This window comes from Cydia amplana, chromosome 4 (assembly GCF_948474715.1).
Source record: "Cydia amplana chromosome 4, ilCydAmpl1.1, whole genome shotgun sequence".
Lineage (NCBI taxonomy): Eukaryota > Metazoa > Arthropoda > Insecta > Lepidoptera > Tortricidae > Cydia > Cydia amplana.
This window is the reverse complement of record NC_086072.1, coordinates 17,186,865-17,331,043: the sequence shown is the minus strand read 5'-3', so window position 1 is coordinate 17,331,043 and position 144,179 is coordinate 17,186,865. Positions and strand designations below refer to the sequence as shown.

Below are 144,179 nucleotides of genomic sequence, written 5' to 3'. Positions count from 1 at the left end.
TAGGTAGGATCTAATGATAGCTAGGGTACTGGATGAATCGACAGAACATTTTAAATGTAATTTTTGTTATTTGGGTATTTTTTTTAGAAATTCATGCCTTTGTTTGGAGAAGCGGAACTGCTGATAAAGTCAATTAAACGGGCATTTTTAGGGTTCCGTACCCAAAAGGTAAAAACTGGACCCTATATGTTACCTACTAAGAGTCCACTGTCCGTCTGTCTGTCACCAGGCTATGTCTCATCAACCGTGATAGCTAGACAGTTGAAATTTTGTATTTCAGATGATTTATTTCCGTTGCCACTATAACAACAAATACTAAAAATTTAATTTGTACGGTTTTTTTTACTTTTAACCTCTTGTCTGTTCATGATAAGGTACCTGACCGAATTTCCAGTCATTTCGCAATTTTTTAGAACAATTTTTTCTACTGTTTACAGCACAACAAGGGTGAACCCACAATTCTTGACCACCACACAGATATAAAGGCTTGAAATATAGTCGCGGGCAGAGTAAACTCCCATTTCCATTGTGTTATCTATAATATACCCAAACCACAGACATACAAGACAGACAGACATACAACAAACCCCTGTCATGTCCTAACCCCGCAGGCGACTGCCAATTGTTTCACTCTGCCAATGAAACAATGTCCAATGTTCATAGATCGCAGGCTGAATGGCAAACACAATAATAAATCAATCAAACGCTTTGAACGTGGTGATCTTTGGTCTAAGTGATAAGATGTAGCGTTTTGAGTATTTTATATCTAATGCCTAAGCTCCGCAAAAATTTCGAACGAATTTGCGTTTAACCAACGCTAGTGACACATTGTAAGTAAGTAGATACCATGATGACTTTAACATATTAATATTATAACAAACTAAAACTTAAGTTAACTTGACAATGTTAAGTTCTAAAAGTGTCACTGTTATAAGCATAAGGTACTAGTGCTCGACATGCTAATGCCCAATAGATGACACCCTGCTGTCACCTGTGACTTAAGTTTCAAGATGACATGTACTGGTACCGCGTCAAGCACCATCAGTACGTTTACCTTATATCGTTATATCGTATATAAGTGCCCATTTTACCATTTTGTGCAAACGCATCTTAGAATAAAATTACACATAGGAAATAGGTACATACGTATACAATTTGTGTTAGATAGTTCTCAGTTTTCTGCAATTGCAGCCGTCGATGCTACCTTAGGCGATCATCACACTTCATCATGTTTCGTTTGCATCAAACCGTTAAACCGTTCGCGATATTTTATTGTATGGGAAGTTTCATAAATCTCTGCTGCGTGACGTTTATGAAAGTAAAAAAAAACTTACATTTTGAAACTTTCAGGTCCTGTCTTTTTGTATTACTTCCATATATCATTTTAATATCCACATTATTGTGATAAATTGCTCATTTTCTATCTACTTTACTAGATTGTGCTAACCTAAAATATAATCCAAAATCGCTAGATCGTTTCCTTTGCGCCAACGCGCTTCGTCACGCGTCCGCTAATCCCGTCATGATGCGACATCCATTGACGGGATTAAGGCACCGGGTGTTGTATTATCTTCCTTGCCGACGAATATTCTGATCCAAATTACTATTTGCATACTTATAGGTACAGGATGACCCACGATAGATCGGGCCGTGTCCGGGCCGGAGCTTCCGAGGCTTCGTTTTCTATGGAAAGCCTCTCATCTGTCATCTGTCATAGAAAAGTAAGCGCGCAAAAGCTCCGGCCCGGACACGGCCCGGTGTAATGTGAGGCATCCTTAAGTTGGGAAACCTTACTATATTTTAAGAATGGATATTAAATGAACACATACAAAAATACATATGTTATTTATTTCACAACCTCAATAGAAGAAAATAATAGAAAAAGAAAGCGGCACAAATAGAGGAAAACAAAAGATCTTATCGCTAAAAAGCGATCTCTTCCAGACAACTTCAAAGTAGCGGAAATAAAAAAAATACTCATGTAATGTAACAAATGAAATGACAGACATATAACAAAATACACACAAAACAAACAACTGCCGTTTAAAATGTCCAGTTTTTGACGATACCAAATTATTTTATAATTTTTCCATACCTGCCTATAGGTTATATCATCTGTCAAGATGTTAAAGGCCTGATGATGTGATACCTACACACACACACACACACACACACACACACACACACACACACACACACACACAATAATAGTTATATCGTACGTATATCAAGGATTTTTCACAGATTACTTACCTCGACATCGATTTATATCAGGTCTATTATAACATCTCGCTTGCACTCATCTATTGGTGCTCAGCAGGTGCCATTACTATCAAAAAAATATCACATGTTAAAAATCCGAATGCGCCTCCTTGTTTTATAAACAAGTTCGTTGGCAAAGCAGCACAATATCAGTGCATGATAATTGCGTGCCCCTGGAAGCTCGGCTTAAGAGTTAATTTGGAAAGTATCCAAATTTTGCATTTATCCCCAAATAGGACTAGAATAAAATAAACTTGCGTTGCAACTGGGTGGCTACTATGGGGGCGTGCGAAAAAATGTCATATTGCAACAATAGACATTGGGACATTAGGTACAATCTACATGTTCTCTATACCATTTCATGAAATCGGGCTAAATGTGAACTTATGTACATACTTTGAATAAATGTCATATACTAAGAAAAAGTGACCATGGCCTCCAGTGCCCCAGGCTGGAATCGAACCAGCGTCCTCTGCTATCGCGGCAGGTGCCTGTGCCCTTATGTACATACGTTTTAATTCAAAACAGATTTATAATCATTATTTTTTGGGTAATGAGGTTCTGGAGGCTTTTTAGGGAGATGTGCAGTCTTATAGGAAGAATCGAATTGATCCTCGCTCTGGGTCTTGGCTGACCAACCCATCGCCATACAGCGTGGCAATGCTGCAAGTAAGTGTATTGGGATCTTTTGAGCCAGGCTTCTGATATTTCGACTCTTAATTACGCTCCCTAACCCGTGCTACTGATGTGCCGTCGGAAAGTTTCCAAAATTGCGAAATTTCCACTTGGAAAAATTTCGCAATCTTGCTATATTTTTGTATAGGAATCAAAATTTTCCATTAACAAAAAGAAATTAAGTTTCCTTCGTTTCCTGTTAAATTTCCGATTTCGATGTCTTAAGAGTCATAACAACTTACATCTGCCGCCACGTAGATCTTCATTTTATTCAGTAACCGTAATTGGCTTTGTCAAAGGGTTAAAATAAATAACATAGAACTTGGCATGAGTAATTGATTATTAAAGTAACATAATAGCTATAACTGGTATTCGTTTCGCTGCTAAAATATAAAAAAATATATAGCGACTACCTACAAGTTACAAGTGTGTAACTTCTACTGTTATAACTAAATTAGTACTCTTATAAAAATGAAAACTCAGCCATCTCGAGAATAGCCCCCAGCGCTCTGCGAACGTTTTATTGAGCAGATTTGTGATTTTATTTTACCAGCTCCGCGACACTAACGAGCTACAGTATTATTGCGAATATAACTCACCCGAAATGCTAGTTTCATTAGTATCGTTATCATAATAACGCAATAGCCACGGCTAGAGTACTTAGTAATGGTGTCCGTGTACAATGATAGTCGTTTGGACATTATTAAGTAGGTACAGTCACCATCAGATATATCGGAGTGGCCAAGGTGTTCACAATATCTGAACACGCACTCTAACGCCCTGACAATAGAGGCGTGTTCAGATATTTGTGAGCGCCTTAGCCGCTCCGATATATCTGATGGCGATTGTACCAGGTTACATTTTCGGAGCTATGTAGCGTAGTACTGTAGGCAAAGGAAGACTAAAGATGACATTCGGATAACAACTGCAGCTGCAATACTGTTGCGGCTTTGACGCAGGTGCTGTACCTGTATTAGATTTCCTTGATCAAATGAGTGATGGCTTATAGTCATAATCGCGGCAGTACCTAATGCGGCGGGGATCATACCTCATTTTATGCCTTAAGTCTTAAGGCTTAAGAAAACCGTACCTCAAAAAGAAAAGCGGAACCCTTATAGGCGTTATACCCTCACTTGTGCGTGTGTCTGTCTGTCTGTCCGACCATTCATCCGGTCCTTTATCTCCAAAACTACTGGGTCTAAAATTAAAAAAAAAACACAATATATTTAGTTCTTTATATATCTATAGATGACAGGAAAAGCTATTACAAATGTGCAGTCAAGCGTGAGTCGGACTTAATGCCGGTTTTTTCCTTTTAACTAGTTTATAATATTGCAAGGGTTATATCTATTAAGTATCTCACCTTCCATATCGAGTTTACATGGGCACATAAGACACGCGATCCACGATCCTTCGTCATGAGAACAGGCCCTATAAGCCTTTTTGACAAGGGTGCTATTATTTATAGGCCCGTAACTTTATGAGGTACTTAATAACCCGACTCTTGGGGCCTTGTTAGGACAGGAATTAGTGTTTTGCACACCTTAGTTGGGACGTGATTTAGGGGACATGAGGAGTTCATAATTGTGGCGATTTGTAACCTAATTTAAAGGGCAGCGCACAATGACGTTACCAGTCCATAATTTATTAAGGAATTTGACAGTGAAATCGCCCGCGTTAACAATATAGCTGTAATGTTGCAATACAATGCTGCTATTTTCGCAATACGAATGTCTCTCCAAAGTCTCCAATTCGCCAGGGTTACATTTTATTTTTCACTTATTTTATGTATGCGGCTAAAATCATAGGTGGTAAAGTAACGAAACAAAATGTTCAATTTCCTATCAATCACAAAGTGATGCACAAAAACTATGCCTGTGTAAGGCGTGGCTCACTCCGCGATTTCGTCGCTTTGCTACAGGTAGCTAAAAGTACATCCGTTCCGGCCCCAATTTTGGGGAAAGCCATAAGCCGCGCGTGGCGCTGTCGCCACCTAGCGGCCATATCTGTGCTGATCGTAACAGACGCGTTTTGTTAGAGAGTGAGTCTTCTGTACTTAGTACTATTATTTATTCTGTGCCTGTGTGCATAAACCTAAGTACTAAACTTTTCAATTCAGTTAACTTGGCATTTATTCCCTGAAATCATGGTTAAGTTCTAATTACTAGAGGCAAGTTTGATATAAGTGAATTAAGCTCAATATTAGTATCTACGGCAACGGAACTTCGTGTAATTAAATTAATTGTTCCACCAATATCTTAGTAATTAACCTCTATGAACGACAACCTCTTTGGTTCTCAATGTTCTTGAGTAATTATTTTGATGATGATTATTATCGTGTAGCTTATGGATCGTTATATATATTTATAGTTGTATTTGTCCTTACACTACACTTGGAACACTTTTTGGGGGAATGATCGGACAGACAGACGCACGAGTGATCCTATAAGGGTTCCGTTTTTTCCTTTTGAAGTACGGAACCCTATAAGTGTAGTGAACAATTCTGTTCAACAATAAAATTACCCAAATATTCCGTTAATAGCGCTAGACCGGGCCGTGCCCGGGCTGAGGCGTTCGATATGTCATTTTCTCTGACGGCTGATCAGTAATCTCGTGGAAAACGAAGCGCTGGAAGCTCCGACCCGGGCCCGACCGTTATCCTTTAAAGTCATCCGCTATTTTTGATGCTGACTGTACCCAGCGCCGGCCTAAGTACTCGATCAGGGTAGAGCGAGATTAAGTTTTGGCGCTCCATGCTCAGTATTAGGTTCCGTAGTTACCCGTCCGTTTTTTCAAGATGTTTGTTTTCACAGTGTTTGCCATTTTGGCGCCCCTACTATTTGGCGCCTAAAGCGGCCGCTCCACCCGCTCTACCCTAAATCCGGCCCTAACTGTACCTACTACATTTTTATGTACTTATAGGTGACTTAATATACCAATCGAACTCCAATATTTTACTCCATTCTATAACAAAATATGAGAAGCAAAGTCACAAGTTCCTAGTCATTCTTCACGTCATGTTTGACTAAGCACTCGAGTTCCCCAGGTATTCCCATAGATATAATTTTAGGCATGAACTCGAAAGTAGTTCATTACTGAAGTTGGGATACCAGGAAGTTGGGATATGTTTCGCCATAGACTATTGAATAACAAAGACTGTCAATCGCCACCAAATAATGTTTGGTTAGTTGCTGTTACATACACCAATCCTAGACCTGTACAAAGCATGGCTATTTGACTTTTTTTCCTCTATCATAGTCGTAAGATCTGTCCTATCGTATACCAAGAGGATATGATCGCCGAGTGAGAAGTTGCATGTGGAATCTAAAAAGTATCAGCACTATTAAGTATATTAAAAACGGGTCACTCAAGACGTAAAAGAAGAAAAGGGAAGTTTTGTTAGTATCAGCACTGGGAAGTTATGCAGAAACTACACGTCTTTACTATGTACTTGTCTCAAATTTCACTGTTAAAATGGCTTTTATTAAAGTTACCTACTCGTACAAGACTTCCTCATTCGAAACCTGGTGTAATTAAATTTGGACTTTCATTAGACATGTGATAGGTATTTCTAGATGCTATTTTTTATTTAATTTTCTTTCTATATTACCTACCTATATTTATAATTGTGTTTTAAGATGAAATTTAAGCCTCTGAGGTCCTGTTATAAAAAAAAAACTCTAAAGTACCTATCACCCCTTATGCCTCGACAAGGTCCACATTGCCAGGCAACCATATCATTTTTCAAGCGTTCGCCATTCTACTAATGTACAACAAATTAAAAGGACTTAAATAATTCAAAAACATTTAAGTCCCCTCACACTCAACCAATCGCTACTCAAACCTCAACCTTGTATGTGTGTAGCATGAGTTCAAATTAGTTTGCATCAATCATAAGGGCTGCTTTCATTAATCGTTACTCAAACCTGAACCTTGTATGTGTGGAGTGTAGTGACATGGGAAAGGGCCGATAAATGAGTGAGCAATTGAGGCCCAGAGGAGGATTAGAAAGGTTTTGTTTATCTTAGAATCATGCGAACCTCGCCGCCATACAAAGAGGCCAGTTTGAATTTTATTTGTTCGATCTGTGTCCGATATAATACTGATTTGTCAGTCAAAACTCTGTCAAAAAGTTTCTTGAACCAAAAACGTCATTTTTAGACTAAAACCCAAGACTAAGACAAAGTTACGCTCTGATTTTAAAATGACACATGCTTAAACTATAATTAATGTGTTTACTAATTATAGCCTATTAGTATTAGTGGTCTGTGTTATTAATTAAATTTGCCTGAATGTAATTTGGCCTAATTCTTAGAATGCCTAGTTTTTAGACAAAAACGATAAATTTTATAGGCGTATTTTTAATTGCTAGCAAACTTAGGTACCTACTTTACAAATTATACTAGCTTTCGTATAATTTACATCCGTCAGTGCTTTAATACTTACCTAGAATCTAGATTACAGGCGTTTAGACCTTTGTCTTTCTTCCATATAAAGGGAATTGCAATGAAAGACCTAGATGTCCACTTAATTGCTACACCAAGCAACTTCGAAACGGTGTAATTACAATAAATAGTTAGGATAGTTTCTAGTCAAGTAAAATTGTAGACGGCAATCATGAAAGGAAATTTTGAAATGTTCGAATTCAATTTTGCGTTATCAACCATTTTGAATTTAAAAATAGCTAGCGGATGTGTCTTTGAGCGTTTATAAATACAAACAATAAATACAACTGATGAAGTGACAATACGGAATATTACGCGAAACTCTGCGTAGGGGGCGTGGCCACTATCACAATTACTTACTCACACATAATCTAAGGGTCAGACATTTTGTTATCTAACCGCTCTATCACTCATGCATATTCGAGCGATAAAAAGGCAGATAGCCGAGTTTCGATTTTCGCGTTTCCCGGTAGGCCCTTTGTAAACAAACCGCCTTGATTTCTCAATGTTATATTTTATTGTCTGTGAAAAGTTGTCAAAAAGTTTAAGGCACAGTATGTATATGTTACTCTATGGTTTACGATGAACGATGGGTGCTAGTGCTGCACTCTGGCGACAGAACATTGCAGTCATACCCCGTATATTATATTGCACACGTAAAACAGTATTTAATCAATTACTTCGTCGTATTGGTTTACTTAGTTCTAACACTGAATTAATTGAACACGTTTACAGACAATTACATTTACGTTCCTAGTGACATTAGCATAAATTACGGGGCTTATAATTATGTAACAGTGCGGTGGCATGTATGTGTGGTGTTATAGGGATTGTTGGTTGTTATGTGTGCCTAAGTATAATATATCTAGTGTAGGGACTGTAACGCATGGCGGAATGTTGCCTTAAGTACAGGGATCGGAACAGGTTTTTTGAAAAAACTTCGAAATAACCATATTTTTTTAGTTGTTTTATACTCAAAATGTAGGACTCAGTTGTGTGTTTAGGTAACGACTTCGTATTGTTAGATTGCCCAATTAGAAATGAAATAATTAGCAAAGAACGAAAAAATACCGTTTTTGTTCCCATACAAAAAATACCGGTATCTGATCCCTGCTTAAGTATATATAATTTAGTGCGACATTTTGAAGACCACATGCATCATTTGGTACATATAACCAACGATAATATAGTGTATAGAGTTACTGTCATGGTAAATTAGGTTATGGCGCCATCTCTCAAAAGATTGCACCGTACCTTTGGCCTACTGTCGGGTAGATGGCGTTAATTTCAAAATTTAACAAATTAACACATATCAGTGAAAGAATCCTTATTCTTTACAAACTGGCTGTGGCTGGCTGGCTGTGGCTGGCTGCTGGCTGGCTGGTGGCTTTCTTTGGCTGTAATTTCAAAGTCAAATGGCGTTCTAACGGTTTTAATCTGCTGTCGAAAAATGGCAGTAAATTTACTGTGGCTACATAATTTACTTTAACAATCCGCCTCTATTTCAAATTCTCTTTGATATAACTACTGTGTTACAAAACAACAACAGCGCCATCTATTATCTGTGTTCCAAGTTTAGTCTACAACAGTGTTCAGGTACTAGGCATAGATTAGTATATTGGTACTAGGTAAGTATTATAATTTGAACAATAAAACTTCCATGATACTTGAACATATTAAAATTAATTATCACCACACCAGCCCGTAAGGTATTCTTCAACAATTGATGATAAAGTTTCATGTTATCCACAAGAGTCAGTCTAGTGGCCCAATTCGACCAATGATTATAATAAATTTATGCTATAGCTGCTATGAGATACGCTATAACATATGCTATGCTTATAAGATGTCATACTGACAGATCGGTATCGTATCGGTGTGACATCTTATAAACATTGTTCGAATTGGGCCGCAGGTACATCGAGGACAAATTAGTGTTTAAGAATACATGGATCGTGCCGCGCATCTCATCTCTGGTCGCTGTAATTTTAAAGCAAAACCGCCCCGAGGTGCACTTGGGTAAGCAAGTAGCTTAAAGTGGAACACTATCCACTTTCATATCACTTTGCTGAAAATATAGGGTAAGTCACTGCGGGCAAGACCGGCATACTTTTTTTTTTCTACTTTGGAGTGATCGAGTTGCGTTAATTATTCACCTACGTTACCGTTTGTAATCGCATACGATGAAGAATTTAATAATTAATAGTTTAGCCATAGTGACAGATCATTTTAATCATAAATGAAGCAAAAACATTAGTATTTTTAAAAAATCGGCGAGTAGACGGACTTCCCTTGTAGTTTAAGGGAAGTCCGTCTAGTAATGATATCAGCCAATCTATGGGTGCGTATATGTTCGTAGTCGAATTCCTAAAAAGAATGAATCAATACAATGAAAAGTGTACTTTCAACTTGTTAATATAGGATTCGAAATAAACGCCATTTTTCTAATATAAAGGCAAGTCCATAATCATTTTTTGGATTTCCGAAATAAAAAACCAATAGAAATTTTAAAATGTACTTTATTCGTTTTTTTTTTAATTTACTGAGATGAAAATTTAGGAAACTAACAACATGCGCAATGTCAGGAGGATTTGTCGATACCTTATCAAATCGTTTTAATATTAAAATCGCAAAAACAGTTGGTAATCTCTGATTTAACGAAAGTCCGGCGCATATGACGGACTTGCCTTGTACATAATAGACGAACTTTCAAACTTAGTCAAATTTTGATGTGATAAATGGTGGAACGTATAATTACAAAACTAAGCCAATTTCTGATATTTTAAACACAGAATAAAGATAACTGGTTCTTATGCTACTTACGTAGGTACTTTCTGATGCACAATCTTTTCAAAAACTATTTTTAACAATTTTTTTTCGAACGTCTGTCGAACTATGACTTCGAGTTTAAAACACGAAGTGACTTATTTAGGCGGATTGCTCTGAAATTGGTTGTCACAGCGCCATCTGTTTTAGAGTGAGGGAACTAACGCGCAAAACTGATTAATCGACTACACTCCAAAGCGGCATACGCCTTCAAATTCAAAAGTTATAACGTGTTGACGGACTTGCCCTTTAGACGGTCTTGTCCGCAGTGACCTTAGTTTTCATACAGGGTGTCCCAAGAAGTAGTGATATACTGAAGCTGGGAGGTAGAGGACCTAGAGGGCTATCTGAATCACCCCCATGTATGTTCCGCGATTTTTCGTATTTTCGGAGTTATGATTTTTTTTAATTTTTCAGCTATCGCCGAGTACGATGAGATTTTTATTTATGGTGACGTGAATTATTGCGGTAGATGCTTGATTTTTTTTGTGTGCTAAGCTGATAGATAGGCTAATTCAGTATGGTAACATTTACGATCGTTAGATCTTAGAATGGAATTAAAAAAAAATTTAATGCCAAGAAAGATAAAATTACCCAGTATGTTTTATTTTTTTAAGCGCCCTTGAAGTTGTGAACATACTGGGTAATTTTATCTTTCTTGGCATTAATTTTTTTTTTAATTCCATTTAAAGATCTAACGATAGTAAATGTTACCATACTGAATTGGCCTATCTATCAGCTTAGCACACAAAAAAAATCAAGCATCTACCGCAATAATTCACGTCACCATAAATAAAAATCTCATCGTACTCGGCGATAGGTGAAAAATTAAAAAAAATCATAACTCCGAAAATACGAAAAATCGCGGAACATACATGGGGGTGATTCAGATAGCCCTCTAGGTCCTCTACCTCCCAGCTTCAGTATATCACTACTTCTTGGGACACCCTGTATACATATAGTAGTTTTTTTTGCGTTTTCGATATTTAGAGACTGTATACATCTCTAATAAAGTATGCAATATTTCATTGATTCCATATTTATATTTTGTAGTTTTGGTTATTTTTATTCAATTCAATTCAATTCAATATTTTTATTTCGGACCATGTCCATAGTGTTAGTGTACATTCCCTTAATCTTATGTTAGTGAGACTTATACTAAATTACCTATAATAAATTATAAACTACGCCTCTGGACCCCATATGTACATCGTCCCAGTGTTTCCAGAAGGCGCAAGCAGGCGATTCTAGCACTAGGCGCACGAGGCTGTTGGAACTGTCACGCACGCGACGCATCAGGGAGGCCGTTCTATTGCGTATGATCGCACCGAAACAGTCAGTGCGCGCCTCCGCGAACATACCTGACGCGCTGCAAAAACGAGGCAGTCCCAATTATTGCTTCTAAAAATTTGACATATAAAATTGCCGCTGTGGCCTATTGGCCGAATAAATGTTTGATGTTTTTAGGTGGAGGTGGGAGGTATATAGGCTGAAATTATTAAAGATAGACTGCCGTATTCGAACTTCAAGATATTCACTAGAGAAGACACGTACTAGATCCATTCTAGATACGTTATAGTTTAGATATCAACTAGTTCTCTTTTGCAGCGCAATTCGGGCAACCAATGTCACTTTTACGTTAGATAGAGTTAGATATCTATTAGATGTGAATTGGATCTCTAAGTCATATTCTGTGGAAATCGTTTAAGAGTATCTCCACAATAGCGCAAATGTCAAATTTGACAGGTTAGATCTTAAACATATCGTTATCGTGTTTTGGTGATGTTTAAAAGATATCTAATAGATGTCTATTTCAAAATCCGAATCCGGCCCAGAGGCACGCAATAGATGGTCATATCATATCGCTAAAAAATGATCTATTCAAACCTTTGCGTAGGGGAAAATAATAAACGAGGTACTTTTAATATAAATAACCCATAAACTTTAATCATCATATAAAACTTATGTCAGTATGAAATATAATTGTAAAACTAACCGTAACCGCCATTATCCCGTCGCGCGCCGGAAGTGCCGCCGCGACGCCCTAACGACTTCCGGTGACATGCGCTGACACTTACAATTACCTGGAGGCCAATTCTGTTAATAAATTGATATGTTAATTGCGTTTAACGTTTTAAAATTACCTCCGACGTTTCAAGGACGGCATTGACCTCATGGTCTCGGAGAAGACTGACTAAAGGTTGACATCAACATCTACAAGCTGCGCGACTACCCGCAACCATCAATCAACTTGAACGTTTGCTAGAAATGTCACTCTCACGATTAGAGATGCACCGGATATCCGGTTACTATCCGGTATCCGGCCTATCCGGCCGTTATTTTAGTATCCGGCCGGATACCGGATAGTGATCTACTATCCGGCCGGATACCGGATAGTAAAATTAACACATTTTGGGGTAAAAAATGGAATCTAAAAAACAATCACGGTTATAATGCTAACGACACAGTAGATAGAAATAAATACGTAACCAATGTCACACAATACACTTATTTGTTTACACAAAAATACGCGCGTGCATTTGTAACTATAAACGAACTTACTACGTAATGACATGATTAAACTCGTTACGATCCTAGAAATGCGTCCGCGCGAACGTTCACTACGAAACAGATCGAAACCTGCACGATGCGCACCTGCAAAACTCAAAATATAGGTATAGTTCCGCCGGCCGAATATCCGGCGGCCGGATACCGGATATTCGGCCAGTGTCCACCCGGATATCCGGTATCCGGTATCCGGCCAAACAACTATCCGTTGCATCTCTACTCACGATGTTTGATCTGTACGGCTACCATCAGTTTGTCACTGACATAAACGCCGTCGAGAACGTAATTTACTTTCTATACATCTCGCTCTTTACTCGCATATTAGTGCAAACGAGATGTATAGAAAGTAAATTACGTTCTCGATAGCGAAATGTCAGTTTTGACACTGAGCCCGTACCATGAGTCCCTCATGGTACGGGCTCAGTTCTCATATAAGTATGTATTACTTAGATACGACCTTGAGTCAGTGAGCAACGCTTAGGGGCTACCGCGAAAACCGAATTTCGCAAATTGTGGGCATCTTTCTCTTTTACTCCAATGAAGGCGTAATTAGAGAGACAGAGACAGGTGCCCGCAATTTGCGAACTTCGATTTTCGCGCTGCTCATGGAATGTAATCAGGTGTAGCATCATGCATATCGCTCGCACTTATTGGTGCCAGTGAGATGCTAACACAACTCAAAGTCATCGAAATAACATAAAACCATATCAAATTGTAAAACAGAATCGGCCTTTTGCTCCGTTGGAGAATTATTTATTATGAAAATGGAATGCCATGGAACTTATTTGACATATTTTGTTGGTGATTAGGAACACATTATAATTTGTTCATGTCACTTAGGACTATTAAAATAAATTACATTTTTTTACTTAAGCATAGAGAAATATAGTAAGACAAGAGTGCTCACTCCATACATCAGTTCAGGCTATTAATTTCAGTGTCTACATCTAGCATCGAGTAGCGGAACTATCAGTACTGCTACTTGACAATAGATGTAGCACCGACCGGAAAGTCTTATCTCAACAGCATAAGACTTTCCGGCCGGTGCTACATCTATTGTCAAGTAGCAGTACTAATAGTTCCGCTACTCGATGCTAGATGCTAATAGTCTTTTTGGTACTAAAACTGATGTATGGAGTGAGCACTCTATGTATTTTTTTCTCTATGACTTAAGTATAAAAATTTTTAGCCAAAGACTAAAGCTCAAGCCGCTGAAGGTAAATAGTTACTGTAGCCTATGGGTACTTGCATAAATTATTATACAGTTCTTACCGGAGATGGCCGAATTTATAGGTAGGTAGGACGTAACATCAAAAAATGTTGTCGCATTTCTGTATTTGCAAATACTGGACGCTATAACTTCAGGCGTGTAATTAACAATAAAATATAACAACGCTATGATTACATAGGTATATCCTGCTGTCATCTTATAAACAGCAACTAAATAATGGTCTCATTTTGGGGATTAATAAAAACATTTGAAATCATGAAAGCGAAGATACAAACACCTTCACAACCTTAAGGCCAAATTGTTATCATTCGCCCGTCCGACTCGCTAGTGCCAATATATAAACGGATGAGCGAAATGCACGCTCGAATAATAACAAAACTAAATCATTTAGATATAATTTTGACAAATGTAATTTTGAATTGGCTTTCTAGACCCATACCATCACTATTCCGAAAATTGTAAAAAAACAATAAGATATTATTGAGCTGTTGCTTTCCGGTGGGTTCCAAGTTGAAAATAAAATTGGGAAGTAACTGACTAGATGCTGTGACTCAGCAATATGATGCAGAAAATGCATACGATACTTTTATTGATTTTCGCAGGTATTCGGGGCAAATAGAAAAGCACGTTTGGTAAAATTGGAGTCAGTTCAAACATGCTATGAAATTTCGATGTAGGTAAGTACATCGATATCAAAATTATGTGCATTCGTAAAATACTTATAAGCAACACTCACCACGATCAAAAATTAAGAGCCATGTTGAGCCGTTTCAAACAAAAAGCAAAAAAAAATATGTTCGGATTTGGATGGTTATTAGTTTTGGTTGTCATCGACGACATGATGTTAAATAAGCCAATGTCATTTTTTATTTATATAAGTATGTATAGTAAGCTGCAGAGATAAGTAACCCCCCTGCCATGAAAATTTACAGGAGGGGTCAACTAACTCGGCAACTGATTATACCTAGTACCTACCGAATACACAAGCGGTTTTGATATTTATTATAAGCTACACTTCCAAAGAATCTTACTTGTCCTTACTGAATATTCAAGTATGTCAACAAAAAACTATTTAAGTAAATTTTGATTGCAATCCCATTAAAATAAAAACTTTCAACATTTTAATGTCAATCTGCAGCGTCAAGTTGCTTTAAAACTAGTTCGCAAACCAAACTTTGATCGTCGGAATGAATTTCAAACAAAATTCTACAGTTTCTTCTTTGAGAAATCCTTAAAGTGTAGCTATCATTGCACTGGCCATTACTTGCTGCACTTAAATTTAAACTCAACTCTGTTGGCTTAAAGGTTGACTTTTGTTTGTGATTAATCAGTTATATATTTCATTTAGTTTTTAAAGTGGTTGTCAGAGTAAACATCATTAACGAGAGTCCACAACAGCTCTTCTTCGCGGTTTTAGATAGCCACTTAAAATATTCTCGTTTTAAATTAGGTTTTAGTGCTTCGCTTAAGTTATCCGTGTTTACATTTAAACTAATGTCTTCTTCATACTCGACGAAGTCTCGCTTTTTACCGGACTACGGGTCGGTTATGGTTTTAGCTCTTAGATATAGTCCTGGACTTTCATTGTTGAAATATTTAGGGTTTGTTTTACATTGGATATTGCATAGCGTAAGTATTGGAAGACCAAACTAGACTGAACCCTACGTGGCCAAACAATTAATGTGCGTATGCGTGTAACATGTTTGTTTTGTATGATTTATGTCTTTCATAATATGCCAGTACGATCGAGATGCGTAGAAACTAAATTATACATACGCTAGCGAATATGTCTGTTGTGTCAGGTCAGTATCAAACTCGCGGTAAGGCTAAGTATGTTAACACGTTTTTAATATTGTTGAAACGTTTAAACCGCTACGGTCCATTAAATAAGTGTTTGTCTCAGTAAAATTTACAATTTATAAGTACTAATAGCAATCCGGAAACTTCCAGAGTTTAATTTATTCAACGCTGTCATCTTTAAACAACAATTTAAGTGAAAGCTCTCCATTTTGTACAAATATTTGGAAAGCAGGTCTTTAAGAGGTTATGATTATTCATAAGATTATGAAATCATTTTCTTTAGAAGACTTGGGAGATATTTACACAACATTTGGAAATATGTTTGAAATAAACATATTTAGAACTGAAATAAATAAAAAATAGTATGGATATTTACTTACCTTAAGTTTGTTGCCAGGGTCTGAGTATGAGTTATGGATGTTTTTTATATATTTTTTTAATACTTACCTATCTATTATATATCTATATATTATACACATCGTAGGTACTCACAAAACAAGCCTTATTGAGTTTACTGTGGGGTTAGGTCGATTTGTATAAGATTGTTCCATAAAAAAGCAGACGTAAATCAAATGAACGACACGAATATTTAAATATTAAACATCAATGATCAGGTTAAATTAGGTATTCATTTTGCACGGCCGCAAAATAATTGATTGGCGCTTACAATTTTATTACTCATATCTAGGAGACCAATATTTGCTCAGAAAATATATAAAAACTCAAAAATGCGCGTTTTCCCCAAGATAAGACCTAGCTAGATCGATTTGTCGCCCCCGAAAACCCCCATATAGCAAATTTCATCGAAATCGCTAGAGCCGTTTCTGAGATCCCCGAAATAAATAAATATACAAAAATTGCTCGTTTAAAGGTATAAGAAAGGTATAAGGTATAAGATAAGATACTTAAATGTCAGTCAAGTCAATGTAGTACTCCAAGATTAAAACAAAAGCAAACCGAGGAGTTCAAACTACGAGGCCTAGCCAGAATCTTAAAAAGCAAATTGATTGTAGAACAATTTTTATCATATGAACATCACGAACAACAAATTTAAAATATAGTACTACCTAGAGATTATAATTGTAAACTCTAGGTAGTACTATATTTTAAATGCGCAAGGAATTCTCTCGTCTGTCTGTCACCTCTTAACGCTTAAACCGCTGAACCGATTTATCGACATTTTTTATGGAGACAGTTTGAAGCTCAGAGAAGGACGAAGGATAGTTTATCAATCATCTTCAACATCTCACCCAGACGAAGTCGTGGGCAGGAGCTAATACAACATTTATCTAGTTGTTGTAAAATGATTCCTTTATATTCTAGACATTTGTATTCTTGTTCGTATTTTGATGGTTTATATTGACATTTGTATATATTAGAGACTGTTTTGACATTTTGTATAACATATATGTAATATTACTTTTTATAAGTGTAAGCTGTGTATTTTTTTTTGTATTGTATAATTCGACATGTGAAAACATCAAAGATATTGGATTTGAATTTGTTGTTTGAGCTGAAGTGAGAATACAGAGAATATTTTTCCATTAAGTACCGCCTCAGTATCCACGATCGATATTGACGAACTGGATTAGATCAGACGGATCACCACGGTGACAAGAACGATAGAAATTGCCAATAGCTCATTGTTTTCCATTTCATCGGAAGAAAATCAATGGCCCGAGGCCATTGTCGGGATCACAATGCGGCGCTGACTGTACTTACCCCGTTTTAGGGTTCCGTACCCAAAGGGTAAAAAACGGGACCGTATTACTAAGGCTTCACCGTCCGTCCGTCCGTCCGTCTGTCACCAGGCTTTATCTCATGAACCGCGATAGCTAGACGGTTGAAAATTTCACAAATGATGTATCTTTGTTGCCGCTATAACAACAAATACTAAAAATAAAATAAAATAAATATTTAAGGGGGCTCCCATACAACAAACACGATTTTTTTGCTCTATTTTTAGGGTTCCGTAGCCAAATGGCAAAAAAAGGAACCCTTATAGATTCGTCATGTCTGTCTGTCTGTCTGTCTGTCTCTCTGTCTGTCTGTCTGTCTGTCTGTCCGTCTATCCGTCTGTCTGTCCGTCCGTATGTCACAGCCACTTTTCTCCGAAACTATAAGAACTATACTGTTGAAACTTGGTAAGTAGATGTATTCTGTGAACCGCATTAAGATTTTCACACAAAAATAGAAAAAAAAACAATAAATTTTTGGGGTTCCCCATACTTCGAACTGAAACTCAAAAAAATTTTTTTCATTTAACCCATACGTGTGGGGTATGGATAGGTCTTCAAAAATGATATTGAGGTTTCTAATATCATTTTTTTCTAAACTGAATAGTTTGCGCGAGAGACACTTCCAAAGTGGTAAAATGTGTGTCCCCCCCCCTGTAACTTCTAAAATAAGAGAATGATAAAACTAAAAAAAATATATGATGTACATTACCATGTAAACTTCCACCGAAAATTTGTTTGAACGAGATCTAGTAAGTAGTTTTTTTTATACGTCATAAATCGCCTAAATACGGAACCCTTCATGGGCGAGTCCGACTCGCACTTGGCCGCTTTTTTGTTGATGGAGCGGAACCCTCCGTGCGCGAGCCCGACTCGCACTTGGCCGGTTTTTAATAAATGAATCGCCGTGGGCGATAACCTGATACTTGTGGAGGGGAATTATATTGAGACGCATGATTTGCGAGAGCAAAATTCAATTTTGTCGCTATCTATAGGATAACCTTACGAAAATCCTGAAAAGCTAACGGCTTCAAATTTATGACTAATGATAATATGACAAACAATACATTATGACTTAAAACTTTATGGGAAACAAAGGGACCCCGTAGTTACTATTTATTATCGTTTATTTAAATACTTACTTATTTACCTCTAGCCCAGACGTCAAAACTTGCCAATCAAAATGCAATTTTGACTTGTCAAAACAAAGATTCAAATTAGAATGGAACCGGAGACCTTTTTATAGGTCTCTGGGCGGCTAGAGGTTAAATTTTTCGCCGTGTGGTTATTTATTATTCACATTTCGAAATGTTAAATCCTATAAAAATTCAATGCTCAATCAAACGTAACCAAAATCCTCGTCCCTTCAGAATGAGTTGTGTCGAAATTCATTTTACCGTCACCGAATGAACGGGAATTTCACACTCGGAAAAATTTCAAAAGAACTTGAAATACTTAATATTGCGTTAAAAAGAGACCGCATAATAAAATTGTGTTTATTGCGGTTGTTGTAAACTGTGGAGTTCTACAAATTTTGCTTGAAAATAAATAAGCTATGGTATACTCTATACATCACTTATTTACTTTTATACTTACTTACTTACATTTCATAAATTTCCCTAGACACATCACGTTACCAAAAATGGTTTTGTCAAAAAGTGCTGAATGTTAAATTCTTCTGCTAAAAACACATTAGAATAAGAACAATTAAACACAGAATATACAAAAACAATAGATTGTAACTTTGATGAGTAGTAATTTGGAATGAATAGGTACCTACCCAGCATCGAATATCAGATGTAGTGTTCTGCATGAAGATTCTGGCAATATATATTTTTACCAAGAATTAGCGCAATAAGAAATTTCTTATAAAAGTTATAAAATATTGAACTCCACAGGTTCAGTAGTCATTTTCACTTTATTGAAACGGAGGTAGCCAGTCGTGTTGAAATTTCTTTAGTTTCCTGAGAAGCTGTGCTGAGAAGCCTCCTGGAGCGTTGCAAATCGAAAGGGCTGTTTTAATAATAATTTCAACTTCGTTTCCTACCTCGCGTTTAATTTGAAATGAGACGAGTTTTGCAACTAACTGGAGACTGGGAGCAGCGACGTGATCAATGCTTTGTGTCCTTGTATTTACATTAATTGCACATGCACTTAGGTACTTGGCCCTCCAAAATGACAGAAATTACAAGAACATAATATGTCTTTTGTTTATATTGTGACTGTGTGTGAAAACAAAGAAATTGTTACCCGTGCGTTTATTGTTCATTTACAGTGTTTATACCCGGTGGGGATCGAATATTAGGTACCTACCTATGTATTTTTTTTTCTAATTTTGGAATTTATTTTTTCATGTTGGTTATTGTTCTAAAAACACGCCGTTGCTAACAAGATTTACATATTTCTGCAGGGGTAGAAAATAGTTTTATGGTGACAAAGTTCCCAACACCCGGGGCCGCTATTCAAAATTATAAAATATTAACTTGATTTGACATTGTTATGATACGATAGTGACACGAGTTGAATTTATTACCAAATTTAAAAAAATAGACGGAAAATTAGCAATTTATTGCAATCAATTGGATACTAATAAAAAAATGGAATTTAAAAAATATGTAGGTACTTTATAAACGTTTAACATCCAAAATGGAAAAAATGTGATTTTTCCATTTTGGATATTAAACGTTTCGATACATTACATTTCATTTAATTAATGGTTAATTTTAGCGAGCAGGCTTGGACCCAGGCCTGTTTACCGGTAAGGTTTGGCGGCTTGGGAACTCGAAATATTTCAGATGTCGCTTTGCCAGCATTCCTGTCCTCCATCCATAGCACGTCCGATCTCGCAGGTAAAATCCTGAAAGCCTCTACGGCTACAAACTGCGAGATCGCGTGTTTGGATGAGGCCACGAATGCTTGGCTGGCTGGACCGAGCCCAAGCTTGCCATCCAAACCCACACAACAACGAGCATGGGACACAATAGCCTCCGTTGCCACCCTGAACTCTCTCGTGGCAACATCTTCAGGTAAAGACCTCGCGAGGCTCTTAGCCGTGTCCAAACCGGAATCGGGTCACTGGCTTCACGCCTATCCCTCGCCCAACGCGGGTACTTTAATTGACCCTGGTACCTTACGCATAGCCGTTGGTCTCCGGCTCGGAATCGAGATATGCACAGATCACACTTGTGCTTCTTGTGGGGCCCAAGTGGACCGGCTTGGCTACCACGGCCTTTCCTGCTCCTCGGGCGCCGGCCGCCTGTCTCGCCACGCTGCCCTCAACGACATCCTTAGAAGGGCTCTTGTCAGTGGCGGCGTCCCCGCAGCTCTGGAGCCCCGGATCGCGCGGGACGATGGCAAGCGCCCGGACGGGATGTCGTTAATCCCATGGAGAATGGGCCGCGCGCTGTTGTGGGACGCTACCTGCGCCGACACGTTGGCAGCGTCCTACATTCAAGCAACCAACAGAAATGCCGGGGCAGCGGCGGACGCCCGAGAGCGAGCTAAGGCTTATAAATACAGCTGTCTCGGCGCCAACTACGAGTTCGTAGCTTTTGGCGTCGAGACACTCGGAACGTGGGGTAGAGGAGCGCGTGGGCTCCTTAAGGAGCTTGGTAAGCGGTTAAGGGAGGCAACAGGGGACTCTCGCGCAGGCAGCTTTCTCGCGCAAAGGATTGCCATCGCTATACAGCGCGGGAATGCTGCCTGCGTGATGGGCACCTTGCCGAGGGGCCTAGGTTTAGAAGGTAGAAGACTTTTGTATTGCTTTAATTTAATGCAATTTTGATCTTCAAGACCAAACGGATCGACTATTAATACAAATTTGACATTCTTCCGCGCGAGTTGCACTGGGAATGGTGTCAATAACAAATCGACCCGATACGAGTATTTTTAAACATAGAATCGGCCTCAAAGTTCTCGACACCCAGTTTATCCCCGCTTTAGTATTCACAAAGTTGTGAGTTGTTGGAAAAAGCGCCATATGCACATCTTTTCCATATTAGCCGACTTTCTGTGTTTGCGGGGCATTTGACCGAGTTTGCGGTACTGCGTAATTCTAAGTATCATACTAAGGGATAAAGGTGACATTCAGATGACGATTAATTATCATCATAGATAGATAGATAGATAGATCATATCAGCCTTGGCCACTGTTGAGCATAGGGCACTCTCCGGTCATTAGCTAATGTCATCCAGAAGTGACAAGCAATCATCCGAATGTCACCCAACCAACGACCTACGGGCGCCAGGCACTCCTGTCATCCTTTCATCCGAAAGCGGTCACCATTCCGTTAAAATTTTGGTCCAGCTATCACTCGGCGTAGCAACATAACCCTGTTTTATAGTTTGGTAATGACGTAACCCACGGATGACAGGCAGAGTGACAGGTAGATAGGGTAACGGCACCAGTGGCCAGCCAGGTACCAGTGGTCAGCCTTTTGAGTCGTTTATTGGTCATAAATATCTGGTATATTCGTTTAAACAAATCGCGAGTACTCAAATAGGAGCTTTGATTCCTTATTGGTTAATACGTCACAAGACAGGTGCGGTGAGGGAACGGGGGGAAGAAATATACTCGTTCATACAGGTGCTGTTTGTCGACGAGTGCAATTGTGTCATGTCCGCCATATTTTTTACTGCACGTGGTGTTCTCTTAACAGGCAAGAAAAACTATGTTTTAATGTTAAAACTTATTGTTTTTGTTAATGATTGGTTTATTTATTAGTTTATCTATTAAATTGCATTATATTTGAATGAAAATATCAATATTTCACTTATACATTGAGGGGGTTGGCCACTGGATAACACTTTTTTCCAAAGAATCCAGTGCCCAGCCCCCCACGGCTGACCTTTGGGTTATTCGTTTATTTTATTATTTTCGAGCCAATGCGACCGTTAGGACCGTTAAATTTACATTTTCAAATTTAGTTAGGCATGCCCTAGTCAATTTAAAGTAAAACCCAGTAGTCAGCCGCATTTGAAATAACGTTTTAATGCGGCTGAGCACTGGGTTTCGCGGATCCAGTACTCAGCCATTGACCTTGCTTGGTACGTCGCCGCCAAAAATATGTCCACATTTATAAACCCTATCTCATTGAAATAAGGTTCAAAAGTGTATAAGTACAGATTATTGACGTTAACTATACATAACTATCTTTTTGCTTTTTCCTGGTCGGTATATGACTTTGTTTATTAATGATAATTAGATCTGTATAGACTCGATTAATTCTTTTTTACCGAATACCTACTAGGAACATAATTATATATTACCTGATTTACCTCGTTACTTTTTGACGGATTAATTATTAGAAAATAAATATTGCGATTCTTAGTTTGCAAGAATAGTGTTAGTTAATTAAGTACCTACCTATGGCCAACAAATTTCGTGTCATAAGAATTGTATGTACCTGTAAGATTTTTTTTTTTAATAGTAAACAAGTTGGTAAGTAATACATATATGTAAAAAAATTATAAACTAAAATTAAAAACTACAACTAACTACAATAACAATAACTAAATATATAAATAAAAAATAGGTATTATAACATTGTTGATTTTGATATACTTATTCAAAAAATTATTAACTTAAATTAAAAACTACAACTAAGTACAATAACGATAACAAAAATTATAAAGAAAAAATAAATATTATAATATCGTTGATTTTGATATAAATATTAGTGATTTTGATCGAATTATTATGAATAGTTTATATAGGCTGAGTACTGGGTACACAGAGGCTGCTTACTGGATTTTGGAGGCTGACTACTGGAGAAAAGTGCCACTTTTTGTTTAAACTTAATTAGAGATATTATAAAGATGATTGTTATTTTTTTAAATATTTTGTTTTAAAACTATGATAAACAATTGATCTAACCATGTCATTTGTTTAATTATCCGACTAATCCTGTAGAAATGCCGAACGTTCAAACTTAAAAAAGTCGTTATAAGGCTGACTACTGGTGCCTTTACCCTATATGGCAGCAGAGTTACCTACTGCTGCTGCGGTGTTGACCCGAGCGACATCACTCTAAAATTCGTGTATCTTCAGATTAAATTTCCTACTCGCGGTTAGTAATGTCGTAATGATATCAACGCAGATTTTCAAAGATATTAACAGCCCGCGATAAAACTGTTGCGCTCGTCATTAAGGCCATCATTTCAGACGACAACTTGAAACAGTTTAAAACTTGCTACAGTAATAATTTACTGTAATATAATATTTTTATTCATATTTTTAAAAGAGCATTTACTGCAGCAAAGAGGAATAATTCAGCGCTGTTTGTAAAAGTGCTTACTTTACTCTGTGTTCTAGAAAAACACTGGGGCCCATTTCTGGACAGTTCGTCGACTAATAATATTTATTCTGATATCGTTCGAGAAATGGGTATTTTCTACTTGTCGTATATGGTCTTAGTGGTATCAGGTATCAGGTAACAATTATTTTTTTCTTCAAGTTTGACACACGCTCGACCGTAGATGTCTTATAGGTTTTATAAGTAAACAACTATTTACTGTATTTTTTCACAATTTTTACTGTATTAGTTAAGGTTTTAAGTAACAAAAATAGGTCGAACCTTTTTTTGCTTGATTAAAGCATGAAACTTGGCACAGTTGTTCCTTATATCAAAATAAGCCAATTAAGATCGGTAGCCCGAGGGACCCCCCGCTTAAGCCCGAGAGAGGGGGGGGGGGTCAAGTAGCGCCCCGCCCGGCTTCATTCTAAAAATTCTAACAGGCCCCGTTTAGCTAATAGGTCATATTTGGTATCAATTTCGGATAAATAAATAACGTAGAATTCATTTCTGGTATAAAAAATTGCAATTTGTTGAAAAAAAATTAAAAAAAACACAAAAAGTCTAATTTTTCAATTGTAATTTTTGTTTTTTATTTATTGTCAAAATTAAACTGCTTGATTTTTCTACATACAAAAAATATGTCAATAAAGCCTATTTAATGCAGATTTTAAAAACATAACTTTTACTAACCTTTATGAAAAAGAAATTGCATTAAAAAAACATATATCGTCCCGCGCCGGTGAATATCTTGTTACCGACATAGGCATCGATATAGACAACATCCGAAGTACACACAATGGAGACCGACTAAATGTGTTGTTTATTATTGTAGATAAAGATAGATTAAAGATAGAAAGGCGTACATAATATTTGATTAGAAAAAAAATGTGTCGTTGAGTGAAAAAAGGGACCTTGGAAAAATTTATCATAGAGCCTCTCTTTTGTATAGAAGCATAGTTAATTCCAACCACTCCATGGACTCCATGGTCCCTGTTCTCAATGAATAAGAAGTAAACTGTAAGTATTATTTAATCTACTTACTCATTACATTGTAGAATAATTTGCCAGTAACTGGCCGCTTTAATAACTAGCCGCTCTAAACTAAAAATGAATTCTATTCACCTATAAACAGAATTCATTTTAATATAAGGTTCCAAAAACTGGCCAGCTTTCAATAACTGGCCACTGGCTGGCCTAAAATGAATTTTTGGTTTTGGGTGGCCAGTTACTAAAAGTGGCCAGTTACTGGCGAATTACCCTACCACACTTTAATTTTGCGTCTTGTGTCGTAATACGGTTCCTTCCCCAGACACATAAATGCGTACATTTCATCATTCATGTAGTTGCATCGCGTTTTTTATTCCGGTTTGCATTTACTTCTGGTCAGTTTCAACCATATTCTGACCAAAGCAGGTGTCAGACCAGTGTCGAACCCATCGTCTGCTTCTTGCTCCCATTCCCAAGAAGTCTGACGGACTGAGCAAGTTTGACGACGAACTAACGTCTGAACCTAAACATCAACCCCTCGGTACACTGCGCGTAATAGGGCATTTATATGGCTCCCTTTTGTTAGAAGTAGGTATACATTATGGAATTTAATAATAAAATAACTTAGCAGTGACTTAATCTCATAGAACAGGTATAACATTATACAACTCTTCATTTCAATATCCCGGTGTAACTTGCCTTCTTCAGTATTGCACTTATTACCGATCATATAATAACATTTTAGTATTTTAGGGGAATGCTTTTAGCCACTGCTATTGCTCCATCTTGTAAGAGCTTGAATCCTTGTAGTGGTTTGGTTGAACTCTGAACAGATTCCATGCTTCGAATTCACTATTTCTCCCCTTTCCACTGAATGCTCGAAACAGGGCTAAGACTTCCGCTCTTTTAGGGTAAATAAAAGATAGTTTACTTAGCTTATAGAATAGATAATTTTATTAGCTTAAAATATAATTCCTTGACCTGGATGCAATGGTGTGTCATGTGATATAATTGTGTTTTCCACTGTGTCAACGTGAGCCCACAATTCCTGTAGTTGGGGAAATATTCGTACGCATGAATCTAGTCTAGCTGCTATGACTACGTTCATGTCTACTGTGCGTATCAATACCTTGCAATGACTGTTTTACAGCATCTGCAACTAGGGCCATCATATTAAATGAATCGGACTTTTCATGGTTCTTGGAGTATTCGGAATCTCACGAGGAACATTAGTTGTGACATGTTTCTCTACACAATTTCGCGATGGCATAAATAAGGACTTTTAACTCTTCGAAGTTTTGTCAACACAGTGTCTCAAAATGATTTACCTAGTGGTAAAGAAATGAGTTTCACTAAAAGATCAGTGGTTATAAGTGAAGCTTACCGTCATGGTAAATTAAACTCTAATTTATTTCTATCGGGCCCTGAAAAACCAGGAGTCGTACTCGTATTCCAAGCATTCTCTCGATCGACCTTGTAATACTGTAAGCTCAATAAGACTTGTGATGTGGGTACTACGTGATATATATCATATATATTTGATACATACACTCAAAACATCCATAGGTAATTCAGGAACAAGTATTCACGATATACAAACAAATAAATGCCTTCTAGAATTTGAACCCGGGTTCCCCATTTAATATAAGGTGTATAAAAGTGAGATCTAAGCATGGACCCTTTTTAGCCTGGCCGATACAAGGATTCAAGCTCCTACAGGATGGAGCAATAGCAGTAAATAAATAGCATTCGCCAAAACTTTATTATACCTTTATATGATGATAGGTGAAATAACCTTGTAAAGCAAAGTACAGTGATACTTACAGATAAAGCCGTTGCTAAATAATTAAAAAATGCCCGAAATAATTCTTTACATGAATCGACTACTGAAATAGAAGCAGCCTTATCAGGATAGGATTATATGTTTGGGGTCAGACTTTAGTTCCTCTTTAAACTTGCTCAGTCCGTCTTCTTGGGAATGAAAGCAAGGAGCAGACGACTGTTTCCAAACTGTTCTGACAACCCTGCTGTGGCCAGAATATGGTTGAAACTGACATATATACGTGAATGACGAAATGTACCCATTCATGTGTCGGGGGAAGGAACTGTATTAATACACAAGACGCAAAGTTTAAATGTGGTATAATGTAATAAGCAAGTATATTAAAGAATACTTACAGTTTACTTCTTATTAATTGAGAACAGGGACCATGGAGTCCATGGAGTGGTTGGCATTAACTAAATACGAGTATGCTTCTATACAAACACGAGGCTGGCTGTGATAATTTTTTTAAGGTCCCTTTTTCACTGAACGACACATTAAAAAAAATTGTACGCTTTTCTATCTTTATAATAGAATCTACAACAATAAACAATACATTTAATCGGTCTCCAGAGTGTGCACTTCGGATGTTGTCTATATCAATGCCGATGTCGGTAAAAAGATATTCACCGGCGCGAGACGATATAAGTTTTTTTTATGCAATTTCCTTTTAATAAAGGTTAGTAAAAGTTATGTTTTTAAAATCTGCATTAAATAGGCTTTATTGTCATATTTTTTGTATGTAGAAAAACTAAGCAGTTTAATTTTGACAATAAATATAAAACAAAAATTACACTTGAAAAATTAGATTTTTTGTGTTTTTTTATTTTTTTTTTTCAACAAATTGCAATTTTTTATACCAAAAATGAATTCTACGTTATTTATTTATCCGAAATTGATACCAAATATGACCTATTAGCTAAGCGGGGCCTGTTAGAATTTTTAGAATGAAGCCGGGCGGGGCGCTACTTGACGCCCCCCCCTCTCGGGCTTAAGCGGGGGGTCCCTCGGGCTACCGATCTTAATCGGCTTATTTTGATATAAGGAACAACTGTGCCAAGTTTCATGCTTTAATCAAGCAAAAAAAGGTCATTTCACTTAACACCCTCACTATATTCTTTCAAATCAGAGGTAAGATTTTATGACATTCGAGAAACGCTAGTATACCTTAAAATTATAAAGTGGTTTCCAAAGCTCAGAGCAACTCTTTGAAACTAAAAACCGGATATTGCGCCCGCTGGCTTCCTTCAAGCCCTAGTTAATGCATAGACCATTACATAATACAGACAAGTTATCATTATCTCGTCCTAGTCTTCGCGTGGCAAACTCCCGCAGCGGAAATTTCTATTGCAATTGAATTAACTGACAGAATGTTATAATACCAACAACTCTAAAGTGATGTATACCACCTTCAGGTTAACAATATTATCTACTAAAAAGTCTCAATTTCGATTTAGTAGATGCCGTTGTAATTATAGTTTGTCAAAGGACTGTCTCATTTCAAACACAGGCAAGATAATCATACTATTTTTGTCTTACACTAGTATTAGCACTCAAAATAAAAGGGTGAGTATAGTTTTTTTGGTTCTTATTTACTGACAAATTGGATTGACCAACTATATGTACCTAAGCAACAAATTTTTCTCAAAAATCATTTGTATTGATGCGGCTAGATTTGCTAATTCAATTTAACCTTTATTTTGGCCGGTCTCTGATTAAACCCTAGTACACGCTATATATAACGTCTTCATTAGTGGCATAAATTAAATTCTTTCCGCGACGATCCTTTGTGTGGCTTTAAATTATGTCAAGAAGGATACTTTGTCTTCAAATTGCGCAGAGAATTTCTTTATCCTGAAAAATAGAGATGAATCAAGAATTTTTCTATTTTTTGTTTTGGTTTTGTCGTAAATCTTGAAACAGGATTCTTGTATCGTATTCAGCTTAACACTTTTGTGGGCCTGCATTTTCTTAGCCTCAATGTAATTTAAATTAGTATTAGTTTGACCTGAACTGAATTTACCTTGGATTGGATCTTTTAACCAATGTACATCGGAAATTTAACGCGCAATTTTCAAACGGCTTCATAATTAATAACCTACTTACCAAATTTCTAATTGGACCTGAAAGCCTGAACACATCAAAATCGAGTTTTTGTTTCAAGATATAATGTCGCCTTATACTTACCTTAAATTTTTGACCTACTCATGGCAACACGATTTTAAATTTAATAAATTCCGAGGGAATTAACATCACAAGATCCGAATAACAAAAGAAACCGCTGTTGTCCGGGATTCTAAACCACTTATTTAAAAAAATCGAGAAATTCCGAGCAATAACAACGGTAAAGCTCCCATTCCCCCGACGCATAACTTTTTTCCATCTAATGTAGGCAAACTTCCAGTGTTTGCACGCCCGCTAGGTTTCATTTCCCGCAAATTGTTATTAAAATTACTGCTTACTCAAGTTTTTTCGTTAAAAGGATTGGGTATGGGAGCTGACGGGCCGGTTTTGAGTTATGCCGGAACATAAAATGTTCTGAGAATTTTAAGAGAGATTAGTAATAGTAGTGAACATCCACAGATGTTGAAGAGGGAAAACATAAGTCAGCGTTCCACATAAAAACTTAGATTTTTAAGGTCCTCTATATGACTGTTTCCTCGTTCAAAATTAAACCAATATTTTTTCCTAACCTAATCTTATGTCCCACTGCTGGGCAAAGGTCTACCCCCTTGATCTCCATGACTCCCGATCTAGTTCCTCTTCCGACCAGTTGTTGAGAAAGGTGTCTAGGTCGTCCCGCCATCTCCGTCTGGCCAACCACGTCCGCGCTCATATTCCGGCATCCATCGTGGCGTATTAATTTTTCAAAATGGCGGAACTATCCGAGTTCGTGAGTATTTATTTGTAAAAATAAATCAATAAAGAGTTTTATCACGGAAAAAAAGCGTGCGACTTGCAATCCGGTGTTCGCGGTTTCTAACCCCGGCTCGTACCAATGAGTTTTCAGAACTTATGTACGAAATATCATTTGATATTTACCAGTCGCTTTTCGGTAAGGCCTAGTTTACCCTCTGCGTTGGAAGGTCAGATGGCAGTCGCTTTCGTAAAAACTAGTGCTCACGCCGATTACTGGGATTAGTTTCCAAGCAGACCCCAGGCTCCCATGAGCCGTGGCAAAATGCAGGAGGAAAGAGTTTTATCATAGGGGTTGTTGACCCCAAGTACAGCTAGCGCCACTTGAACTCGTTGTCCGTTGCAATTGTTACGAAATCTCGCATCATCGTGTTTTGGGATGACGTGGCTTCTATAAACACTTCCCGCTGGGCACTAACGCAAAACTGAAGTAAGCAGGGTTATCAAGAAAAAGGACGTCATTTTTGTCCAATAGTGACAAACAAATATTATCAGCTTAGGAGTCGGCGAATTTCTGATTACATACCTAAATGTGATATTTAGTATGAACACAGATAGATAGTTTTCAGAAATATAGGTAGGTAACTAGTTTTTTTTTTGTCGATTTAGAAATAACGAGTAAAGTTGCCATTAAGATGATAGTGGACCACTCAATTTGTAAAAAGTGTATGCACTCTCGAAGTTCAATGCCAATCCATTATTCTTTCATCGTGCAATGATACAGTGCCAGTCACTTGAATAGCCTCACTCACCAAAATTAATATTTCTCATAGTAATATAAAAAGGAGATATACATTAAACATTAAATATGAAATAAAACAAGAAGCCTTGTAGTAGTACATAAAATATTTATTGTTATCTAATCAAAGTTTTAAGAAATAACGTCAAACAAATAATTGACCCTTCCACTTGAATAGCCTCACATGCTAAAAGATACTGTTTAGTTATTAAAACTCTTTCGTTTAATATTTCGTATACCTCCCATTAGACCTTATTAATTCGAAAATACGTTTAGGTAGTGATTCATATGAAGAATGTATGTCATTAACGTCCACAGAATCCCAAACAGTGTAAATAGCTTGAATCAGTTCTTCTTTATTACTAAACTGTCTTCCGTTGTAATAAACTTGCCGAGAAAGCCAACCCCAGGCATTTTCCATGATGTTCAGATCAGGGGACAAGGATGGCCAATCTAGAACTTCAATCTGGTTTTCTTCAAACCACTTTGTAACTATGGCTGACGTGTGTATGGGAGCATTATCATGCTGAAAAAACATTTTTTTTCTACCTATTACTTTACTGATCTTACTTTTTGTTTCTTTTAATAAATTTAAATACTTTTCAGCATTTAGTCTTCCATCTACCACAATTAAATCAACAATACCATAGTAAGAAATTGCTCCCCAAACCATCACCGATCCTAGAGTTGAATGATGACGTGATAGTACTTTCGGTTCTTTCCTTAGGTCATGAAAATAATATTTAAATCCATCTGGACCATCTAGATTAAACTTTTTCTCATCACTAAAAATCACATTTCGCCACTCGGTTTTCCAGCACATGTACTTTTTAGCAAAAGACAATCGACCCGCCACATGTTGTTCGCGCAAAGAAGGTTTACTCATGATTTTTTTTCGTTTGAGGTGGGATGATGTTCTAATAATCCGTCGAACTGTAGAGAGAGATGCTCTAGTATTTATTTCACTAGCTATTTGCCTGGCGGTCTTGGTGGAATTTGAAGCAGTGCGTAAAATAAGTCGACGTTCACGATCCGTAGTGGCAAATTTTGTGCGTCCTTTATACTGGTGGCCGTAATATTCCTTATTTTTAACATAATTATTAATAACTTTAGGGCTGCGACCTATTTTTTTATCTATATCACGATGGGATAATTTTAGAGTTAAATAAAAATTAACCTTTTCAGTTTCTAAACTTGTAAGTTTTTACCACGTCCCATAGTCACAAAAACACTGTGTTTATCGCGTTACTGCAGGTACTTAATATAATGCCATCTGTATTATCTTATCTAATCATAATAAAATAAATTTGAAAGCGAAACTTAAATGCACGGTTTGGACGATTATGTTACACTGAGGCTATTCATGTGGACGTCCCGTATTAGCTCTTGCGTCCACAACGTTTCGCGCGCAGACAAGTTCGTACTTGTTAATGTGTCGTTCGATAAACGTCAGGGCGTACAATTCAAATTTAAGATATATTGATAAAAATAATCACGTATAATTATAATACTCACAATATATAGGTGAGGCTATTTAAGTGGTTAGCACTGTATTTGCTCATTGGCATTTTAACCGTGCAATCCTACTTATGTATGCTAGTTCTTTATTTTAAGTAGTCCTTTGGTATTGGTACTACTTAGGATAAGTAGGTACCTACATTTAACATCCATACTAATATTATGATTGCGAAAGTAACTCTTATAATGTGTCTGTCTGCTATCTCTTCACGTTTGAACCGCTGAACCGATTTAAATGAAATTTCGTATGGAAATAATTTGAGCCCCGGGATGATACATGATTGTTTTCATCTCGGAAATCATTCCTTAGGAGGTGGAAAAAGGAGAGGAATTTATTATGGAAGTGGTATAATGAATATATTAATTCTATGCAGACGAAGTCGCGGGCAAAAGCTATTTTTAATATTATTTAGCCACATGACACCCGTATAGTAAACATCTCTTAGCAATATGCCTACCCCAACAGCACTCAACTTAAGGTGACATAGGGGCAATTGATGAATCACCGCCACCCCTTAATAAACCGTCTCCGGGGACGCCTGTGTTTGTACTGTCATCTGATACAATGACAGGGTAATGCAATAATTGTGCTTGCATATGAAGACATCACTTGATGGAGTATACCTACAGAGGGGCTGCGAATCTGCGAGAGCAACACCTAACGTCCAACTGGTTCATGATTCATGAGACAAAATATCCATTCCAGACAGGATTAGACGGCAAGAAAAATGGTTCTTTATAATAAAATTCTTAGGATGTCATTTAATAACACTTCCCAATTACACGCTTCAAACCTAAAGTTGGTCAAGCAAATCTTGTCAGTAGGAAAAGGCGGCAAATTTGCCAAATCTCGGGTCTGAATTGTTCGCAAATCGCGTGTCATTTATATCTTATCTGTGTAACTGTTTTGTTTACATTTCATCGTTGTTCGATGTACATTGCTGCTTTTTGTTCGTTTCCTAGGGATACCATACTTTACATTGCTACTGATATACCCGCTTGACAGACTATAGTTACAGTAAAAATAAAGAAGTTTACAATAGGGCAATTATTCAATATTCCCGTTTGGTCAAATTGTGTAGCTACAACAAATACAGAAAAGTTTTCAAGATCGGTGAAAATATCGCTTACAGTGCAATAATCGATTATTATTTTCACTCGTATTTCAAAATCGATTCCCGTTACATCACCGCAGCGAGCTTTAAATCGTAAAACGGAATTTACGATGTTTACGATATATCGAAGCTGCAATGTAACGGTAATAGCCTTCGACCAGCTTCGTGTACATATACTCGTAGGTATGCAACTGGCCAGTCTTGAAGTTATATCAAAGTATGATTTAATGTAAGTATTTAACACGTACCTTGCCCCAGTAATAATAACAAGTCATTCACAACCTCGTCACTACGTCGATTTAAATTTAAGCAATATAACGCTTAAACCAATTCACAGAACTCAGTTAAAAATCTTTCACAAAACAGTATTCATGAAACTAGATGTGCATCGTTCACGAATGGGAAACCTTATTCGTTTTCAGAAAACACCAATTTCAAATGCAATGTTGAAATGCTCATCGGCTATGATGCTCAAAAACCACCTTTCCAATTCTACCAGCTCATTCGAAATTGAGTCTTAATTCTAAACATTAAAATTCAATTTCGACATTATTATGAGTGAGAAATAAGAGGTATTCGAATTTTGCGCCATCATGCAGTGTTATGAAAGGAAACTCTGACCTATAAAGCTCCAATTATAAATGGATTTAAGTGCCAATTCATGACTTATTAAAAATAAATCTTAATGAACTTACTTTATGGTTTATTTTGGGTTGCAGAGGAGTAGGTCAAAAGGTTTACGTGGCTAGCTTACATGATAGAATTCGAGCAATGGTGAATATTCTAGTAACATTTTTGAGGCGTTTTTGTTTGAGAGTTTAAAAGGGTTCGATAAACTGTTGAGTTGAGTTGATTTTTCTAAGCGGTTACACACATTTCCGAGAATTTTGTTCAATTATTGTATTGAGTTATAAAATTTGTAGGTGAAATAAACAGGATATTAATAATTTACATCCCTTCTAAATGGGGATAAGAATGCACTAGATGTCGAGGTAGTAGGATATAAAAAAAAATGCCTTTAATAATTAAATGTAAGTTTCTAATTGTCTGTTGTTTTGTAAGTAAAGTTGTTATTGTGTATTAAGTACTAAAAAGTAATTTTAATTAGACAGTTAATAATAATCAATATGACGAATAATAAAAATATTATAACTTGTAGCGACCTACACAATAATACACGTAGTACAATTCTCATCCTAATCCTTTCATTTTCTATGTTCATTTTAGAAAAATCTTGTAGTATATTTTACCTATTATTTTTCTTCTAAAGTTTTCACAGAAACAAATTTCCTCTTCCATATTGCGATTTTCATTAATTTCAAAAAAAACTTGGAATACTTTTCCGTCATTAAAAACGCAAAAGACGAGAATTCCTTTTCTGATTATCACTAATTACAACAGGGTGACAGTTTGTGAAAATTACAAGGGGGCTCGGGTCTTTGGTGAAATAAAAAGACACGTAAATAATTGAGACTGGTATCTCAATTCCAGCATCTTTATAGATGCTTTCTAGCCCGTTATGGACGATAACGGGGCTGATCGTGGTTACGGCGCGAGTTTGCTTTCCTTGCAAACGAAACGTTTGTAGTAGACAGCATTTCTTTAACAATATCTCTGTCATAAAAAAAATATTTTATGACGCCTTGACACTTCGTTTTACGGCTTATCGAGTTTCTAGTACCTATGCGACTGGGATAAACGGTATAATGACATAAAGAGGTATATAAATAAAGAATAAAAATATAATCACGCGCCACTCTTTTTTTAGGGTTCCGTAGCCAAATGGCAAAAAACGGAACCCTTATAGATTCGTCATGTCTGTCTGTCTGTCTGTCCGTCTGTCCGTCTGTCTGTCCGTCCGTATGTCACAGCCACTTTTCTCCGAAACTATAAGAACTATACTGTTGAAACTTGGTAAGTAGATGTATTCTGTGAACCGCATTAAGATTTTCACACAAAAATAGAAAAAAAAACAATAAATTTTTGGGGTTCCCCATACTTCGAACTGAAACAAAATTTTTTTTTTCATCAAACCCATACGTGTGGGGTATCTACGGATAGGTCTTCAAAAATGATATTGAGGTTTCTAATATCATTTTTTTCTAAACTGAATAGTTTGCGCGAGAGACACTTCCAAAGTGGTAAAATGTGTCCCCCCCCCCTGTAACTTCTAAAATAAGAGAATGATAAAACTAAAAAAATATATGATGTACATTACCATGTAAACTTCCACCGAAAATTGGTTTGAACGAGATCTAGTAAGTAGTTTTTTTTATACGTCATAAATCGCCTAAATACGGAACCCTTCATGGGCGAGTCCGACTCGCACTTGGCCGCTTTTTAGGGTTCCGTAGCCAAATGGCAAAAAACGGAACCCTTATAGATTCGTCATGTCTGTCTGTCTGTCCGTCTGTCTGTCCGTCCGTATGTCACAGCCACTTTTCTCCGAAACTATAAGAACTATACTGTTGAAACTTGGTAAGTAGATGTATTCTGTGAACCGCATTAAGATTTTCACACAAAAATAGAAAAAAAACAATAAATCTTTGGGGTTCCCCATACTTCGAACTGAAACTCAAAATTTTTTTTTTTCATCAAACCCATACGTGTGGGGTATCTATGGATAGGTCTTCAAAAATGATATTGAGGTTTCTAATATCATTTTTTTCTAAACTGAATAGTTTGCGCGAGAGACACTTCCAAAGTGGTAAAATGTGTGTCCCCCCCCCCTGTAACTTCTAAACTAAGAGAATGATAAAACTAAAAAAAATATATGATGTACATTACCATGTAAACTTCCACCGAAAATTGGTTTGAACGAGATCTAGTAAGTAGTTTTTTTTATACGTCATAAATCGCCTAAATACGGAACCCTTCATGGGCGAGTCCGACTCGCACTTGGCCGCTTTTTTTTTATTTTCAATGATATGTCGAATCGCCTGAGGGTAAGCCATGAGAGGTAAGAGGGGTTAACCACTAAGTAAGAGGTAAGGGGGTAAGTCCACTTCCGGCCTTTAAGATGGAGGTATGCTCGTGATATCTTCATGGCTGGTACACTACCCGAATTTCGGGTTTAGTTTAACCTGAATTTCCTTTAAACTTTAGTAAAAATCCTTAGACGTTATATACCTATGTATACTTATAAATTACTTTAAATTTAGGGTAGACTCCTATTTATCCCACCTAACCTAATGAACCTAAAACTATAGTTACGATACACCACCGATATCTGATCTACAACAAACGTGGAATTGCCAGGGGATTGGCAGACTAATCCTTAAGTAAAAGAAGTAATCAGCAGTCTACCTTTTCACATTGTCTCTGATTACAAAGAAAATCCAGGCGTTTAGGCCCTTTTACCCCAGCATGGCAAGACACGGTTCAGTGACCCCTAATGGGTCACCGTGACGAAATCGACGTCCCTTTGATACTGATGAGGGTTTTAATTTAAAAAGGTTCTTAACCTTTTTCACCCAATTTTGTTTGTGATTACTGAACTGCACTGTTTAATGAGATCTGAAAATGAGCGGTTTGTATAAATAGGGTATATAAATATTGGAAAGATGCTGTTCATTGAGTTTTTTTTTAATAAGTACCTTTGATTAATTAATTATTGAGTGACGACTGATTAATATTGAGGGATGTTACTATAAGTACCAGAAGTTATTACCTACTGACATTACCTACTCCAGTTACCTTGGTTAAAACGCGTTTTCAGTAGGTACTTACAATCATTTTTCCTACCTGGCTTGCTTGAAACACAACACAACAACTATCTAACTAAGTACCTACATGATTTAACAGAATTGCTTTTTTTTGTTGATTTTCTCTAACTTCCATTAACCTTTTCTTTCACAATGTTCCTCGGTGAAAAAAACTAATTTTAATAACACATTAAAACAATTCCAGCTAAAAGTAGGTTAGAGTCGAAAGAAATTGATTAAGGTAATCGAAACTTGATTTCCGATTTACTTTAATAGAACCTTGTCCTAATAACCATATGATAAGTTAATAATATGATACCTCATGATTGAGTTAGTAGAAAAAGCTACTCAAAATTAATAATTGTTGATGTATTATTATAATGTTTTTGCTTGTGTAAAAGTCCCCGCTTGCTACGCGCTACGATCGTAGCCGATAACATCGGAAAACCCGTATGTAGCGAAAAGCGACTACGGATAGTGCACCCGCCTGGCGGGTTGCTGGCAGTGAATGCGTTAACAGTCTTGGACTGTATTAACGATTATTTCATTTACTTATCACGTCCATTACTACCAACTTTATACGTCACTGTAAACAAAAACTATCCTGAAACTAAGCCTTTAAATGAAAACAAACTGACCCAGTATCCTCAAGAAACACTTAAGGCGAACCTCGGCATTAAATCGCAATTAAGTAAAAGCACAGTCGACCGAAGGAATTACGTAATTAGGTCCCCGTAAGCTTACCCTTAAATTGAGATATATTGTGTTTATCTGACACATTCTTTAAACAGAGTTGAGGTGGGTGTTTGGAGTTCAGTAGGACGATATTTAGGCACAGTTTGATTTAGGTTTGGGAAATAAAAATGTAACAACAATGTTATGATAAAAAAATATTACTTTTATATTTTATTCTAGAAACATTCTAGACTAGTAGTAGTAGTAGTACTAGTAGTATTGTTCATACATTTTTTTTATGTTATGACGATCTTTTTGTGAATTTCTTAGTATTAAATTTGATCTGCAAAATAATTCAATACTATTATAAATTATATTTACATCAATAAATTGCTCTGAAAATTAGCTTAAGATAATATAATTATATGTAATAAGTAACTACTATTTATAAGTGCTTGTTGCTAGTTCTACATGAATAAAGTATATTTGAATTTTGAACTTTATCATGAACCTGTTGAGAAAAAAATTAAAATATAGTATCTTTTTATTTAAAACTGTAAGTTAATGTCTACGTGTAAAGCTGTAACAATGGTGCAATGGTGCATGGTTAAGAAAAAAAATGTACTTGTTCGGTAAACAGCTGACGGTCTTTCCACCGCGATACAACCGGTTGACGATTATCTTTAATGCACAATAGCATCTAAACTATCACCTGACAAAGTTTCTATCGGGATGCGATGTTTTTTTTTTGCATGTTTGGGTGGCTTCCGTCCCTCAACCCACCAACGGAGCGGCAGCTGACGTCCAGTACGGTTCATTACCCTTAACCATTTAACTGGGATACTATTAATTAATTACTCCGGGTCGTGTAAATCTGTCCCTGGCTCGCGAGCTAATATACTTATCATTATTTATTTGCTCGAGTGGGACGTTATTCGTTTTGATACACACTTTTATCGTAAACATATCTTTATGATAATTAGGGACATGCAAGGTACATAGCCAAAACAATCGCTCCCGTAATACATTACCAACATAAGAGCAAACCATTGTCCCAATTCAAAACCTCCATATTCCGTAATATCTCAAAGTTACCGTAGTTACTTTTTTTGTGTTTTGATGATTTTTAATTAAGTCATTGCCTGATTTCTGTCACTCGGAGATCAAAGGACGATGTCTTGGGGCGAGGGCTTTTCACGTCTCGACGACACGGTGTCACAATTGAAATAAAACTACAATACGTTAACACGTACGTACATACACTATTAATTTTTACTTTTATATTAATGACCAAGGCAAATCAAGAGCTTCACCTCGAAATGAGAGATAATAGGCTGGAAAAAAAGTAAACATCATTGAAACTATAGAAACCTTGGGATTTGTAAAAAACCGTTTTGTGTGAAATTTGTCCTTGAATATCTTCCGACGCGCACACTTTCAAAACATCCTTTAAAAGGCCATAATAAAAAATAAAATAATAATGAAGGTGTGTGGTGATGATGATGATGATTGTATTTTATTACCTTCCACTTCTACAGTGCATACGAGTTTCCAGTTTACTATTTCTCACTCTGAGGTCGATCCCTTTTTTCGTCCTATTTTACCTGATGCATAGTTATAGCATGCGCACGTCAAACATTTCTGAAAGGTTTATCATAATATTTCACAGAAAAAGGTAGTTGTAGGATTTATTGCACATTCAGGTCCCTGTAAATTAGTAATATTGGGACATAAAAGTACTTCATGGATTTATTATTAGTAGGCATCAGTAAGTAATATCCCTAAAACCGTGTTGAAATACTGCCCCGAGTCTGTCGAGTGTGGCGTTACCTTAAAGTTAGTCCGTAAAAGCGAGGGCTTCATGCCGAGTTAAGCGGGCCGTTTAACGTTTTTAATGTTTGCGCAAATAAATACACGGTTGTATAAGGGTTTGGTGGAGAATTATGTAATACATACTTATAATAGATTAATATGTTGAAGTCGAAAGTAACTGCCGTATTCGAACTTCAAGATATTCACAAGAGACGACACGTACTAGATCCATTCTAGATACGTTATAGTTTAGATATCAACTAGTTCTCTTTTGCAGCGCAATTCGGGCAACCAATGTCACTTTTACGTTAGAAAGAGTTAGATCCTATCTCTAAGTCATATCCTGTGAAAATCGTTCAAGAGTATCCCCAGAATCGCGCAAATGTCAAATTTGACAGTCTTAAACATATCGTTATCGTATCTTTGTGATACCTAAAAAATATCTAATAGATGTCTATTTCAAAATCCGAATCGGGCCCTTAATATCTACTTTTATCGAAGCCAAGTTTCTAGAATGTAGTTTTTTTTTGCTTTTCCATTATTTGTTTTAATAGTTTCCAACTATGGTTCAAAATGAACTAGATTATCTTCGTTTACTCGTAGGTGACATTAGCATTACAGAAAAATACATTTATAAATAGAAGAAAAAAAAACTCAGAAAAAGCAAAAAGAACCTGGTATTTAAGACTTCATTACGTATTGAACTTGTGAGCTATAATTACTTACAGTACTATACAGGATGATTCAGGAGACGTGAGCAGGATCAAGCCTACGCATACAGTAAGTAATAAACAACTGTTTCGTACCAGTATTTGTGAGATTAGCTTTAGTCATAGTCATAGTCATAGTCATTTATTTATAATATTCTAAATATTACATGTCAATTATTTTTATTATACACTGTTTAAAAAAAAAGTTTTAATTTATTTACGACATTTATGGTCACCCTCTTTGTTTTATCCATAACAAGTGCCAAATTCAATGTCATCGGAGACTGGTTACTTTTGAAAAATCGTATCTCACTCAAGTGTGACATATCATTTTCTTCATACTCGATGTGCTGTCCTAATGGTTAAAAAGGTTTTATCTTTGTTAATTAAATGTTGTAGGGTATCCATAATAGTAGATAATTAAATTTGTCCTTACCAAAAAGTATAACAACTGAAAAAAAGCGTGATTGTTTTACTTAAATATTGTGGTGAACGATTCTACTACATTTACTGATTGTGTAGGCTTAGTCCTGCTCACGTCTCATGAATCACCCTGTATAGAGTTAAGCGGTAGGTAGTAGATATGTAAACCAACTTATATTCAGCGAAAAACCACTGTTATTCACATAAGAACAGCTAGAAAGTATACTGAGTTTAATTTAAATAAATGAGCATAACTTAATTTTAAAATAACTTGCCTCGTTTATCCACTTCAGTAATCGAATTGGACACAAACCGGACCCGAAAAGCGGATTCCACTTAATTTTTAAGTGAACAAAGTGAAAACTGGAAAAATACAGTTTTTATGCCCTTTGAGGATCATTGGAACGTGACGTCACTGGTAATGAATTTACTGCGTTTGCGTTTAAGTGCATAACGCTATTAAATACAGTCGCCGGACAAACACTGGCATGATTTAATTTTCTCATGAGCTGCGGGCTTTTAGTGAGGGCACCACGCCGACTAAAGGTGACAGTCCATTTCCAACCGCAGCTGCACTACTGTCAATTTTACTATGGAAATTGACAGTAACAGCGGCGCGTTCAGTACCAGTAGTGCAGCTGCGCTCAGAAATGGAATGTTACCCTTAGAGATAGTTTCAGTTCAGTCATTGTCTTCCAAGTATAAAAGTTCAGTACTTGTAACTAACAAATAAGTAAGTACTTACATATAGATTGTATGTTAGATATTAAGGCACCGTTTTTATTTTGGAATCGTGCTATCAAACATTTTCTGGAAAACATAGGATATTTATGTATTGGGATAATTTTAAAAGCAGGGAAATTTTGAAAATGACCAATATCTAACAATAACATTGCAGATCGAAAAAAACAGTATCATTCTTAAACCAGAATTTCTAGAATTGCATAATAAACTGTTATTGAACAGTTGTTCCCAGGCTTCAAGAAACCCACAATTACACACATTATAATTATACAATTTTCATACATTTCCTAATATCTAACTAGGTTCCTAACTTCTGATCCTTGTAGTGGCGACTACAACGATCAGAAGTCAAACTGCGATCTAATAATTATGCATACGACAGAGTTTTAGAGCTCTTGGTATATTTCTACATCTCTCCGGGTTTATAGACTTTTTAATACTCCAACTGGTTCTAACAAATCCCATCAATAAAACTGATAATACTTACAACTCGGAGTAATTGCATTTCCAGTAGCACTAGGGCGCGGGCGGTGCACTATTAGTAAAGCCACCAGAATGTATGCCAGTGCAGTATGCATCTGTAGACTGCATCTGCATTCAGATTAGATGCACTGCTTCCTTAAGTTGCCGCATAAGTTAGGTAATAGGTGGATTATAAGATGGCCGCTTTGACTATCATTAGCTACCTACGTACACAGTACACACACGTAAATGTATCTCACACTCTGTACTAATTAAACATATTTATAATATTTGGGAAAATTCTTGTGATGCAATTGGCATATTTTGTGATCTTTCTAAAGCATTTGATTGTGTGGATCATGGAACGCTCATTTTGAAATTAGAACACTATGGTCTGTCAGAAAATGCCCTAAACTTTATGTCTTCTTACCTTAGCAATAGAACACAAACAGTTGTCGTAAACAAAACCCAGTCTAGCGGAGCTGTAGTCCAATTAGGAGTGCCACAAGGTTCTATTTTGGGTCCATTCCTGTTTTTGGTTTATATAAATGATTTGCCATGTATAGTAGAAAATCTTTGTTAAATAGTTCTTTTTGCTGATGACACAACATTACTTTTTAAGGTTGATCGGAAATCTACCGGTTTACTATGAACAATTTGCTTCTTAATGCTAAGAAAACCAAATGTATTCGATTTTCTTTGCCGAATGTTAAACCAGTCGATACTAAAATACTTTTGAATAATGAATGCTTAGAGATGGTAGATAAAGCTCTGTTTCTTGGTTTAACATTGGACAAAAATCTACAATGGAGTCCTCATATCGGAACACTAGCTAACAAATTAAGTTCGGCCGCTTACGCCGTGAGGAGAATTAGACAATTAACTAATGTTGAAACAGCTCGCCTTGTTTATCATAGTTATTTTCATAGTGTGATGTCATATGGTATTCTGGTTTGGGGCAAAGCAGCTGACATACAGACTATATTTGTCTTACAAAAGAGAGCCATTCGTTCTATATATAACTTAAGAGCGCGTGAATCATTAAGAGAACTTTTCAAAGAAATTAATATTTTAACTGTAGCTTCCCAATACATATATGATAGTATTATTTATGTTATTAAGAATCTGGACTCCTTCACTAAGAATTCTGATGTCCATAACTTTAACACTAGAAATAAAAATAAGCTTGCTATCAGAAAGTTTCGTGTCCGTAAGGTACAAAAGACATTCGTTGGGCAATGCATTCATTTTTATAACAAGTTACCTGAGGATGCTTTAAGATCACCCTTTCCAGCTCTTAAGAATTACTTAAAAAAGTCATTGATGTTAAAAGCTTGTTACAGAGTCGAGGACTCCTTGACAGACAAACATGCATGGTCCAAACCAGAAACTAATAAAAAGTAGTAGCAATTAAAAACATTGTATTATGTATAGAGTTATAGGTGACACAGCTCAGGTAAGCAGGAAAGCACATCAAATATTATATGTTGGTAATTCATAATAATCAATCAGATTTATATAATATGTTTTCCCATTTCTTTTAATAACTTTATTTTCTTTTTCTTTTGTAAGAATTTGATATGTTTTCTGAAAGAGCTACGAATTTGTATGATTCCATGTACATATGTATATTTTCTAAATCAAATTTCTATTACACCTTATGTGTATAATTGCATGAATTCTATAGTACATAATTTAAATTGTATTTTTTTTTTTCCTTATTTTCTCGTAATGCATGTTAATTATAAGATGTAATTATTTTTGAAAAGATGTGTCCCGCCGAGTTTGTTGCCGGTCCCATAATGGGATACCCTCCTCCAATTGAGGGGGGATTTAAATCTTCTCGGGGCAGAGGTGTAGGGTTGGAGCCGGTTGGTCTACCTAGCTTTATTTGACGTTCATAAGCGCATTGTAATTATGCCTACTTGAATAATTTTATCTTATCTTATCTTATCTGTAATTTTGCTTACCACGTAGTACCGGCCTCAGAAGATGGTAACACTAAGTAACAGTATTTTATGCAACCGTTGTTTAAGACAGGTCAAAAAAGGCGAGTGGTGTGAGTAACAATTTAAGGCGAAGCCGAAAATTGTTAATAAAGACGCCACGAGTATTTTTTGACTCAGTAAAACAACGTTGCATACAATGCTTTTTCTACGACCAAGAACTTACTTTGAAATTAAATTGTAAATTTAAGAAATATTTTTAAGATAAGATAAGATAAAGATAAAAGATTTTTATTCGTGACGTTCACAAAACATGTACGAACAAGAAATAGCAAAAATGGAGGGTATACGGGCGTAATTGAGATAAAAGGTCAAAACACGAGCGATGCCCCCTTAAGCTTCCCGCGACACGCCATAAGTATTATCTTTTATCCCCTTCTAATTTTTAACGCCTTTTCAAGTTTTTCATTTAATTTTAATAAAATCGTTGAGCTATTGTCAAAGACACCAGGTACATTTATATACTTCAGACTTCTCAAACTTATTCTAAAAGCCACCAATAATGTAGGTATAGAACTAAAACAACATAATGTTACGTTGAATTATTGAGTAAACCATTCCCGCGTTAAAATTACAAGAGCAAGCACCCCTGAAATCATATAGCAACGGAAACCCATATTAAATTCCACCCAGTTAGCGACAGCCATTTCAATAGCAGAATCCGTATTAGAAATTAAGGTACGAGGTACGACCCAATTCAGTAGTATTAAATAACACATAGATTGTATATTGAAGGTGGCAACGTGAACGCCTTATGATCTAAATTCCACTTGGGATTTACTTTTCTTTCTTTAACGGCCGGGCAATATTAAAGTTTCTTGAGAAAAGCAAACCTTTATTAATAACCAGGTAGGTCTGACCCACTGTGTGTGAGTGTGAACAGAGTCAGACATTATATTTCAACAGCTTGTTGCAGTGACTTTTTTATAATATAACGATTTGGTAATCGCACGCGGCAATAGACCTTATGCAACAAATCTACTTAATCTATCTATCACTATCAGCAAAAAAAATCTTATGTACTTTGTAACTTGTTTTCATAAATTGATACTTTAAGCGTATAACTAAAACGAAATGGGACGACCGGTTCCATACAAACGTACTCCCCAAGTACTCTCGATATTAACATGATGGAAAATAATTTTGCGCATATTAAATTTATGCACGTGAACCATAGCTATGCCACTTCGTTTGATTTTTTTTTTGATTGTTTAATTATTAGGAGACGACCGGTTCCATACAATACAAAAGTAGTCCCCGATTTCCACTCTGGATATTAACATTATGGAAAATATTTTTAGGTAAGTACGCAATTTGATGTACGAGTAGGTACGTTAACCATAGCTATGCCCCTTTGATTGATTTTTTTTAGATTTTTTACTTATTATAAGAGTAAGGAGCTTTTAAAAATGCTGTCTATAATTTGTTTTCCGCTCATAACTCTTATAATAATGAAAACAATTCTAAAAAGTACAAAGTCGGAAATAAATTGTGTTTTATTCATTGACGTATAATATCTAAGGACGGGCTAATGGGGCACTAAACATCGTACTAGTTCAGCGGTGCTACCCACGAATTCCAGCCAATCACGCGACTAGTTGCGACCAATAGCGCGCGTAATGCGAACTCGTCAACCAATCGCGCGCGTGATGCGAACTCATCAACCAATCGCGTTGTAGCGATTTCACACCGCTGTACTGGCACCTGTCATGCCTCATTATTATTGCCGATCGATTGGCTGCGTAGCCTGGATGTCGACTTATAATTAGTTATACTAGTTGCCTACAATATTAATACGCCATACGCTTAAATAAATTGCCCGTAAAGCCAGTCCCTAGATATCTATGTCAATGGTTTTATTTGTTTACTAAACAAAGAGCAGTGCGGAGTGAACCGATGTAGCATCGAAGGGTCGCGATCAAGCGAGCCGATCTGTGTTCGGGAGATAAATAGTTTCATTATGGCCGGCTTTTGGTTTTCCGCGGGCTTTCTTACAGTCAACGCGAACAACTCACAGTAGTTACAGTCTGTTTTCATAGTCCAAACACACCTTCACATTTATGAACCGTAAAACCACCCACTTAGGGCTGATTTAGACGGCGCGCGAACTCGTATACGATTTTAGTTACATTGCGGATCATTGAGGTTACGTGAATTCAGCCGACCGATCAAATGACGCAATGTAATGAAACTCGCATGCGAGTTCTCGCACCGTCTAACTAAATGAACCCTTAAGTACTACAACTTTACTATAATCCAGGTTCAATACGTAATTAAGTATCAATACCAATGTTCGTTTTGAGGGTTCCGTACCAAAAGGGTAAAAACGGAACCCTATTACTAAGACTCCACTGTCCGTCTGTCTGTCACCAGGCTGTATCTCATGAACGTGATAGAACAGTTGCAATTTTCACAGATGAACTATTTCTGTTGCTGCTATAGCCACAAATACTTCAAAGTACGGGACCCTCGGTGGACGAATCCGACTCGCACTTGTCCGGTTATTTTCTATTAAGTTGCAGTTTCCAATGCACTTCCAAATTTCCTTCTCAACTCTGCATATACTGCTCCAGAATAAAGGCGAAGCATACCAGACGGAGTCATTATTTTCCCAACAGATGGCAGCGCAATCGATTACGACCGCGCCGCTCCAGAACGGCGCAATTTGCGATCTTCTCACCCATAAAATCTACTGAAATGAATAAAACTATTGAGAACGGTTCGATTTTTGTCTCGTCTCGATTGTCGGAGACGAGAATGTGCTAATACGGGATGGTTAGCTTTTTTGTCGAAATTGTTACGTTTTATTCAGTTGTTTTATTAGTTTTCTTTTTAAGGCTTTGGTATGCATAATTTGTCGACACAATATTTGATTTTTAGAATGGAATTACGTGGCGTCAAATAAGCCTCGGTAGCTTAGTTGGTAGACCGGTACCCGGTGTACCTCAACCGCGAGTCTAATACACTGTTATTAGTATACTATTTTATTCATTTAATTTGATAACATTAATAACAGTTTTCAATCACTTAAATCCATCCAATATCACCGGCACAGATTAAACACAATTACAACTATAAGCTATGGCTTATACTATTAAATAATTAAAAACCAATCACAGGAAGTTTCAAAAAGCCGCCGCTAATACCGGGCGTTATTCCTGTGATGAGATCCATTAAAGAGCGTGGTGCGTCTAATAGCGGATAAGTTTCATAAGCGGAAGCGGATTAATTTGCCTGATGCTATAATTGGACTGATGCCAATTCAAATTTACATTGTGACAATAATGCTACCTATCTAAATATTAGAGGATATAACCAAACGGAGTAGCCATTAACAGGCGTTCCCCCTCTGTCGAAAATAAGCGGCCAATAGTCATACACAATGTATGGACTGACGTTTATCTGACATGGTTATTTTGACGTTACGCATATATTTGACGTTACCCTGCCCCTCAAAAATTGCCTCACTCGCGCTGAGTCGCACGGGTACAATAAGGTCAATACGGGTATAAGGGTAAATTGTAAGTTACAATTGCCAATGTGTACGTGTAGGCTAGCTACAATTTGTAACTAGCCTACACGTACACATGTTTAAACATTGATTAGTGTTTATTGCGAGTTCATAATATCTGCTACTTGCTACATCCGTTTAGTGACAAATGTCTCGCACTAAACATTAATCAATGTGTAAACAGGCCCCAATATGAAGGTCAGTTACACTTACCCGTATTGACCCCTAAATGAAACCTTTGGCCAAATACCGTACCATCCGCTACAACTGCCAACCAACCTTTAATCCTAATTGGATAGAAAGGAGCCGGGAGGCGTGCGGTAGTCTACACACGTAATTGAAACACCGGAATTGTAGCATTGTACTACACCCTGTATAAAGGCCAGTCCAAATTAACCATGTATAGGAGTGGAGTAGTGGACACTAGCGCTATGTAGCCTATGTAGGGAGTCGATATATTGGATAATCAATGCCACCGGTAATGGAGTGAGTTATTTAAATTAAGCGACTCTAGGGGGTGGTGTGTGTGTGACAGTAGATTCCAGCCCTGTAATTATTGTTTAAGGTAGGATAATGGGAGTGCGGATGTAGTTACTTACATTAGTGCAGAAAATTACTAATGTTGAGTAAGTCAGGTCGCGTCTTTAATTTAAGCGGAGCAAATAAATCAGCGCGTAATATCAAGTTTTATTAACGTTCAAAGAAAATATTACAAAATTCAAGTCAATTTAAAACGTAGATGAGTCAACATGATTCGGCTCTTAAATAATACAAATGATGCGAGCATTTTCGAGTTTACTAATGCAATATTTATCGAACACTACGAAAAATGTGATGGTTATGAAATAATCAAAACCGGCCAAGTGCGAGTCGGACTCGCGCACGGACGGTTCCGCACCATCAACAAAAAATAGAGCAAAACAAAAAAAAAACGGTCACCCATCCAAGTACTGACCCCGCCCGACGTTGCTTAACTTCGGTCAAAAATCACGTTTGTTGTATGGGAGCCCCACTTAAATCTTTATTTTATTCTGTTTTTAGTATTTGTTGTTATAGCGGCAACAGAAATACATCATCTGTGAAAATTTCAACTGTCTAGCTATCACGGTTCGTGAGATACAGCCTGGTGACAGACGGACGGACGGACGGACGGACGGACGGATGGACGAACGGACGGACGGACGGACAGCGGAGTCTTAGTAATAGGGTCCCGTTTTTACCCTTTCGGTACGGAACCCTAAAAAACGAAATTAAAAAAATCTTAGCGGGTAACTGATGAAAAATAGATAGACAACTTTACTTCAGGTATGACAATTGGTGTTATAATTAAGCTGTACTTGGTACCCCAACCTGACATTTTGAAATATTTTTATGTGACAAAATTTAGTTTCATATAGCTTCTAGACACAAAAGTTATTTATGGAGCCGCATCGATTCCAACATACTTAAAGTGTCATTCTATGGAACTGGCTTACTATGTAAACACACCGCCATATTAAAATTGTCTCTGAATGTCAATTTACTAGTGACTTGTTTACATAGTTAGCAAGTTCTATAGAATAGGTACACTTTAAACTGTTTATACGACAACGGTTTCACTCACTTGAAATTTTAACCGCTATTGGCGACATGTTTCGGGCCCTTCGGGGGTCCATCCTCAGGCTCGAGCGCTCGCGGCGACTGCAACTCGTGATGAAATTCAAGTGAGTGAAACCGTTGTCGTATAAACAGTTTAAAATATGTCTCACGAAAGTTTAATATCGAAGAATACACTTTATAAGTTTCTATCTACGTTACGTCATAAGCTGATGTCATTACCTAAATACATGTCGAAGTGCCTTAGAGGCTGAAACTTCGCAAAAACCTTTGAATTCCTGAGAAGCCTGTCATTTTCAGGGCACAGTTAATTTAGTTTAGTTAGTTTGCCATCAAGCGGCTTAATCGCCGTGACGTCACTGGAGTCCATTAAACTCCCAGCCGTATTCCTGCGGCCTGCTGAATCGAATGCTCAAGCTAGCAAGCTTACTAGTAACCTCAAGGCGTAGGACCACGGAACTACAAATGGCAAGTTTCCAAAAAGATGGAAAAGTTCTCAGAAAATTAACAGGAAACAAAAGAAACTTTAATTTTGGAAATGGAAAATATGAGAAGTTTTCGAAATTTTCCCATGTAGAAATTTCGCAAATCTGGAAATTTTCTCACGGCACACGGAAAGCATACTTCGAACGTGCATGTTGGATGCTGTCGCCGCTGATAAATTTGTTTCAATTAAAGTAGTAGGTCGGAGAACGCTCGGAGGTCGGAGCGTGCGTTTTGTGGCCGAGGCATAAGATTCATAACAATTATTTAACAAAGAAAAGAAGCTACAATTGTGTTGGAGCTATGCTCAAAGTTTTACTTCGAAATCATGATGAGGAGATGTGGCACAGAGAACTAAGGCTTGAATTGGCTATACATATAAAAGTTGCTAAAGTTGACAGAGAATCATGGGATGAGGGTACAGATAATCAAGGCTTGATTTGGCTAAGAGTTGCCAGACTTAAGTGGTAGTGGCCATGGCAGATTACTCGTGGAATTGATAGCCGCCGAGGCAAAAAAGCTAGCAGGGTAATCTACCATCCGATACGATGAAGATGATGATAAAACCACGTGTAGATAGGTACACAAGCTGTTTGAGCGTTCGCGTCGCTTGCGTTTAGAAAGCGATCAGAACAAGGCTACAACTCAAACTTAGTTGTTGACATGGAAACGTGATCGCACTTACATACGCGACTGTACATTGTAATAGTCTCAAGGAAACTTCAATCTTAAATCGAAGTCATAAGGTTGAGATAGAGTTGGGTGAGAGTTTTCTTGAAATAGCGTAATGTGTTTGTTTAGTACTGTAGGTGGAGTAATGTGAAGTAGTAAAGCAGGTGATTGAGGCGACTATTAGACTTTTATGACTTGCGTGGTGACGGTTTTTTTATTAAGTTTTTTTTTATTGAGTATAAAAATATATACCTACCTATGATTTGCGTTTCGTAGTTAATCTATCGTGAGAAACAAATTATTATTTATTGTATCATGTTAAACGCTTAATTCTGAACGAAAACCTCCCCTAAGGATCTTATCAACAACCGCTGGTTCGATTCGTACGATTTCGTTCAATGGTTCCTCACGATTTTTACACAATCGTTGGTCTAGCTTAAAGAAAGCCTTTTCTAGTAATCTTAGTAGCCTCATCTATTACTTACTTCAGCTGACCATCGCGTGAGTGGACTCCTGGCTGAAGAGTTACATTCCCTAATATCTTACCCTGGAATAGGCGACGCAAAAGTGATTTAGATTGTACTAACCTTACAGCTGAGATCAAATACTTCACACCTAAAGTAAATACTAGGCACCAACGTCTTCTTAGTTTATAATTAGTATGATAGTTAAGTAACTATCATACTAATTATGGCAGGAATTCAGTATTATATAGAATTTCAAAAACGTACTTACAACAATCAGTTTTGCGATATCGATCCATTTGTGCACAATAATTAAAAATTGGTTAAAGCTGCGATTGCGATAAAAATTAATAGTGGAGGAGTGAACACACACACGCACACGCGCGCACACACACACACACACACACACACACACACACACACACACACACACACACACACTTTTGTAATACCTACTATAACCTAGTACCTAAGCAAATCCGTAATATTTTCAAGTGTATCTGTTAGGGAGACCTGTTATTGGCTTCATGATTGTATCCTAGTTATAAGTCTATATAGTTTGTTAAAGCTGTTGGTCTTCTAATAAAATAAAATAAAAATAAAAAGAACCACACCGTTGTGTCGCCAATGTCATGTTTTTATTTTGGAGTATATTCATTATCGATATCATTCTTTTTGCTTAGAGTCTATTACAAATTAATGTAATTCATGTTAATATTGTAGGTATTTTACCCAAGAATCTTCCATCCCCAGGATTTCACTATGAGCTTTAAGGATGACTCACGCTCACGGCCGGGGCTGGGCCGGAGCTTAAAGCGCTTCTATTTCTACGGAAAGCACCACGTGATCACCGATCATCCGTCTTAGGCCTCGGCCCAGGCCTTGCCCGGTCTAGCGTGAGTCATCCTTTACAGAAAATTTCCCCCCATCATTTATTTCTAACAAACGAAATAATCAATAATTTGCTAATTTGCAATTTAAAATTCGTTAACATAAATACTTCCACCGACAAGTGTCAAATTATCGCGAATACGTGAAAATTACTCCCTCAAAATTCAAATCCGTCTCATGAATCCAAATAAACTCACTAATGCATCTTACAACCTAACCGTTTGTCAAACGAAATTCCCATTGGATTTAATTTGTCGCGTATTTACATAATAAATGAACGTCTCCGCCTCGAAGCGGTGTAATCCGGTTTTAACCGGATTTGAGCCGGTTTTATCCGGTTTTATCCATCATTGAGAGGCTTGATTCTCGATAGGGCACAATTTGCATGTGTTAAATCGTAAATAGTTGTGGGCTTAGTGGAATTTAGTGTGCTTAGCATAATGTCGTGGAAGATTGCTCGGGTGGGTCTTTGTTTTGTTCTGAGTTGGGCTTGAAGCAATAGATATTTATTTTTAAATTATATTAGGGTAGTTGTCAACATAAATAATAGAAAAAATATTAAAGATGTGAAACAAAATTTCCTGGTTGGTATTTCCGTTCAAAAGATTTGAGGTGTTAAAATGGAATTTCTGTAGTTTAATTCGTAAATCAGGCAAATAGTTAATCTGGTACATATATTATTTCCTTCTTTGTTCTACTCTCACAAAGTTTGTTTAATTAAAACTGCTATCATCGCGAAGAACAATATTTTTATCCATATATAAAAAGTTAAAGTTAGTCTAGAAACTTCCGGCAAGTTTGAGAAAATAGTTCTTTTATACAAAAACTTTGCACTTCGCTCAAATTTATAAGGAAACTTCGGGGTCTTGGTGAGAGAAAGTCCCATCTTACTTTGAAATTAACACCGAGATAGGCGCTTGTTGTAGTAAATTGGATTTGGGTTTGATATTTTTTTGAAAATCAATGGTTCGTTGGTGATATGAGGTTCCGTAGCAACTGTGTAGAGGGTGCTACGACTTTTTTGCTACACAGCAAACACGTCGTATCACATAATACTTGTAAGTCCTTCTTTTATGGAAAGGATAACCTGTACGAGACGGTAGAATGATGTAGTAGTTAGAAGAGTGGAAATACAGTTCTTTATTTAATTATTAAAATATGTTTCATTAGTAGCTGACTACGTAGGAAACATATGCCTTAAATTAGCCCTTGACGGCCCCCGACCCAAGGGCAGACCAAAAAAGCGATGGCTCGATGTCGTGAAAGCAGATATGAGCGTGAACGGGCTCACACGAGACGACGCCCGGGATCGCGCAAAGTGGAGGAAAGCAAGTAGGAAAGCGGACCCTGGCAAAGGCCGGGATAACGCTAGGTAGAAGAAGAAGAGTGCCTAACATAACCCCTTCTCCGAATTTCTCTAAATGATCAAAAGGAAAGTATGTACTTGCTTACACTCACTTCAATACTGTATCGTTTAAATTAAAATTTAATTTGAAAGTGGTGATTCACTCAGATTACTTATATATATTATAACAAAAGCTTTATGGATTTCATGATGTGTAGGTACGTCTATAATTTTGCCTCGTGAATCTTTGGGTAAATTAAAGTGAAAATTGAGTAAGAAATGTTTATTTTCATTCTGTAACAGTTTTCCATAGACTTTGTATGACGGTAATGGAATGGAAGGAACGAAAAATGTATGGAAATACTGGGACACTTTTTAGAATCGAAAAAACTCGCGATTCTGCGTAAAAATAACGTTCAAAATCACAAATTTAAAAAAAAATTAGTGTACCTACATACAATTTTAAATAACATGGCTCAAAAATGTTATCCATTTGGAGTTGTTCTGTATGATGGTGCGACTTAAGGTAACATTCCATTTCCGACTGCAGCTGCACTACTGCTCCAACACTACTGCAGCGGCCTGGAAAATGCGACGTTGTCAAATCGTGCCTGAATAAATCATGTGCCTATTCTATGTAATAAGTATTTGTATTCGATTTGCTTATTTACCATTTTTCAGTAAGCTTATTATTATTTATTTATTAAAACACCGTCTCTCGGAGCATCAACATTTGCTTTACATTAATTACGTCAACACATAACAACCAGTGTCCCTATTATACCGGAATCGGTAATTCCCAGTCCCAGCTCCCTTGGTTTGCTCCACTTGTTACCAATCTATTTATACCCATTTTGTAATTATATGTTTACCCCATTTATAAAACTTTACGGGCCTGATTTAGTTAAATTATGTATTATCCCTTTCTTACAAATACATAAGTCAAAATGACAGATAAGGACAAATAATTATTAGCTAATTGAGGTTTTTAGCGCGTTTATGAATAAGGTTAATCTTTAAGTCTGTTATGTAGTGTGGAGAGCGTATTCTGGCGTACCATATCAGAGAAATGCTAAAAAAAGGACTTTAAAGGTAAGAGTCCATTTCCAACCGCAGCTGCACTACTGTTCATTTTACTATGGAAATTGACAGTAACACCGCCGCGTTCAGTACCAGTAGTGCAGCTGCGGTCAGAAATGGAATGTTAACCTAATGAACTCGGCGCCGTCGGTTGAACAAAGACAGTATTGGACAGAGAATCATGGCAGTCTTTGGTGTCGGAGGCCAAGATCCACTTTGGGTCGTCTCGCCACGTACATTTCTATAGAGTTTGTATACCGTAAAATGTGCCTACCTGCTCCAGAATAATATGCTTCGAAATTCGATATTTAAAATATATTTTTTTTATTTGCCGATTTGAAGTAGAATCACTATACTATCATGTTGTAACACAAATGAGGTTGTGATATACTTTTAATGTATAAAAACTGTTGGAGCACAATTACCTAACTAGTGTGGAGAAAAGAATAGGCACATTTTACGGTATGTATTAGTGGAGCGAAATGCAATGAGACTAATATCAAATGCAGCTCTGCGTGCATGTAGGTACCTACATATAAAATACTACATATACCACTTCATAACTTTCTGTAACACCTATAATTATACAATAAATGATTATCTTATCTTACCTTACCTTACCTTATCTTATCTTATCTTACTATAATCCAAATATAAGTTCCCGGTACACATCCACGGGTGCAAAGCGGAACCGGTGTCTCCCTTACCGATTCGTCCATGCCCGACTCAATTAAACTTTAACCAACTTCTCGTAAACAACGCAGTTATTACGCCATAAATTCAATTATGCCATTATACCCTTGACTACGGAAATACAACCCTGTTGGGATAATAATACGGTTTATTTTGCATTGTAATGCTAGTCAATTTTAGATGAATACTTTTGTTTTGACGTGTAGTTCTTGATGTGAAATTGTGTTTTTCTGGTGAATTAGTTTTGCCTATTGGTGCTTTTTATTGCACAACTTCCTGGGCTCTGATTAACAACTATCCCATAGAATTGTCGTGACACCATCTCAGTTTATAGGGGCTAACGCAAAATTGTAGTTTTTATATAGATTTTTCTACACATTTTAGTCAAAGGTAAATATGTCTTGACACCAAATACGCTTAGTTGAGGTCGTCTGTGGCGGTGGCGCCGGTTGACAAACACGGGGCGCCACTATTAGACTAAACAAGATTGATGCGGTCACCGACTTCTCATAAATTCATCAGAGGGCTTTTCTTGAGATATTGTTTCTTTTTTGGGATTTATTTTCTAAAAAAGAATTTCATACGCCAGTACAATATTTAAACCCTCACCATATTCACCTTTTAACGATTCAAATAAAAAGATGATGTTATAGGGTGATCAATTTTGCCGTATAATATCTGTGTGCCCTATAAAGGGTAAAGTATTGAGTTTTATTCGTGGAAATATTCCTGAACACATACATTGATGACCGGGAGCCATAGTTTTAGCCAAGTTGTATAAAGTTAGTTTTTAGAACCATTTGCTTAGGTAAGTAAATTATATTTAATTTAATAGCGTCAATGTTTACTTGTTGGACCAGCAATGTACGGGAAACTATCAATGTTAGCAGCAGCTAGGGCCATGGGATACTCATTTCATATTATTTTTAATCTGATTCAAGTTCAACGTGGCATAGAAATCCGAATTGCTTCTTTTATTTCTTTTTTTGACGACTGGTCTGGCCTAGTGGGTAGTGACCCTGCCTGTGAAGCCGCGGTCCTGGGTTCGAATCCCAGTAAGGGCATTTATTTGTGTGATGAGCACAGATATTTGTTCCTGAGTGTTTTTGGTGTGGTGTTTTCTATGTATTTATGTATTTGGATATTATATAGTATATTATCGTTGTCCGAGTATCCACAACACAAGCCTTCTTGAGCTTACTGTGGGACTTAGTCAATCTGTGTAAGAATGTCCTATAATATTTATTTATTTATTTTTATATATATTTATTTATGAAGGTCATCCTGGCTGAGATCCGAGGACTCTCTATTAGTAAAACAATTTATTGTTTTACCTAAAGTTGTTTTATCAAAACTGTTCAGGGTCACCCGGTTTTCGGATGTTCATTAAAAGCGATAAATATCTGCCTGTTGCCATCTCGATAGCGCCGAGTGAAAAGCCCTTACAATTCTCATTCGAACAATCGCAATAAATCATTCGAAGCGCAAATTTTATCTTATCTTTTGGAAGTTCAGCGTGGTTTCAGTTCAATTATCCGTCAAATGATAGTCTGACAAATGCTCTGGTTTGATGTTTCTTAAAAATAAACTTACTTGTAAGTTTGTTTATATTCGATCTACTTATTTCTGTTATTTTTCGATTGGATGCCAAAATATTTAAGAAAAAATGGGGCCAAAAAATACTGACGCAGGCTACACATACATAGATTACATAGGGATGAGTTTGAATAGTTTTATGCAGTAGTGAACACCTTTTACTTAACTTTACATGCAATATTATGGAATTAGGTACGTAAAACTAATACTAACTAAGCCAGCAAACCCGTACATAGTGTACATCCCAGAAATACACACTGTTATGGTAAAAATCATAAAATATTTAGTGTCTTTTCCATGGTTTCCATGGTGGCAGGTGCTTGCTTCATAACTGAACTGCTTTGAACAGTATTGTTGAGTTTGCTCTACAGTCTCCACACAAGCGAAATAGTGATATTTGTGGCCAGATATACATGCAAAAAAATTTAAAGCCAACTAGGCTTAGCTGGGCAATGGCGGTGGAGCATACTACTGTTATGGTAGAAACAAAACGTGCAACGCGCTATTCGCTAGGGTTGTCACACATTAAACACATCTTTTGTGTTACTTTTTTGTATTTGTTTTTATATGTTTGTACTTGATCGCAAGTAAATTAACCTGGAATACAAACACAAATGTCCTTACCTGATTCATAAATGAAAGTTGATATACCTACTTACTTACAGTCTGTAAGTTACAGACAACAGCAGATGTAGCTAAACATGTGAGAAAGTCAAAATAATCAGCACACGCTCTTACTCCCCAAACAATAAAGTTGCGCTTAGATCGTATTGATCACCTCGTCCACTTAGTAACTTAGTAACATTTCCTGGAAACTGGATTTTTAAATAATAACACACCGATATAGTAAAAAATATTCATGTTTTAATTGAAAAACTAAAATCGGTAGGTACCTTAGTATGTGTTATTAGGAAGTATATCATTGCAAAAATGTTACCAACACAAAATATCAACATCACAACCGTCATCCTAACCAATAAAATCTGAGTCCAATGCGACGTCAAGTCTCATTACATACGCGGCAAACCTCGCGGCTGTCAGGTTACCCTCTTTATGGCAACATTGGCAACCCTGGAGCCGTCGATACAGAAATTTATGGTACGACCCAACCCGTGGGAAAAAACGGCCACACTCAAACGTAAATAGTGAGTTTACCGCACTATAAAGTTAATGTCGTTTGTTGGATTGATATGTTGTGTGGGTTGTAAAGGTTAATGTTACATCGTAAAATTACTCTCTTTTTAAATCTTCTCGAGGCAGAGGTGTAGGGTTGGAGCCGGTGTAGCTTTATTTGTCGTTCATAAGCGCATTGTAATATGCCTACTTGAATAAACTATGTTTTATCTTTTAGTCCGTAAGGTGGCGCATGTCAACTATGGCGAAATATCGGAAACTCGCTCGGAAACGGACGGAGAGACGGATATGATGAAACAATTAAGGTTTTGTTTTCGCCATTTTGGCTACGTAACTCTAAAAACTGTATCTGTGTGCTGTTATTATTCTGCTAAAGTACGGGGTAAAGAGGGCTTACCGCAAAAACCCGAAAGCTTAAATAGGTAAATAAATGTTACTCTTGGTGACTTTCCGTTCTAGTTCAAAAACTTGTAAAAACGTCAATTTTATAGGTACATACTCGTACAACCGAAGATGTTTTGGTTCGTCTCGCCAATTAATTAAAAAAACAAAACTGTGTCGAAGAAACGAAGCATAAAAACTGCGCAAAAGGAACTTTTTCAAATTTAAAAGTACAAAGAAACTAAAAGCAGCACGTGTGCCTTTGAGAGAGCGGAAGCGAGCTTTCCAGCTAGCTTTCATATCCGGTCGCTTTCAGTCCAAAATAACACGGGATTTTTCTATCTATCCAAGTGTTTTTAAGTGGCGTATGGCAAGGCCATGCTAGTTTCTTTGTGAGATGGAATAGGAAATGAGATAGACATTGCTTATAGAGTTGACAAACTAATTTCATATAAAATAAAACTATTAAAATGGATTATATCGCGTATTTAATACTACATCCCGACGTTTCGAACCCTTTACTTACAGCGTTCGTGGTCAACGGGTGAATGAGGAAAAACTACATTGTGTAAAACTACCCATATATAAAATAATGAACCATCATAAACTATAAATTTATTTTATAGAATGAAAGAAATTAACATAATATAGATACATATTGTATGAAAGGTTGTATAAAATAACTGACCAGTCTGTTTTTGGCACATTCTGATGACCATAAAACAATCCAAAAACAAAGCCTCACTTTTTCTAAAAGTTCCGTGAAAACATTTTTAACGGAACAAACTACCAAACTTCATAGAACGTTTGCCTGCTGGACGGTTAGCCAAAAAAGTTTTTCCCAGCCACGGCAATAACGTAACGCGTGACAAAAGAACTCCAAACACACTAGGTCAACGCTACCTAACAGCTTCACGCCTCTAAAATTGATGAGTTTGCTCAAACACAAAAACTTCCCTTCCAATCATCAAATCCACACCAACTTGAAATTATTACCAGCACAAATCAACCTTAAAGACGTAGATTTAGAATACAAAGTTGAATGTCAGTGGCTCAGATTTATACCGTTTTGGTTTGTAAAGAGTGGACATTAAGGACAAATGCTGCAGCAAAGGTGAGGCCAGGTGTGATGTTCTAATCGCTTGACGAGCAAAGGTCAGAGTTTCTGTAAAAAGCACTTCACAGCAACTGAAAAAGCACTTCAAAACTGAGAAAGTTCTGTTTTTATTTTTTTAAATATATACAATACTTACCAGTTTTTCCTATAGGAAATCGATGGAGCTCTTGAATTCTTAAAAACACACCCAAAAAGTTTAATTATTTTGTATCGTCACGCGTGCATTTTTTCTCAGAAAGCGCTACAAAATAAGGCAGAATTTCGGAAGAAAACCATAAAAATGTCAACGGAACTCCGTAATGATAAACCTCCTCCAAGCAAACATTCAGGAAATTATCCGAGATTAACTTTTACTAAGGGCATTAAAAATGATAATTACAATCTTTTGTGAATTCGGCCTTTTTGGTAACGTGCCCAAATATTGTTTGCTTCAGAAAATTATCTGCAAACCACTTTCTTTATCTAATTCCAACTATTTACATTTTTACTTTATTAGGAAGCTATTTGATCGAGAATTATTACTGAGCAGGAAATTTTTTGCAAGTTTTCACCACAATTCATGTTATGCAGGTATACTTAAGCTTATGTTAAGCTCGTGTTACACTGGCTAGTCCGAAAACTGTACGTTCACACATGCAATAAGAACACAGGCTAAGAATGCTCAGATTGTTCTCAAGATAAGTCTTGAGATTGCGTACAGTTGTGGGCAGTAATGAACGATATAAATCGCTGAAAGTGTGCACCTGAATATGGCTGTAGATATTGGAGTGAGCACGTATGCGATTTATGAGTGTAATAAGAATTTGAGTTTGGGACGAGGAGTGCTATTATTGTAAGAGAATGATTGAATATTTTTTTTCACCTCAGCAGCTCGAACAAGGGTACTTTGGTACTTAAAAACAGTGAGCAAAATGCGATTTTGCTCACTGAGTGAGACAAAAGGAGCAAAATGCGATTTTGCTCACTCAGTGAGCAAAATACGTTTGAGTCCCTTACTACCCTCAAGATTCTAAATTCGATTCACTCGCTACGCCCGTGAATCTAGTATAGAATCTTTCGCTTGCACGGGACTCAAAATAAGCACTCGAAGAAATATCAAACTTTGATCTCTTGTCGTACAAATATCTATTATTTATAAACCAGAACACGTGTTATAGAACTTTCCGTAAAACAAGATTACTAAAACACCATAAAGTCAACTCCAAGCGGGATAAATGCAAAAAAGCGGCCAAGTGCGAGTCAGACTCGCCCATGAAGGGTTCTGTATTTAGGCGATTTAAGACGTATAAAAAAAAACTACTTACTAGATCTCGTTCAAACCAATTTTCGGTGGAAGTTTACATGGTAATGTACATCATATATTTTTTTTAGTTTTATCATTCTCTTATTTTAGAAGTTACACGGGGGGGGGGACACACACATTTTACCACTTTGGAAGTGTCTCTCGCGCAAACTATTCAGTTTAGAAAAAAATGATATTAGAAACCTCAATATCATTTTTGAAGACCTATCCATAGATACCCCACACGTATGGGTTTGATGAAAAAAACATTTTTGAGTTTCAGTTCGAAGTATGGGGAACCCCAAAAATTTATTGTTTTTTTTCTATTTTTGTGTGAAAATCTTAATGCGGTTCACAGAATACATCTACTTACCAAGTTTCAACAGTATAGTTCTTATAGTTTCGGAGAAAAGTGGCTGTGACATACGGACGGACAGACAGACGGACAGACGGACAGACGGACAGACGGACAGACAGACAGACAGACAGACATGACGAATCTATAAGGGTTCCGTTTTTTGCCATTTGGCTACGGAACCCTAAAAAAACATACCTATCTACGTTTTTTAAATTTTTTACTTTATAATACGCTTTATAAACGAATTTATTTTCACGATCTAAAATTATAAATATACCTACTTACACATCACAGACATTAATAAGAGAGAGTTTCTTTTTATCAAAGTTCACTGTAAAAGCGTAACTAAAACAAATATCTCCATCTATCAAATAAAGCCTACGTAAACCTGGTTTATTAATAGCATTTCTTACTACTGAATTTTCCACAAAATGTATTTTCAGTTGAGAGAAACACAAAAGCTTATGTTTTTGTTTGCGTGTTCAGATGTTGTCACACTTATCTTAAAATAATATCTGCTTCGCTCACGAAACAGGGAACGATTTACCTCTATCTCAAAAAGTACCTATCTATCTAATACTTTATAATAAGATTAAAATCTCTTAAAAGGAAGACAAAAAGTTGTATTTCGTGTGTAATTTTTTTGACAAATTGAATGTTATTTATAAAAATACAACCGAACAAAATTATTCGAAACTTTCACTATTTCGAAATAGTGTTTATGATTTCTAATAAGCACTTAATGTGGTGGCGCAGTGTTGAAACAAAATTGATAGCTATCATATTATACGTTTTTCAATACCTACGCCAATCCTAAAATCCAAAGTGTTCATTCAAACAGTGAAATTTTATAAACCAATCAAACGATGTCAAAGGTTCATCAAATCCATCCATCGAGAGCGTCCAATTTTATGTGAAACTGGAAATAATCACATTACGCCGACTTCGCAACAAAAACCAGCTTTGTCCGGTGCAATTCAATTAATTTTCATCTGAATCGGGGCTAGGGTGAGCAGAGCAATGGTGTGATGATGGTGATAAATATTTTTTCTACTCCCGTACTTTTATTTGTCATTTAAAGGGTCGTGCACACACCTTTAAAACCCTACCTTATAGTTGTCAAGACAAGTCTTTAGTCTATGCCCCAAAAAATAATTTGTGAATACACGCAGTATCTTTTTGGCGATTTTACGATACTTCGTGTAATGACCACTTAAAAAATATTGAATGAAATACAGTGTTGCCAATCTTATTTTAAATGTCATCTCTGACAAATAAGTAAACCATAGACATGTTTTTTTTTTTAATTTAATTCATTCATTCTTTTCCCGCCCGTACCCTCCATTTTTGCTACTTCTTGAATTAAAAATATTTGTTAAATTTACAATTTTATGTCAAAGTAAGTGCTTGGTCGCAGAATAAGTATTGTAAGCAACGTTGTTGAACTGAGTCAAAAAATACCCGTGGCATCTTTATTAACAATTTTCGGCTTCGCCTCAAATTGTTACTCACGCCGCTCGCCTTTTTTGACCTCTCTTAAACAACGGTTGCATAAAATACTAATAAAGAATTTGTAAAGTATAGTTTTTTTGGAACAAAAAGTATCAGTGCTACTTATTTTTGGTACAAAGTGGACCATTTTCATTATTGCTCTTTAGTTTAACTACGACCCGATTACACATAAGATAAGATAAGATAAAAGATCTTTTATTCAAGTAGGCATATTACAATAACGTCAAATAAAACTACACCGGCTCCAACCCTACATACACTTATGTCCCGAGAAGATTTAAATCCCCCCTCAATTGGAGGAGGATATCCCAATATGGGACCGACAACAAAATCGGCGGGACGCATCTTTTCAAAAAATTACATCTTATAAATTAACATGCATTACGAGTAAATAAGGAAAAAAATATAACGACTAGGTATACTCAATTTGCTCAGTATTCGTCAGTACAGACATGACTATAGCAGGTTAATTTTATTTATACACCAAAAAACACGTCATAATATAATTCTTTTTCACGGTGCGGCGTTCGATTGTTTTATTTTGTTTCAACTGTGTCGTGTCCTCGCGTGCCTCTTGCAGTAATTGGTGACAAATATTTTTTACTGCGAGTCTGCAACTGAATTAAAATAATGAAATACTCTTGCGCTGATTGCTACGGGGATTCTGATGGAAATTATAGTCGTATGTGACAATTGTACCCTTGCAATTCGGATCGAATACCTACGAGTACCTATAGAATATGTTTTTCACCTCAGCAGCTCGAACAAGGGTACTTTGCTACTTAAAAACAGTGAGCAAAATCGCATTTTACAAAATGAGCGAAATGCGATCTTGCTCACCCAGTGAGCAAAATGCGATTTTGCTCACTGTTTTTAAGTAGCAAAGTACCCTTGTCCGAGCTGCTGAGGTGAAAACTTAATTGTTGGTATATCTTAAGAAAACATGAGTGAATAGGTAAGTGATGAAGAAGGAATACATTTTTCGGGTTCTCTAATATGTTGTAAAAGGCGGTATCGTAATTTAGCGGTCTTCACATCATTACAATAACCGGAATGCTACAACACTATGACGTCTGTCATCTAGAGATCGGTTTTTGCGCGTGATCAGCGTCGCGTATTACCTAAGTCCAAAACTCTGATTATTATTGTGATTCCCTAATAAATATTGTTTAAAATGGTGCTCTGGTGTTTTTACCCTTACAGCTTCAGAAGTGCGATAGTGATTCCTCGCCTACTACGATATAATTTCTCGGAAATAGCCATTACGAAATTAACCGCGCGTAGTCCTTCCTTGTTTCATTGTTCTGATCGTTAATCTGATTGTAATGAGTAAATGCACCAACACCACTCATCAGTTAGGGACTTAAATATACAAAGTCCAAGATTGGTGTCAAAATCATACCTACAAGAATAACCTAAAAACTAACCTGTGCCGGCTATTGGCTGTTGGCATATCGAGCCTTGCCGTGTGTTTTGTGTGTTTTGTGTTTGCTTTCAGATACCTATTTCAGTTTATGTACATCAATGATCATGACTGTCAAAAATAATACATATTGACAGTGTAATAAGGCTGCTGGCATGTATGTATATTACAATATTCACAGCAGAAGATCACAAGACATAAGCTGACAGATACCATTAGGTACAATTGAATTTTGATATTGGTATGAATAAAATAAATCCTTGGGATTACAGAGTAACTCAGGTAAAAGTTAACTCAGGTAAGAAGTCTGTGTTGATCCAACACCTAACAATGCTCCGGGGCCATAGTGGTAAATATTCACTGCCTCACTTATATGTTGTGTTATTTTTGTAATCTATGTGCTTTCAGATACATAACATAATGTGATTAAGTATGTCTACATGACATATTAACAAAATGCTATGAACATTTTCTAAAGTTTGTGTTGTGGTGAGATTTGCATTCAAGTTTTCAAAAACACTGGAATATTGGTTACAACAACAATGAGGAGAAATTACTTGTTGTTTCATATGTGTGTGTGTGTGTGTGTGTGATGCAATGCTTATTGCAACTGAAATAATGCTTTGTTGGTATGTTTTTAGTCTGTGTAATTTCCAGAAATTTGACAGCAATGATTCTTGAATTGTACGACCATACCGTCGTTGAAGGTACTAGAGTGGCTATCGGGTCAGGTTTGCCGACTAAAATAAACACGTTGTGCTTGATAAATTTTATTAGACACTCGGATTGAGAACTGAGTGATTATTTTATTTATATTACTTACTCTCGAGTTTGGAATCGAGTTGTGATTTTGTTTATCCCAGATTTAGAACTGGGTTACTGTTGTCATACTTATGTGTTTTGTTAACAGGTTTGCCGACTAAAATAAACACATTGTGCTTGATTAATTTTATTAGACACTCGGATTGATAACTGAGTGATTATTTTATTTATATTACTTACTCTCGAGTTTGGAATCGAGTTGTGATTTTGTTTTATCCCAGATTTAGAACTGGGTTACTGTTGTCATACTTATGTGTTTTGTTAACAGGTTTGCCGACTAAAATAAACACATTGTGCTTGATTAATTTTATTAGACACTCGGATTGAGAACTGAGTGATTATTTTATTTATATTACTTACTCTCGAGTTTGGAATCGAGTTGTGATTTTGTTTTATCCCAGATTTAGAACTGGGTTACTGTTGTCATACTTATGTGTTTTGTTAACGGGTTTGCCGACTAAAATAAACACATTGTGCTTGATTAATCTTATTAGACACTCGGATTGAGAACTGAGTGATTATTTTATTTATATCACTTACTCTCTTCAATGTCTGCTATAGAGCTTTAATTATTATGTGCTCTTTAAGAAGGCCTGTTACTTTAGTCTTGGCAAGGGATGCTATCCTTAATAGGCTACTTCCTGGCGCCGGTAATCGCAACAGAGGCTTTAAGGAGCGGCCTGTTGCTTGTCACTATCCTTGAGAGGGTGGTTGTTGCTGATATTTGCAGTGTAGGCTTTAAGAAGCGGACCATTGCATGTGATATAAGACTATCCTTCAGAGGATGGTTGTTACAGGTATTTGCAGTGTAGGCCTTAAGAGGCGGACCATTGCATGTGATATAGACTATCCTTGGGAGGATGGTTGTTACTGGTATTTGCAGTGTAGGCTTTAAGAGGCGGACCATTGCATGTGATATAAGACTATCCTTAAGAGGATGGTTGTTTACTGGTATTTGCAGTGTAGGCTTTAAGAGGCGGACCATTGCATGTGATATAAGACTATCCTTAAGAGGATGGTTGTTTACTGGTATTTGCAGTGTAGGCTTTAAGAGGCGGACCATTGCATGTCATATAAGACTATCTTTAAGAGGATGGTTGTTACTGGTGTTTGCAGTGTAGGCCTTAAGAGGCGGACCATTGCATGTGATATAAGACTATCCTTAAGAGGATGGTTGTTACTGGTATTTGCTGCAATGCAGGCCTTAAAAGGCGGACCGTTGCATGTGAGCTTAGATTATCCTTAATAGGCTAATTTTGTTACTGGTATATCTGCAGTGCAGGCCTTAAGAGGCGGACCATTGCATGTGATATAAGACTGTCCTTAAGAGGATGGTTATTTACTGGTATTTGCAGTGTAGGCTTTAAGAGGCGAACCATTGCATGTCATATAAGACTATCTTTAAGAGGATGGTTATTACTGGTGTTTGCAGTGTAGGCCTTAAGAGGTGGACCATTGCATGTGATATAAGACTATCCTTAAGAGGATGGTTGTTACTGGTATTTGCTGCAATGCAGGCCTTAAAAGGCGGACCGTTGCATGTGAGCTTAGATTATCCTTAATAGGCTAATTTTGTTACTGGTATATCTGCAGTGCAGGCCTTAAGAGGCGGACCATTGCATGTGATACAAGACTATCTTTAACAGGCTAGTTTGTTCCTGGTATCTGCAGTGCAGGCTTTAAGAGGCGGACCATTGCATGCGATATGATATTATCCTTAAGAGGACCATTATTCTACTACCGATAAATGTTTTATCTATATCGTATCGTACTATTTGTTGTTGACCTTGAGAGGTTGGCTTGAGACCTTGTTTACAAAAGGATATTTTAATGACCTTAAGACTGATGATCTCAAGGTTACCTTGAAAGGGTTGCTTGCACTTATACCTTCTAGGGATCGCTGGCGAAGTACCGGATCCAGTAGAGTTGGAGGGAGTGCCTGTTCGAAATACCCAGTTGGAGCGAGTGCGTGCACCGGGCTCCGTGACAACCTTATCGTGAAGGGCTGACTTCTACGGTCGTTGCGCCTACAAGGGCAGTGGTGTCCTAGCCTAGGCAGCTCCGCACATGCATGAGACGTGTCCCATGTTAGCCTCTCACGAGTTGTACGCATTTGTGTGCGTGCATGCGAGGGAGTGCATCCTACAACGGAGAAGCCAATTAATAATGAACTGGTGGAGGCTACCTCCACCTGGTGAAGACCCAGCTTGCTGCGACTGCGTTGGCTGTGGCAGCCTTCAGTGGCTGCGCTGATGACAGTGACCTTCGGGGCGCCGGTCGGGTCAGGCGATGGCCGAGCTAAAAGGCGGTATCGTAATTTAGCGGTCTTCACATCATTACAATAACCGGAATGCTACAACACTATGACGTCTGTCATCTAGAGATCGGTTTTTGCGCGTGATCAGCGTCGCGTATTACCTAAGTCCAAAACTCTGATTATTATTGTGATTCCCTAATAAATATTGTTTAAAATGGTGCTCTGGTGTTTTTACCCTTACAGTTGTAACTGCTGAGGTGAAAAGTTTTGTGAACTACACGAGATCAAAGTTATTTACATCTCGTGCGCTTTTGAGTCCCTTACTACGCTTAAGATTCTAAATTAGATTCACTCGCTACGCTCGTGAATCTAGTATAAAATCTTTCGCTTGCACGGGACTCAAAATAAGCACTTGAAGAAATATCAAACTTTGATCTCTTGTTGTACAAATAACTATTCTTCAAAAAGGTAAAAAATGTCGTCATTGCTAAATGAAGTCAAACTTTTTTTGGTTACAGTTTTTTTTGATTTCGTCAGATTCGCGATAATTTTTTGTCAGATTGAAGAGCTCCTTATTCTGTCATAAATACGAAATCCTAAAATAATTGTACACAGTTTCCGTTGAGTTACGAAAATACAATGAGTTTTCGTAACTAGGATATATAAATGGAAATACAGACTGTCCTACCCCAAACGTCCGTCTACCCGCAAAGGTCATCCAGTCATTACGCGACAAAGTAAACAGGCGTCTGCAATTTAATAAGGTTCAAACCCCATTTTCTTCGCTTTGTGAAACATTGAATTTTTCAATAGTCCGCCTCGGAAATATTGCAATTTCACTGTGTATAAACAGCCCCAGGAGGTGGTGGGACAAAGTGGCAATATTCTATCTCGACGGGGCTTCTCAAACAAGGGGACATGAGGGAGACACACTTATTGTATCTTGCTAAGGTTAAAAAAGGACGGCTTCAAGTTATTAATTGGAGAGAATTGACGGAAGTGCACGCGGAGTCGTGTTTTTGACAAATTTCTCTTTGATACAGCGATTACTTTCACCGTTCTTCGGTTTGGCGCACTAGCGCGGAAAGTTGAGATTGTGGTCAGATGAAGATGTAAGGAAATCGGGCGGTTTATGGACTAACTTGATGAAGTGATGCGACGTTAAAGTGGTTGTTAATGTCGATTGTACCCCTGGGAGTGCTTAGTGGCGATGGGAGAGGTGCTTAGTTTATTAACTTGAGTAATGTGCGAACTTTTTTCACTAGACAGTAAAATTAAATAATAGCTGCTATATTGCAGTCTTAGCAAACAACAATATTTTTAGCTTTCATGAAATTATGAATTCTTTTTCGGCGCTTCTTGTCTAGAAACCGGAATGCATAGGTTTTAAAAAGGATAATAACCTACGAAAACAAAAGTAAAGGAACTAGTAAAACTCAGTGTGGGTATTCAATCAGCTTATACTGTTCAACACGATCGCAGTAAAAAGGTTTCATTTGTGCGAGATAAAAAACTCAAAGGATCAAAACAGCTGAATCAAAAACTTTTTTGAAATGAGTCCGCGTGGACATCATACAATAAAATTGACTTTCAATCCTAGATTTAAGATTCAACAAAATCCTTTCTTTCTACTGTTCCCTCTGCTCTCCATGAAATCGCCAAGTTGCACAAATGCAATAAAGGTGCGGAAATGTGTAACTTAACCACCACGGGCCGTAACCGGCAGCGACATCTCTGTAGTTGCACTATAAACTAGTGTTTACTGCACCGTACACCGTTGACTGGACTTTTATGAGCTATGCGCTTGAAAAAGAGAAAATTACAGCAGATAAACTTAAATGAAATAGTAAATAATACCAGGGGCCCGTTTCTCAAAAGCTTGTAACTTGTAATACAAGTGGAAGTCCCTTTCTAACAAATGCTGTCAAAAAGTGACATCCGCTTGTATTACAAGTTTAAGCTTTTGAGAAACGGGCCCCTGAAGGTAAACAATATTTCTGCAACCGTATACCGAATAATATACATTTATTATCCACTTAAAAATAAACAGAAATTGTGTTTAATGACGATTTCATTGCAGTCTTTATAGAGATACTTCAAAATAGTTATATCACTAAACTTTAAAAAAGTTAGGCTCGATAAAAAATGCGATTGCCTCAAAATTACATGTACCTGGCCCGTTGTTTCATCCGCTTCTGTTGATACTGACTGTAAAAGCAAGTTTTTCTCATACTTTTCGTCTTCTAAACTGAAATAGATCTTTCGTCTTCTAGTTCTACAGAAAGTGTATTTGTCCCATACTCCAAATTATCTCAGTTGACCTTACCACGAATTGAACTGAATATCCCTATTTATTTCGCCATAACTGATTCTCGTAAATACAAATTCACCTACTGTGACTAATTCCTCTCAACTCAATCCGTTGGAGTTCATAGTACAGTCACCACACGGGATTGTTACGCCATTTAGGGTCCTAGCTAAATTAGTTGTTTCATACTTACGCTATACATGTCCTATTTAGCTAGAACCCTGAATGGCGTAGCAATCCCGGAGCGTGACTGTATGAGTATGAAGCACCTTGGGAATAAATTAGGTACGTACGTATATCTACATTGTTTCATCGTTAGAACACATTGTTATTAGCGAGCTTCCGACATTCCGCTATTCTAGTAGATGGTTTTATGGCCGTACTGTGGGTGGACTTTTCTATTTAGCTATCTTGGATGCTTTTCATGATCGTGTAATAGCGTAACTAACATTTTATGTAAACTAATGGAAAAGTTTATTTTAAGCCATTATTTAATATAGTTGGTTGGAATGTTTAATGCATATAACCCTTATTTTAGCGAAATTTAATATTATTAGGGTAGGCTACAATACCTTTATTTTTAGGATTAATAATTAACGTATTTAATTTCAATTACTTGTATAGGTACCTGACTGATTTTTCTTTTTAATTTACTTATTTTTTTTTTAATAGTAGGCATTAGTTTGCCCCACTGCTGGACAAAGGCCTCCCCTCTTTCCCGCCAGGCCGCTACTTGGCTCTGTCCAATGCACACTCCCGCCACTCCACACAGAATATATCGAATTAAAAATCGAAAATGTTAAATGTATCGAAAAATTTATTATAATATGTATTCAAAATTAATTATTTAGAATGCAACGAACCTTTGTTATATAAAACCCTAAAAACACAAATAAAATAATACGATATTTGCTATAGCTATAGGCCTTATTACCCTCTTACGTAAATCGACGAATTTCCCCTTAGTCTCAAAGGATTTCTTCATTTATAAACTATAACAAAACAAGTCACGAAATAAAAGTAAACCGTGGGAACTCCGGGCACGAATGCAATGCACATACTTGTCAAATATTTAACACGCCTCGCACCTAGAGCGCATGTTTTCTCTATCCTAGCGCTAAATATTTCACACATTGAAAGGAACCCGAGTATGTTTTATGTATGTGTAACTCTAGTATGCTTTGGATACTAAAGTACAGCCTATGCCAGGGATGTAATTCTAGGAAAATTGAGTACCTACCTCAATATTCGACCAAAATTATAAAAAGTACTGTTAACTTAATTTGTTTTGATAATACCAAAAGTAATCAGGTATATGGAAAATATGAACGATTGAAAAACTCCATAATAGCGACTTGTACCATTGTACCTACTTATATTCTTAGTTAGGAAACTTAGGAAGTTCGAATATTGGAATATATGTATTATTATTGGCGGGCAGTTTGCGAGATGGACTGATAATACAATGAGCCCATGACCGAGAAAAAATTCGTGCTAATGATGAGACCCCCATACCCAACAGGGGGTGAGAAAGGCTTAAAGAAGAAGAAGAATGTTCGTAATTGGGATACAACTAAAATCAAGAGAAATGATGATTAAAATGTTATTATTTCCAGTATAAAATCCTCACAATAGTCACAATGCGATTATTACGAATTATTACGAATAGCTCAAAGCACGACTTCAAAACACCTCGTACGTTCCACCACAAAGCGAAGCGGCATTATCGAACAAAAACAACTGAAAGTTGGTCACACAACACTGTAATCTGATAGTAAATAAACGGTCACAGAGGAGCGCCGGCCATTAAGTGCTCTGATTTATGTACCGGCCTGGAAGTTTCATACTGGCTTTTTACGCTTTATAGGGTTTTGGTGTTTCTAGCAATATTGGGTTGAAGTCTGGTTGGATAATAAAACCGTTTACCAGTAACCGATTTTTGATATATTTAGCCGTTTCGATATACTTTATTACTTAATAAAAGTGATTCAGGACGTATCTTTCTCATATTGTAGAGCCGCCTAAATTAAAAGAAAAACTTTTAAATGTATGTGACTTCTTTCAAGCTCTACTTCTCCTCACGAGTTTACGATGTATGTACCTACTTAAGTATATTTTGTTACTATTAAATAGATATTTTGGTCATTCCATTTTGTATTTTTATACCTCTCCTATAATTTTACGCAAAAGTTAAACGCTTTGAATACCTATCTACTCATTTGTTAGTTTAACCTTTGAATTATTAAGAATTAAGCTTTAATGCTAGTTAATAAAGTAAATTTTGTCAGAGAAATGAGATATTGTAGGGTCCTAAATTGTAAAATAAAATGACTGTATATAATATAAAATAACCTTTATTTCGTTCCATTCGCCATTGAAGCCATATTGATTACAATACATCCATTTACCACTATAAACAGTTACTTATATTATAATTTAAACACAGTTCAACATGTAACATACAATCACATTCATGTGGCACTCAGTCATTATACAAAATGACGCGTTTTTATATCTATACAATTTATAAGTACTGATGTCGAAATACTTGGGCTATTTCAGATGGTAATAAACATTCTATGAGTATGAGTCATCATGAAAGATTTAGACTCAAAGAATAAAATATCGGTGACTCGAAATATCACAAGTGAATTTAAAGAAGACTTTTAAATATTACATGTATCTTTTACTGTCTTAATACAAATCATTATAATATAAGTATTTCAGCTAACATATTTGCATGTTGTTCAATACCGATCGCGCAATTACAATATTATTTAATTATGTCCTAATGTTTTATTTAGGGTGCTGCTTATTTCTAGAATCTTACAAGAACACCGATTTTACGATAGAAAAGTTAACATCAAGCTACGAACTATTATTAGAAAGCGCAACACATTAAAATTAAGAAACACGTATAGATAATGCCTAAGAGTTAAAGACCCTGTTTGATCCATAACATGTTTAGATACAAGTATTAATAGCATATACACATACATTATGTCAATGACATTGGAATTGAAGATGAATTATTTCTCAAAGAATAAAAGAGAAATAAATATGAAAAAGATGATCGAGGTTAGGTTTTTGATTGAAGTTTTAATGCCGTATTTGAACCAGTTTTGAGATTTCTGGACCATACAGACGAAAATAATGTTTGTTTATGTATTACAGCAATTAGCTGGAATAATAATGTAAATAACATTTAGGGTCTTAAGAATAAACAGCAAGCAGATTATGGTTGAGGTAGCTTAAATACTGATATTGCAGTGAACAACATTAATTAAGTAAATAAGAAAGTCAAATTAAAAATATAAAGAAAACATAATGAGCAAACAACAAATAATAGCGAAAGTAATAAAGTTAATAAGAATAAATTGGTTAATCTATCTACAGTTAAATCTCACTTTGTAATACACGTTTATTTTAGCATTAAATGACGACACCGATTTGAATTGTTTATAAATTTATATTCTAACCTCAATTTAAGTACTTGTTAGTATTACAATGATTTGAAAAATCTGACATTGATTTTTAAATACATATATTTACAGTTACACAATTTGTATATTTGAGTATTGTTATGTTTCCGTTTTAATTACTAGTTATATTGAATAGTATATTTATATATTTTTTATGAGTAATTGTGGTTTAATAGACATCTTCTTATCATGAAGTTGTGCGATGAATGGTTTTGAAGAATCTTTGCAGCAATAGGTACTGATACTACAACAATTATGAGATCTTTTAATTATTGCTTTGTCGCTGCTACTTATTAATTTTATTCGTCATACATTTGTAGATTCATCGAAACCATTCTGTCAACTATATCATGGCTAACTACTGCTTTGGTGTTGTATCCTTTTGTGCCTGGACGGACTTTTATGTCCTCAGGAACTCTATCCTAAAAATTATATCTAAAACGATTAATATCGCAATTAAATTAATCAAAGCCATCGGCTCCATTTATAAAAATTAAATTCCTTTTGCATCGATTTCGTATATACAAGAGGTTGGACGACATTGGTCCAATTTTTTTCAAATATGTAAAATGGTGCAATCATTAAACAAGTGTAAAAATTGTATTACGTATAACAAATTAACAATGGCAAACGAAATATTGCAATATGCTTTTAAAATAAATCAACTAGGTATTATTAATATTAACAATTTTATTACACTCGTATTCTCAAAACTGATAGTAGTAGGTATTCGAAACATAAGATTGATAAAAGTGATACAAATGTTACAAGACCAAATTACATTCATACGTTCACATTCTACATGCATTCGTCCAACCTAGTTTAGATAATTTAACTTATTTATTTTATATTTAATTTTCGTCTAGTCATAAATATAATAGGTTATCTTAAAAATTATACCTAATCTTTGGTAACCGTCTTTGGGGACATTTAATTGCTTATATCCTGCTGTAATGTCAAGTACTATGATACCTACGGTCTAACTAGCTTCATTTCAAGAAAGTTAATTAAGTATTTTGGGTATACTCGTACTCATAATGGGTTCTTATGACTTAATTAAACATATATCACCGTTTTGCATTTCCTTATTTTATCCTACACCATCTAGCTCAAGCGCTACGCCATCCGACATTACATCTTTGGTTTTACCTAACGATTTTATGTTCCATCTACTTAGCTGACTTTAAGATTCTTTGGCAGGCACTTTGGGTTTAGTAAGTATACGAAAAATAGTGCCGAGTGATTTGAATTGACTATAAAATTCCAAAAGTTAAACGGCTCGGATAAATCAAAAGTTTAAATGCATATTCATCAAAGCTACTTATTTAAAACAGAATAAAGCAGTGACATGGTCAAACAAAAGATGTTAATAAAGGTCCTGAACAAAAGTTAGATGTACGTGCTAAGTGCTTGTCTGAAGTCATGGAGGGCCGCCAAAAGCTGAGGTGCTGTCGGTCGCGCTGATGCAGAAGTGGTCCAACACCAGGACATTAGGCCATACCTGATTTAAAAAATCTTCTGTTACTTCCTTAAAGTGACTAATGCTTAAGACGAATTAATAAGTATCATCATCATCATCTCCTTGCCGATTTCGGTCACAGCGACTGCGTTCTACCGCTCAAAGCGTCGCTGGTGCGCTCTCAGGAGACTGACATAGCCAAATTTTGCAGGTAATAATAATATAATCCTAATATTATTTATGTAGTCCTTCTCGCCATCTTCGACAAAGAAGATAATAACATCTTTCATTTTAATATAGTAATGTCCTTTTAGCTTTATTCATTATTTGTTCCTTGTGTACTTACAGTTCATCTGGACAGTTATGTGGCTGAGATGGCCGATAGCCTCCGCTGAGGAATGCTCCAACATCAGCAGCATCCAATTCTGCTAATGGAGAAGCACCAAGAGTTGCCAGCTCCCATAGCGTTATCCCTAACGCCCACTGACAACATAAAATAGTAGTTCACAACAATTGCTAGCTTTTTATTATTCCGAATTTATTTCTAATGAACCTATTCTTATTCCTACTCTTTGAAAGCAATTGGCCCGCCTTTTTTTGGTTTTCACTTGAACACTGGACAGGTTGAACTTGGCGCTCTTTGTCACATCTCTAACTTTTGTGATGAATCTTTTCTGAAGTGTTCACATTCTTACACATCCACACCACACATTCTCACATCTTACCACATCAGAAGCTGTTGTGTACTGGTTCTGCAGAAGAGATTCTGGCGCCATCCATTTCACTGGTCTGTTCTCGTTATCTCCAAGACAGTGGTATTCATCAGGGAATAGATCCCTGGATAGGCCATTGTCGGTCACCTTCAGTCTCAATTTTTCATCCACTCTAAAAATAAAATATCTGGTAAAAGGTCAAAAATATGTATATAAATGGTCTCGGCAAATGTCCGATTAAATAATAGAAATACGTACCTATGATAAAATTATTCCTAGAATTCGCATAACATATATTATTTATAAAATGTTGACGCATTTAACAACGAAAAACCCGTTCAATTCAGCAAATGCACTTGTGAATGCGGGAAGTTCCAAACGTATGTGTTAAAAGCATTGAAACAGTGGTAATGATTCCTCTTGCTGGACACAAGTTTTGTTAGACTACTCGTTATTTTTATCAGTTAATTAGCTAGTAAAACATTTCAACTCACACACAATTCCTCGCAGCGACGTCAGCGTGTACGAAACGTTGGACGTGTAAGTAAGACAGGCCGCAAGCCACTTGTGCACCAAGCTCTACTAACTCCCGCGTCGCTGGTGCTGCCTGGTGGCCTAAGCGACATGATGTTAGGAACCTGGTAGAAGCATGGACAAGAGTGAGCAACATATAATTTGAGAAAATGAGAACTCAAAAAATCCACGTATCACGTATATATCATTATGTATAACGATTAATTAATATGACTGTCGATCACTAGGCACTTTCTGCATGACTGATCAAATTTTTGGTGGTGAGGCATATACAGAGTTTATTGCATTGCGCTTCCTACATTATTGCACGAATCGCAATACACGAGTAGGTACAGTGACCATATTTTTTGTTTTTGATGGATAAGAATGTCAATTTTTTTAAGTAAGTACCCTTTTTTTTTCAAAACGTTGTTGTACTGCTGATCTACAATGACATATTTCAAATATGGCTAACGGTCCAAAAATGACCCTAGTATATTCAAATGAACATCAGTACTTCTGTCTTAGACAAATACTGAGACAACTTTAAGTCGTTAACGATGAAACTGACAGAAACTGTCGAAGATAATCAACATCAAGGATCACTTACCTTTTAAGATTAGAAGAGTGAGAAGCGCAGCAATATACTAAAAGAGGTTTCCGTGCTTCTTCAGCACAGGCTGCCATTGGTGCTAGTACGTTATTATGAACCAGGCCACATAATCTTAGGCCTTCGGCGACGAGCAGGGCTGCTTGCATGGCCGATGCTGCTTCTGAACAGTATAAGCGAATATATATTTTGATGAAAGTATTATACAGTTGCTTACATATCTATTAGGGTTCAGTGATGGATAAAGTAAAAACAATTAAGCTCAGCAGCTCTTCAGGTTTTACGGAAATTAAGACAATACAGGAACTAGAAACACCTTTTAAAATAAATAAGGACAAGTGGAGGACGGAATCGTGGTACAAAAGTAGAAATCAAACTCAAAACTATATTTTGAAAATCATCTTAGTGAAATTTCCGAAAATTAAAAAAGTGCCATCCCAACTTATCCTACCTACCCTTTTATACTTATCGATTTTTATGACATTGGAATTTTATGTTCAGATTAATAGTGATGTCAAAATGATAATAATTTCAATCAATAGCATTACTATAAGCTCACCTGACACTGTTTTAACTAAGACTTCTTCATACGTATCCCCTCGTTTGTATACCCCCTTATACACTCTTCCAAACGTCCCCTCATGAACCAGGATCTCAAGACGAATGTTCGAACGAGGTGTTGTCAGAATCCGGAGCTGCTCCGCCGGGTCTGTGATGCGATCCTTGGTTATTGTGGTCTGAAAATGGGTACCTGATTATAGGGACGGACAAATGGGTGTTTGGCTGTAGGGGAAGTTCTGATCACCGTCTGGAAGCTCTTTACGTCATTACTTGGAAAACGCTTCAAAGTAGCTAGCAGTTTTTTAAATTTTACAGTTTGCATTTATACACAATGACAGTCAATATAAATCCATACGTCTGCCTATTAAAAGCATTAATGACTAAGAGACATTGATGCTCAAATGTCAACGTATATTATAATGCTTCATTCTTAATTTCGAACTCGGTGTTCTTGCTCAGGAGTTGAATCGAATTTACTTGTGTCAGTGTTAATATGTAGGTAAATTTTGTGAAGACAGTGCTGATAAAAATAATACCTACTATTCCAGCAATTGAATATAATTTTAAAGTTATAATTTGTTTACAGAAAAATATTACAGTAAAATGTTAACGCAACTTATTGTAGCTTAAAACGCCATGCTGCTATCTATAGCCATCGTTTTTAATCTAGCCCTATTATACCTGTGCACCGTTGCAGATATAAATCTATACACACAGTTGTGAAGTCTGAACCCAGTTGGCAGGTGCTCGGGCATATAATTTCATTGAGCGCCGAGCGAACGCTAACGCTAATCGAGTTTACTGCTAGATTGGAAAAGGTCTTCCAATCCATAGCTCTGCAATGTAAAACATTACATGTTGATGGTTTTACGTTTAACGTGCATCGAAGCTAAAGGTGCAGTTACGTTATATAAATATTTGAATATGTCGATCATACCTAAAGGAGAAACATTAACTCCCCTAAGCCTAAAAGCTTGTGTCCTTTAGAAAATACATGTGCAAAATAGTATATTTTTATACTTTCAACAAAAATGGAAACAGCTTAGCACCAGACACCTAAAAAAACACATTAAATAAATTTAAAAAGCACACAAGGGTTAACAACGCATGTTATGCTCTATCAAAGTATCGGTAGCAAAATTAAATTAACACCTTATTATTTAATATTTATTTCATCAAACCTTTTACCGGGATTTGAAGAAAGTGTTAAATTTAAATTTGAAACGTTTTCTGTTGCCTATACTTTTATTTTTATGAACTCAATCAAATAACTGTGAAACTTAATTAACAAAGTATAAACAGCAATTTTCCTCAGAAGCCGGACAAAACTGCAAACTGCAATTAATCTCAGCGTCTCAAAGACACTATCCGGAGCAAATTCATTAAGATTGACTCCAAACCAACAGCTCCAAGGATCTTTGTGCATTGTTGATACCCCCTATTTGCATTCCGGATTCGTTAACCCTCCCCCGCTAAAGAGCACTAATTCATGTTTCCTGGAGGTATCCAGCGGCGCGGGAAATTTACGGACAAAAGGGGATCGCAAATTAAAAACTCTGGCTAGGGCCTAATAATGACAAACCTTCTGCTGGAAGTGGCTAGTCATAGCCACTAATAATAACCGAAAAACCAAACAATCCGGTTTGAAGGCGAAAGATCAAATGATGAATCCTTCAAATATACGAGTAGGTACAACTCGAACTGCATTTTGAACTGCATTCTTCCAAATAAATAAAGATCTTTTATCATTTAAGACAAAACAGGAGCTGAGATTTAAATATTTTAGGTAAATATACCCGTCTCGCTAACGGAAGCGGCTCCTAAACTAGTGCGACAATGACAAGGCGAAAAATCCTGCGTAAATATCTCAAAAATCGAGGTTTCGTACTCGACTGTTTCCTCCTCCAAAACTTCGGTTCAAAGATCTTTATTTCTCAATAGAATTGTAACAATTCACTTATATGAGAAACTTATAATTATATGGATTTAACTAACTACTAAACTAAAAACTAAACTTATAATTATACTTAACCAATCGTAACCTGGAAATCTAAATGATTATGAAATTATCTGTGTCGGACCGTTTTGCTTTTTTGGCTAATTGACATCAGTTTTGAATACCACGCCTCTCATTGCGGTATAGTCAATTAGGCAATTTTGGCCATTTTTGAAGGGCTCTAGTGCCTTAAAAAATAAAAATATTAAAAAAAGCAAAACGGTCCGACACAGATATTGACAATATTAATCTGTGTTGAAAAAATAATTGCTCTAGCTTCAAAACCCACGGAGGAAACAGTCGAGTACGTTTGTATGGAGAAATGACCACTCCTGTTGGCTCTTAAAGAGAATTACGATATTTTGAATGTCAAATAGGATATTTCCCATATTTCATTTGCTTACGAAAAGACCTGCTTTATACTCGTATACGGATAAATGTTATTTTTTTATTTTCTCCCCTAAAGGTTGATCAACTGACACCTTATTTGTTGCACCATAAACTAGTGGTTAAAAGCCAGGATAGGGCAGAATCACAATTATGTATATGTGAAGAGCAAACTACCTGAGCTTTGAGCTGTCTTAAAAAGTTTTATTTTATTTGGAGACATCAAACGAGAGTTCTCTTTAAGTCTCTAAGTAATTAAAGATCAAGAACACAACAGCTTGAACACGAACGCAGAACATGGATTAGTTAAGAAGCTTACAAACAATAATTTCGGCTTTTGTACACCTGTTTACAACTTAAGACAATTCAATTTAACTTCACTATACAACAGTAAGTTTTGATTAAAACAATACTTCAACTCCTAGTTCCGCACATCAAACGACAGGCAACTTTGCCGCTTCTAGTTGAAGTTCTCTTCAATTCTGTGAACATTGCTAATTGTATTACGTTTGTATTACCTGCAGACAGGATAACTCGTCTTAAATTGGATTCTTAATGAGGTGAAGGAGTTTTATTCGGATGGAATAAAAAAGTTGGACAATTTACGTTGCAGTGTACAGCGTCAGTTATTGCGTGATGTAGGTGAAGCTTTTACCTACTCTAGGCAAACTACAGCAATGAGAAAACTGTGGACATTTTGTGACGATACAGTCACCTGCAATAATATATTACACAACGAAGGCCGCAAAAATATCTGATACGATCTTATTTGTAGAGCCATAAGAGCGTGTCATATATTTTTGCGGCCTTCGAAGAGTAGGTAACATATTATTGCAGGAGCCTTGCGGTCTTCCTGTGCCAAAGTATTAACGTGTTTTATGAAGATTATGAACAAGGATGCTACCTACTTTTGCTTTGTTCAGTCGGTTTCATTTTTTTTTACATAGTGTTAACCAAGGCAAAGATAGTGTTTTTAGACATATTTAGGTTGAAAATTTTGACTGAAAGGTGAGTTGTAAGAAGAAAATATATCGAGTTAAATGTACCGTACTCGATGAACCGTCGTCATAAAGATATTTGCAAGATAATTATGAATTCATCAAACGATTATGAAGATCACTGTGTTGACAGGTTAAGCGGCAAGATCCTTCAACGTTAACAAGCTTATTCTCAGGAGCTTCCGTGACCTTACTCATCAGCTACCCTGTCATGGTCGCGCCTATTAAAAGGCAACGCAAGATAAAGCCCACACTTTATGACACTCTGTACCATGAGTTTTAATTATCTTTTACTACACTAACTTCGTAATTTTGTAAACAAACAATTGGGTCAAATTATTCACCATTCAACAAGTGAACTGTACGGCGTCATTTTTTTGTTGACCAGTTTGACCAGACCTAATTGACTATTTATATTTTTTGAAAAAAGTATTTTTATTGCATTACAAAAATTGATAGTAGGGCTAAGATGGTCGGCTCTTTATCATTTGTCACCATGCCTGTCACGTTCTAACAAATATGTAATTGAGAAAGTGACGCATGGCAAGACAGGTGATAAAAATGCGAGCGTGATAATGTTACAGAATGAATTACGTGTTGTGTTACAACCTTGCAGACTACGGCTGTAAACAAGCATCACAAACTATCAAGTGATATATTTAATATAAGACGACGACAATTTCCCAACTGAGTTGCCCCATAAGCATAACTTCTCTGCCCTACTTCAACCTATTAAATGCAAAGTGGATTGAACTCTAAAACTATTAATAATGAAATCACCTGCGAGACGTGCGTGAGATTAGAGGCCGCGTAGTAGGACACCCGGGACTCCGGTTTCGCGTACACGTGCTCTCCGATGTGGGTCGTCGCGTACGGTGATGGTGATCTTCTGCTGCCTGATTATTAATGAAAACGTCATATTGTTATGGATAAATTGAATAAATTTATTAAAAGGATTATTGTGATACTTGAAAGTAGACACACTAATAAATTCAAAATTAAAAAAAAATGATGTAGGTACAGTAAGCTGCAGAGATAACAGAATTTCCCTCCCTTGCATAGAAAATTAACTGCAGGGAGGGTCATCTCAGCAGCTTACTGTAGGTACATGTTAGGTATAGTATTAGTATTAGTATACATACTACAAGGAAATTTTAACCCTTTAATTTTATAGGTAAACGAAATCCAGCGGCAGTAGCATGGTCGCATTTTTTTCGCCTGTCGCCGTGACACATTTTAACAAGTATGTAAGTGCGAAAGTGACAGACATGGTGACAGGCGATAAAAATGGAACCATGCTGCGCCCGCAGGTGCCAATCTAGCTTGCATGACGGCTTGGTAAATACTACATGTACTTGCAAATGTGTTATTATGAATAATACGTACCAAACGGAAATTTATGTATGCTCGCTATTGTTGCATAAGACCCGGTGGAGCTCGGTGGTCTACCAAGGGTGTCCAATCGTAGAAGAACGTTTTGATGACTGCCATAGGCTGCTGTAGTGTATGATGTACTGTGGAAATAGTTTCTGTTAAAATAAATACCGATGCGACCTTTAAGAAAAGTCTAATCGTTCAAGAAACGAGCGTATTCCCATCTTACGGCCGGCAGCGTTTATATTCAGCCCCTTTGGTGTTGCGGGTGTCTATGGGCGACGGTAATCGCTTACCACCAGGCGTTTCGTCTGCACGTTTTTCTTTATGACATAGGAGTATATGCTATACTTAAAGAAAAAAAATCGGGAATATTGAAATACCTACGTCACTAAAACTATAGTACCTCTGTGAGCTGTGGAACTCGCGGACCCAGCCCCATTACGAAAACTTTTCAACAACTGATGTGATTAAAAATACTATTATGCAACCGTTGTTTAAGAGAAGTCAAAAAAGGCGAGTGGCGTGAGCAACAATTTGAGGCGAAGCCGAAAATTGTTAATAAAGACGCCACGAGTATTTTTTAACTCAGTTAAACAACGTTGCATACAATACTTTTTCTACGACCAAGCACTTTGAAATAAAATTTAAAATTTAACAAATATTTTTAATTCAATAAGTAGCAAAAATGGAGGGTACGGGCGGGTAAAGAATGTGAGCTGAAAGAAGATAAACCTATCATTATTTAAAAAATAAATCCGCACCGTCAAACTCCGCATCACATCATCAAATTAATTAATCAGTTAACCCCACTTCTGCGGCTGAACCTGCCTACGCGCAGTCTAAATCTCCATAATAATTAAACTCGGATTGAGTAGGTATCTATCGCCGCCACACCATCCATCAGCAGAGACAGGGGTCGACCTATATACGATCTATGAACTAAATATGGAGCTTTTGAATGGATACGTTAATATTTTTGTATTATAAAGCTTTGTTTTTTGCCTTTGTGAAGCTACGGTGAAAAGGAAAAACAATTGGTTGCATTTAGAATGATATCAGATAATTAGGTATATCGGAGCTGCCGAGGTACTCAATAATATCTTAACACGCACTCTAACGCATTGAAAACAGAGGCGTGTTCCGTTATTTGTGAGCACCAAAGCCGCTCCGATATATCTGATGGCGACTTTACCTACGATTGTAAAAATTGTTTGCTTATATTACCTATTTATATTTGTATAAGCTATAGAACCGAAGCAGACCAGCAAATTGTGGATAAAACTTATATACAATTACCAATAACACTAAAGACATACATATGTAAATACAGACTCTAAGCAACAAATGCAATCTGTTTGTTATACAGAAAAACTAAAGTACGAAAAATGCGCAACACATAAACACGTGTATTTCTACTGACGATTTGTCGTGTATTGATTTAAAAAGTCGAAAAGCTTTCATACCTACTCTAGAAGAAACTGTGAAAACAATTCAGCAACAATGCTTATTGTAACAATACGAAATAATTATACCTACTTTTATTTAATAAGTTAAAACTCCTTTTAGGTATTTGCGAGTTATAGACTACGTACATAGAGAAAAACATATTTTTAGCAACACATTTAAAGCAACATATTTAAATAAGGAACATATTTTAAGCAACATATTTAAAGTCACAGCTACGTCAATGCTCAGTGATTCCAATAAGACCATCGATTTCGGCTTATGATTACTTTCGTTTCATATGTAATTGAAGATCGGCCTACGCCGAAATTGCTACTCAGATAATCCATACTCGAATGAAATTTATTCATGTACATGTAAAATATATAAATACCTTTAAAACTCATATAAATTATCCATTTCGATACGGTTCCCGTTATCTTGTTCAGTGGTTCGGATAACTCGGACTCGTTTATTCGTGTAGTTGTTGTTTGGATTATTTTGACGAGCGTAAATTAACTTGAAAATTTTCGTAGGTAGTCTGTAGAGATTGCTATTGGGCTGGGTCGGTTTTTGTTATGTGTTCCTTAATATTAACTCACATTAAAATGACTACGTCTCAAAACTGGTTACGTAAGTATAAGGTATATCCCAGCCTACGTACAGTTTTGGAATAGTTTTTCCACCTCAGCAGCTCGAACAAGGGTACTTTGATTCTTAAAAACAGTGAGCAAAATGCGATTTTGCTCACTGAGTGAGACAAAATGACATTCAAGTGACCTTTATAGTCAAATGTCATTTCAACATGCGGGGTCTAATAAAAGTTCGAAATACTTGGGTTCTATTATCTCTGTCCCTTTCACACTGTTAGCAAAAAGAAACAGACAAAAAAAAGTTAAAACGACATTCAACGGTATATTCACGGTTTATAATAGACCCCCGAAAAACTTCAGACCGCATCGTTCCAAACCACGTACAAGTATGAATTCTTAATAGTTAATTATTAATAAAAATAAAGTTTAAGATTTGATAAAAACTGATAAAATACTATATTTTAGGTATTTTATGTACAATTAAAATAATGAACTCAAAAAATACACAGATCAATTAATTAAACGCAAAATTAATTATTTTACTTTTAAGAATTTCTACCATAGTTGACAAATAGTACGTATCCGCAATTCGGACCGTATCTTACAAAGATTTTTTTTACAAAAAAAAGTTGTTGATTCAAGTGTCAGTTAATGTTTGTTATTTCTATACTATTTTACTGGAATTAATTATTAAGTTTTGTTTTTGTGTTCCATTGCGGTAATTAAACTTAATTGTTTGTATTTCTTAAGAAAACATGAGTGCAGGTATTAAGTGATGAAGAAGGATTACATTTTTCAAGTTGTCTAATAGGTATGTTCTCACTGCTCAGGTGAAAAATGTTGTGTACTACACGAGATCAAACTTATTTACATCTCGTGCGCTTTTGAGTCCCTTACTACGCTCAAGATTCTAAATTAGAATCTTTCTATTATAGAATATTTCGCTTGCACGGGACTCAAAATAAGCACTCGAAGAAATATCAAACTTTGATCACTTGTTGTACAAATAACTATTAGGTAACTAAAGAAACGAGTAAAATTCTGCCACCAATTCGAAAAGTCACAGAAAGTTTAGATTTTTGATAACCGTTAAGGTCAAATAAATTAAATATACTAAAAAAATATCAAGAGAGACAACGGCACGTGGAGGATAAGGAGGAATGCCGAAATCGAGGAGTTGGTGGCCGGACCCAATATCATCGGCGAAATGAAATCCCACAGACTCGCTGGTTCGGTCACCTATTGAGAATGGGAAAGGACCGAGCTGCCAAGAGGGCGTACCTGGGAAGACCGACTGGTGGCCGCCCGGTGGGTCGGCCAGATACCGCTGGGGAGACAGTGTGGAAGCGGATCTGCATCATCTTCAAGCCGATAATTGGCAGGAAACGGCGCAGGATCGGGAAAAGTGGTGTGCTCTCGTTTCGGAGGCCAAGATCTTCTTTGGGTCGCTGAGCCGTAATAGTTAGTTAGTTAGTTAAAATATTAACACTCATTCATCTTTCTTACGAGTATAGTAAAATAAATACACTATAAAAGCCAAATTTTAGGCATGTTCAAAGGCAAATCGTTACCTTATTATAATGTCTAAAAACGATTGTGACTCCTTCGTTATACACCAAAATTTTAGATTTAATTGCCTATTAGAGCGGCATAATTTCGTAACGACAGGCAATTTAACTCCGAATATGTAATAACCTAAAAAGGAATTAACTTTGCCCACTTTTGAATAATCTTCGGGATTTCATTTAATATCCATCTAAAGTTTCAAGTAAACCAATTTCTGGCATTGTTTGTTTTCTAGTTATAAGCAAGTTTGCGCATGGGAGCACAATTGAGTTTTATTTCAATCTCGCGGAAAAATATCGAGGAAAAGTGGAATTGTTCGATGAAAATGATATTCCTTCTTCAGTAAATGTATACGCTTGTATTAAGGTTATGGTAATAAACAGGATTTTGTTCATATTTTTGTCTGGGGTGAATTTCAGCCAACTGATAACGAATGAAAAGTAAAAATTTCGATTGTTAGTACCTAAATTTTTTAGTCCGTTAAACGTTCTACGGCACAAATAGCTTAATACATTTTAACATTTGCTAGGAAAAACTTAAGCAGATAACACCAACAATAAAGTGGTATTAATAGGTTGGTAGGTAGTAGTAGACAGTAAATAATTCTGTGTCGAAAATTGTATAAAAGATTATGTTATTTACCTGGCCCATGGGTAGAAACATACAATAAAAGAAAATATATTTATTATATCAATTTAGTAGTGACTTTTGTTTACATAGTTAGCAAGTTCCATAGAATGTCAGTTTACAAACTATAAGGTAAACGTACTGGTGCTCGACGCGGTCCCATTACATGTCATCTTGAAACTTAAGTCATTTTCAATAGAGGTGACAGCAGGGTGTCATCTATATTACCATGTCGAGCACTAGTACGTTTACCTTAATAGTATACTGTATGGTCTGGAATAGTTGTAATGCACGTACTTTGACCGATATTTGCTACGATTCGTAGCGTAGCGCTACGAAATGAGCAGCGCCGTGAATTGAAGATTCTGCCGTATTCGAACTTCAAGATATTCACAAGAGACGACTCGTACTAGTTCTCTTTTGCAGCGCAATTCGGGCAACCACTGTCACTTTTACGATAGATCGTGTTAGATATCTATTAGATGTAAATTAGATCTCTAAGTAATATCTTGTGGAAATCGTTCAAGAGTATCTCCAGAATCGCGGAAATGTCAAATTTGACAGGTTACATATCGTTATCGTATCTTGGCGATGTTTAAAAGATATCTATTACAAAATCTGAATCGGGCCCAGAGATAGGTAGCATACACAGAAATTACTTATGATGTGAATGTGACCTATATTATAGTAGCATAACAATTTTTGAAATTATGTGATATGATGGCTCCAGGTTCTCATCAATATAAAATGAGTGTGTCAAAAGCTAATTTTGTTGCAAAAAAAAACAGTTTATGTACCTACCTACCTACATGAAAATAAGAGTAAAATAAAACAAAACTGTGTCACAATAAATTCAAATAAAAGCAATGTCCATAAAACGAACTGGAAATGACAAAAGCTCGAATATAAACGTTTATGGGTTTATTACGACTCTGTTCGGCATTGTGACTATAAACAAATTGAACAATAAAATTTGATGAAAAGCGATGTAATTGAAACTAAATGGTTTTTTTTTATTTCTTCATTGTCCAGCACACATATTATTCTGAAGGAAGTTTAGATTTTATAACTAAGTGATACATATGTTAAACTCTTTCGTGCGCTAAAATATTGGAAACGTGTATACGTACACATCACGCAAGCGGTATACCGTCTTTCATAAGGATCTGCATATAACAACGCTAACGTTCACTCGCACGTTACACACACGCATCCGGTGTGCACAGGCCTTTACATTTATGGCGTTAGCATAAACGCCTGTCAAATCTCACAAGCCTTTGATAATCTTTGGTCCCATCTGTCATTTTGACCCTTGGAGGATACAACTAAACGGAGTAGCCATTAACAGGCTTTCCCCTCTGTCGAAAATAGGCGGCCAACGGTCATACACAATGTATGGACTGACGTTTATCTGACATGGCTATTTTTACGTTACGCATACATTTGACGTTCCCCTCCCCCGCAAAAATCGGCAGACTGTTTTGTACAGAAAATTACAGACATGGCGTCTCCGTTTGATTATATCCTCCAAGTTTTGACGGAAAAACGAAATTTTACAAAGGTTTGCTATGTTTTTCGAATATAGTTAGACCAAGATAAGTCTGCGACGATTTTGATAGCACACGCAGTACAAGTGTTATTTACACGTCATAATTTCATAGAAGTTTGACGTTTAAAATAACACTTACACTGCGTGTTCTATCAAAACCGTTGCAGACTTATATTGGTCTACCTCTAGCGAGCTTATTATAAACTTACTGTATAGAATCATGATGGCGCGCCTTCCCGCCCCGTCGGTAAAGCGTGCCCGCCGCGGCCGCCGCCGCCAGCAGGGCCAGCGCTGCCGCCGCGCAGCCGCCGGCAGCGAAGGCCACGCCGCTGGAGCCACGGGCAGCGTCGCCGGCCAGCATGGCTGTCTCGTTGTGGGTGACTACTGTTGACAGACCTGGGGGAGAGATGCAGATATAAAGTTTCAACTAACAGACGTAACTAATAGAAGTAGCGAATAAAATATCTTTTATTGGTGGGTAGTGAGAGAGGTATTTATAAAGCGAAGTCTCATTCACTACGGTTATACTGATTGATACGCTATGCCTATCTTCTAGAGCACACACTTTAGATCACGTTATTTGCAGAGGAGGAATACGAGTATTGTCTAAGACCTTTCCACTGACGCGTGGATGGATGGTGATTACAACGAATGCTAATTGGTTAACTCCCGCACGATTTCACTCATCTCCGCAACAGTGGAATTGCAGCGTTACAGTGGAAAGCGGTAAGCATCCGGTAAAGTAAATTATATTCCGAAACCATTAAATTTCTTTTATAATAAAATAAAATAAAATAAAGCCTTTATTGCCATGTAACTACATAGTTAAAACATACTTAAACACATGAAATAAATACAATATAAACAGTTATATAACAATGTAATAGTTATAGTTTTTGTAAGTGAGTGTCACATGGCCCCAGTTAGGGTAAAGGCCTCCTCCATCAGTTTCCATTGTTTCCTATCCTGCGCTTTCAAGATCCAGTCTCTACTAGCTTTCTTTTGAATTTCGTCTATCCAGCGTTCTTTTGGCTTCCCTCTGCTCCTCTTACCAGTGGGGCCCATCCACTCGGTTACCCGTATCGTGTCCCGCCCATCGCCATTTTAATCGTAGTGCGTGTTGTCCGGCGTCTATCAGTTTGGTTTTCTTTTACAAATTTCTTTTACATGACGTATAATCCTAATTGGGCAGTAAGTAATAATCAGAATTTAAAAGAATAGTTCTTCGAAATATATACCACTAGTTCAATCACTGATATAAGAAACGCGTGCTGTCCTTTTCTAAAGGTTCCCCGTAAGTCACGTTTTCAATCAACAGCATGAGAATTGCCTCGGACCGATAATTACAAATTTAATTGAACTACACAATCAATTTCATTATTTTCATTGAATTTTATCATTTTAGTTATTACGCGATCTCAGAATCATAAATTTTACTTCATTATAAAATCACTTCCGTCCGCTTAAGGTCGCAAGGAGCCATTCAAAATTTCCCACGCTCCAAAATAACTTTTCGCGACTAAATTTTCATTATTTAAAAGGATATTAGAAACTGAATCACTTTATGGAAGCAATTTGAAAGTAATCATTTCGCTGGAGCGAAAATCTTGACACCAATTTTTTAAGTACAGTTTCGAAGTTAGATTTCGTAAAGCGTTTAAGAAAGTTATTTTCTTGTTTAGCCCTTTATGTGGGTTTTAAACACTTCCGTCGAAGTTTTTTGTGAGGTTTTTATTTACGTAATATAGTGCCATGGAAGATGGGTCGGCCGCTGGTTTGGGACGCAACCTGTGCTGATACCCTAGCGCTGTCCCATCTCCATGGCACTGCAGTTAAGGCTGGCTCGGCTGCCAATTCGGCCGAGGTCCTCAAGCGGCGCAAATATGCAACCATAAACAGTGGTTGCATATTTGAGCCGTTTGGGGTTGAGACCATGGGGCCTTGGGGGGAAAGCGCTCACAGAGTCTTTAAAGAATGTAGCCACAGGTTGGTGGGATTGACACGTGACCAGAGGGCTGGGTCATATCTAGCACAGCGGATCAGCATTGCCATACAACGTGGCAATGCTGCCAGCCTTCTGGGCACGCTGCCAATGGACGGCGATTTGGGCCAAATTTTTTATCTATAGTTTATTTTTATGCTTAGTTTTTAATTCTAGTTTTTAATTTTAGGTTGCAACATAAAGTAGGTATGTTGTAGTAGGTATGAACGACAGAATTGAATATTAACTGAAAGTGTTTGAATGCCAATAACCTAAAACAGGATCAAGCCTTGATATACGAATTTATATCATGGTTAATTGTCCTATACTCAAATTCGAGCTTCCTAACTCAAAAACGAGTACTAATGGCCAATTTTTTTGACATTTACTTACAAAATTTTCGAAGTACTTATATCTTTTATAATAACAAGCGTGTAAAAAGAAACATAAAATTTACAAGTCAAATAAAAGCACAATAGAACAATCGATACTTCGTTGTAAACACATTAAGGAGGGGTGCGTCCCTTAAAGTCTTCGCCACAGTAATAATACTATGCACAGTAAGTCAGCTCCCATTTAATGAGATATTTTATAACCTGATCTTCACGAGTTTTGGATTTATTTAAACCAAAACAGCAGATCATTTCATTAGTGAATTTTGAAAAGGATTTTTCGTCTAAACACCTCTGAAAAACCTAATTACAAGCAAAACGTATGAAAACCAATTAGTTTTTTTAGCAAAACTTCCGAGGTCTCAAATTCAGTTAAAATGTATCAATTAGTTAAATTAGTTATTTTAGGCTGTTTCACCCACATGACCCACATGAAAAAAACGAGACAACTGACTTTTAATTCACCGAAATTGACTCCGTTTTGACGTTACGGTGAAACACAAAGAAAAAACATACATGCATAAATGAAGTAGGTATTAGATTCATAAGTCTTATAGGTAACCCTACCCAGAGTATTGTATAAAAAAAACCCTTGGCAGCAGAATATGGCTTTTCATAATTATGTGTGATTTTATGCCAAAAGTTCTTATAGGTATTTACAGTAAGTAAATGTCATGCTGATAGAATTAGTTTAGTGTGTTCACTGTTCACGTCTTCATCCCTCTGGAAGTCTGGATACACTCGGAGGATAGAATGCGAGGGAGTGATTTGTGGAGTGTATAAAATTGGCCGTTTTGATAAATGCCTTAAGGAGTACTTGAAAATTGAAACCTTTAATATTGTCGAGTTCTTCTTTATTGGAAACTAGCTGTGCCCGCGGCTCCGCCCGCGTGGAATTCGGTCTGTGTCAGTAAGCTAATTCATCCCTAATTTCTCTTTCTCTCCCCTGGAGGTGGAACTTGAAGTAAAGTTGACAGATGGATACGATTAGCGGACTGAAGTCCAGATAAAATATTTTACAATTAGGTAGGTACTTACCACTAAACAAAACTACACTCCAAAACCAATAGTTTTTTTCGCCCTTATTCCAATATTAGACGTGATTTAAACGACACAGAGTTATAGTAGGTGTATAACGGACCCCTGCGTGGGCAGGCGCGATGTGTAGCCAACGCGCCCAATGAGGTGAAGGGGTGATTTCCCCAAGAGTCGGGTCCGAGTCCGGACGGCCGCTGGCGAGGTTGCGGAAGAGTACTTCGGCGTTCCTGGGACCTCGCCTTATAGCAGCGAGGCGGCAACAGAGGGGTTTTAGTGGGTAAACCTGGGGTCTCATTAGCTCACAACAGGGAGTCCCACATAACCATCCCGGCCCGTCCCCGCGCCGGGTGGTATGCTTAAAGCATTTCCCCTCTTAAAAAAAAAAAGGTGTATAACGGACAATACAGTACTACTTTTGTATTTTTACGTTCTTGAGTGTACCTATCCAAAACATGTCCATAGCAAATATCATCCAATTCTGTCCTCCAGTCAAATCATTCTGAGCATGAAAAATTAAGATTTATACACATAGAAATCCATACTTCCTAACAAACTTTCGAATTTAGGTCTAATATTATATTAGTTAGAAGTAAGATTACAGGAAAGGAGAATATTATAAATATCAAAAACTTGAGGCCGAGTATTTACACTTTATTTACAGTTATGTTTATGTATGCACAACTAAATATCTACATATATGTATGTACCGGGGATTACTTTTAACAGTGTAAAAAAATGTTTAATTATAAATTGGCCTAAGTCGTAGTCGCTTGGTAGGGTGCCCAGAATGCCATCTTTATTAAAGTAGGGCTTAACCCTTAAAATCGTATAAAAAACGCGAGCGCAGCGAGCGCGAATTTTTTTTGATAGAAAAAAAATTGAGAGATGGGAGTAATGTTGTCAGGGACACAGCCGCAATGGTTTACGTGAAACGTTGGTGTGGATATCTAATGCGAAGGCCGAAGGCCGAGCTCCGCGTAGGGCCAAAGGCCCGAAGCGTCCAGGATGTAAGTGTTTAAGTCGTAGTAGTAGTCGCTCGATAGGGTGCCCAGAATGCCACCTTTATCAAATTAGGCTTAACCTTTAAAATCGTATTAAAAACGCGAGCGTAGCGAGCGCGAATTTTTTTTGATAGAAAAAAAATTAGAGAGGCTATGTCAGGGACATAGCCGCAGTGGTTTACGTGAAATTTTGGTGTGGATATCTAATGCGAAAGCCGAAGGCCGAGCTCCGCGTAGGGCCAAAGGCCCGAAGCGTCCAGGATGTCAGTGCTTAAGTCGTAGTAGTAGTCGCTCGGTAGGGTGCCCAGAATGCCATCTTTATCAGATTAGGCTTAACCTTTAAAATTGTATTAAAAACGCGAGCGTAGCGAGCGCGAATTTTTTTTGATAGAAAAAAAATTAGAGAGGCTATGTCAGGGACATAGTCGCAGTGGTTTACGTGAAATTTTGGTGTGGATATCTAATGCGAAAGCCGAAGGCCGAGCCATGTAGGGCCGAAGGCCCGAAGCGTCCAGGATGCCAGTGCTTAATCACAGAACAATGGTATCAGTGTCTAAATGCGAAAGCCGAAGGCCGAGCTCCGCTTAGAGCCGAAGGCCCGAAGTGTCAGTCGTAGTAGTAGTCGCTCGGTAGGGTGCCTAGAATGCCACCTTTATCAAAGTAGGCTTAACCTTAAAAGTTAAAAACGCGAGCGTAGCGAGCGCGAATTTTTTTGATAGAAAAAATTGAGAGAGGCTATGTCAGGGACACCGCCGCAATGGTTGAATTTTGGTGTGGATATCTAATGCGAAAGCCGAAGGCCGAGCTCCGCGTAGGGCCGAAGGCCCGAAGCGTCCTGGATGTCAGTGCTTAATCACAGAACAATAGTATAACTGTCTAAGTGCGAAGGCCCAAGGCCGAGCTCCGCGTAGGGAGGAAGGCCCGAAGCGTCCAGGCTGTCAGTGCTTAAACACAGAACAATAGTATTAATGTAGGTTAATGTGTGTGCTGGGCTCTCCAGTACCCGCTGATGCACCGCAGTACTTACCGTCGAGCGCGTCTGTCGTGCGAATCCGCTGAGCGGTCAACCGTTCTTCGCACTGCGTGAACGTCTCCGATTCTTCCTCAGATTCCTGAGACCGTGCTACCTTGTAACCTCAATACGTTGCGAGAATTTCGCGAAAAATTAGTTTTTTTCGGATAGGTATGGTAACGCGTTTAAAATGCAAGTCCCAAATTGTTTGACATTTACAATTACTTAATACCTATTTAAAAACTTTCGCGTTTCGAACACATATTAACTCACATTTATAGACCTATCTCGAAATTTATTTTATTACCTTTATTTACCGACGTTTCGACACAGGTTTCACTGGTCATGGTCGCGGCTAACTGATGTCCCAACAAAATGTCAAAACAGAGATTTGTGCAACTACCCGACGAAAAGTGTATGAAAAAGTTTGGGGTAGACATCATATTTTCAAACCACCCACTTCACATAATGTTAATTATTGTCAATAAACCCGCGATAGACCCGTCTATAAATGTGATTTAATATGTATTTGCAAAGACGTTTGACATTGACTAAGAAAAATGTTGTTTTTTTTACAAAGTACATTCACAAAAAAAAAGTGTGCACCACTTTCTTAAGTTAGCGCCATAAGATTCAGGTGCAAACATAACTTAATTGAGTGTAGTGGCCACCCCCCCTTTTAGGGGTTGAATTTTTCTAGCCTAAAATAGGGCCTGGGAGTTTCTTGACAGATTAGTAAAGTTTGCATCAAAATCCGTTCAGCCGTTTTCACGTGATGCGCGGTCAAATAAACAGACAAACAGATAAACAGATAAACAGATAAACAGACAAACAGACAAAAATTCTAAAAACTGTTGGAACGTGTTCTGTTATCGATTCTAAGTATCCCCAACCAACTTTTTTTCGAATATCTTCCATGTACAGACTTTCGACCCTCTTCAGCTTTATTATATGTATAGATTTACCGACGTTTCGACACAGGTTTCACTGGTCATGGTCGCGGCTAACTGATGTCCCAACAAAATGTCAAAACAGAGATTTGTGCAACTACCCGACGAAAAGTGTATGAAAAAGTTTGGGGTAGACATCATATTTTCAAACCACCCACTTCACATAATGTTAATTATTGTCAATAAACCCGCGATAGACCCGTCTATAAATGTGATTTAATATGTATTTGCAAAGACGTTTGACATTGACTAAGAAAAATGTTGTTTTTTTTACAAAGTACATTCACAAAAAAAAAGTGTGCACCACTTTCTTAAGTTAGCGCCATAAGATTCAGGTGCAAACATAACTTAATTGAGTGTAGTGGCCACCCCCCCTTTTAGGGGTTGAATTTTTCTAGCCTAAAATAGGGCCTGGGAGTTTCTTGACAGATTAGTAAAGTTTGCATCAAAATCCGTTCAGCCGTTTTCACGTGATGCGCGGTCAAATAAACAGACAAACAGATAAACAGATAAACAGACAAACAGACAAAAATTCTAAAAACTGTTGGAACGTGTTCTGTTATCGATTCTAAGTATCCCCAACCAACTTTTTTTCGAATATCTTCCATGTACAGACTTTCGACCCTCTTCAGCTTTATTATATGTATAGATGTGACGCCCAGGGTGCCTGTTTTGATTGTTTTTAATAAACCTAGAAAATAATAGAACACGGAATAAGGGGAGACCGGGTAGACTTGCCCTGGTCGGAGACTTGAACCATTTTATTTAAGAAGTGCCACAACGGGAGACTTGAGTCTCCCATGTGGGCAAGTCTCCCGGTTTCCCCCTACCTAATGACATAGAGGAGGTTAGAGAGAGGAAAAATAGAGGTACGGAACCTTCGACCCGATGCACATTGGACGTTTTTTAATATATAGACACATTGAACCTCAAAACATAACGATAGGCACGTGAAAAAGTTCAATATCCTCGCTCAAACTAATATACGATGATATACATGGATAATATTACCTCTTGATTCTTAATTAAAATGTCTGGAGCTAGTATCAATATCTCAAAGAGCGTTGTCGTTGACATTTAATAACGTGCTAAATAACACTCGAAAGCTCTCATGTTACTTAAAAATGTCCTTGCAATTTCAACCTTATATTAGATGACATATAGTACTTATTTCAGTATACAGAAATTTCTTTTAGCGACCTGATGTAAGTCATCGTTCATCCTACCTGTTTCGTTCTAACTCCGTTGTGAAGGACGTATTTTCGTTAAAATATATTGGCGCTTAAGACCTTTTGTCGAGTTATTATTTAGCCATTTCGCTCCCCTGCAAAGTTTTTCTATTATCCTTAATATTTCATTTAGTGGGATTCGTATTCGCGGAAAGGATTTTGGATGAACGTATTAGTTCGAGATTGCCTTTGGTTTTTCAGATTTGTTCTTGATATACGACATCTTTTTCATTTTAACTTTATTTCCAAATATAATATTTTCAAGTTAATCTACCGTTTTTACACGCATCTTTTTTTTCATTTAAATAAATTAGGGGGTTAAAATATAGGCCAAGGTTATAGATATTAGTCAGTGGCGGTAGCCTAGGGATTATAAGATTTATAAGACACACTTACAAAGAGACACAAGTTATTCATGATTGACAGATGTCAAAAAAAAACATAATTATTATTAAAAATATGTAGGTCATAAAAAAAACTACTTACTTCGTAAAGTTATAAATACTCTGTAGGTCGGTTATCGGATTCTTCATCGAAAATAGCTTTTCTTATACATAACATAAATAACTGACATTTTTCTGATGGTTATATACTGACCAAACTATTTATAATATGAAAAGCCTCGAGGCAACGTGTGTACCCGTCAGGTTCAAGGCCGGAGAACTATGGCCGTTCGTTATATGTGACAATTTGATTAGGGATCGCTGTGGGAACTTGAAGATAAAATAATATCTTATATGTATCTTACAAATTATGACTATAGCTCTAGTTACAAAGTTTAGTTATTGCTTTATTGTCTAGAGTTGGGTAGGCTACTGTGTAAATTTGTAAAGCAACTTTGAGTTATGTATCACTACATAGTGTAAAAACAAAGTCGCTTCCCGCTGTCTGTCTGTTCCTATGTATACTTAGATCTTTAAAACTACGCAACGGAGTTTATTGCGGTTTTAAAAAAATATGTATAGAGTGATTCAAGAGGAAGGTTTATGTATAATTTGTTAACCCCCGCGCCGCGAAGCCGGGGCGGGTCGCTAGTTCCATATAAAAAGTAGCTTCTGCCCGCGACTTCGTTTGTATAGAATAAGTACTGCCATATCTCACTCTATAGTAAATTCCACCCCTCTTTTCAATCCCGGGATAATTTCTGGGATAAAATATATTTCTATAAGTACTTATCCTTTCCCAGCACCCAAATTAAGTTTCATTTTGCATCAGACCAAAGTACCAGATTTTTTACGAAGATTGCAGGCCGAAGAGGTGACAGACAGACAGAGTTACTTTAGAATGTACTATAATACAAAGGATAACTCGTCTAGTTTTCATTTTATCCTTGTTCTTTACTTATAACAATTACTTTTAAAGCAACACGAGAATTTTGCCGAAAAACGTCCAAGTCAGCTGTCGGCCTTATATATGCTGTGAAATATTTTGCGGCAGACTCAGTTTTATTCACAGCTAAAAAACATGAAAGATCACCCCACTCGGAAAAACATACCGGATGCAAAATGACTCATCCCGTGCCAACATCGCCAAATGCTTCCTTATTTGACAAATAAAACACCACATATATCTCACAGAACGACGAAACTTCGATAGTGGTACAGAATAATGTAGCAGGTACCGTAAAATGGGGTGAGTAGGGTCAAAACTGAAATTCAAACGTCGATAACATTTTATTTTTACACATGAAAACTGAATGGTGTATATAATAAGTGTTCCGGACGTTTGTATTTTAGTTTTTATTTTATTTTGGGTAGTCCCATTTCATAACTTTGACGATAAAGAGGAAAACCCACCTCACCCCGTAGTACCTCGTATTTGGGGTGAGAGGGGTTTTCATACAAAGGTAATTTTGGAAGATTGTTGGATCGATTTTTTTTATTATGCGTATTACTATAGCTCCATTTTAAATTGGAATACATTATTTTTGTAGCAGTAGGCTCAAAATCCCTTCTCACCCCCTCACAAACCTTCTCTCCCCATTAATAACCCACCTCTCCCCGCGAAACCTACTCACCCCGTTTTACGGTACCCAATTTGTCAAGTAAACTGACTAGACAATAATGCAAGTAAAAAGTTATAGTTCCTTAGGAACGCCTTAGTGTATAGGACTTTTTGAAATTGTACGAGTACAATATTTGGAAAGAAAGTTGCAGTAAGCGTGTAAAGATATGTCCACATCACACACATCACATTTTCATTAGCCTTCAGGGATAGGATACAGGTATTTTTTGTATGGGTAAGTACGAAAGCGGTATTTTTTCTTTCTTTGCTAATTATCTCATGTCTAATTGGGCAATCTAGTCGAAGTCGTTTCCTAAACATACAACTGAGTCATACATTTCGAGTATAAAATAATTAAAAAAATATGGTTATCTCGAAGTTTTTGCAAAAAACTGGTTTCGATCCCTAATCGTCTTCTTTTGCATCCAGTGCGTGACATTTTATTGTAATTATGACGCATGCTGCTTAAAATATTTTAGGTCATCCGCTATGACTTTGTGGTATGCGTTTAAGAAAAACCTAAGTCGAACATAGAAGCACACAAGTGTGGACATACCTTAAGCTCTTTAACATGGGGTAGCCATGTTCACTAGGTACCTATTTTGCTTTGCAGCCCACCCTCTATTTTTGTAACTATTCCCAATGTTGCCAAGTTGATTTACTGTTATTATTATGGCCAGGGAAAGTGTAGAACTTTGTAAAATTGTTCCCAGTTTTATATTGGTAGTTGTAAAATAATTTATTGAGTAGGGATTGCAATAAAGTTGCCTGTAAGAGGATCCTTCATTGTTTTATTAGACTATTGAATTACCAATAAGATTTGGCTATTGCCTTCAAGTTTTGCTAATGGCAGAATATTTTTCACTATTTTATGTCCTTAGCTGGTAGGCAAGTTTTAAACTGCTAGGCAATACAACGTGAAACGAAGTGTGTGAATCAACTATCTCTTGTTGTTATTCTGTCCCGTCAGCCAGGCGACAATAGTAGCACAGTTTGTTAGAAGAACTCTGATACATAATCGTGCTTATAACTACACTAAAATACATGTAGGTATTGGTAAATTAAAATGTTTATGCCAAGTTCATAGTAATTAAAATATATCGTTTTTAGGGTACCGTACCTCTAAAGGAAAAAAACGGAACCCTTATAGTATCACTCGTGCGTCTGTCTGCCGGTCTGTGCGACCATTCCCCTCCTTTATCTCCGAAACTACTGAGTCTAAAATTTTGAAAAAAATACACAAAATAGTTCTTTACCTACAGATGACAGGAAAACGTATTAGAAATATCTCGCACTTGGCCGGTTTTTAATTGAGAGCGTAACTTCGATGGGAGCGGCTTTTTGGCGGCGAGTTTGTGTGAGTCTTGAGTAAAAGTGTCACTTACCTTTCAAGCAGATCTTGTTCCTTTTAAACAAAAGCCGTACATCTTTGTGGGCGCGATCTGGAGCCGAGATGTTCAGTTGCATTGTCACCAGGATCTCAGCGCTTCTGCTACCAGTGCAGGGTAAGCGCACTCTGAAACGAATCTATGTATCAATATAACACACGACTGTCGCTGTCAGTAGCCAGTACCATAGAGAAAAAAATACATAGATTGCTCACTCCATACATCAGCTTTAGTACCAAAAAGACTATTAGCATCTAGCATCGAGTAGCGGAACTATCAGTACTGCTACTTGACAATAGATGTAGCACCGACCGGAAAGTCTTATGCTGTTGAGATAAGACTTTCCGGTCGGTGCTACATCTATTGTCAAGTAGCAGTACTGATAGTTCCGCTACTCGATGCTAGATGTAAACACTGAAATTAATAGTCTAACTGATGTATGGAGTGAGCACTCTTGTCTTACTATATTTCTCTATGCCAGACTATACATACTCAGTCGCCGAGGCCGAAACCGGCCTGGACAGGATGATGCTGATGATGATGATAACACTTTAATCAATCAATAAATGTATCAAAACTAGAGTCTGTGCGGAAAGAGTCCGCCCAATACATTCCACGACTCTTCTCTTTCCGAATATGCGATGCCCAAGTAGCGTGTAGTTGGAACATGTAGGCAGCACGAATTATGGGTGGTTTTATATATTTTTGATTATCTTCGGAATGAGAATTCTCAAAAAATATTGTTAATACACTTATTCGATCGTATTGCACAAAATAGAAACTCTTCAGGAAATGGTTACTTTGCACACTTACTTACCTAACGTTATGACAAATACCTACGACATATGCGCGAAACTACTATCTGCCTGAGTTTTTTAATTATTCATTTTATGATTTCCAAATTTACGTTAATTATGTTTTGCTTGGTATACCTACCTATTTGCTACTAGCTAGCAGTACCTTTTTTTGGTCTGTCTAATTTTAATCCTTCAAAAATTACAGAGTCTCGGTACAAAAAGTACTGAGGTTGACTAAAAGTAGACATGACAAATACGAGTACGAACGTTTCCGAGAAAATACGATGGAAAACAATTATGCACTACATCTGTATTAAATTGGCAACGAAAATTATAGAAAGGCTTAGGTAACTCTTCATAAACCTAGACGGAAGTACCATTAAACTCGCCTATAAGCTCACTCTAGCCACATCTTAGGCCGTGTTTACCTGAAAGCTTGCAACTTGGTGGGCACCATCCCCCTCTCGGAGATGTTGACTTGCGGTGGCAGCATCGCGCCTCGGCTCTCGTAGTCTATGTCCATGACGTACGGTAGCTGTAACAAACGATATGTATAACAGGATGTTTACCTAACTACCAACCACATGAATCTAGTATAACTGGATCAGGCATGAGGGCTGGGGGGAAAAGACCGAACGGGATAGTCTTATGTATCTTTCAGTAGCAGCAAAAGCGCTATATTAATGTTTGTCCTTGTCGCAGTCTGACATTTTTTTTATTCCCCAACGTAAATTTGTGTGGATTATCGTGGGCAACAAATAAACTCGACCAATAGTCACACGGAGGCACGCGTATAGCACATCTATAGGATCCTACCATCTATAACCAACCACTATATTGATGTCTGTGAACAAATACATTCCAAAATCAAACTTATTTTCAAAAGTCGCTTACGGTTGCTATGGTGGGCAAAGTGCTCAACAGAAGCTCGTTAGAACATTCCAAAACGAATGCCGTCCTTTTGTTTCGTAAATGGTATAGCATTTACGCCAAATTGGAAGCACGGAGTCGCCTGCCTTTGCATGTATCAGGTCTGTTGTGTGTAAAAAGTTTTACAGTAGTACAGTAGTACAGTAGTACCTAGACGTTTTTACTAAAAACGTTTTTACTAAAAACGTTTTTACTAAAAACGTCTAGGTACTACTGTACCTGTGTGCTATACAACAGTTTATTTTTACTAGAGATAGTCGTTGTTTGTCGTAAGTGGCACTATCACTAGAGGCTCAAGTAAGCAAACCAATACTTAGCAATGAATAGTTTCGTTAGCAGAGTTGGGCAGTATTTTGATTAAATTAAGAGTTGTTGGGTAAAAGTTAGAAGTGCCTATACAATAATCCTTCTTATTTCCTTAAGTAGATTATTATAGATAGTTTATTTATTAGGTAGATTGTTTAGAGAACAAAGTGGTATGTACATATAAACAATCTGCCTCTGTCCACCATACTCTCAATCGAACTGGTTTCCTGCCTAACTATGATGCAACCTGTCGTACACCTGAACGACACCTTGTCTGATATACTTATATCACTCAATATAGTTATAACACTAGAATGCTTTTCAATGTGTAAATTGTGTATACGCAAGATATCTTGATTATCTGGTACCTACGTGCAAAAATGACTGCCTATCAACTTTTGATAGAGATTTGTTCGTGTTTAGTCGATTGTAAATGATTAAATAGTCGATTCAGCGGGCTCAGCACGGTTCCATTTTTATCCACTATCACTAAGCCCGTCACTTTCGCACTTACATACTTGTTAGAACGTGACAGGCATGGTGATAAATGATAAAACTGCGACCGTGCTACTAGGGCAGGTCAATGTGACTAATTCCGTCATAGGGACTATTCCGTCTACTAGCGTTTTCTCGAACAACGAACAAAATTGATAATTTCATCGACAAGGCAGCGATTGCTTTTAGTTTCAGCAATCAAAAACGGATGGTTTTTTTTCGTATATTTCTTGGATTTTCAATCGTAGAAGACGAATATTTCGTGACCAGGCACATAGAATATTTCTAAGCTTCATTAAGATTACTACCGACACCGGATTCTTAAAATCCCTGAAGGTGCTGGTTGATGTTGCGATTATATGCGTACCATTGGTCTCGCTAAAGATACTAATAATAAAAAAAATGCAAGGAACTTACTGGTTTCCTGCCCAAAGACTGCCACATAAACTCCAGATCTGCTATATGCGCAGGCACTGGCACGATGAAGCCTGTCGCGTAGGTGTTTACCACGCCCTCTCGCACGTAGTAAAGTTCTGCGTCGAGACCTGAAACAAAGAAGCCTCGTATTAGTTAAGTAGAAACACTGCCATAAAATAACATAACAAGTACAATGCCTTGTGAAAATGTTAATGGCGTAAGAACTAGACGAAAGAGAACTACTATTATATAATCTGTGATGAAAGTTTTTGTGCCTGAAAGATTGAAGCTAGGAACTTAAAATCATCGCTGGTATACGAATCTTACGAATCCTACACAAATTCAACGACTTATGGAAGAAAATTGAATAAAAGCGTAGAAGGTACTACGTTTTATTCACCTAATAACACCTAACACGACACAAATTTCGGCGCACAATCGTAATTCATTATGCAAACGAATGCACTTTAAAAAAAAACTAAGTTACGTCGAAATGCTCTTCCACTGTTCAATATTTCAAATTGCAGGGAAATCTTATTATTCTAATTCGTACGAACGATTGCACAGGGTGCATCCCTACCGTCCCTAGGGTTGCCACTGCGTCAATTATCCAACTAACACTATTTGCTTTTGAAAAGTGTAGGGATGCCTTGCTGGTCATAATTTTGAACCTTGTGTTTATGGAACTGAGTCTATATTTGTGTGAGTTCGGTTTGGAAGAAATTATGGGTTGCATCGATTGCAGATAAATGTAATTCCAGGGTACTCGATTGGATTATGTTTTTATAAGGCAATTGAAATGTATTGCATCTAAGATCTAACTGTAGAATCATAAATATAGAATGGCACTTTTTTACTGCTTAAAATAATGTAGGTAGGTAGGTACGTATGTCAATTTCAAGTCGCTTGCGGTTATATGCGCGGTAGGATAGTAAATATATCCGTTTTGGCCAGAGTCCCTAAAATACACATTCACACGCAAAGATAGCTGTTATGTCGCCTTTAGGAAAAATCACATACGAACAGCCAAGATCATAAATGTTATTCTCTATCGCGCTTTACTCCATTGGAACAGGGCGTATATTCATGACAGTAGGATACTTACTTCGTTTTTCTTTTCGGAAGTAGCAGACGGGGGTGATTCATCAATTGAGCGAAGTGCCACTTCATATTCGGACAGTTTCAGTCGCTAACGATCGATTGAACGACTGTTGGGGCTCGTATTTCTGAGGTGTTGGATACAAATGATGTAGGCGGTATTGTTTAGGGTTTGATAAATTGAGGTAGAACTTCAAAATTATATTTGATAGTTAAAAACTATTTCTTGATTAGGTACCTACCAAAAATCCTTTTTTTTTTGTCATCCGCGGGTTAAAATAGTGTCTTTCTTATGTTATTTTTGTTATAAATGTAATAACTTGAAATAATTGTAGTTAAAATTGGTGCATCTTTAAATATAGCGACGTTATGTACTGATAGAACCTCCTATAAAACTGGACGGTAAATAAAACGATCAAATCTAACCTTCAACGGCTTCAACCTAATATAAACTTGCTCTAAGACGCCCAAAATCATGTTACAGTTTACCCAAACGCTTTGAAAATACAGATGCTATTATTATAATAATATCGTCCTGTTTAAACCAAGCTTTCAGCATACTAAATACAACTCGCATGTTATTAAAACGCACTAATGACAGTACGGGACCCTGTAGCGATTCCTTTGTATTAATGAGTCAAAGGCGCTAATACCTGTGAACCTAAACAACATACTTTGATCTGTATCACCTGCTACGTAAGACACAAATTCCACTAGCAAATGTTCCTTAATGACAACAGTGTTGCATTTCATAAAGGTGTAAAGCAAAGTAATGTGAAATTAACTATATTTGCGTACAAGAAAGCAACTCGGTGTTGGAATTTGCTAACGAGGGGAAATGATCAAAGACAACGAGATAACAAGTTTTGGTGTTACAAAATAAAGAGAATATTATTTTCGCTGAAAGGATAAACGGAAATGAGATGGCGAGGTGGACGCAATTTGGCAACACAAACTGTTTTGCGACAAGGAATTTTCTAGCGAGGATCAGTGTAAACAATACACAACACACCCAATAACAACAATAACAACATAAACTGGATAAACTGGATCGGATCACTAAATATAAAAGCCGAGCAGAACACTGAACAGCTATCAATCCGGAGGTCGTCTGTCGGAAAAACCGGCACTAACTACCACGGTTCACGAGATACAGCCTGGTGACAGACAGACGGACAGTGGAGTCTTAGTAATAGGGTCCCGTTGTAACCCTAAAAATACTACGCCTAAAAATGGTTCGTAGGTACCAATTAATTTTTAATCGACGAAAAAAACGGAGGAGGTTCTCAAGTCGACGCGTATATTGGAACTGATTCTGACCAGTTACTTAGGTATCCGTAAAGGGAGGTCATGAGGAGAAAGCCTGTTTGTTTGTTTGAAGAAACGTCACTTTTGACAATGACAGCTCCGATCCATATCGTATATAGATCTAATTTTTGAAGTTTATTAAAATTAAAAGGCTGTACCGTATATAGTATGTATAAAATTGAAAATAGGCACATTTGTTAATCAACACCATGAAACCCGAAGTCCGCGTTCCAATTAGCCTTATACCGCGACAAATGGCGAATTACGGTCGAAATCTCCACCCATTTTACAACCTCGGTAAAGGTTCATTAAAGTTAGAAACGGGAGCGCCCTGTGTTTATAGTCTGCGGTCATCTAAAATAACAAGTACCTAATTGATGTTAAATTATAACCGGATGATATTAGTATCTTTTAAGATTGTGATTTGTAGCGTTTTATTTTATTGAGGTCTGCAATAGAGAATTCAGTTATGTTCATTATTTACTTATGTGGTACATAGCACAGAACTAGGTAACATAACAGGATGTACTGTAAGTTTTCGTATTCGAGTGAATGTATAGTACCTACAAGAAATACATGTCAAAGATATTAAAAAACCGGCCAAGTGCGAGTCGGACTCGCGCACGGAGGGTTCCGCACCATCAACAAAAAATAGAGCAAAACAAGCAAAAAAACCGGCCAAGTGCGAGTCGGACTGGCGCACGGAGGGTTCCGCACCATCACAAAAATAAAGCAAAACAAGCAAAAAAAAAACAAGCAAAAAAACGATCACCCATCCAAGTACTGTACTGACCCCGCCCGACGTTGCTTAACTTCGGTCAAAAATCACGTTTGTTGTATGGGAGCCCCACTTAAATCTTTATTTTATTCTGTTTTTAGTATTTGTTGTTATAGCGGCAACAGAAATACATCATCTGTGAAAATTTCAACTGTCTAGCTATCACGGTTCGTGAGATACAGCCTGGTGACAGACGGACGGACGGACGGACGGACAGCGGAGTCTTAGTAATAGGGTCCCGTTTTTACCCTTTGGGTACGGAACCCTAAAAAAATTGTTTTTGTGCACAAGTGTTTTACTGTATTTACAACAATATAACTATACAAATTACAAAGTAAAGAAACGTAAATACTTACCTTATTCTGAATACTTTGACTTTGGAATAGGTACTTAGGCCACTTAGCTTAGCGTTTAGTTTAAATAACTTTAAAGACTTGTTTATGTCTGAAAAGTTTTACAAATTTATTAAGCTCAAAAATATTATTTCGACGTATAAAGTAGTCGGAGACAACTCAAAAAGAAAATGTAACTAACTTTTTCTTTTCATGGTGTCCATGGTTACCGTTGCCTGGGTCACGTTTATTTTGCCTGGGTATACTGTTGCCTGGGTCACAAATTCCGGTATTATGATATTTATGATATTATCCACCCATGAATAGGCAGAATAACAATTATCATTATTTTAAATCAACAATATAGCGCGCGTAAAACTAAAAACTACTTAACGTCCAAAACCGTTGTATGTTACACGTACATTAATATTGTTCTCCGACATCACACCTACAAAAATCTCGCGTGTTTCCACGACTTAAGGAGGCAAGGAGACAATAAATAGCGTGTTATCACCGTTTTAATAAATGTGCCGGAGTTTAGACTGTAAATAAGCGGCGTGAGGTAATAAAGGCTTTATCTGAGGTCCCGGGGCGACAAAAATTCGAGGAGTTTTTGTGGTTCGTACATTAACTGGCAATGGTGATTGTAATGGATTGGTGTTTTATGAAGTAGGCAATGTACATGCAAATTTTTGGGCGTCTATATTGATGTATACCGTTATACCGAGCTTTGTACATGAGTATAGTTACCTGCAATAATATGTTACACAACGAAGGCCGAAAAATTATCTGAGACGATCCTGTTTGTAGAGTCATAAGAGCGTGTCACATATTTTGGCGGCCTTCAAAGAGTAACATATAATTGCAGGTGACTGTACATGATATGGACTTTGGTAATACATACTACGAGTAACTAGACGTTTTGAAGACAACATTGTCCTCGTAGTCCGGAAGTAACTTTGACAAAAGTCGAGTTCAACATATTCTATCTGCGCGAGTTTTTGAACCACTTGCACTAATTTAACTGGTCTTGTTTATATAAGTGTAAAATCATTAAACCAAAATAAAATTTTAGTTTATAATATAACTAGCGACCCGCCCCGGCTTCGCACGGGTTAACAAAAATATACATAAACCTTCCTCTTGAATCAACCCATCTATTAAAAAAAACCGCATCAAAATCCGTTGCGTAGTTTTAAAGACCTAAGCATACATAGGGACATGCAGACAGCGGGAAGCGACTTTGTTTTATACTACTTATGTAGTGATTATATTATTCGTTTAATATTAGTAATAGGAGTTATTGTTATAGAATACCTACCTATTGATTTGCATAACTTAACATTAAGCAATTTATGAAAAATTGTAAGTCTATCCTAAACTTTGTGCCATTCAGAACTATCCACATAAAAAAGTTCAAATATGCTTATTCCGAAAACTTTTCCAGGGCTCGTAATTCCAAAATGTACAAGTCAAAGTACACTCGACTGAAATTTATTCCGCCTTTTCGAAGTTCTGTTATCACCGCAATAAATTTGAGTTTGTTCCTTATTTTGCGAGCGGAATTTTCGCATATTTTCCCATCCCGCTCTGTTTTTGAATGTAATTGAAAGTGACTTACGAGTGCTTTTCTGGCTTATTATTTATTAGTTCGAGATTCCGTTCTTAATAAATATTTGATTTGTTCTCGTTATGGCCGATGGAAAATTTAAACTGTTTTTCGTCGATTCAAAATGGGCTTGATATTTGATGAAATGCATACGGCGTGGCCCGGTGGCCGAGTGGTATAGGCATCTGCCGAGAATCTGCCATTTGAAATAGATACTAATTATTTCCAAACGACGATTTAGCACTGATTTTTCTTTCGTTTTATTTAATATTCCACGCGCCTCTAAATATAAAGCCTACAAAGAATGCCTGTGGCGTAAAAAGCTTGCCACCCTAAAACTCTACTGAGAAAAAAAAGAGACAGTTTCATCGACAATCGGCCTCGTTAAAATTTATGTTTTTAATTATCGTCTTCCCGAAAAAGCTCCTTTGATAAGTTCTCGTCATTACGCCCTAATTGACCTACCAAACGTTTCGTAGAAAAACTCGTTTTCGCTTTGTACAATTAATAAAAAAAAACCGGCCAAGTGCGAGTCGGACTCGCGTTCCAAGGGTTCCGTACATTAAGTCCGACTCACGCTTGACTGCACATTTCTAATAGGTTTTCCTGTCATCTATAGGTAAAGAGCTATTTTGTGTATTTTTTTCAAAATTTTAGACCCAGTAGTTTGTGAGATAAAGGGGGGAAGGGTAATTTTTTTGGCTATTACCTTAAATAATTTCTAACTTAAGCATTTATTTTAAAATTATAAAAAAAAAAAATTATGATTCTAAAAACGAGCTCTCGCATTTGATATATAACACTATTTAGTTTGAAAAACTTTATTTTTTAACTTTCTCATTTACCTCCCAAAAGTGGCCCCCATGTTTAAAATTCATTTGTTCACGTTACATCTCCATCTTTGGATTACTAATCTACATGTGTGTACCAAATTTCAACTTAATTGGTCCAGTAGTTTCCGACGAAATAGGCTGTGACAGACGGACAGACGGACGGATAGATAGACGCACGAGTGATCCTATAAGGGTTCCGTTTTTTTCCTTTTGAGGTACGGATCCCTAAAAACGGACCAAGTACGTGTCTGACTACGAAATAGATGGCTCCGCAGCCTCCGTATGTTTATTTAATACCGTAAAAGTATTAAACTTTGCTCTGTAACATAACTTTGCCCACCGCGTCACAGTTCAGTTAAATCGAAATAACTGAAAAGTAGTTATTAATTAACCTAATAACCGCCAGCAATTTTTGATCGAGCATGCTCGTGTCGCCACCGACAGCAATTGTACCACGCAGAGTAAGGTTGGCATAGTTACGGGAGTTATAAATCTGATGTAAAAACCAAATCAGATCTTTGTCTTATTTATCAGACTGTGGCGAAATGAGCTGGATATGTAATGTCTTATATATCAGACTCTGGCGGTTAAAGGGTTAAAGAAAGTTACAGCAAGAGTGAAGGAGATAGTAATAATGACCCATAGCATTAGGCAACCTTTAGGTACGGAACCCTAAAAAAGTTTAAAGCGCAATTATTGTAGTTAATTGTAACGCTAAGATCTATAAAGGCTACCAGAATTTATAATATTTCTGTTTGAAATGTTAATAATCTGGCGTTGTGTTTTCCGTGAAAAGCTTTTCTGCTATTTATAAATCTAATTATTAGCTACAAAAAGCCGAAAAATCGAGGTACGGTCAAAAGTGCTGTTTCACAAGTCAATTTAATACTCACTGTGACATATTATTATATAGCGACATGAAAAATATATAGGTAGCAAATTTTATAAATACAACTCCCAATACCTGGGTAAATATATTCTATTCTATATTATAAGTATCTAATTACCTATACTCTCTACGGTTAATAATCATTGCCGATGCCCTTAAGGGCCCTATCACACTGGCGATCTGCGAGCGAGAGAGATCGCTACGCGCTTGCCTCGCTTTCAAATCACTCGCAAATCGCCAGTGTGATAGGGCCCCAAGGGTTTCCTGCGATCGAATTTCGTGTTCGCATTATTAATAATTTGGTCAGAAGCCTGTCAACTGTGATAGGTGTTAATATTCCAATAATGATTTAAGGAATTTATATGTCTGCATTGGCGTGACTCATCGCCCGAAAATTACACCGAACGCAATACAACTTTCTACCCGATATATTGCAGACTTAAGGTTGAAAGAGAAAAGATTTTCTCTAGAATGACTCACTAAATTAATACCTTATAAGAAGAAAATAATCATAAGTACACTTAAATCATAGCAACTGTATTTTTCTTAAATATTAATTTAATATAGATAAGGATTTTTTAAATCCACAGGGCGTAATCCTGAAAAAGTCTTGAAAATAAAGAGAAGGAAGAAAATAAAATATCATGACAAGATATAAATTAAAATTTAATTGTCAAGTAGAACATACTTACTTAGATATGTATGTATGCTTGTTTGGTACGTTTTTATTTGGTCATCATTGAATTATATATTGGTTTAGTACCTATAGGCTTTAGTATTAGTATAAAATATGCGTGCCAACCATAGAGAAAAAAATACATAGATTGCTCACTCCATACATCAGTTTTTGTACCAAAAAGGGTATTAATTTCAGTGTCTACATCTATTGTTAAGTAGCAGTACTGATAGTTCCGCTACTCGACGCTAGTATTTTTGGTACCAAAACTGATGTATGGAGTGAGCACTCTTGTCTTACTATATTTTTCTATGGTGCCAACAAGAAAATAATTCTTCACATAATTTTAACATTAGATAATCCAACTAATATACAGGCTAATAAGTTATAAACTGACTTAACCCGTTCAACGCCCCATAACACGTCCTCATTCATATTCAGGCAGCTGATGCTATCGCGTCTCCACCTGTAAGTGACGTGTGTCAGGACGCGGAGGGACAATAATTTGACTCATTTGCATGTCTTGAGCATTTCACTGTCACAATGTGGAATATTGTGACGTTTCGTAGGTGGCGTGTAACATATGTCTAAATATAGACCTATGATTTGAGGCCGGATTAAACCTATTTATATTTTTGAATGTAACTCTTACTGTCTCCTCCAATATATTGTTTACGTCTGCTGTGACTGAGCATTTACTGGAGTCAGGACCAAACCACTGGATTGAGCTGCATAATGCTGTCCACGGATCGTCATTTCTACAGTAGGAAAGTACGGGAAGCCATTGAAATCAAAAATCATAGTAATTTCAATCGGGACGAGGGTTTCAAGATCTCATCCACATGGAATCCAGTCATTAAATGTAGGCATAAACGAATATCGACAGTCGATAAATAGAATATCGTTAGTGTTGTGTGTCGACAGAGTGACATCCCTAGTGCGCAAAACGTTCAAGCTGATAAACAAGACCAAGTGCGGGTAGTTCGAAAAACTCGCGCGGTTAGAAGATGCTGATGTCAACTTAAGCCAGTCTTCTCCGAGACCACGGGGCCGTCCTCGAAACGTCGGAGGTAAATCTTAAAACTTAGATACTTGATTAAGTCCCGTTGTACAATTTAATAATGTCCAGTACCTAATGTTCGCATTCACGCTCGGTATGCTGATAGAAAACTATTCCTGCCCATCTCCAAGCATTTTTAATACCTCAAATAAGTACCTAAGCGTTTTTCTTTCGTAAATAATGTTCCATCCGATACTTAAGCTACAACTCTTCTTCTTCTTCTTCTTCTTTCCCCTAGACCGGTAGTCCCATTTACTTGGGGTCGGCCCTCCTCGTCCGCATCCTCCACTGAGCACGATTCCGTGCGGCGTTGGTGTCGATTTGAGCTTCTTTGAGGTCTCTCTCGACCGTCGTCAGCCAGGTGGAGGGCATTCCCACATTTTAAAATACCACCACAAACCGCCAACCACTTTAAAACCGCTTAAAATTAGACATTTCCTTAAGACCGTTTTTGCTCGGTCACAAGATTTGACTAATGGTATTCTTGTCGAGCGCACGCCTCCGTTCCCACGACGACAAAAGAGTGTGTACTGTTTCATACAACGCTCTATGTTTGTAAAACTGTATAACCACATAAGACATTTTCTTGGAAGTTATGAGTTCTACGACAAAAGTAATTTCTACGCTTGGTACTATAAGGTCTTAAGTAGCTTAAGTGATAAGGCAGATAAGTCGTTTTGCATTTAAGTATTGATTTCAATGTGGTCATATTACATGCTTTACAAATGCAGGATGACTTCAAATTTTACTGAAACTGAAATCGAATGCATGGAGTTGTTTAGTCATGGTTATTTAATTAAGTTTGAAACGGGAATGCTTTTGGGATGATTGTTTGATGGGTAACAAAATAACAATTAAAGCCTTGTATATATTTATGAATATGTCTATATATATGCAAATCTAAAATGATGTTAGCCGCGCTAAAGATAACACACACGTTTAATTTTCCCCTACTCCTTGGGAACTATCTCACGTGCACTCCCAACCTTCCTTTAGTACGTCCACATGTCACTCACAAGCTCTAATATTCGCGAAAGCAATTGTAACTGACATCACAATGCAGTTTTGCTGAAGACCTTTTATTACACAAATTGAGATTTATGAAGAGAGACATGTTGTGACCACATGTTAATCGCTTTAAGTGCTTGATATTGGAGCATGCAAATGTGGATTACTCATGGTTATTAGTTTCGATGACATCACAGGGACTTGTAAAGTGTCTTTTTAGCGTTCCGTAGCCAAATGGCAAAAAACGGAACCCTTATGGATTCGTCATGTCTGTTTGTCTGTCCGTCTGTCTGTTCGTCCGTATGTCACAGCCACTTTTTGCCGAAACTATAAGAACTATACTGTTGAAACTTGGTAAGCAGATGTATTCTGCGAACCGCATCAAAGATAGAAAAAAAAACATTAAATTTTGGGGGTTGCCCATACTTATAACTGAAACTCAAATTTTTTTTTTCATCGAACCCATACGTGTGGGGTATCTATGGATAGGTCTTCATAAATGATATTGAGGTTTCTAATATATTTCTTTTCTAAACTGAATAGTTTGCGCGAGAGACACTTCCAAAGTGTGTCCCCCCCCTGTAACTTCTAAAATAAGAGAATGATAAAACTAAAAAAAATATATGATGTACATTACCATGCAAACTTCCACCGAAAATTGGTTTGAACGAGATCTAGTAAGTAGTTTCTTTAATACGTCATAAATCCCCTAAATACGGAACCCTTCATGGGCGAGTCCGACTCGCACTTGGCCGCTTTTTTATAGTGCTTCATAGGTACCAACAGATAGACAATACAGGGTGGCCCATTTAGATCGGTCAGTATGGGAAAGTCTGAAACTATAAGACATACGAAGATCTATTCTTATGAACCATGTCATCGATTTTAATAACAAGAAGAACTGCATTCATACATTTAAAAAAAAACCTATTCTCAGCTCGAGAATCGAACCCGGACGTTTTGAAAAATAAAACTAAAACTATTTCTATTTAGATATCGATTGTGTAGGTTTTAAGCAGTAAATTTTACTATGAAACATGATGTCTAAAATACATTGTTTTCATATTCTTTAATTTATTTTAGTAAGTGTTCGAAATGGCCACCCGCTTTTTATTATTTTGAGTACAGGTTTTTTTTAAATGTATGATTGCAGTTTTTCTTGTTATTAAAATCGATGACATGGTTCCTAAGAACAGATCTTCGTATGTATTATAGTTTCAAACTTTCCCATACTGACCGATCTAAAATGGGCCACCCTGTATAGTGTGATGGTATAAAATGTAAGTAAAGGTACAGTATTAAAAACTAAAAATCTATATCTAAAGCGGGGCATAGTGCCAAAGATACTGGCAGCATTTCCTCGCTGAATCGCAACGCTTATTTTCGCTTGACCAAGGAAGCTGCCAGCTCTTTTGTCCCCAGTGACATCAACCAGCCGTTTGGCCAAGTCCGCAGACAAGCTCGGGGTAGGGGGTGTCACTTAACTCTGCAGGTTACTGTAGGTACCTATATGTAGGTAGTACTATCTATTTATTACACATATGGCTTTAAATATAATTTCAGGACTGGACCATTGGAGATACTGGATTGAATATCTAAACTACTGCTAATATTAGAGGGTTAGTTCTAATGTTAGGTTTCAGTTTACGTGACTTAGAAATGCCTGTAGCTTATGTACCTAGACAGCTGCCGCTTAGTAAGATTGAACATAGGTATTTAAATAATGAACACGGAGACGCTTCCTATCATTAGCTACATAAGGATTTTAAGGATATTTGTTATTGACATATATCTATGTTGATAAATTTGGCACAGCAAATACGGGGCCCTCATAACCAACACAATAGATGCATCTTTAAGAGCTCTGGGAATCTTACCACCAGGAACACAACCTTAAATTGGAGTTTAGCGCGAGTTGTTAATCACTGTCCGTTTTGTGACGATATTTTAAGCATTAAATTTCATTAAAAACTTGGTTTTGGTGTTCACTTCATAAACTATAAGCGATATTACAATGTAAAAAAGGCAAAATGTTGATTCTCATTAATATTTCATGCTTAATTGTCGTCACAAAACTGACAGCGATTAACTTTTTTAACACGCTTTTATTAGGTCGACCTGTACGGATATGATGGTCGTTCTTGTCTACGTGACAGCGTGATAAAACGGTGTCCGTCACTTTCTTTCCCACGGTGTTAAACAGTGACAGTTATTTTATCACGTGGATAAAGATGGATAAAGCTATCCATAATAGGCTGGCTGTATGTAAGTAACATGTACCTAATGGAATCTTGCAAGTTAAATTTGATCCACTTCCCGGTTTCCGATTGAGCTGAAATTTGGCATACACATGTAAGTCGGGTGACAATGCAATATTATGGTACCATCGAGCTGATCTGATGATGGAGACAGGAGGTGGCCATAGGAACTCGACCTGTATGTAACTAAATTGTAATGAAATCTTGCAAGTTAAATTTGATCCACTTCCCGGTTTCCGATTGAGCTGAGATTTTGCATGCACATGTAAGTCGGGTGACAATGCAATATTATGGTACTATCGAGCTGATCTGATGATGGAGACAGGAGGTGGCCATAGGAACTCTGTGATGAAACAACGCAACCTAATTGTGTTAGGGATTTTTAGAATTGTCTCGATGAGTATTAGTTGTCTGTCGTAAGAAAAGTACAGTCAGCGATAAAAGCGTGTACCAAAAATTAATTTTTTGCCAAAAACTTATTTAACTACTCACGCTATCTGGGTAGGTATATTATTTTCTGAAAATTCCCACATACATATTCCCACGTAACAGTGCTATTCTGGCACTATTAAAGTATATTTTGACTTTAAAAAACAACAACAATAATAACAATAGGTACCTATCAATCAACTAGAAACACATTAAGTCCAAATAAAACCAAAACAACGAATGAATGGAGAACACATCTGCAAAGCGGAAGGCAATAAAGCTCGATAAAGTATTATTTTCCGACATTATACCCACTTGTTGCCGGCAAAGTATTCCCGGCCCGTCACGTATGCGACCTTGCGGGAAATTACCGAATATCTCCATTACAAGTTTATTTATTGGGGGATAAATTGTAACTTTTGTGAGCCTTTGTTAATTAGAGCGAGATAGGGCTAATTTCTTAGACTAAAATTTATGTTTCGTAATTATTAAATGCAGGAAAATGCAAGCATGATGATGATGGTAACAATGATAAACCAGCATTTCGCTGCGTACTGCTGGGATGGGAGCGAGCTCGTTGCGTGCTCGCGGCGATATCGTTGCGCGCTCGCGGCGAGATCATTGCGTGCTCGCGGCGAACTCGTTGCTCGCTTTCAACTCTCTCGCAAATAGCCAGTGTGCCAGGGACTTAAAATAAGTCACTCGACATTAATATGTATTTTTTACTATAATAAAATAGTTAACTGGCAAAAATATATTTACTTAATATCATATAACTTAAATTGCACTAACTTCGCGTATCTAACTTGAAACAAATTGTATTCAAAAACCAATATTTCATCTCGACTTGCTTCTATAACTTTTTGGCTCAAGCATTTGGCACCATTAGGGGAAACTGGGGAGGGTTGATCACCCCTTTTGTTTTTAGCATACATTTTCTTAACTATTTGTAGTATTGAAAAACTTTATACACCATACGACTCAGAATTTATCTCTTCATTAATAGTTTGAATTAGAACAGATTTGTGCAATAAATTAGATCATTATTTAATGAAAACCCATACTGTTGACTTTTACCATGTGTCCCCTATGTAAGGGAGACTTGTTTACCCCTGGTCGGGAGCCTTGATCCTAGGGGGATCAAGTGACCCTGGTTCTTGGGACACATGGTAAACATATTTTTACCATGTCTCCCCATACCAGATTCTCATTGATTATATAACTCGGATCGCTATTAGCAATGCATCTATAATTTGTAAAATACACAGCAAACATATATATATTGCATCTTCCATGCTTTGAAGTTGTATTTCCGGTAATCAGATGTCTAAGCCGAAGGGATCAAGTCTTCCAGATTTGGGGACACTTGGTAAAAAGATTTTAAGTAGGAATGTCATATTTCGAGGGTAGTATCTACTAATGTAATGTATGTAAGTGTTTATTCACTTTATCTACAGAAAATTAATATATGAAGATATCAAACACATATTAATCCATAATCTTATACTTTTAAAAAACAATGTAATCGTATTATCCATAAAACAACATAAAATAGGGAATCAATTTTTGTACAAAAAAAAAAAACAAAAATCTAAGTTATTAACATACAATTTCTTGTAACAAGCTCATTTTTTTAAAGTTCTTATGAAGGTATTTTTAGCGTCAGATACCTACAGCAATTTTATTTTTTTTACCCATCACTGGTCGTTATTGTTTACTATAATAAATAAGTTTAGAAATGTACTGCTCACGTTTCGAGGACGGTGTTTGAGCTGCATAATCCTAAAATCCTTTCTATGGACCGTCGGTTCATAAGGTCGGAAAGCCATTGAAATAGCATTTCATCCATAAAAACAAATATCGCCGGTTGAAAACCAAATATCGTTATAAGTGTTTTTTGTCGACCGAGTAACATCCCCTGTGTGTAAAACGTTTAACTTGATAACCACTCACATGATTCCGATTTTAACAAAAGGTGCCCTGAACTGCTCTGCCATTTCGCAGATACGACGGCACAGTGTCATGATATTTTCAAAAATCGATAACTTTACTTCTGCTAAAGCATTTGCAACGATTCTTTTGGTTTTTTAATGATAAAGAAACAAAGAATTTATTTTACTACTATAGCATTGTGCTGTTATAATAAAAATAATTATTAAAAATTCACAAAGTTGACCCAATGAAATAATGTCCGCGTTATAGTAGAAAACTATTTTTAATTAAAAATCTAAATCGATAACGTATCTTTTTTTTGTATTCAATTTAAAGAAGACTTAATAAGCTTTTAATTGGTACTAAACATCTTGATAGCTCACCTATGAAATTGCCGAGTAAAACTAATTCAAATTCCGATAAGAAACTTTCGAATTGCTCAATCTGCTGTGAAACTATATATTATGTTCATGATTTTTTTGTGGCTAATTTAGACACTGAAGTACTAAAATATAGTAAAAAACAGTTTAAGACACTAATAATCTTGAAATAAAATGCATAACTTATGCAATTATAACGATGATAGTAGCTATATAACTTAAAATAACAAAAGAGTATCTACGTACCTACTAAATTTTGGTGTTTTTATAATTGCCGATCACCAACATCCGAACTAACTTATAACTACACTAACACGTTTAATATATCCACCATAACACACACTTCACAACATATTAAGCACAATAAACCAATAATAACTATTAACACATAAAATTATACTGATTACAAACGTAAATAAGCCGGTAAACTGACTTCTTCCATCTCAAAAATAAAGATGGCTACCCATTTAGGGTGGAGACACAACAGCGCGCGGTGCAGATGTTCAACAGAAATAGGAACTTTAAAATTGGACGTAGTTACAGGTAAAAGATCCAATCCACAAAATTACCAAAACATGAGTTAAGTATACCAGAGAGGTCTCTATGGTGTCTATTTTCACTCAGCAAAAACAGGCCCAGTTTACACTGCGTTTTCATATTTTAATCAACATGGGATACCATCCCACATGTAGGACGGGTTAAAATATATATTCGCTAATAAGTATCCATTTCTCTTGGAACCTTTTAGTTATATTCGATCAATTACGGAACTGCTCCACATTTATTTTATCGAAAGAATTCCAACCTGCTTGGATCATTTTTTAGAAAATGTAATTCACACTTTTTATCCTAAATATTATTAACGAAAATGATCCAATTAATTTGGATCCTTTTGAGAAATAAAATTTACTACACTAAAATCCTTCAGATAAACAGCAAAAAGAATTCATCTCACTTGGATCACTAAGTTAAGAGACGTTGTCAATTCTACTTTGGTGTGATAATGATCAGCACAAACGATCCATGCAAGTATTTTTTTTAACAATTATGGCCCCTTACGACCCCTTTAAGCCAATCCATGTAGGTATACTTGATCAAGCAAATCTTGTCAGTAGAAAAAGACGCGAATTTCAAATTTTCTATGGCACGATAACCATTCGCATCTAAAGTTGCACCAAGAAAAGTCTGCAGCGGATTTGATAGCGCACGCAGTGTAAGTGTTATTTATACGTCATAATTTCATAGAAGTTTGACGTTTAAAATGACACTTGCACTGCGTGGACTATCTAAATCGCTGCAGACTTTTCACGGTCTGACTTTACATTATTTTTAATTTGCCGCCTTTTTCTACTGACAAGATTTGCTTGATCACTTTGACCAGCTATATTTTTAAGATTCCTTTCTAAATTCTAATGGCATTATTTTTAACTATTATGATCAAGTCCTCACTGCTAATTTTTTACTGTAAGTATTGGCTTGGACCAATATGCAATAATTGTAAAAATGTGCAACAACCCAAACCATTTTTTTTTATTGACACTACTTACAATTTTTATTTAACGGTAAACATAAAAACGACCCAACGCGGCATTATAGTTGGTCAAGCAAAATCGTGTCAGTAGAAAAACGTGGCAAATTTAAAAAATGTAGGCGCAAAGGATTATCGTCCCATAGAAAATTTGAATTTCGCGCCTTTTTCTACTGATAAGATTTGTTTGACCAGCTATAACTGTTAAATTATCATTAAAATAATAAAATAGGATTTTAAACATATGAATCGTTTTTGATCATTTATAAATAATAAAACACGCAAAAATAATTAAATATATTTTTAATTCGTCTTCTACGTTTTTAGCAAGTTATACATAGTATGTCAAACAACTTTCTCAGTAAAAACGGTGCGAAATTCAAATTTTCTATGGGACGATAACGCTCCGTGCCTACGTTTTTTAAATTTGCCGCTTTTTTCTACTGACGGAAATGGCTATAAAAGTCACAAACTTTGGTAATTTGTTCTCTTTTTGGTAACTTGCAACACTGTTCGTGTCATAGTGTTGCTGCGCATTGACAAATTTAATCGTGAGACAGTAATTATGTTTTTTTTAGGGTTCCGTACCTCAAAAGGAAAAAACGGAACCCTAATAGGATCACTCGTCTGTCTGTCCGTCCGTCTGTCACAGCCTATTTTCTCCGAAACTACTGGACCAATTATGTTGAAATTTGGCACACATATGTAAGTTTATGACCCAAAGATGGATGTGTAACGTAAATAAATGAATTTTAAATATGGAGGCCATTTTTGGGGGGTAAATGAGAAAATTAAAAAATAAAGTTTTTCAAACTATATCGTGTTATATATCAAATGAAAGAGCTCATTGTTAGAATCTCAAATACATTTTTTTTATAATTTTAGAATTAATATTTTAGCAGTTATTCAAGAAAATGACCATCCCCCCCCCCTTATCTCCGAAACTACTGGGTCTAAAATTTTGAAAAAAATACACAAAATAGTTCTTTACCTATAGATAACAGGAAAACCTATTAGAAATGTGCAGTCAAGCGTGAGTCGGACTTATTTTAATTATGAACTCTAAATTTACAACGGTAATAGGTAATTTTTAAGAAATTTTGTGATCATTATTAGGTTTAATACTGTTTAGCAAAACTAATTTCATTTTTTATGGTAAAATAATACATAATAATTAATTCAATTGTTTTTAATAATAATATATTTATGATTTTTATCCAATTTTATTGAATGGATCCTTAATGCATAATTTTTAAAAAAACGAGAGTCCATGAAAAGTGTATTTTTATGAAAAGGATCCAACCCACATTTGGTCAAATATCTCGACAAATGTTTCATGAAACTGAACAATGTATGTATAAATATATAAAAGGCGAATTGGCTCGTTTTTCATCCAAACACATAGTATAAAAAATATCTACCAGTATAGAGGAATACCGATTCAAACTTTAAACTGCCATAACTTTTGTTCAACTTTTTGTGGATTGGATCTTTTACCTGTAACTACGTCCAATTGTAATACCATATTAATTATTTATTTAATCGTATAATTATTTAGTTTATTCAATGTAAATAGCAAAGAAATATTAGTAAATAGAAATTATAAGTAAGTAGTAAAAAAAATCCCAAAACGCGTATGCAACGCGTCTAGTACACCACATGCCTTACGATATGCAGAAATGCTTTAAGCAACCACAGTTGCCGGGTTTGTACTTACAATTTACCGTCACATGTTTTGATCGCTAATCCTGTGTAATACACAGTGATTTAATACATTCTATGGTTTATTAATGTAACTTAATAATCGAACTATTTAATGTCTATTGGTTGCTCAAGATATATTTAGTAATCTTAGAAATGTAGGGCATTCAAATAAGAAACACGTCAAGAATCTACAGAACTATTGTTTTGAAGTGATATTATTTGGTCATCAATATTAAGTAGGTCTAAAATATAGTTTTAAACTAATAGACCAATAAACGCGGAGTAGTTTAATATACATTACTAATAGAAATGTCTAAATTTGAATACTTGAGGCATTTTAAAACACGCAGCAACTTTTTACACATTGCACTTCCTGAACAACTTGCAAAGTAAAATAGATAAGAAATACTGTGGTTGTGTCTATATGGTTGAAACATTTTTTAAATATTGTCACGTTGGTAGTCTGTGTTTTAAAAATTGTTTATACCGTATCTGTGCAGCCCTTCACAGATAATAAATAAAAAACCGCATACACTCCTTTTGCAACTCGAGTTGCGACGATCATTTTAGAGGTGCGCAATCTTGAAACTCTAGTTGCTGGAATCATGTGAGTGGATAAAAAAGACCAAGTACGGATAGTTCGTAAAATGTTGATGTCAACTTTAGTCAGTCTTTTCAAAGGCCACGGATAATTCCGTTTTCGGAGTCGGTTGTATAATTAAAAACTGAATTATACGCCATTAAATTCCGTTTTAATAAACAATAATGAGTCAAAAACCTTGAAAGTTAAAATCAGTGTTTCTCTGGTCGTACTTTCGCGGCATGATTTACTAAAGAAAAGAAAATATTTATGATAGCTCTATGAATCATTTCGTAAGTAAATTTATTACAATGTATACTTGATCGCTTTGGGGGTGACATGATCCCGGAATCATATCTCCCCTGAAGAAAAAGACAAAGTCTCCCCATACAATGTAATCCAAGTTAATCATCACTTCAATAAACAACAAATAAAATAAGCACACTCACTAACATCATTTACATCTCATATTATAAAATAAATCCAGTTAAAGCTTACCGAAAATTGAATATAGTACGCAGAAAATCTTTCACCGTCCGCCATTTTTGAACCACTGACTTTTCCGATACAGTGCCATGACAGAACGTGAAGTTAGGAACGAATGAATGAGTGTTACCAGCGCAAAAAATTGTATCTCGTTTGGTTTGATTAAAAATGAAGTTTACCAAGTGTCCCCTAGGGATCGACCCTCCCCACCCTCACCTAAGCCTTATAGTGCAAAACAATGTTCCAACTTCCAGAATTGCGTCCCAAAATTGTTTTAAAGAAAACAAAACGTGTTATAGCTGAGCCAGCGCTTGGAGATGAAGATGCTAATTTGTCTTGAGAAGAATAGTAATTGTTTGTACAAATATCTTGTAGAAATTCTTGGTGAAATCTCGCTATACATTATACATTTGTTTATTTCTATTTGTACTTTTGACATAAAATCATTATTTATATGTATAACAATGTTGTGACATCCTTAAATTCAATTCTAGTCAATTTTATTTTACTTATTTATTACATATTCATGATTCCAATTAATTTTAATTTTATTATAAATCTTGATCTCATTGTCAAAATGTTGTGTTATGTTAATGATTAATTTTATTGTACTTACTAACATGTAGCTGTAATGTATTACTAACAATATTGTATGGAATTTTTAATTTTCTGAAATAAAGATATTTTATTTTTATTTTATTTTTTTTATTTTTATTATTTTGCTTTTTGTTAATAAATATTTTCAACGAATATTTGTGTTTTGTGTTATCAATTCCTTTTACTTACTCACCCCTGCTCATACATAGAAAACTAAACTATCTTAGTAGGTAGGTGCTTACAAAGGTTGTCCACTTACCTCTTAATTTTAATTTGAGGAGCAAGTTAAGTTTTTTTTTTATTTCGGTTGTGATATTTGATCCATTAAAGAATTGAAAAACAAAATTTTCAAATTCAACCTAAATATTTTACGAGATTGTTACGTATTTAGTCATATTGGTTACGACAGCGACTAAACGGTTATCTTATACTCGCTTGAAAAGGAAAAGAAAAGTTTCTCACGAATATTCTTTTTGAACGACGAACGAAGGTAGCAATTTACACGTCATGTGGTAGTTTTGAATCGTCTATTAAAGTAATTTGTACCTTCGTAATTCTTCAAGTTATGGAATAACTAATACATGTCCATTTATACGCTTTATTTCAATGACAAAAGGTAAAAAATTGTATAATATATGACGTTGATTATTGTATAAATGGTTCGTTTTTTTACTGTGAATGTCGATTGGCTTCATACTCGTACGATTAATATTTTATCGGAAAAAGTCGACTTTTCAAGTACTTAGGTATATATAATGGTTTTATAATATTACGACTTATGGTGCTAAATTGCTTATGATGAATGTGGCTATTTTTCTATCGGTTATTATCAATAATAAGGTAAGTAATTTGTAAGTTAATAAAATGACACATTATTATAGTTAGCTGGTACATAACTTTGCTACGAGTATTGAGCTATATGTATACTCTAATTTTAAAAGTTTGACCAAAACAAATCAACACGTAAGAAGTTTTGAAAATTGACACTATTTAATATCGTTCTATAGCTTGAATATCCATTAGGTAGGTACCAAATTTTACCTAATATTGTAGTTTCTATTTTTATAATGGTTACAAATAGTTTCCTAAATACTTAATTAAAACAATGCTTTCCGTGCTAAACTCAAAACAAAATAAAAAAATAAAAACGAAACTATCTTCTGCAGCAAAAGAAAAACATTTTCTCTTTGATTGTGCATCGCTTGACTAGATGCGTCCTTTAACTTAACTTATATCATATACATTATTTTGTATTTAAAAGTGCGCTGTATTTAGTTGCAGTACAGTTGCTTTTTCAATAACACTCTTCACAGACACTGTATGATATTTGGAAAGTAACAGGGACTTGGAAAAAGTTAGAAACTTTGTTTGTTTGTTAGTTCAATGCGAACGGAATCCGCTTCATTCCTGGTTCCGTTTAACTGGAAAACAAACTGACTTAGCAACAAACACAAACTAATACACTTGACTAAAAGTAAATATAAACATTAACCTTTTTGTAGTGAGATTTCTTAAAGAAGTTAACGAAGTACGGCGTAAGTGCTGAATTATAAAAGTACTTTAGTTTAGAAGTTTTGTAGTTATTTTATCTTTATAGTTTCACGTACTTTCACTCTAACATGACTATCCAAAAATAGCACCACGCACCTAAACTTTTAAAAACCACTTTAACAAATTACAGTAAATTCATAATCTTAAACCCAATAACTTACCCGCCAGTGTAATAGGAAAGGTAAACAAGCTATAACTCCGTCACGCGTCAAGTTTATCTTTTATCTTGCAATTTTCTGTAACTATTATAACTTGGTCTCTATTTTAAAAAATTTTTTTATAACCGGAGTTCACACTTATGCTGGTTTTGAGGCAAATGCGTACTTGCGCCAGTTATGGGAATAACATCACAGCATGGAATGTACTTGTGGCAAAATAAACTGAACACCGGGTAACACGTGCAAGCTAAGCTATTGTTGTTTGTATAACGTTTAACGATTGATTTATTGTGTAAGTTAATGGAAATAAACATTATAAGGTACAACGCTATTGTTAAATATATTGACTGTAAGTGCATTTAAGTTTCGTAAGTCATAACCATACATCGGGGTTTTCGGTGCGGGAATGTTTTACACTAGCCAAATAACAGGTAAAAACTGTAAAAAACGATACTAATTCAACATTTCTAACCACATTTGGACCTTACTACCTATGTTTAATTCATAGTTTGGTAATTGTTTTACAATAAACAAAGTTATAAATACACGAAATCATTCCCGCACCGTAAACCCCGATGTATGGTCATAACTATCATGATGTCAGCTGATAGATACAAAAGCTTCCCTCAAGGAGCCCTGCGTGTTTTTCCCTTCTGACTAGACCGCGTGAGTTCATCTTGTTGGAATGAATTAAATAGTAGGTAATTAAATTATTAACTAAGGGTTGAAAATGACCCATTGACATTGCACAAGATATATTATGGCGCTCGAACTGAGTAAGCGGCTATCTTCATTTGCATAGAGCATTTTCCGAGAGTCGAAAACAAATTATTTTCTCAGCCATTATTTCGCAAAATAACCGTATTGACCTGCTACAACTTATATTAGACATTCAGCCGAAGAAAATTAAACGCAAAGAAACTCTTGCTGTTATTTGCTGCTTGTAAACTCCGCCTTCTTTAATAATTCAATGGAAATATCGCGCTGGTCAACTAACGTCAAACAATACTGATATAGAACACGATAATTATTGACAGTCTGACGGGAGCTGTCGAAGCTATCAACGGCTATAAATACCGGTCATTACGGCGGCAAATTATGAGGCGAGTCTTCACAAAAGGGAAGAAAAATACAAGGGTTAGCCCGTATCATACGCCTTAAAAATATACGAGCTATGCTGATATAACATGCTTATGTGTTGAATTTTAAGGCTTACCCGTATTTGTTATAACATGTATGCTAGTTTGAAAGTAAGTATGTCTATGGGTCACTAGTTACTTTAAATAAAGATTTTATACGATTCATTTCAATAGGCCTATTACGGAGATAGAAGTGTCAAAATTAAATTAAATTCGCCCACCTAATACATACAAGGTATTACAAATAATAATGTATAACTTGAATAAATAAATTGTATCAATGTTTAAATTGTACATGCACATTTTTATTGTATTTTGACAAATGAATGCTTAATATACATACACTATACAATACTTTTAATCAATTGACAAGAAGTTTTTTTAAAGTATTAAAACATTATTTATATAGGTGTAGCCTATCAAACCTTTTCAAGATTTTAATCTATATATTTACTATAAATACTACAAACGGTGCCACTACAGCTACACACTTCATTCCCAAACCTACACTAAGTTCTGTTCTAGTTTAAAAGTAAGTAACTTTTTCAATTAAGTACTAAATTTCCATTGTAAGGTCTGAATAAAAATAGCGGGGATTTCTATAGGTACATAGGCCCTATCCCATAATCGCGATATGAAGTTTTTTAGTATCAAACTAAATAATAATCCGTTACACTCCATCCATTGTATTATTCACTGTTACACCAAATCTTAAGCTTTCTATTCCAGTCTATATTTAATTCTATCTTGTAATTGCTGAAGGGTTGACAAACGGTCGTGTTGCACCAGATGGTTCCCACGGTGTCCTTTGTCCGGTCTATTTATAGAGACAACCCTAGCAAACACACGCGAATTGTAGGCTTAGTAATTGGTAGTTTAGATTTATTTACGCTGAGGTTTACTTGATTTCGTGAAATTGGTAGAAACAGTGGAAATGTTGTAATGTGTAAAGATCGTACAGTCACCTGCAATAATATGTTACTCTTAGAAGGCCGCAAAAATATGTGACACGCTCTTATGGCTCTACAGATAAGATTGTGTCAGATATTTTTGCGGCCTTTGCTGTACTGTAACATATATATGATTGCAGGTGACTGTACTTACAACATAAGCTTAGAATTAAAAGACAAAGTGTTTAATTTAGCGATGTAGAATGTAAATAAAATAACCGGTTAAATAATTTCTTCCGCGGGGGTGGGACCTGGGTGATCTAAGCCATTCTAGCCTATAAGTATCATTACATAATTATTTTGGGCTTAGTCACCCATGATTTTATTTTGTTAGGTATCAGTTTTAGTTATAGGTTACCTACATTTTATTCTAACTTTGTTATTAACTCTTTTGTTTTCAGTTTTAATAAAATACCCTCGAAAGTGCAGAGTGAGTAATGGTATCTAGTTCAGTAATTCTCAATTAAAGTTATAATTATATGCTTAAAATGTTGTGACTTCGTATTACTCCTCCCAAATAACCTAACTTCTAAGAAAGATCTTTCAAATAAAGAAATTAAAACCCCTTTATTTCAATGTAATAAGTAGTTAATTATGGATGAATTAGCGGGTTTTCACATTAATTATGTATTAATGCTGTTAATGAAATGCCGACCCACAATGCAATAGCTCCTTCTGATGAGTAATGATCAGTATGGCTAATTTCCTTTCACCAAACATGTTCCAGCAGCATCCATTCCACCAGTATTGGTAGTCCACCGGGAGCTGTTTGATTGCACGTTTGGTTATCAATGTTTTATGGCGTAAACGCAACGCACATGTCATAAATTTAAAGGGTCATAAAATACGTTTATTTAGTACTGTGTGTTTACGGAAAATATGGCATATTTGATTTTATGCAAGAGAGGATGTTCATTGCATTGTGTATAAGTAAAATTAACTTGTGAATAATAGCTTATCTGATTGTAAGTTGTAACACATGTTATATTTGAGGGGTATATTTTATTGCGTTCTATCGATGTTTTAAATAATTGTTGCTTTTAAAAAACTTTGCTAAAATTTGAATAGTAATTGATATCATTAATATATAATTGGTATCATAATCTGCAACGGTATCATGGTCGTATTTTTATCACCTGTCATGTCATGCGTCACTTTTGTACTAACATATCTGTTAAAACGTGACAGGCATGGTGACAAATGATAAAGAGCCGACCATATTAGCTTTACTGCACGTTCCTATTTTATTTCGCAGCGATAAATATATTTATATTTCCCAATATATGTGCTAATAGGGAAAATAGGAAATTGGATCGTTAAACCCAGAGATAATAACTGTTAAAATAATGTATTTTACGAGTACAATTTATAATTTAGTTTATAGCGACCGCGAACTATTATCAGATCCCGATGCAATGGTTTGGGAATCAAATGAATTGGGAAATTCATGTGAAAGTGGGCGGCGAAATGATAACCATTATCATAAATAGATGTGTTTTTAGATCATAATAGTTACTACTCGTGGCTCTATCGCAAAAAGCGAAGTTACATATTTTGTATAAGTATTTGTAACTTTGTACGAACTTTTCGTTAAAAGAAATAGGTAAATAATTAATTAAGTACTTACGCCAAATAGATGTTGCTAACTATAGCAACAAAGATACCTATTACTAATTATGTAGTGTGACGATATACATACCAACCTATTTGGTCACCTTGTCAATTGGTGTTTGATGCTGACTGTACCTGTTTCACAATAAGTAGACTGTATTTTGTTCTATACCTAAATACAGTCGCCATCAGATATAGCAAAACGGCTTCAGCGTATATTATCTGAAGAAAACCTCTATTATCAAGACAAAATGCAGATATTTTTGATAACATTTGCCGCTATGATATGCCTATGTGATGACGATTGAACTTACTGTAGTTTATTGGCAGCAATATGAAAAAGAAAAAAAAAAACTTTTGTAACAATATTTTTATTGAATCATTTTCTCGAGAGTCCCATTTTTGTATATTTATTCACTCCGTTACCTTTACCTAAACGCGTTCACCGCCATGTCCCCTGATTTCACACCTAAAGCCCCTATAAATATCCAGGAATTTATAAGTTCTTAAATATCAGAACCATCCATCATAAGTGATATATTGCCACGGGTTCTCGACAGTGTCACGTGAAAAATGACAGGAGCAGATCTAGCCAATTATAATGCAACGCGAGATGGAATGGTTGGACATCAGGGTTATTCGTATAGCTGGACGAGTCGAGTAGTCAGACAAACGTGTACCTGACCCGTGTAACTGAAAAGTATAACACGAGCATTATTATGTAGATAATTATAATGCAACGCGAGATGGAGTGAATGGTTGGACATCAGAGTTATTTGTGTAGCTGGACGAGTCGAGCAGTTAGATAAACGTGTACCTACCTACCTGACCCGTGTAACTGAAAAGTCACAAGCATATTATTTAGATAATTATAATGCAACGCGAGACGGAGTGAATGGTTGGACAATCAGGCTTAGTTTTTCATTTAGGACCTTTCTGGTGTTCGTAAGCTTATTCAGTTTACATAATAAGACTCTGAGAGCATTCGTTAAATTGGATGACTGGTTAGTTCGAGTGCCGGACTCTTTTAAGTTTAAAAAGCGATTGTAATACTTATCGCAACTCACGTGACGTGACGGTCTGGCGAGTTGTTCATCATGGTAACACTGACTGATGCTTTTTAAACGCCAATTTGTAAAAGTTTGTCAGATTAATGGCGCTCAGCGCTCTTATGGCGTTTATGTTAAAGGTTATTTTTGACAAACTGGTCTCGAGTGTCGTTTAAGTTATTTATTTTGACATGTTATACCGGCTTCATTTGTAACTAGTATATTTTGTAACTTGCTATTTTTATTGAAATTTAATGTCGCCTGTTGGTTTTCGTATAGGAATGGCCAGCATATAATTTTTTTGGTTGGGAAGACCCTCCTATGGCAAAAACACTCGTATCTGAATAAGTATTTCGCTCAAACAGTCAGAAAGGAAGGACTACGCTCCTTCTGCTCTACCTACTGTAGACGATCTAACCTGATAGACGGTCTTCTCCACATTGACCTTAATTTAGGATAAAAAACATGAACGTTCCTGATATCAAAATATAGTTTTTTTTATAACTTAGATGACAACGCTACGTCACTACATCTTAGGTAGGTACTAAAGGACCAAATATTATCCTATTACTTACACTTCATTAATTTGTTCTATTTTTTTCCTGTAATAGATTTCTTCATCCCTTCATGTACATACATTGTTTTCGTATTTTATATCATACTTGTAGTTTACAACCTCGTTTTATAGTACCTACATAAAGCCCAAGACCTAAATAGCGAATGGAGTCGTCATCCCTCTCATTACCATATACAACAGCTCAGTGACCCACATAGCGACGGGCACAAATGGACGGCATGCGTCTTCGTTAGAACACGTGCCTGAGAACTTCTATTGTGCTTGTTTGTTTTAAATGGTGCAAGGCAGTCTTCGTTAGAGTTCGTAGAAAGCTAGAATCACGTATTAACTCACACGGCCCATTTAGATGATGCGAGAACTCGCGTGCGAGTTTCATTACATTGCGGGTTTTGATCGGTCGGTTGAATTGGACGTAACCAACAGTCCGCAATGTAACTAAAATCGCATGCGAGTTCGCGCGCCGTCTAAATCAGCCCTTATAGACGGGTCTTACCTTTATTTACCGACGTTTCGACACAGGTCGTGGTCGCGGCTAAACGCGAAGTCATATGTCATGTTTCATATATTTTGTACGAGCATGAGACCTGAGGGGCTACCGCGAAGACAGAATTTCACAATTTGCGGGGATCTTTCTCTTTTACTCCAATGAAGGCGTAATTAGAGCGACAGAGAAAAATGCCCGCAATTTGCGAAATTCGGTTTTCGCGGTAGCCCCTGTGTGATATTTCGCCAAAGGAACAAGGATGGTAGGGTCGTCTCATAAGCAGCTGCAAAATCATACCCCATAATCATATAGGTATATACTTAAATAGAATTATTTCATAAAGTTGGCATGCAATTTTGCGGCTCACTACGTCTTAATAGGAACTATGGGACCCTTATTTCCCAATTTCCCCAATTGTAACTACCTATACATATTTATTACAACTACGCCCTTTTAGCACCTTCACCTTACAAATCGCACTAAGCCTGCCATAAACTACGCCGTAAACCGACTTCAAGTAAGTTTTATTGATATTATCCCTTTAGCAACAATGCTAACACTAAACAGCCTATTTTACTCACGAAATTCCGTCACGTACGGCCTTTCTCTTCTGTGCTTAAAGAGTAGGCAAGTGTGTAGAAACACAAAGTCTTAACTCCCTACTCACACGGTCTCTTTGGCTTATGTGCCGTGGAAAACTCGTGTAATAATAAAGGTAGGTACCGTTCGAATTGCGACATTGCTGCCGTGAATGCCAAAATCAATGTTGCTATCAGGGATGTTGCGAACATCCGCATCCGCATCCGCCACCGCGGAACTTCCGCATTATTTTCAACATCCGCATCTGCATCCGCATAATATCGATGCGGAGCTTATGCGGATGCGGATGTCGAACAAGTCGGTACAGGAACATCTTAGCGGCGGCGTAAGTGCTCGGTAATTTCGTCATTACCTATAACGAACATTACATTACCAGAAAAGTCGGCCAAGTTACTGTTTATTAAGTAACGAACATGTATTCTTGCTCAAATACTAAACGTTTCGTTTTTTTTAAATAAACAAATACTAAAAATGTAATATTTGACGTTTTCCGAGTACCTAATCTTGACATCCGCGGATGTGAGCCTTTAAATATCCGCATCCGCATCCGCGGATGTCAAAAAATCTGCATCCGCAACATCCCTGGTTGCTATCCCCGGATTTTTGACATTTGTCGGGCTGCAATACCGCTGCAGTAATAATTATGTTTAAGGACTATGGTGTTGGTGTAGTAAAAAAAACCGACGTTCTGGTAGTTCTCAGGGGACATCAGTATTAATAAAAATAAATACAACTGCACTTAGTCATCACTTTGTTTGCCAACCAGAAAAATTGAGATCTGATTATACGATACCACGAGTGTAATCACGGCACCCCACACATTTAAAATGAAGACACAACTTTGCCATTCTTCAGCTTTCCCAATCACCCCATTTATTCTACCATTACCCTAATCTTCACTACAAAAATCGCTAAATAACCCCATACGAACGCCTTTACAGATATGTTCATATTTATCGCTCTAACACAAAGGAGTACGGTTTAAATTTGTGAACACATCTTTGACGTCGACCATACACTGACACCCCACCGCTGCAACCATACGATAAGACTCCCAAATTGATGTTTGAACTGTCATTAATTCCCCGCACGACAGATGTCGCTCCAGTCTATTATTTTTGACACATACGATACGACTGTCATTTGTCGTTAAAATGATTTATGTACTTGTCTAATCGAGTGTACGTTGAACTGTCGTGCTATAAAAGAAATACAGTTTATTGGAGTAATTTGTTTCTTTTCAATAATAGTTATATAAGTGTTGTATAAAAGCATTATTACAGACTTATTGAGACGGGTTTTATAATGTGAATTAAAGTGATCATTATTAAATAAGCCGCAGTAACTATGCAAAAAACAAACACGTAAGATACCTATTTAGATATAGTCATTACGTTTTAGTAGTAAATATAAGTGGAAGTATTTTCTACGTTCAAAATACACGTCGAATTTTCTAAAGTAATCCTTAAGTACAGGTAGTCATATTGTTTCATTAGTTACCTATACTCTGACCTACTCTTATTTAATAGACTTAATATGTAAGTACCGAAGTTTTTCTAAATAATTAATTATGCGGAGGATGTTCTAAAAGCCAAGTACCTAATGTTTTTAATTATATGAAATAACTCAAAAATAAATGTCGTTCAAATCGGTCCCATTTTAATTTGACAAAGTAAAACCTTTCTCAGAGAGTACGAAAATGATCATCTCTGGTTTCTACAGACATTTTTTTCTGTCCAAAAGTCCTTACATATAAAAGGATGTTGTTTATAATAACAGTTTTGAATGATTCACGGTTAGTTTCAATAAACTTAGGTATCTACCTAGACCGGGATGTGAACTGAGATTACCTTTAAAATATCCGGAGCTCGAAAACAATCACGGTACTAAAGGTAATCACGGTTCATATCCCGGTCTTTATGAGTCTAGTGATGTTGTTTATGTTTCCCAAACTAAAGCCCGATTACACTAAACACTACTTTATTCCGCATGAAGCTCACGTCCCCGCATTTCTAGATATCCAACAATATGCAGCCTGCATTCCATCATGCACTGGCCATTATTTAGCCGCTGCACTTATCTGACAGCTTGTTTTATGTCTCAATTCCGTATGCATTGCACAGTGGCTATCTCTAATAAGATTTTCATTCAGATCTGGCAGTAGGTACTCCCTAAAGTAATAAAGTAGTGGCGGGTGCACTATAATTGTTTCCATTGTTAGATGGCGAAAGTTGGGTGTTGGAAAGCGAATTGTTATTTGGGAAAGTGAATGGTTAGTGCTAGAAGTGAATAAAGAAGTGGCTAGACTTGGTTGAGGTGAATTGTAACGATGACGCAGTTATTTTCTAGCTTTTTCTATTAAGATTAGATACCTACTTTAATTTGTTTTTCTAGCTAAATCCGGAATAAGACATTTTTAAATATACTACCTTACCCTGCTGAGAGAAACCCGTTGAATTGAAATAGACATAAAATGTTCATTATTGGTAGTCATTTTATAAATGTTTTATTGTAATTGCTTTCTATGGCTCCCTAATTCTCTTCTTGTTACTAACCAACTTGTCTCAAAAGATAAAATAAAGTGAAACAAATGCGTAGTCTTATACTTTCCCGTATCGTCTCAACGAATGGACACGCACTCACATACGTCGAATTTGTAGAACAAATATAAATGGTTGAGGGTAGATCAGGGGTAGATAATTACATTTTTTTGATCTTCGAAGGCAGGGGTCGTCAATGCCTTTGTGACGTATACCGTATCAACAGTTGTGAGAGACTTTGTACGGAGGTGACGCAAGTCAATAGCAATGTGGTATGGGAATGTTTTGGAGGAAATTGGAAACAAGTTTCTGACATGTCATTTACCGATCCACGAGGAAATAAGAGATTGATTGGATGATATTTTCATTGTTTATTGGTTTTGTTATTTATGTAATGTTTATGTAGTCGATATTTTCCTCGAGCATTATTTTTTGAGAATCTGTCATCAGGTAAGTAGTGGGTAAGTAGGTATACTTTATTTTGTTTAGGCAAGCTTTAAAAAAAAAAAGAAGAACAGAGGTGGAAAAAAAATTAAGTATATGCCTTATGCTTATCACCTATCGGTAAATATCTTCTAAATACACTTAAACCGAGGTTGGGAATTCGGTTATAAATTTATATCATTAACAACAAGCATTTTGTAGGATACAGTGTTGTGAATAACGCTTATTTTTAGGCTTAAAGACTCGAGCCCTCAAGACTCGTAAGTCTTGAAGACTCGACTATATTTGAGAATTGTATTCATTTATTTTACGCGTATGTAAGAAATCGTCTTTACCGCCTTTGAGGCGTTAAGCCTCGAGAGTCTTAAGGGTTCGAGTCTTTAAGCCTCAAAATGAGCGTTATTCACAACACTAGTAGGATAGCATTAAAACATAATTCCGCTGTTATGTGTATATTTCAACATTTAGGTAGTATTTGGAATAATTTTGATTAAAAATTTCACAATAAATAAAAAATAGGCGAAGTTGGGGACGTTAATTTCTTATTTTACTTTTAAAATTATTATTTTAATAATTTCACTTGGGCGAATTTGGGCACAAATGGTGAAGTTAGGCTTCCCTGCGGTAGATAGATTTGCCAACCTTAATTTTCAATTAATGGAAACCTTGGTTACATTTCCTGCAGCATGCAGCAATTCTATACAGCAACGCAGCAGTAACTCCGGTGCAGTCTTAATCCAAATGTAACCTCTTATAACAGTAGCTCCTGTCCGTGACTTTGTCAACGTGGTATGATGATGATGATATCGGTTATTTTTTTATAAAAGGTTCTCTCCTCGCGTTGTCCCGGCATTTTGCCACGGCTCATGAGAGCCTGATGGGGTCCGCTTGGCAACTAATCCCAGTAATTGGCGTGGGCATAGTTATACGAAAGCGACTGCCATCTGACCTTCCAACCCAGAGGGTAAACTAGGCCCGTATTGCGATTAGTCCGGTTTCCTCACGATGTTTTCCTTCACCGAAAAGCGACTGGTAAATATCAAATGATATTTCGTACATAAGTTCCGAAAAACTCATTGGTACGAGCCGGGGTTCGAACCCGCGACCTCCGGATTGCAAGTCGCACGCTCTTACCGCTAGGCCACCAGCGCTTCTAATAATATCTATTTCTTGTGTGTCTTTGATAAAAGTATCTATTTCTTGTGTGTCTTTTATAAAAAATATCTATTTCTTGTGTCTTTTATAAAAGTATCTATTTCTTGTGTGTCTTTTATACTAAATATCTATTTCTTGTGTGTCTTTTATAAAAGTATCTATTTCTTGTGTGTCTTTTATAAAAAAAATATCTATTTCTTGTGTGTCTTTTATAAAAAAGGAGAATCGTTTCGTTATTTACCCGTAAAAATCGGTTATACCAAATAAAAGCCTTTTCAGCAACGCGTCTCCTAGTTTCAATAGTATCGTATTCATGCTCCATTAGCAGAGGAACTCGATATATTTTGATAACATGTATAAATGCAGTCACCTGCAATAATATGTTGCACAACGAAGGCCGCTAAAATATCTGACACGATCATATTTGTAGAGCCATAAGAGCGTGTCACATATTTTTGCGGCCTTCGATGAGTAACATATTATTGCAGGTAACTGTACTATGTTGTCTTTGTTGCTTTGATGTGATTATACCAAACGGTGTCATGGCATAGACTAGGAATCCTCTAGACGGAGTTTAGAGCAATTATTTCATGAAACCGATGCTGCCAAATATACGGGGGATGCGGGGGGACGAGGTGAGCGAATCCCGTGCCGTGATTGGTCCGTTCAAAGACACGGACCAATTACGGAATATCCCGTTCCGTAAAATAAAATCGAAGATGGAGTAAAACTACCGTATAAGTGGCAAAGGGGGTAGCGTTACTATGCTCAGTCTAGAGGATGTCTTGTCTGTGTGTCATGGTGTTCTGGTTGGTTAATTAATAATTAATGTGTAGCGATCAGCAATTTGGTGGTTTAGTATCGTGCTCATAATTAATCCTTATCCATATAATTATATTAATGTTAAATAAATAAATATTATAGAACACTAGTTTTTCCCGCGACTTCGTTTGCGTGGAGTTAGTAATTTGGGTAGGTACCTTATTTTTTATCCAATCTACTTTTTATCGATTCTTCATACAAACAAAGATGGTAATCTTCCTTTCGATGTAATACAAATCAGGTTATCTCTATATGTATTAAATACGAGAAATATCAATATTCTGAGTGTGAAATGTCGTCACGTCGCAAATACATATATGGAACGTCTTTGCTTAGCGACACGTACAAGAATTCGTACGAATGATACGAGTCGTAATTTAAAGTAAAATAAAAGGGTGTCTCCAGAAAAGAGGCAACATTGATGATATCAAAGACATATACGAGTATGGGCCCGATTCGGATTTTGAACTAGACATCAATAAGATATCTATTAGACATCACCAAGATACGACAATCAAACGCATCTAATTTAATTATCTAATGGAAATCGTTCGTTCATACGATATTTTAACGTAAAAGTGACATTGGTTGCCCGAATTGAGCTGTAAAAGAGAACTACATAGTTCAAATTTAACTATAACGTATCTAGAATGGATCTAGTACGTGTCGTCTCTACTGTGTATGAATAAAGTCTAAGGAAAAAACGTGCCTCGGAAATCTAGAGAAAATCATTCTCGGATAGATGGCGCACACACCTTTGGCCTATGCTCGGTTAGATGGCGTTGACGTCACCGTTTCATATTTAACAATTTTAACACATAGGTATCAGTGAAAGAACATGGGTCGAAATGATATAAAAATAATAACAATAATAAAGTACTTTATTGCACACGACAAAATAAAAGTTACGTTACAGAGAATACATCATTCAATCATTTATTAATATAATATATATTTTTTGATAGTTTTATAAATTTTCATTTTGAGTATTAATCGTGTGTCGATAGATGGCAGTAAATTTACAGTGACTACAAAATTTACTATTAGAGCACTCCTCTATACTATCTATTTATTCTCTTTGATGATATGCAACATACGGGTGCTCCTATAAGGGCAACATTCCATTTCTGACCGCAGCTGCACTACTGCACTGAACGCGTCGCTGTTAATGTCAATTTCCATAGTAAAACGGACAGTAGTGCAGCTGCGGTTGGAAATGGACTGTCACCTTAACAGGAACAAAAAATTAAACTCCTCAAACTGACCAACATTTGTTCAGTGACTTTTAAAAATAAATCTTGTTTTAATTTTTAGTACACTTTAAATAAGTTTATTCTAAGACGCAACGTATTAGCTATATTTAAAGCGTGACGAGCAAGGTCAATTACAATGATGATGACGTACCTACATTCTACATTGAAGATAATATTTAATTTGTGTGAAAAATAGGCAATTTGATGATTTCATGATTTTTAAAAGGTATCGAAAAAAGTGTATGTTTTAGGACAATTTATTTACTTAAGTTTGAAATATTTGCTCGTGTTACTCGCCCCACCCGGTGTACGCTACAACTTAAGGTCTCCTGAGACCCAGAAGCATTTGTTTTGTTTTTAAATTTGGAACATTTAGTTACTCAATTGAAAGTTCAACATATTTTTTGGAATATGTACAAAAATTTGTACGCAGGGTCTTAATTAGGAGATTAATCGGCTTTTCAGTTTTTGAAGTGAAGTTTTTTTAGCGGCGCTGGGCACTTTTTTAGGTGGGGAAAAAATGATAAACTCGAGACAGCGTAAGGCGATCACGTGACCGTAAGGGGCGTAAGGCGATCACGTGACCGTAAGGGGCGTAGGGTTTAGATGGCCACTCATAATTTAGATGGCATTTAAATCAATAAAGAAAAACTCAATGTTATTTGACATTTATGTTGGGGACTCCTTTTCAAGACTCTTTACCTATGTTCAAATAATTTGACGTTGTCATGGCAGTACCTATGTATATAAATAAGCATGTCAATGAAAAAGTGTGATCTTATTTGAGAATGATAATAATATATACTAAATAAATAGAATACCTCCGCTAAACGTATGTATCGTGTTACCGGGCGTCGGTAACATAGTGAGGTGAGTTTTCACTTCTATCGGCACTCCCGGAGTGCAACCGTTGTTGCTTGTTTTTTCCACGTGCTTATCACTTTCTTATCAGAATACCAACTCCTTGAAAACTATTTTTCCAACAGTGTATGTGCTCTCTGCAGTGTCACATAAACAACAAACATAATTCCATCAGATAGTTAAGATGAACAACGCCGACAACTTGCCAAGTCTCAAGACTAAGACAAGTGCAGTTTCTAATCAGACTCACCGAGCAATTTCATCACTTCAGCCTGGCTTATGAGCACGTTGAGATGGCCCGTTGCCAATGGCAACGCCAGCCAGACCGCCCAGGCGATAACAAGTCTCTTCAACGCCATCACAAACACTTACAGTTCAATCATTCCATCAAAATCAACCTTAATTTCTTTAAAGTCACGTTGTATCCATGTTTCGTTAAACCCCGCTTCCAACATGACAGAAAATTCAAAAACAAAACACGCCTAATCCATTTCGAATTCGAAATTTGAACGCTTTTCGCGGATTTTTCGTAACGGAAACTTAGTCCGGGAGCGGTAAACCCCAGCGGGATACGCCGAGGACGTCGGACGCCGCACTGCCGCTTTGAAACGCTTTCCGAGCCAACAAGTTACTTACTGTCATGCGCACTGTACAACCCTCTCGCAGTTTGAACAAGGACTCGTATCATGTACATTGCTGCTTTTATTAACACTTAAAACGAAAAGGTGGTAGGAAAGAAAGCGATGGATGCGAAGCGTTTAGAGCTGTATCAGAAAATGTTTAAATTTTCAGGCTTTCATTGAAAGCGACTTGTGTTTTAAAGGGAATTAATTGAGTTTGTCTCAGGGGAGTTTCCGTTTTGCATTACGCCTGCTTCGCGAGTACTAATAAAATTAAACTCTATTTTCTATACAGATACTGTTGAGTTTATTTAGCGTGACATCGTGTAAGAGTGGCGATAAATAGATTTGTTTCTGCGCTTCAATATTTTGCATTAGATGCTTAATAGAGTTTAAAAGGGCACTTTGCTGCATCCTAAATACGTTAGAACTCTAGGAGCTCTAGCAGACTAATTATTACTTGGTATGTGCAAATACGGCGTTGATTTAATACAAACTTTTTAGACTGATTATTCAATGATTATTCAATGATAAACAATGACGACAGACTATTAAAGCTTGAATGAAATCTAAATAAGTATGACTCACGCTAGACCGGCCCGAGCCCGTGCTGAGGCATACGTCACGTCATTTTCTATGCCAGCTGATCAGTGATGCTTTCCATAGAAAACGAAGCGCCGGAAGCTTTGGCCCGGCCCCGGCCCGGTCTCACGTGAGTCATCCAGGTAGTGATTTATTAAATCTCGAATGTTCCTTCCTATGCTTTAATCTCGACGTAGCCGAAAATATCGTCATGATGTAGCTTGGTGGCTAACCGGAACGTATGGTAACATAAATTACAGTAGGTTCATAAATGAGACAAATTTATCCGAAATATTTAAGCAAACAATCCAAACATCAACCACAAGGCTTCAAAAATACCTCACGCAGAATAACTAATTATCTAAATAGAGTACAGTAAAACATTACTTCCCGGCGTGCTGGATTACCGGCCGGTGGCGAATGCATAAGTAATACGTGGCACTGATGGATGGTGCGCTTAATAAGAACTGCTAAACGCTGCACCTGTATCAAACACGGTTAAGGAATCGTTCGGATTCAGACTACATCAGCATTACTGCTGCAGTATTGATGTTTCCTGCAGTAATGGAGTTGACTGCAACAGTATTGCAGCGTGGCATTACTGTCGACTGCATTGCTGCCGCAAATATCATGGCTGGAAAGGGTGATGTTCTTGGTGCAAATTTTACTCTTATTTCTTTGTAGATGACCAAAGTGGGAATTACAGTTTTCGCAGATTCTATAAAATCTTACTACATTCTGTCTATAGTCTTGGTAACCTCAACGTTCCAAGATCGTTTGCACAAAGAAATAATAAAAAAGTGGGAACCATATTGCAACATTTCAATACCATAGTTTACTTAAACGCTAATTCCAAATTTTACATTCAACAATACACTCGTTAAGGAACTAAATTAGCATAACACAAGGGTTGAAGGTTTGCAAGCTACCCGATGCGAGATAAGAAGAAATATTTAAATATAGGAAAAATGCAGGGAAAGTTTGCAAGCGCGTAACAGCACTAAAAAAAGTTTATTGAACTAGTGAAAAATTCTTACAAAACAGTATACTCAACTCATTTTGGCGGTTTTGTTTCTTAACTAATATCGACGACGCAGTTTACCTATACTCGTCATATCCTAAATGATGAAGTTGCGATCAGATAATTTTGAACACCTTGCTCGCTTAGCTACTTCAGCTGCTGACTGCAAACGTCTGAATCCGAATGTCACCATTGAAATATTGGAATATGGTTCCCACTTTTTTATTATTTCTTTATGTAAACGATCTTTGAATGATGAGGTTACCAAGACTTTATAGACAGAATGTAGGATGTAAGATTTTATAGAATCTACGAAAACTGTAATTCCCACTTTGGTCACTTACAAAGAAATAAGAATTTCCCAGACATGACATCAACTACACCTCACATATTCTACATCAGTGTAAGCAATGCCTTCTCGCGCGAAAAATGCTCGACGCGCGCTCTCGCGGAAAATGCTCGGAAATCGCGAGCTATGCGCTTGCAAAATATTCCCTGCATTTTTTCTATACCGTAAAATGGGGTGAGTATGGTCAAAACTGAAATTCAAACTTCGATAACATTTTACTTTTACATATGAAAACTGAATGGTGTATATAATAAGTGTTCCGGACGTTTGTATTTTAGTTTTTATTTTATTTTGGGTAGTTCCATTTCATAACTTTGACGATAAAGAGGAAAACCCACCTCACCCCGTAGTGCCTCGTATTTGGGGTGAGAGGGATTTTCATACAAAGGTGATTTTGGAAGATTGTTGGATCGATTTTTATTTATTATGCGTATTACTATAGCTCCATTTTAAATTGGAATACATTATTTTTGTAGCAGTAGCCTTAAAATCTCTTCTCACCCCCCTCTCAAACCTTCTCTCCCCATTCATAACCCACCTCTCCCCGCGAAACCTACTCACCCCGTTTTACGGTATTTAAATATATTATGTTCTTATTTTAGGTTGGACGGAAACCTTCAAGGTGAGCTAATGCTAATTTAGTTCTTTAACGAGTATATTGTTCAATGTAAAGTTTAAAATTAGCGCTTAACTTAACTTAGTTTTAGTTATATGTAAAAGTAGAAAAAAAAAGGATTTTAATATGTTCATAAATTGTTTCAATTTCTTTTTCCTATTAAGTTTTGCTAATATTTTTGGAATATGCAGGAGTCGAAGGTTGTATACCTATATCAACATCGTAAGATTCTATAGAATCGACGAAAAGTGTAAAAATCCTGCAAATATTTTTATCTTTTTTTAAGAAAATATCATGGCAAATTTCGTTGTCGCGATTTTACTGTTCTGTGTTTATATTAAAACGTGCCTATTATTTAAACAAATGTTATTATTTTCAAATCTTATCACCTGCTAGTTATACCAACACAGACCGATTAAAATACACTACGATTTTCGTATTCGAAATTCGAATCCAATCAATGTTATTCTCTGCAATATCGAACAAAACGGGCGCGATACCAGCGAAAATTATCGGAATTTATTCGACAGTCACAAATAAACTTATGCTAGTTTTTCACCACTTTTACATTTTATTACGGTTCAAGAGGCTGATTCTGATCGAACCATTTTTATTCTAGCGTGATCCTTAACACGACAATCCTTAAAAGTTTACCACCAAATTGTGAGAGCGAAGTATCTTATGATTATGAGACGACACCTAGCAAAGATGCCAATCGTTTGCGCTACGACAACGAAACGCTTTCTGTCTCTCTATCACTCTTATATATCAGTGCGATAGAGAAACAGATTACGCTTCATTGTGGTAGCGTAAACGTTTGGCATCTTAGCTAGGCACCCTGATTGAATTTCGTCAGCACTAATCAGCGTAAGTCGCTAACGCCACAGATTAGATCATAGCACAGACAAGACATCCTCTAGACTGAGCATAGTAACGCTACCCCCTCTGCCACTTATACGGTAGTTTTACTCCATCTTCGAGTCAATCCCGTGCCGTGATTGGTCCGTGTCTTTGAACGAACCAATCACGGCACGGGATTCGCTCACCTCGTCTCCCCGCACCCCCGTATTTTTGGCAGCATCGGTTTTATGAAATAATTGCTCTAAACTCAGTCTAGAGGATCCCTAGTCTATGGATCATAGCCATCATAGGTAAGGTAAACGTACTGATTGCTCGACGCGGTCCCAATACATGTAATCTTGAAACGTAAGTCATTGTCAATAGAGGTGACAGCAGAGTGTCATCTATTGGGAATTAGCATGTCGAGCACTAGTACGTTTACAATACTTTATGCTAACGCTGATTGATGCGATCAAGATCGAACAGCAACACTCTCCTGTACATCGGTGGACCTTATGCCTTTTATAATAAGGTTTACGAACAGTCAGTTTGTGTGGGCGATGGTATTGAAATAAGGCGAAAACCATATATAGCTGGTCAACAAATCTTGTCAGTAAATAGGAACCAAAAAAACTATACTCATCCTTTTCTTTTGGGTGCTAGTACTAGTGTAAGACAAAGATAGTATCTCTCTGTCTATGTTTGAAATGGAACAGTCCTTTGACACACTATATGTAATCAAATTCATAAAACTGAATAGGTCTCCAAATAGTGAAAAGTCTGTGAAGTTGTGATAGTATTTAAATATTCAATGGTGGATTGATGAACGAGTTCACTTGTTATTTTCCTTGAAAATTGATAAAACTTTTGTTATTGATGTTAAACAAGGAAATTTAGTTTAAGGTATTAAAAAGGCGAAACAAATATTAGTGTTCGACCGAAACCGGATTTTTGCTGAAAACTAAACCAAAACTGAAGGTTCGGTTTTGTCTTAGTTCCGGTGAATTGAAACCGAAACTTGTACTCAGTGTTACCCTTTAAAAAAACGTTTTTTGAGGGCCAAAAATAAGTCGAGTTCTTCAAATTCAGACTTAAAAGACTAACTAGAGTACTACCTACTTACTAACACTAAATAATTATCCTTCCTGAGTAGGTACACTATAAATGGATATAATACGTTACGGTAGGTATACATAATTATATGTATGTATGTACACGTTATTTGCACGATGCATAATTTAATCAATAACAGTTTCGACAAGCGCTCACAAACCCTTATAACAATCTTGTAACTCTAAGATCACAAACAACGGAGCTAGGTATCGAAGTGACTCGGTTTGCTTAGTTAGTACCGAGACAATCCAATAATAAAGACTTTTAATCGAATTTATATGACATGTAAAATGACATGTAAAATACTGAATTTTATTAATAAATATCTAAATCTGAATCTTAGATACTGTCCTCGCGCAACATATTAACACAACGCGGCGCGCGGGTAACGTGACCGCTGCTCATGTAGGTAAGTACCTGTGGTCGTGTTTGCCGCTCCCGACGTGGCTTACATAGCCACGTAAAACGTTGTCACCCTACCTGACACTGTTACAATTGTCTTTAATACTTTAAGGCCAATGATGACTGTTAGTGTTTGAAAACGTCACAAGCCAATTCGAACGAACACTGACATCGGAATGACATCTAACTTATGTTATTCAGTTATCATGCATTTCGCTCGTAGTTGTAAACTGATAGTACTGTAGACTTATAGACTGGTATAAACCGTCTATAGCTGATGGTGGTCTAGGTCCTAGCTGATGATGATGATGATGATGATTCTACCGACCGATTTCTGCCATGGCGACCACTTCGACTCCTAATAGTTTGCTCGGCGCTCATGCACCCGAAGATGGCTGACGTAGCCGATCTTCGAGGTGAACCCCCGCGCACATTGAGACAACCTAGCTATCAACGAATTGAAATGACATTGTGATTGAAAATGTTGTTTACTTTCTATACTTGTTTCTTGCATTTAATAATATAGTTTTATATTTATTTTATCGCAAAAGCGACAAACGTTATAAGTATTTGTTTACTTGCGGGGTCTTGCGCACCGCGGTAATCTTACGCCGTTCGCTGCACGCTGTTTCAATTTATTCACGAATAGATAGTCTTTGTAACTAACTGGTCTTTGGTTACAAGGAAAGGGAATATTTGCCCGGTCTGCTCAAACATTTAGCGATCTCTTACAATATTGGACGGATTGTTTACGGAGATGTTTTATTGTAATACAAGGGATGTTGGCATTATGACTTCATTTCGGTTCCTAGCTATTTACACGAGTTTAATATTTTGGAATACTCCCTTTTTTTCTGAAAAAAATATAATTATTTATTTTCTGCAAAATATCTTAAAAACAAAAAACTTGCAACTAAAGGATGCAAAATAAAAATGAAATGAAAAAAATGCAAGTTATAACTACACGAACAATATAGGCCTTTGTCCTTCAGTACACCTGCATGAAATAAGGTATTTTTCGAGCAAGTGTGATGAAAATAAAATAAACTTCCAAATTCAAACGCGCAAAAATTGTTCTAGTTATTACGTAGTTATTTCACGTCTGTCACAAATTACTATGTGATGTGCTGCTGAGCAGGAGTCACATATCCTCTCGGCCTGAAGGGCTGGAGAGGTTTACCGAGCTAGTCTCAGATTTGGGAGAAAGGGGACTTACGGGTTATGAATACAAACACGGATAGTACACTAGTATAGACGGGGCTTTATGCCGTTTATTGTAAACACTTATTAACTACTCTTATCACTAACTAATCCCGATCGGTCGGGGACTCTACGGTAGCGGGTCGATACGCGGGTTCCCTAGGTAACACGGACGTAAGGGAATGATAGGGAAGATCGGGGACAGGAGTTACGCCGGCCGGCGGTGTCCGCTACAGGCCTTGCGTATGGGGGGTGTAGGGGATTCACTGGCGGGCGGTGACCGCTCCGGCCCGTGACGGGAATACCCTGGCAGGCGGATAGCCGCTCCAGCCCGGGTCAGGATACCACTGGCAGGCGGTGACCGCTCCAGCCCGTGGGGGAGGGGAAGAGTGGCCTAGGCGCACGTATGTCACCCCGGCCGCGACTGATGGGACTGTGCGCTGCGCGTGCTTATATAGCTCCGGTCGGTGTTCCCCTCCATTGCGCCTCGCGCGGGGCCGTCGTGTCGGTGTGGCCGGATTCCGCTCTGGGCGCGTCGCTGCGGTGACATGGCGCGCTGGTGACATGGCTATGTCACATACCCCTCCCTGGTTAGGAGATTTTTACCTGGGGAAAAATCACCGTAAAATTACTAACCTAAATAGAAATCTAGTATTATAATATATTTTTTTTTTAATTAACCCATTTTATTTTACAGGTCTTTTTCCGTTTTAATATATATATATTTTTCTCTCTTTTTTCTGAAGTATATTTTCTGGTAATGGGTTTTAGTTTTACATATTTATTTATTTTTTTCCCCTTCTTTTCAATTTCGTAAACTTTTTTGGTTCCTCTTATAAGTATTTTGTTTTTTGTAGTGTATAATTTTTTTTTTAAGACTGATATAGGTAAGTATAGGTTTAATTAAAATAATTATGTAGTTGTAAATTGTGCCTTATTTATCCTGCGCTACGGTTTTTTTTTTATGTCGCCAATCGCTTGATAACGTGAGTCGTCTATTAGTACGAGTGGGTACTATGTTAGGTACTGGCTGTCTAGAATTTGGGATGCATTGGAGTGTCTGGAGTGGATTATTGTCCTGTGGAGTACGTTGTTCTCTTCCTTTTAGCGAAAATGCGGGTGTGTTGTTTTCCTGCCTGGTTCCGCTCTTCTTTTGCGTTGCTTTACGTTTTTGGCAGGCGTTACACTTTTTTACATATGTGGTTATGTCTCGTTGTATACCGGGCCAATAGTAACGTTGCATTACTTTCTTAGTAGTTTCTGTAATCCCTAGGTGTTCTGCGCTCGGTGTGTCGTGATGCTGTTGTATTAGTTGTAGCCTGTCGGATTCTGGTACACACAACTTCCAGTCTGTTTCTGGATCTGTCTGGTTATTGTAACCTGAGTGAGTTATTTTTTTATATAACTGTCCCCCTTTTATGCGGTAATCTTGTGCTGTGTTTGGTTGTCTTTGTACCAGGTCTAGTTTCCTGACGTACCAGCCTTGCGTGCGTGGAGTAAATACCGGTTTCCTCGACGGTTCATCTGTTATCTGGTTGCATGGGTTGCTCGATTTGTCTATTATGGTTTCCGGGCGCCTGTCCTTGACGTGTTGATTTCTAATTCGCTGTTGTTCCGGGTTTCTTGGGTAATATTTTTGGTTGATAGGTTTGTTGTGGTTTATCTTTATTTTATTTTTAACACATATGTCCCCCTTGGGGCTGGTGTCACACTGTACGGATTTGTTTTGCGGTTGTTTTTCTAACTGTGGTTTTCGGGCGTCTGTCAGAGTCTGCGGTGGTTTCCTTGAGCGGTTGGTTACTGTTTGGAGGTCCGCATTACACGTGTCTGGATGCGTTGACCCTTGGTCTGGAATTTCTATCTGCGTTTCGTCGCGGTGGTCGCTTTTGTCCTCCTGGGCTTCAGGCCACGTAATTTTCACGCCTATTTTCCTTAAAACGTCCATACCTATGATGACGGTTGTCGCCATGGGCAGTACGCGTACCCAATGCCACAACGTAACGTTGTTCATTGTTATTTTCACTAGTACGGCTGTCCTTACTGTCGTTTTCGTGCCGTTTGCCAAAACTATTACTCGTTGTACATGTTGTTCGAGATTTCCTTTCGTTTTGCAGACTCTGTATACTTCTTCGTTTATATACGTGTGAGTTGATCCTGTGTCTATAAGGCCTTCGTATGTGACCTCGTTAAATGTCACGTTGATAAAAGGTCTGGTGTCGCCTTGGTCCTCGTCGCCTGCCGCTCCTACTGGTTGTGAGCCACTGTTTCCCTTATTTCCCTTACAACAGTTCTTGCTCAAAATGCCTAGTATGCCGCAAGTACTACAAAAAATGCGTTGTTGCGAACGGCACTGTGCTGCGTCATGACCAAACTTGCCACACGACCAGCAACATGATTTCGGATCATATCTTGGGTGTATCTTTATCCCTTCGCTTGCGCATGGTCCCGGTTCGCTGTCCCGTTGTCCATACTGGCAATCTCGGATTTGTCTGTTTCGTTGTTGTGTCTGTGGCGTTCTGTCGCCTTGATCCTGCGGTGAGTTGTTC

The 144,179-nt window shown here is 36.7% G+C and overlaps 1 protein-coding gene across 1 annotated transcript; it reads right to left on the bottom strand.

The window, feature by feature from the left end:
* Positions 1-73,225: 73,225 nt before the first annotated feature.
* Positions 73,226-135,573, bottom strand: LOC134647324 (tyrosine-protein kinase Dnt). The gene is made up of 13 exons (XM_063501629.1): positions 135,141-135,573; positions 100,212-100,339; positions 98,492-98,598; positions 97,264-97,394; positions 86,481-86,667; positions 80,503-80,630; positions 79,897-80,012; positions 75,734-75,911; positions 75,175-75,337; positions 74,546-74,689; positions 74,064-74,223; positions 73,685-73,821; positions 73,226-73,380 (listed from the first exon to the last, which is right to left on the bottom strand). The coding sequence occupies exons 1-13, from the start codon at positions 135,247-135,249 to the stop codon at positions 73,269-73,271; spliced, it is 1,800 nt and encodes a 599-aa protein (XP_063357699.1). The 5' UTR covers positions 135,250-135,573; the 3' UTR covers positions 73,226-73,268.
* Positions 135,574-144,179: the final 8,606 nt, after the last annotated feature.

Excerpts from the sequence above, each read along its gene's own strand:
- LOC134647324 (XM_063501629.1), bottom strand. The coding sequence starts at position 135,249 with ATGGCGTTGAAGAGACTTGTTATCGCCTGGGCGGTCTGGCTGGCGTTG. Across the intron at positions 80,631-86,480 it reads CGCCATCATGATTCTATACA|TACATCATACACTACAGCAG; the intron begins GTAAGTTTATAA and ends CTATTTCCACAG. Across the intron at positions 75,912-79,896 it reads ATCTCACGCACGTCTCGCAG|ACCACAATAACCAAGGATCG; the intron begins GTGATTTCATTA and ends ACCCATTTTCAG.